Raw genomic sequence first — 131,719 nt, 5'->3', positions numbered from 1 at the left:
AATTTTCTGTTACTTACAACTAAAAGCATCTCAACTAATAAAATGTCATTAACTCTAACTCCTCAGTTTCTACAGGATACAATAAAAATTCCATAAAGTATCTTGCAAGATACTATGCAGCCTGACCCCAATCTGTCCTAACTCCAAAATAACTTGTAATTTTCACCTTTACACTTGAATTCTACTTTCTTTACCACCAGTGGTAAATAAATGCTAGTAAATATTAACAGCCAGCTCTCCATGGAGGAAAAAGCCCTGATTTATAGCACTTATAAATTCTATGGTGCAAATATTCCTACCACTGATGATTTCAAGCTACCAACATCATGGAACTGAACAAGGAGTTTGGAAGAGAGATAGTAAGAGACAGCTGGAGCTGACCTCAGCATGCCTCCGTTTCTCCCCAACATTTTTTCCCATATGTTAAATTGTCTCCTTAGGTAGAGTTCAAGGCCCAATCTGTTATCACTTCCCTTTATAAAGTCTTGTAAAAAGTTCTAAACTATAAAGGTCTTACAAATGAATTGGAATTTAATGATTGCCTGAACTTCCTTTCATGTTTATTTCTTCATAGTCAACTAATAATTAACAAATATTTCAAAAGAGAGAAAGGTTCAGTGACACTGGATTACCTTCTTGGACTTCCTAAGGCTTCCTGGGATTAAGCATTAGGGGAACTCTAAGAAGAAAATCTCTGTCTTCAGGCCTTACGAGCACTCCAGATCACGGGTGTACTTTATTATAAATAGGACTTATCAGCTCACAATTATTACAAGTACCAGTCCCTGGAACAGCTGAGTTAGGACATTAACTAAAGGTCTCTTGGCAAGATTGGGTGTGTTCCTATTCTAGTCCTGACAAATCCCCTGAGGATATAAGAACAGGCTTTTAAGACCACAAGAGACCAACTGGCTGGTAAGAGAAGTCCATTCCTTAGACAGTGAGGAGAGCAAATACAATCTTACCTAATTGGAATGCCAGATGGGGCAGCTTCATCTCTACCTCACATGTGACACACCCTCAGGCTTGAAGGAAGCAAATAATTAAGTCTTCCAACACTCTGACCAGGGCAAAGAGGGGAAACCCAGGAATGTAATGACTAAGTCACTCTTCCCCCTGACTAGCAGCACTGGGAAGCAGGCCAAATTTAGGCTACTAGAAACTGACCGCACATTCAGAGAATAGATGTAAGACTACATGAAGCTCTGATGATTATTTCAGGACATTCATTTGAGCCCTATTGTTAACTCCCCATTTATTGTTTGACCAATGGTCTCTACTAACCTCTATAGTTACTACACACTAGGAGTATCTTCCTAAATTACGAATACATGCTTCCTTCCCTGCAGCACAGAGCTCTGGGACTGAGTGAGTATATCTAATTGGCATCTACATAAATGTCCCAGTGCTGTGCTGTCCACTGTTGCTTTCCAGATTGCTGAACTGAACCATTATGTGGCTGTTCCCATGTTGCTTATGGTCTGTGGACAAGCCTGCTGACCACTGCAACAATTCAAAGAGAAGCAAATGAAAGTTGTTTTTAACCTGGAAAAATAAAGTCTGGACTTGAAAACTGTGACTATCATTTAGGTAACTTTGCTTCTTTAAAAAGAGGTAAAATCCTGAGGTCAGGGAAAATTAGGAAAATAAGACCAAGTATTTAGAGGGATCCATGGTGAGCTGTCTAAGAGCACCCAGGGAAAAGTATAAGAACATTGGACAATTTAAAAAGAAATGAATGACTATGGAAGGGAGGAAGCATAAAAGGAAAGAAAACTGAAGGACTGATGAGAATAGAAGGAGGCCCTGTTTGCTAATTGGGGTGCTAGCCATGAAACACTTTTTAAATGGGCTAACTGCTCCCCCCCCCCCACCCCCGTGTCCTTCCTCTTTTCTCCTGAGGCACAGATCATACACAAGAGGTAGGTCTACTAACATTTGCTAGGAAGAGATGCTGAATCCAATACCATACTGCCTGCCTCCTTATTGCGACCTTCCACAGAAGCAGCAAGAGCTCAACAAAATGGGAGTTAATAGGTTATGTAAATTCTGTTGACATTTTAAATTCCCAGTAGGCACAAGATGTGCAAAGATACAACTATTGCCCTTAAAGAAGTCCAAATTCTTCTGTGCTTGACACTTGGCAAGCTGGCTGTGTTTTGCATACCTGTCATCCACCATCAGGATGTTGCAGGAGGATCATGAGTTCAGGAGAATCAGGAGGGCTACACCTTAGAATGATGAAAGGGGTAACATGGGTGATAATGCACTCTACTTATAAACTGATTTGTTGAATGATAACTCCTTTGTATAACTACTTAAATATAATAAACATATAATTGTATAAAAAGATGGCAGGTGCTATAGATGGTATAAGGAAAGTGTAGTCTAAGGACTATAAATATTCAATCCTGAAAGGAGCTAAAAGGGCTACTCTTGCTACCACACAGTATATTGTCCTTTATTTCCTGCTTCCCACGAGACATTCCATTTGATCTTTAGTCTCCTCTTCCCCATCTTTCCCTGTATTAGTAGCGCCTGCAGATCTTTATGCCACGAACTGCTTCTAACACTCAGCAAGGGAATACTGAGAGTAGCTGAAGCTACTGTTAAGTGAAGCACAGCCCAGTTGTTTTTGCCCATGCCTATTCCTGTGGAGTGTTGGGACACTAGTTATAGATACATCTACAATGAGATAACATAGAACATAGTTTGTGTCAGTGACCCTGCTTAAACATTAGTGTCTGAACCCATTATCAATACTTCTATATTGAATCATTCTATCAATTCCTTTCTCTCAATACTCTCTGACACAGTCCTACCTCATTACTTGTAACTTAAACCTCTGTCAAAGCACTCTATAACTGGTCTCTTGCCTCTAACCTCTCCCACCTATACTTCATGCTCTGTTGTGAATGAAGTTCAGGTTATACAATCTCCCTATTGAAAAAACTATAGTTGTTCTCAAAGGAAATGTAGCTACCATCAATAACAACATCATTCTCTTCATGATCACTATTAAATAGTCAGCATTACCCATCCCTGAGAGATTAAAACTATTTGGAGAATTGTTGCATTATTTTGGTTTGGATCACTGTGTAATTGGAAAAGTGTTATTTTACACCAAAAATAACTATATATAGTTACTGACCCTTGAGGGAGGTGATATGATTCATATAGCAGAGAGACAATTCTTTACTTTTCTTTAATTTTGCCTTCTTCCCCCAGCAAAACTGGAGGGAGGGAATGATGGTCTCTACAAGCCTCTACTACTTCTGAGACTCAAGATGGGAACTAGAAGACACGTTAAAGAATCCTTGGCAATAATTTAAAGATTGACTCATAAAAAAGAACCCCATAAAAAGGTAAGGAGTCTTTAAAGGAAGAGAAATGGCCAAGAAATATGGCACCATTGTCCTTAAATCTTCAGCAAAGATTATGTGTACCTCATATCCTGTGAGATGTATGAAAATTAAGTGTATGTTTTGCATCTTAGTGAAATGTGGTACAACTAACAGCAGCATATTAGCAACAATAAAACACCCATCCATTGAGCTAGCAAGTAACCTGAGAAGGCACAAGGCTTACCCCTCACCTTCAGAATCTACACAGGGGAATGAATGGGCTTAAGGAAATTACATTTGAATCTCAAAAAATGGGTTATAAGAGGTGAGTACAACACTGTTCGATCATTTTACCCCATATGACAGCTATTTCCCACCTTATGACAGCTATTTCCCACCTTATGAATAGAAAATAAATACGTGGTGATGATATTGCTATTTATGTTTCATTTTCCTTTCATTCAGAGGCTGGTCCATCATAGGTTTTCTTTTCTTTTCTACCTTTGGTCAGTAAGCAGTGCTTTCTCCTTCACAGTAGAATTGTTCCTTGGGCATTTGCCCTCTACCCAAGGAGTGGAATCAGGTAGAACCTTTTGAACAGTGACATTCTGGTGGCTTTTTCCTTAGTGAAAACATCAGTCTCTTCCCCAGACTTATTGCCACCCACGTTCTTTCTTCCCTGACAGTCCTCCCACGGGTAAATTTTGCTATTAAGAGAGATCCCAGATAATTAGAACAGGGAGTTGGAATCAAAGGGAGAAATAATGGAAGACATCATCACCATAGTGTCCTACTTAATAAAACTAGTATCTGAACAGAACAATAGGTAGCCTCCCTGTGGTCGGAGGGAAAATAGTAGACAAGGAAAAAAAGACAAGGACACAGATTTAGTAGTAGAGTTAGAAATAATAGATGATTCCCGGATGATGAATCAGTATCCCCCACTGCATATATGTAGTCTCCCTGCCCAGAGTCAAGAACTTGAAAAGGTCTCATTCTGACCTTTCTTTGGGCACATTCTTACCCATTAGGTGAGGAGTCTATAGGATTAGGAAACATACACATCTAGAGGCTAACACCACCCTATCAGTACTCAGGAATCTGAAGTTTCCATCCCAAACAGCTGAGCCCACCCCCAGGGACATCACCACATTCCAAGCTGTGAAAATATATTTGCCAAGGTAATAAAAAAAAAAGCAACATTTTTAATTTAACAAAACATATTAGCTTTTTGTATAACTTTTACATATTTAGGCATATGAGGTATGGGCCTCTATTCTTGTCCCAGGACCCACAGAAGTTAAGTGTAAGCCTATTTCAAGTAAAAATGCTTAGGATTAGAGAATCATATATTTAAGAAGATACGTTTCTTGGGCTAGGAGTATGGCTTAGTGGTAGAGTGCTTACCTAGCATGCATGAAGTCCTGGGTTTGTTTCCTTAGCGATACACATACACAAAAAAATGTCAATCAACTGATGAATAGAATAAGCATCCTATACAATGCAGCCATAAAATATAAAAAAAGAATATATGTTTCTTTAAAAGTCTATTAAAGAAGGGGTAAAATTGTCCAAAAAGAAATTCTTTCTCTGATTTATGTAACTGTAACCCCTCTGTACATCACTTTTATAATAACAATTTTAAAGACCCATTAAAAAGATATTCATTTAAAGTTACCAGTTTACCTTGAAAATTTTCTCTCAAGCCAGAGACACTTTATCATATCTGTATATAAAATTATATATGCTCCCCAAATGTTTGGTATAACTAAGCAGTTATTAGCACCTGTAGATTTCTTAGTTCCCAAAAAAGGTTGTAGCTCTTCATCTCGAATGGGCTTTTCCTGGCTCTACCCTGATCTCCACAGGGGCAGCACCTCCCATCTCATCTCTTTTCTTCTACTGACTTCAGTTTTCTCCCACTTCTTTTAGCCAGACTTGTAATAAAACAAAAGCAATATGTTCTTTGATGTTCATAGTTTACAAGATTTTCTGCTAAGTGGTTGTTGTTGTTCCAGTACTGGAACAGTACTTTGTGCTTGCTAGGCAGGCACTTTATCACTGAGGCATACCTCCAGCTCTTTTTTGCACTGATTTTTTTAATTTAGAGTCTAGCGCTTTGCTCTGAGCCTGGACTTCAATCCTCCTGTTTTGCATTTCCTGCAAGTTTGGATGATGGGTGCAGACTACTGTGCTCAGCTTCCCTGAGAACCAAGTCTTAGGAACTTTTTGCTAGCCTGGGATAACCTTAAACTATGCCCTTCCTCATCTGTGCTTCTTGCGTAGCTAGGATTAGAAGAACAGCTTAATTTTTTTTTTAAAGGCAAATGAATTAACCTTTTCTCACAATGAATTAACTTCTTTCTCACAAACAAAGCAACTGTTTTAAGTGACTCAAATTTTTTCTCCCTTGGAGGTCAGATAGCTTTAGTAGGGAACAAGGTCCATTTTGCTAGATCAGATACTATACGGTTGAGGCTTTTGATGTCTTTCTTCTTCCTAGTGTGGATGAGCAGGAAGGCATGCCAGGTGTGCACATGGTCTTAGAGACTAGGAGAACATGAATTAGCTATTTTATCTATAGTAGCTGGGAGGAAATGAAGCCAGAGGGTAAGTATAAAACTATATTTGGGAAGGTGTGGCAGGGTTCAAATAATAATCTGGAGAAGCAAGATGTTGTCATCTCATTAAATCTACGGGTCAAGTTTAGAGCCAAAAATAAGAGATGAAGTCAGAGAACAGGAATTCAGTAAACTTCAGTCCAATGGTTAAAGCAGGTGTGAAGTGAAAGAAACCAGTGCCAGGGAGTGAAGTAGGCAGAGTCCCAGCAAAGTCTGACAAAACCAGGTTAGATTTAGTGAGAGAAGACAAGGAGCACATGTCCAGAAGAGCTTATATTCTCTCTCTCTCTCTCTCTCTCTCTCTCTCTCTCTCTGTGTGTGTGTGTGTGTATACTAGTCACGGAGCTTGAAGTCAGGGCCTGAGTGCTGTCCCTGAGCTTCTTTATTTTAAGGCTAGTGCTGAGGGGCTGGGATGTAGCTCAGTGGCAAAGTGCCTGGGTTCAATCATCAGTACAAAAAAAAAAAAAGATTAAGGCTAGTGTTCTACCACTCGAGCCATAACTCAATTTCAGGCTTTTTGGTAGTTAATTGGAGATAACAGTCTCACTATCTTTCCTGTCCTGTCTGGCTTCAAACTGAAATCCTCAAATTTTAGCCTCCTGAGGAGCTAGGATTGCAGGAATGAACCACCAGCACGGGGCTTCAATGAACACTTTTGACATGATGAAATGGATTCATTGATTAGTCAACAATACTTGTGAAGAACACATAAGAGTTATTAAAATATGCTTATGGCTGGCAAATTCAGTAGCTTTCCTAAAGAGAAGCAAAAGAAGGAAAATATGTGAATGTGAGATTTAAATTTTACTAAAATTATATACATGGTGGCTATTTTAGATTTTTCTCTTGCCAAATCCAACATTTAACCCAGGAGTCATTTAGAAACAGAAAATTTCTTATCCCCAAAAACATTTTCTCTCCTCTCCCTCTCTTCCCTTTCTCCCCATCTCTTTCACCATCTTTCTCTCCCCCTCTCTCTTCTTGCTCTCCAGTCTGAAACAAACAGTGGAACAGTAAATAATAAATAAGTCAGGGTTAGTTTCAATCGTGACCCGTGACAAACACCATACAGTTTCTTGCTCAACAGCTGAAGCAGCTGACCTGGCTGAAGGCACTTCAAAATGAGCCATCTTCATGGGTGATCTCACATGTTCAGAGCACATGCTTCATGGCTTCAGGGTATAGTGCCCAGCCCAATGACAGTACATCACCTGAGAACTCATTGGAAGTGCAGACAGCTGACTTGTGGGCATAGAGAAACCACATACCACATAATATATCATTACCTTATCTCTAAAACAGGCTTCCATAGCCAGGTGCCAATAATCTGACTGAGATCTGAGGATTGCACTTCAAAACCAGCCCAGGTAGGAAAGTCTGCTGGACTCTTATCTCCAAGAAACCACTCAAAAACAGGAAGTGGAGCTGTGGTGAGCCACTAGCTTGGAGCAAAAAGGTCACTAGCCTGGAGCAAAAAAGCTCAGGACAGCACCCAGGTCTTGAGTTTAAGCTCCAAAATGACAAAATAAACAAATAAAACAGACTTCCACTAACTACAGATGTGAATCTATCTCGTGGCAAATTAGTTAGAAGCCATTTTCTATGAATCTTCAGTTTTGCCCAACTCTGAAGTATTCCAGCCGATTAATTTTATGTTCCATGGTACATATTTTTAAGAACCCAAGTAAGGAGTCTAAGAAGTCTGTCTTTTCTTTCTTTCCTTTTCTCTCTTTTTCTTTCTTTCTTTCTTTCTTTCCTTCCTTCCTTCCTTTCTCTCTCTCTCCCTCCCTTCCTTCCTCTATCCTTCTTTTCTTTCTCTTCTTCTTCCTCTTTCTCTTCCTCATCCTTCTTCATTCTCCTCTTCCAGATGAGTTTCATTATGTTCCCAAGTTGTCCTCTTTTCCTGTCCTGTCTTCTTCCTCCTCTTCCAGATGAGTCTATATTCCCAAGCTGCCCTCCTCTTTCCCTCCTCCCCTTTCCCTCCTCCTCTTTCTATCCTCCCCCTCCTTCTCCTCCTCCCCCCTCTCCTCCTCCTCCCCCCCTTCTCCTCCTCCTTCTCCTCTTCCAGAAGAGTCTCACTATGTTGCCCCAACTGACATAAGACTCCTAAATGTAGGCAATGCCCAAGAGTCCAGGTAGTCTCTTTGTTCAACAGCAGCCCCAGAAGCCAACAGCATTAGCATACCCTAAGATCCTATTTTTTCACCAACATTGTGCTGGTAATAGAAAAGTTAGGGTATGTTCTGGCAGCAAACTATGTTCTGGCAGCAAACTATGTTCTGAGTTTGTTCTGAGAGCAGCATCAAGAAGTGTTGGCTTCAAATACACAAAAGCAAAAGTATGGAGTCTTAGTCCCATGACTACCCAGAATGGCTATCATCCAAGAAATGATATATGAGGTGGCTCACACCTGTGATCCTAGCTATCTGTGAGGCTGATACTTGGAGGATTAAAGTTCAAAACTAGCATGGGCAGAGACATCTGTGAAACTCCATATCCAATTACCCAGTAAAAAACCAGGCTAGTCATAGCTCAGTCAGCAGAGTATCAGCTATGAGAAAGCAAACTGAGCTAGGGCATGAGGCTCTGAGTTCAAGCTCCAGTACTGGCACCAAAAAAGAAAGAAAGATGAAAAATAACTAGCACTGGTGAAATACAGAGAAAAGGGAACCCTGGTCCACTGTTGGTAGGAATAAATTATTATGACTACTTTTAAAAACAGGGAGGAGGGGGGAAAAATGAGGGAGGAGGTGACAAGTTAGGTAAGAAATGTACTCACTGCCTGAAACTTTTACCCCTCTGTACATCACTTTGACAATAAAGAAATGAAAAAAAAAAAACCAATATGGAGGATTCTCAAAAAAAAATAGAATTGCTATCCAATCAATAATCCCACTGAGTATAATTCCAAAGGAAATAAAACCAGTATGTCAAAGAGATAGTCCATATTCATTTAAGCATTCTCCACAAAGCCAAGATATAAAAAACAGCTAGGCACTGGTGGCTCGTGTCTGTAATCCTAGCTACTCAGGAGGCTGAGAAATGAGGGTCATGGTTTGAAGCCAGCCCATGCAGGGAAGTCTGTGAGACTCTTATTTCAAATTAACTACCAAAAAATCCAGAAGTAGAGCTGCAGCTCAAATAGTAGAACACTAGCCTCAAGCAAAAAAGCTTAGGGACAGTGCCCAGGCTCTGAGTTCAAGCCCTAGAACTAGCATGCACACCATACGCACACAGACACACACACAATCTAAGTGTCCACTAGAGAATGAATAGAAAAAATGGCATATTCTTATAAAAGAATTGTAAACAGTGGAGTATGAGTGTTTTGCTAGAGCCTCATGCCTGCTAAGCAAGCCTTTATTATACACTGAGCTATACCCCTAGCCCCATAACACAGCCCTTTGAAAAAATAACATTCTGTCATTCATAACAATGTGAATAAAGCTGGAGAATATTATGCTAAGTGAAATAAATAAAAAAACAGAAAGATAAACACTACATGATTTCCTTCATACAAAATCTTTAAAAAGTCAAATTCAGGGGGTAGGAATATGGCCTAGTGGTAGAGTGCTTGCCTCGTATATATGAAGCCCTGGGTTCGATTCCTCAACACAATATATATAGAAAAGGCCAGAAGTGGCGCTGTGGCTCAAGTGGTAGAGTGCTAGCCTTGAGCAAAAAGAAGCCAGGGACAGTGCCCAGGCCATGAGTTCAAGCCCCAGGACTGATTTTTAAAAAAAAAGTCAAATTCATAGAGAATAGAACAGTAAGAAGTGTTGATCAATGAATCCAAAGTTTTAAGTTAGATGGAAAGAATTAATTTAGTGATCTGTTACCCAGTATGGTGTCCATAATTAATAATTATTATATATTTCAATATTTCTAAAAGAATAGATGGCTCAGGTGGTTCACACCTAAATCCTAGCTACTCAGGAGGCTGAAATACACAGGATCGAGGTTTGAAGCCAGCCTATGTATTAAAAAAAAATCTATGAAACTCCATCTCCAAAATAACTAGCAAAAAGTTGAACTGGAACTATGGCTTGAGTGTTAGAGTATCAGGCAAGCAAGCTGAGCAAGCCCAAGGTCTTGACTTCATACATGTTAGACTAAGTATGGTTATACACACCTGTAAAACCACAGCTAGTCAGGAGAAAGATGCCAGACGATTGCTAGTTAGAGACCAGTCTAGGCAAAAGTAGTGAAATTCTATCTCACTGAAATACAAAACAAAAGTCCTGGGAAAGTAACTCAAGTTGCCTAGCAGGAGCAAGAGCCTGAATTCAGTTGTTCTTACTACGAAAAAAGTAATAAGTAGGTAAAATGACAGATACATTAGTTGATTTAACTTCTCTACAATTACACACATATAAAAATGTCACATTGTACCCCATAAATATATATATAATTATCATTTGCCAATTAAAAAATTAAAGATATACTAACCTGACAGTGCCAACAACACTTCCTGCTTCTTACAGGTGTGATGACAGGATTTGTTTTTTAATTTTACTCTTTTATTGAATATAAATGCACATATAGAAAATGTGTACATGTGTAACAGCCTATTAAATTTAATAAAATGAACATACTTGTAGAAACACCCAGATCATGGAACTTATCAGCACCCCAGAAGTCCCCTGGCTTACTTTCCTGAGGAAAACCATATTCCTGACTTACAAAAGCAAAGATAAGTTTTGATTATTTGACAAAAAAATTTTTTTCTTGGTGCCAGTCCTGGGACTTGAATTCAGGGCCTGGGCACTGTCCCTGAGCTTCTTTTACTCAAGGTCACTTTTTACTATACCACTTGTACCACAGTACCACTTCTGGCTTTTTCTGCTTATGTGGTACTGAGGAATCGAACCCAGGGCTTCATGCATGCTAGGCAAGCACTCTACCATTAAGCCACATTCCCAGACAGACAAAACCTTTTTATTTATTTATTTATTTATTTTTATTTTTTTGCCAGTCCTGGGGCTTGGACTCAGGGCCTGAGCACTGTCCCTGGCTTCTTCTTGCTCAAGGCTAGCACTCTGACACTTAGACAAAACCTTTTTTAAAAGTAAAAACTGTCACCAGGTACCAGTGGCTCAAGCCTGTAATCCTAGCAACTCAAGAGGCTGAGATTTGAGGATCACAGTTTGAAGACAGCCCAAGCAGGAAAGTCCCTGAGACTCTTATCTCCAATTAACCACCAAAAAGCCAGAAATGGAGCTGTGGCTCAAATAGTCAAGTGCTAGTCTTGAGTACAAAAGCTTAGGGACAGTGCCCAAGCTCTGAATTCAAGCACCAAGACTGGCACCAAAATGGAAAAAATTTCCTTTTCTACCTGAATAATACATGCTGTTTGTCAAAACATTAGAATATTCACATGTGGTGTGAATTTTAAAAGTCTATAGGCAATAGCATATAGCTGTAAATGTCTTCAAACTATGCCATGTCCAACAAATGGAGTCATATGCTTTGTTTTAAGTTATGATCATCTATGGTCAACATATTAATGACTTCAATCACTGACTGACAGGATCAGAACACAGAAGTAAATTATGTTAACCTGACTTGCCTTGTTACTGCGAAGATCCAAAACATTGAATGAGAAAGCCTGAAAAGTGGAACTGTGAGACCCAAAAGGAGAATTGGAAAGCCATTCTCCCAGTATAACTTTCAGAATGCTGAGCGTTCCCTGGAAAGGTCAATTGGTCCTAGCTTAACAGGAATTCAGATTTCTACCCTGGGTGTGGGCTAATTAGACCCTAAACTGTCTGGGAGCTTGGGCACAGACAAAAGCCTATCCAAATTGTAAGTCATTTACTGCTTACCTCTACTTCCTAAGATAAGTCATTTATCACTTGAGTAAGATTGTATTACATATTGGTGCTTATATCTTCAAGAATATTGATACCTCACTTTGTGCACATGTGACCCTGTGCCCAACTCAATAAGTACCCTGGTTAAAAGGACCTCAGAGACCTGAAGATGGTGGAAGGCTACAGGTCCCCTGGCACCCCAAACCTCAATTCCATGGCCCAGTCTCGGTTACTGCCTTGTCCCCATTCGTGGCAGGTTGCCACAACTGAAGGTATGAAACTGTGGATAGTCAGCTGTGAAGTCACCAGAGGTCTGGTCTCAGTGAGAGCAGTCTTGAGACAGGTATGCAAAAGACACAGTGACAAGAATTAGCTACTCTAGCAAACAGCAATATTGTTTCCTCCCTCATTTTGACATATCACATAGTCAGTGCTATAAATATAAATGGCAATTATTTCTCAATAGAGCATCACTTCTTAGCATCCTAATAAAACACATTTTCTTCACAAAGAAATGGAAGTATTTCATGCCATAAGTTAAACCTACTTCTTGCTTAGCTTTTTTTTCCCTAAGAGATTGTGATCTGTTTTCAATATCAAACTAAAAGTCTCTTCAAAATTTTTTTTTCTTATTGAGACTGAAGCCAGGGAAAGTAATACCAATAATCATATGTCCACGATGATTGTTTCTGCACACAGGAATAAAGGCTTTCATGGGCTTATGAGGGGACATTATCCTAAATAGGAAAGGAACAGTAAAGAGGATAAAGGATTTGAGTACAAGGTGATAAAGCCTAGGAACAGATGGCTTCATGAAGAATGCTAAAGGAAGGTAAAAGGCATTCTCTCTACTTTTAGTGGCTCTTCCAAAAAATGACAGAAATTATACTTGATCTCTTAGGAATTTAGTTTAAGATAGATGATAAGAATTGTAAAGATATCAAGAATGCTTGCCTCACTTACATGAAGCCCTGGGTTCAATTCCCCAGCACCACATGTATAGAAAATGGCCAGAAGTGGCACTTTGGCTCAAGTGGCAGAGTGCTAGCCTTGAGCAAAAAGAAGCCAAGGACAGTGTTCAGGCCCTGCGTTCAAGGCCCAGAACTTGCAAAAAAAAAAGAACTGTAAAGATATAAATACATATGTCTGACGAAAAAAAATACCCCAATACATAGAGATGAAAGCTACCGTTTTAGAGAATACTGTATGCCAGGCACATATAACTAAAGAATCAATGATAGTTTGTTCAATTTTCTTAATAACTCTTTTTTTTTTTTTTTTTGCCAGTTCTGAGCCTTGAACGCAGGGCCTGAGCACTGTCCCTGGCTTCTTTTTACTCAAGGCTAGCACTCTGCCACTTGAGCCACAGCGCCACTTCTGGCCATTTTCTATGTATGTGGTGCTGAGGAATCAAACCCATGGCTTCATGTACATGAGGCAAGCACTCTTGCCACTAGGCCATCTTCCCAGCCCCTCAATAACTCTTTTTTAAACCTATTAGTATAGTTTTATAAGGCCACAACATGGTCTTAGCTAAATTTCAAAAGGTAAAAAATAGCACAGATCTCTGAAAGACCCATAGCAGGGATTACAATGTTTCTAGCATTTTCTACAGCTTTCATCAGAACTTCTCTGTGCATTTGAGCTTTATTCTGTCATCTACAGACTGTTTCTGTGAAAGAGGGAACTGTGACTCCAGACTCCATCTCAGGGTTCTTGCCACTCAGCCAGGAAGTGACACCAGCTTTCTCTGAGCTACAGATGCCCACTCTCAGAACAATACATTATGCTGACTAAAGGGGATGATGAAAAACATTTTTGGTGAGGTGATCTAATCCTAGGCCAATTATTGAGTAAAGGAAGTAAATTATATAAAACAAAAAGCCAATCATTATGGCACATGCCTGTAATAACACTAGTCATAGGCAGGAGGAAGACCTAGAGTTCAAGGCCAGCCTGTGGCTCACACCTCTAACTCTAGCATCTCAATAAGCAGATCAGAAGGAACTCAGTTCAAAGGCATCTTGGGCAAATTAAAAACAAAACAAAACAAAAAACTGCAACAGGAAAATAAAAACTGAACATGGTAGCAAGCATCTGTCATCCCAGCTACTATGGGAAACAAAAAATAGGAAGATCATCTTCCAGACCAGCCTGGGGAAAAAGCAAGAACCTATCTTAAAAAATAACCTGGGGCTGGGAATGTGGCTTAGCGGTAGAGTTCTTGCCTAGCATGAATGAAGTCCTGGGTTCAATTCCTCAGCACCACATAAACAGGAAAGGCTTGAAGTGGTGCTGTGGCTCAAGTGGCAGAGTGCTAGCCTTGAGCAAAAAGAAGCCAGGGACAGTGCTCAGGCCCTGAGCACTGAGATTAAGTCCCAGAACCGGCCAAAAAACAAAACAGAACAAAAAATAACCTGAACAATAAGGACTAGGGGTAAGGCTTAAGTGGTAGAATGGCTGCCTAGAAAGCTCAAAGCTCTGAGTTCATATTGTTATCATCATCATCATCATCATCATCATCATCATCATCACCACCACCACCACCACCATCACCATCATCAGCGGCAGGGATGTAGTTCAGTGGTAGAGTGCTTGCCTAACATACATATAGGCCTTCCAGCACTGCAAGGAGGAAAAAAAAAAGTAATGAACACCTTCCTAGAAATTGTACCCATTTCTGCTTACATTCATTGGCCAGAAGTTGATCCAAAACCAAATTCAAATGCAAAGAAAGCTGATAAATACATTATTCTAGGTGACTATTTGCCAAAATAAAGAATATTTTACTAAAGGAGAAGACCAAGTACACATTAAGAAAAAATACTAGCAACATATGTTACAGACCATCATATAATGAATGTTTATGTTGTGTGACCATAACATTTGAAGAAGTTATTCTCCTACTGCAACCAAATGATTCTTGAAGGGACTTAACAATAACTGTATCCCACATCTCTATTCACAGATCTAAAAGCTTCTACCCGGGTGGTGTCAAACATAATAGCCCTGTCTGTTTGACCTCAGCGACTAAGGCAAAGATGACAAAGATGACAGCTGTACCCTACCTGAACACCTCTGGGACTTACCAGTTGAAGTTTTTTTCAAGTTGTAAGGCTAAAATCCTAAGGCTATATATATTGATGGTTGAAGTATGACAGCAACTTCAAAGACCAATGCCAACACAGAAAGAGAAGCAGAGGTAATAAATGAAGATTTTTTGGATGATATCCAAAGTCTTTGGAGCCAATTACTCATGTCCTTTCTGGAGTATGGTAAATGAACGAATACAATTCATTTTTTGCTTAAATGCATTCCATCGAGATTTTAGCAATTGGCACTCAGAATGTTTCTATTTTATTTAAACTAAACAAAATTTCAATTTTCTAAATAATTTTTTAAAAGCTGTTATATGTGTTATTATTGGATACCATTAATCGTGTTAATATCCTCTGTTCATGTAATGTGCTCCAGGACCTGTATGCACATTACACTTCGGATAGCATAAATGAAATGCATTGCATGTACTCTGTATAAAATAGGCACCTAGTTTACTATGTTCTGGGACTACCAGGCTATATATAGCATTATCCCCAACTCCACAGTGCTTATCTGCTGAAGGGGAGGGAGAGAGGTGTTCAAGTAATTGCAGTACTACTGATACGTGAGCAAAGGAACCAAAAAAAAAAAAAAAAAAGTGATCAACTCTATTTACCAAGCATTATTTACCAAAGAAGATTCCTTATAGTAATGAATTGACTACCATCCTTTAGTGATAAAACAGATAAATGCCACAAAAAGTGAATTTTCTTAACATTCCAAAATGAAAACATTTATTTCTCCATGAGATAAACAGATTTTAGTCTATTTTATTATATCTGAAGGAGAAGATAAAAGAAATACAACTAATTTGTGAGTTTTAATTATTGAAAGAATTATCCAGAACTAGATGTATTTCTTAGGCATTTGTTGGTTTGTGTTTGCTTTGGTTGTTCTGGAGTTTTTTGGTAGTACTGGGGTTTGAATTCAGAGCCTTGCCCTTGCTAAGCAGGCACTTTACTACTTGAGCCACACCCTAGCATCATTGGATATTTATAGGAAAAAATAAAAGATAAATATTTGTGAAGGGACCAAAATAATATGTTAATCTCCAAATTATAAAGCAATGGATTCTAGTAGCTGGAAAATTTATTTGTTAGACATTGGGTGATTTTCAACAATATTCATGTTTTCACTAGTTCCTCTAAAACTCTTCTGCTCAAAAGAATTATTTAAATCAAACAGACGCTACAGAATTAAGCACAGAAAGCCAAGCAAGTGTTAAGCTCTGTAATAACCTGTTCAAAATCATTTGGTCTAATGGAAGGTTCTGTGATTCTCAAGAGAACTCAGGCAAAGCCAAACTAAAAGAAAAAAAAAGGTGAAAGAGAAATTAAGTACTTTTCCATAGTGATGTGTGTGTGTGTGTGTGTGTGTGTGTGTAGTAAAAAAATATCACATAAAATTCACTCTTGTAATAATTTTAAGTTTACAGTTGTTTTATTACTGTGCAACCATCACCACTATCAAACTTCAGAATCCTCTCACCCTGAAAAACTTAAACACTATACCAATTAAACAATAACTCCCATTCTCTATTCTTGCTTACCCCTGATATTTTATTTTCAATCTCTGTTTCATAGTGTTCAATTAGGTACCTCATATAAATGAAACCATACAGTATTTGTCTTTTTTGTGCCTAGCTTATTTTGCTTATAAGCCTCAAGGTTCATCTATATTGTAGCATATGTCAGACTTTTAAATATTAAATTAAACTCAAACACCCTAAATCCTTTAGTCACTATTTCCAACCTTCACCATCATCTTCCCTTTATAACCATCCCATTGCTCCTTTTCAAAAGATAAAACCAGTCAAGCACGGAAGGCTCATACCTATAATACTAGCTACCCAGGAGGCTGAAATGTGAGTATTGCAGTTTGAAGCCAGCCTGGGCAGGAAAAAACAGTAACAGATTCTTATCTCCTTTTAATTAGCAAAGATACAGATGTGGAGGTATGGCTTAAGTGGCAGAGCACCGGCCATGGGTGAAAAAGTCAAGAGAGAATGCAAGTCCTTGAGCTCAAGCTCCAATAATAACTGGCACAAAAGAGAGAAAGAAAATGGGAGTGGGGGAGGAGAAAGAAAGGGAAGGAACAAAGGAAGGAAAGAAGGAAGGAAGAGAAACAGCAAAAGAAAGAACTCTACCAAAAAAAAAAAATTGAACCCTCTGTGTGTGTATTGGAAGGGATTCTTTAAAGATCAGGCACTATATTTACAAACCTAGGTTCTGCTAAAGCCATCCTTACACAAGTTTCTGATAAAACCTTTCCCTCCAGCATAGAGAAAATGCTCCTTCTACTCAAGGTTAATTCTGCCAGTTATTGTGAAAGGGTCATCTCCTTCTGTTTCCTCAGGGAATTTATGCCATTAATGTTCCATTTGTGACCTATATTTTCAACTTCCTTCTCTTTGCTGTATCTCTCCCTGTAGCCCAACGAATATTCATTTTAAAATACCAAAAAACAGCCTCATAAACATTCACTGGATCCCAAATCTCCTTTAAATGACAGAGCCCCCCTTACAGCCCAGCTTTTAGACTTTTATAACAAATCTCTCTCTGATTTTTGCTTCTTTGGATTCTATTAGCTCTTCCAACCTCTTGAACTGGGCTTCCATTTCCACCTGTTCACTGATACTGTTGTAACATATGTCTGTTACCTCTTTAATAATTAGTTTTATTGATATCCACATTACTTTCTTGAATGGTTTAAAATTTTGTACATACATTTACTGCACATTTTATTAGTCATTAAATCATGTAGATTGAGATGATTAAATGAGGTTATTATATTATCCTTAAATTTCTGTGTGAAAGAATTTTTGCCAAGGCCTAACATATGAAACTGTAACCTCTCTGTACATCACTTTGACAATAAATTTTAAAAAATAAATTTAAATTAAAAAACGAATTTTTTTTCCATGATGATTTTCAAAGTGGTTGCTAACGATATAAAACACATCATTTCTGCACATCAGGCTACTCTGACTGATCTCAATAATGCATTTGTTTTTCTTTTATGTATATTATGTCATCTTCAAATAAAGATAATTTTTGTTTCCAGTATGTATGCCTCTTTACTGTTCTTATATCATCACACTGGTTCAACTTCCAATAAATGTTGTATAGTAATGATAAATCCCTTTGTCTATGAATTCTTCTAAAGTTGTACCACTAAGAATATATATATAATGCATACTTATTGTATTAGTATATACAATTACATATATAAATATATACACTAAGATTGAAAAGTTGAAGAGTTTATTCTTTTTCTAAATAAGTTCTTATTATTTTCATTATTCATTCAAGTATGGATACTATATTTTATCAAATTCTTTGCATTCATCTGTTGAAATTATCATACATCTTTCTCCTTTTAGTATCTCAAACATCTAGATATTTTATGTGTGTGTGTGTGTGTGTGTGTGTGTGTGTGCAGGTCTGCTTGCTGGTCCTGTGAGCTTGAACTCAGGGCCTGGACTCTCTCCTGAAGCCTCTCTGTACTCAAAGCTAGCGTTCTAACCACTTGAGCCTCAGCACTACTTCCAGCCTTTTCTGTTTATGGGGTACTGAGGAATCAAACCTAAGGCTTCATGCATGCTTGGCAAGCACTCTATTACTAAGCCACATTCCCAGTCCCATCACAGAGCTTTTTTTTTTTTTTTTTTTTTTTTTTGGCCTGGGGCTTGGACTCAGGGCCTGAGCACTGTCCCTGGCTTCTTTTTGCTCAAGGCTAGCACTCTGCCACTTGAGCCACAGAGCCACCTCTGGCTTTTTCTATATATGTGGTAGTGAGGAATCGAACCCAGGGCCTCATGTATGCGAGGCAAGCACTCTACCACTAGGCCATATTCCCAGCCCCCGCCCCTGAGCTTTTTTGTTCAAGGCTAGCACTCTACCACTTGAGCCATAGTTCTACTTTTGGCTTTTTTGGTGCTTGATTGGAAGATGAGTCTCATGGACTTTCCTGCCACCTCCCTGCCCAGGATAGCTTTGAGAAGCAGTCCTCAGATCTCAGCCACTGAGTAGCTAGGACTACAAAACATGAGCCACCAACACTCGGGTAGGTATCTATCTTATTTATAAACTTTCTAATATTAAACCATTCATATTTACCTGAAATTTGTCCTACTTTGTCATGATATTCCCTTCCTTCCTTCCTTCCTTCCTTCCTTCCTTCCTTCCTTCCTTCCTTCCTTCCTTCCTTCTGTCAGTCATGAGGCCTGAACTTAAGGACAGTGCCCTGAGTTCTTTTGCTCAAGGCCTCAGCACCTCTTCTGGTTTCCTGGTGGTTAATTGGAGATAAGAGCCTGCCCAGGCTGGCTTCAAACTACGATCCTCAGATCTCAGCCTCCTGAGTAGCTAGGATTACAGGGGTGAGCCACCACCACCCAGCTAGTCATGATGTTCTTTCAATACACTACTTGTACTCATAAAGATGAACTATAATATTCTTTTCTGGTGCTAACATATGATTTAAATATTAGGTTATAAACTCAGGTCAGAATATGTTCTTTCTTTTTTTAAAAAGAAAACATATCTAGCTTTTTATTCAGTAATTTACCTTTTTGTTTTTTAAGTAGTACCAGTGTTGGGGTTTGAACTCCAGGGACTTGTGCTTGTGAGGCAGATTCTGTCACTCAGGCCAGTCTTTCTGCATCTTTCCTTTTTTTCAGTTCTGGGGATTGAATTCAGGGCCTGGGCACTGTCCCAGAGCTTCTTTTGCTATACCACTTGAGCCACAGCACCACTTCTAGTTTTTTCTGTTCATATGGTATTAAGGAATTGAACCCAGGGTTTCATGCATACTAGGCAAGCAATCTACCACCAAGCCACATTCCTAGCCCCCTTTCTGCATCTTTATGCTATAATTATTTAGGCAGGAACTGTGTTTGTCTCATCATTCACTAATCTCCCCACCTCCTATAACAGTGCATAACACTTAGCAGGGGGTCAATAAATACTGTGTAGGCATAGCTCTCCCTACTTTGGCCTCCCAGGGCACATAGAATCTCTTAGTATTTCCTTATAATTCCTTACTAAATTACTTGTCCCTTACATGGTTTTGTTGTTGTGTGTTTGACTGTGGCTTGCAAGGAGAAATCTAAAGAAATTTATGAAAGTAATTAAAAGTTTAAGTGACTTGAAAAAGCCATGAGCTACCATATTTTAGAAGGAAGGAAGGATGGGGGGAGCAGGCCTAAACAAAACTTTTCTCCAGTGACAGCCAACTGCATTTCACCCCCCACTGCACTCCTCATTAACCTACTCTTGCTGGTTTTCTTTCTGGCTCAATGCTCTTCCTCTGTCCCACAGCGTCTGTTCTGCCTGTGTCTCTCTTGTGTACCTCCATACAATTTACCTGTCCTATTTTTTTATTTCCTCAGGGTCTAAACTTTCAGCCAGAAAATCACACAAACTAATTTTTATTAATAGGGAACAGTAATTGGAAAAGCCAAAAGCAGCACATACTTAGGCAAGAAAATGTGTATTTCAAATACACATTTATAAAATGCCTGCTGATTACAGAAGAAAGCACCAAACACACACACACACACACACACACACACACACACACAGATCTCAAATACATGATTATGTTTTGATCTTACTATAACACCTAGCAGTTAAAAACCCAGATTCCACTGCCTAAACCTGAATCCTACCTCTACTATTTTGTAACTGTTTGAATGTGAGTGAATTACTCAAACTCTATGACTCAGCCTTCTTATCTGTTAAATAGGGATAGCAGAAGTATCTATTATTATTATGATTATGGTGATGATGATGATGATGATGATGATGATGATGATGATGATGATGATTTATGACTAACACATACAGCTTGAAATAATTCCTAGACTGCTGGGTGTCAGTGGCTCAAGCCTGTAATCCTAGCTACTCAGGAGGCTAAGATCTCATGATCATGGTTCAAAGCCAGCCAGGGCAGGAAAGTCTATGAGACTTTTATCTCCAGTTAATCACCAAAAAAACAGAAGTGGCTCTGTGGTTTCAAGTGGTAGAGTGCTAGCACTGAGCAAAAAGAGCTTAAGGACAGTGACAAAGCCCTGAGTTCCAGCCTTACCACCCACAAAGAAAACAAAAAAGAATTCCTAGACCATAGTAAGGTCTATGTTAAGTGTTTGTCATTATAGTTTTAGCAGTATCTTTCCAGATGGAGAAAACAGATTAACCAGCAGGCAGAAAAGGGATGTATCTATAAAAAAATTCCTAAATTTTAAAGATTAAAATTATTCTTTTTATAGTACTGGGGATGGAACCAGGGCTTCATACATGTTAGGCCAGCACTCTACTACTAAGCTAGAGTCCCACAGACCTCTTCACCTCCTAGCATCTTCAAACAGTTTACTTCCTAGACATATGAAGGCATTTGAGGGTTTTAAATCCTCAAACATAATTTTTAGAAATTGCATGCTACTTCATTCTGTGACTATAGTATTCTTATATCATTCTTATTTGTGTGTATGTTACAAACTTAGGGCCTCAAATGATTGTCCTATTGCCAAGTTCCATCCCTAACCCTTATTCATAACCAATTCATTTTTTATTTTATTTTTTACCATTCCTGGGCCCTGGACTCAGGGCCTGAGCACTGTCCCTGGCTTCTTTTTGCTCAAGGTTAGCACTCTACCACTTGAGCCACAAAGCCACTTCCAGCCTTTTGTATATATGTGGTGTTGAGGAATCGAACCCAGGGCTTCATGTACACAAGGCAAGCACTCTTGCCACTATGCCATATTCCCAGCCCCTCATAACCAATTCTTATTGTTAGATATTCAACTTGCCTAACTACTACAAATAATGCTAAGAAAGGTCATAACACATCTTGTCTAGATATCTTTTCAGCATCTCTTTTTCTTAGAAAAACTTCCTAAAAACAGAAATGCTAGGTCAAAGTTTGAAGGATTTAAAGATTTTTAGATCATATCACTCATCTTATAAAAAGTATAGCCAGGTGCCAATGGCTCACACTTGTAATCCTAGTTACTCAGAAGGCTGAGATCTGAAAATTGCAGTTCAAAGCCAGCCTGGACAGGAAAGTCCATTAGACTCCGATCTCCAATTAACCACCAAAAACTGGAAGTGGCTGTGGCTCAAGTGGCAGAGCACTAGCCTTGAGCTGAAGAGCTCAGGGACAGTACCTAGACCCAGAGTTCAAGCCCTGTGACACACAAAAATAAATAAATAAATAAACGTTTTTAAAAATTATTATACTGTTGGAGGAGGTAAAACTGTTCAAAAAGAAGTCATTACTTGACTTATATAACTGCAATCCCTCTGTACATCACCTTTACAATAAAATTTTTTTAACTTCTTGCTTTGCCACTTAAAAAAAAATTATAATGTTTTTCACTCAGGAGGCTGTGATCTGGATCAAGGCTCAAAGCCAGCTGGGGCAGGAAAGTCCTTGAGACTCTTATCTCCAATTAATCACCAAAAAGCTGGAAATAGAGCTGTGGCTCAAGTGTCAGAGTAGTATCCTTGAGCTAAAAAGCTCAGGGCTAGCACTTAGGCTTTGAGTTCAAGTCTCAGTATAGCCACCAAAAAAAAATTATACTGTTTTACATTCTCTCTAGCTCATTTCCTATTAATACAATCATATCCATCTTTTAAATATGGTTGAGAATTAAATGCCTCCCTTCCCAGCTTTTCAAGCTCATTTTTTCCTGCTGTCCAGATAACTAAGGTAAGAATCTTAGCTGTTCCTTAAATGGCATGCAAGATTAGCCAAGTGTCTTTAGGTCTCCAAGAATTTGTTAGTGGTAAATAACAGAAGTAATATATAGAAATCTGTCATCTATACTAACTAACCTCTGTTATTAGGTATAAAATTAACATTAAGGTAATTACTATTGTAGCTGTTAATAATAGCAACAATCATCTACTGCTCACTTGACTATGTTCAGTCATTATAGCAAGAATTTTACTTTCATAATCCTCACAATAACCTATAAGATCAGATTATAAATATTACACTGAAAACACTGAAGGTCACACCAGGTAGAACAACTTCTGTAAGAGAAACCAGCCATGGTGGCCCACATCAATAATCTCAGTACTTTAGGAAGCTGAGAGAAGAATTTTGAGTTTGAGACCAATCTGAACTACATAGCAAGACCCTGTACAAAAAAAGAAAAGAGGGACAGAGGAACACAGGGAGGGAGGGAGGGAAGGGGAGGAAGGAAGAATAAAGGGAGGAAAAGAAGGCTTGTAACAATAACTGGAAAAACTATCATTTAATCCCAGACTAGTTTAAATCTAAAACCACAGTACTATAATGTCTCTAAGCCTCTTATTATTATTGCTAACTAACCTCATTTGTGTAGCATTTTTAATATTTCAAAGGCTTTAATATTACCTATTCTGCATAATATCAAGAACAGGTATAACTAACTTATCAATTAGGTAACTACAAAGTCTGTAGCAATACATAGTAGTAACAAACTCAAAACCTCACAAGTCCATTGCTTTCCATTAAGGTCATAACCAAGACCATACTTGCAGTTAGAACTTAAAAATTACTCCCATAAGCACTTTGAGTTAGATGTAGAAGGCAGCCATATAGATTTTCCACTCAGGCTTCTCCTAGCTGCAGCAGGAATGCCAATTACAGAATTATGACAAGAATTCTAGCCTACTCCAGCCCATCCTCATTCAGCAAGTTTGTTCTTTTTCTGTGTCTGCTCTCAGCTGACAGTGCTACTTTAAAAAAAGAAATCATTTCTGCAAACCCATTTGAAGCAACTCATCCCTCTGGCTTTTGGCAGAATAGAACTCTGTCAGAACGATCGAGATATCTGTTTTTCAATGCTAAAATAGAAGTGCCTGTGTTTTAAGGGTTGTTTTTTTTTAAAGTTTTTATTCTACTAGGTTAAGCCAAAAATATAAATGTATGTGTGAATGGGGGGGGCATTTAAATTCTGTTTTATAGTTAACTGGGGACATTTATTAAAACAAATGGGTCATTAAAAATGCCAATATGCTTTATACTAGTAAGACTCATTGTATAACTAATTTTGGCAGTTTTCTTCATAAAGATCAGCACTTGACAGAGCCAAAATTTAAAGATTTTTCTAATGAGTGATAGATTGAGGATACAGTATTTCAATCCAGGGTCAGGCTCAGGGACAGGCTAAGCAGAAGGAGTGAGAGCACATACCAGCAAGAAAAAGGCAGCCTGAGGCCTGAGACTCAGGGTAGCATAGGACTCTCAAGAATCTCTTAATTGTAGGAACCTGAGCTCAGTAAATGTTATAAATATTGATTATGTAAGCCCATTTCCTTATACTCAAGGATTCAGACCCATTTAGTGATCAAAATGATATATCATAATTGGTCTGAATAAATAAGGTCTCACACAATATTTTTTTTTCAAATTTAAGAATTGAGGGGCTGGGAATATGGCCTAGTGGCAAGAGTGCTTGCCTTGTATACATGAAGCCCTGGGTTCGATTCCCCAGCACCACATATATAGAAAATGGCCAGAAGTGGTGCTGTGGCTCAAGTGACAGAGTGCTAGCCTTGAGCAAAAAGAAGCCAGGGACAGTGCTCAGGCCCTGAGTCCAAGCCCCAGGACTGGCAAAAAAAGAAAAAAAAAAAAGAAAAGAATCATCTAAGGTTTAGTTTAAGTCATCCGTGCGCGCGTGTGCGTACACACGATGGCTTAATCAAATCTAAAAACACAAAAGTGTGACTTCAGATGTGTAGTGCCAATAAACTTATCCACTGCTCATTTGAAATTCAACAGTATGTAGCAAGGAAAATGGTTTATAACAACCCAATATTATAATGCCTGTATCATAACTCTTCTTCTAACTTCACAAAGATGAAATATATGAATTTAAAATCACTCCTCTTAAAAAAATAAAAAATAAAATAAAATAAAATCACTCCTCTTGCTTTCTTTATTCTCTTCTGCCATGAAGTGAGCAGCTTCCTCTACCACATGTTCCTATCTCGATAGTCTGCCTCACCAGAGCCCCAAAAGCAATGGAACCAATCAATCATGAACTGAAACCTTTAGAACTGTAAACTAAAATGTCTTTTTTTTCTTCTTAAGTTGGTTATCTTGGGTTTTTGTTATAGTAATGGAAAGCTGGCTAATGAAAACAAGAATTATTAGTCTCAGAGTTCAAATCCAATTTGAAAAAACACAACATTTTATATGTTCTTAAATTACATTTTTTGTTTGGTTTTGTTTTTTTTTTTTGGCAGTCCTGGGGCTTGAACTCAGGGCCTGAGCACTGTCCCTGGCTTCTTTTTGCTCAAGGCTAGCACTCTGCCACTTGAGCCACAGCGCCACTTTTGGCCGTTTTCTATATATGTGGTGCTGAGGAATCGAACCCAGGGCTTCATGTATACGAGACGAGCACTTTACCACTAGGCCATATTCCCAGCCCTTAAATTAAATTTTTTGGGGGGGTTGGAGATGTATCTTTGTGGTACACGGTTTGCGTAGCATAAATAAGGCCCTAACTTTACTTCCTGATATTGAAAACAAAGAAGAAATAAATAGTATTCAACAAATTTATAGTAGATGAAAGACACTGTTGGAAAATGGAGCTCAGGGGAAAAAAAGCACTGCAGTTAACCTGTTTTTTTAGAAAGAACTTTGATAATACAGTATTGGAAGTAAATGTTTTAATTAGAGAGCAAATTACCTACCTGTTTTTTTTTTTTCTTTATTGGTTTGTTTTTGTGGGTTGTGGGTTTGAACTCTAGGCGCTGTTCCTGAGCTCTTCAACTCAAGGCTAGTGCTCTACCACTTGAGCCACAGCACCACTTCCAGTTTTCTGGTGGTTAATTGGAGATAAGATTCTCATGAACTTCCCAGGGTAGCTTTGAACTGTGATCCTCAGATCTCAGCCTCCTGAGTAGCTAGGATTACAAGCATGAGCCACTAGCACCTGGTTGACCTGTTTTTGTGTGTGAGTGTGTTTTTTTTTACCTTGTGTTTTCTTCACTATTCTGAGTTGTTATAGTTCTACATTTGCTTTTTTTATATGTGTGGGTGCTGAGGAATCGAACCCAGGGCTTCATGTATACGAGGCAAGCATTTTACCACTAGGCCATATTCCCAGCCCTGCCAATATTTTAAATTCCCTACAATATTAAGCAAGTCCTCAAATGCAAAAAATGTGAAAGAGACTTTCTATTCATCTTAGGATATAAATATCAATTTATAAGAAAGAGACAAATCTTAGTCAAAAGTGATATAATTATTACAAAGCATTTCTAATAAAGCAAAGAAATAATTAGATTGCTTGTTGTTCCATTTGGAGTTTATCAAACCATTAAAAATTGTTTCAAAAACAATAAAATGCTCTAGCATCACTTTCCCCCAACCAAACAACCTAGTCTTAGTTCCTATGGTAGATGGCATAGATTAGAAAAGGAAGGAACAAACACATGTTTGAAAGTTGCAGCTGTATGGCATACAGAATAGGTAATAGTAACTTTGGAATTGAAGAGGGAAATGATCTTCTCACATACAACCTGCTTTCCTGAACCTACTGTCACCACCTCCAGATCTTCCTCACTATTTCTACTTCCCCTGGTAAAACCTCCCATCTACTCCCTGGACAATTTTCAAAGCTCCCAATTGATCTCTCTTTTTTGCAGTTGTCCCTACAATTTGCTCTCATCCCAGCAGCCAGATGATGTGCTCAGAGCTCTCCAGGGACAACCTCTTTTACTTCATTCAAAGCCAACAAGCCCTGCCCAAACTATGTCCCATCCTGTCATCTCACCTCACTAACTCAGTTTCACTACTCTGGCAACTTTGCTGATTTAGGGACAACCTCTTTTTCACCTCAGGTACTGTGCGGCTGCTCCTCCCTTTACTCCTTCCTTCCTTCCTTCCTCTTTCCTTCCTTCCTTCCTTCCTTCGCCAGTCTTGGTGCTTGGACTCAGGGCCTGAGCACTATCCCTGGCTTCTTTTTTTGCTCAAGGCTAGCACTCTACCACTTTGGCCACAGTGCCACTTATGGCCTTTTTTATATATGTGGTACTGAGGAATTGAACCCAGGGCTTCATGTATACAAGGCAAGCACTCTACCACTAGGCCATATTCCCCGCCCTACCACCAAAGTTTTTGTTCTGTTTTTTGGTTGTTTTTTCAGCATTGAACTCAAGGCTTTCAGCTTGCCAGTCTCACCCTCGACCACTTGAGTCATTCTTAGCTCTATCCACCAAGTTTTATCGAGAGTCCTCGTGGCTTATTCCTTTCACTTCCTTCTGGATTTTTTGTTCAGTGTCTACTATTCCACAAATGATTCTTAGAAACTACTAACTCCAGTTATTTAGTGCTAGGACTTGAAGGCAGAACTTCTCACTCATAGCTGGCACTCTACCACTTGAGTCATGCCTCCAGTTCTAGGTTTTTGCTGGTTTATTAGAGATAAGAGTCTTTCAGGTGTTTGCCTTGGGTTGTCTTTCAATAGAGATACTCAGATTTCAGCCTCCTGAGTAGATAGGTGAGAGGCACTAGCACCTAGCTAATTATTATTATTTTGCCAGTCCTGGGGCTGGAACTGAGGGCCTGGGCACTGTCCCTGGCTTCTTTTTTCTTAAGGCTAGCACTCTACCACTTGAGGCACAGAACCACTTCTAGCTTTTTCTGTTTATGTGGTAGTGAGGAATAGAACCCAGGGCTTCATGCATGCTAGGCAAGCACTCTACCACTAAGCCACATTCCCAGCCCCTAATTTTTTAAAGTAGGGTGGCATTATGTTTTCCAGGCTGGATTAGAATTCATGGGCTCACAACATCCTCCTGCCTTAGCCACATGAATACTGTAGTTACAGCCTCAAGCATCACTGAATGCAAATGCAAACCTTACATTATTATAACTGCAAACCTCCTACTTCTTCCTTCTTTAGGCTTGTTTTTACTCTATAAAACTAACAACCACATAATTACTACATATATTTACTTGCTTTGTTTGTTGTCAGATTGTCCTCACTGGTTTATAAATTCTTTTTTTGGCCAGTCCTGGGGCTTGGACTCAGGGCCTGAGCACTGTCCCTGGCTTCTTTTTGCTCACTCTGCCACTTGAGCCACAGTGCCACTTCTGGCCATTTTCTGTATATGTGGTGCTGGGAAATTGAACCCAGGGTATACGAGGCAAGCACTCTTGCCACTAGGCCATATCCCCAGCCCTGGTTTATAAATTCTATGATGTTAGATATTTGTTTTATTCAGTGCTGTATTTCTCTTTTCTTCCTTCCTTCTTTTCTTTTTCTTTTCTTTCTTTCTCTCTCTCTCTCTCTCTCTCTCTCTCTCTCTCTCTCTCTCTCTTTCTTTCTCTCTTTCTTTCTTTCTCAGTTGTGGGGCTTGAACTTAAAATGCCGGGCACTGTCCCTGAGTTCTTTTGCTCAAGGCTAGTGCTCTACTACTTTGAGCCACAGCGCCACTTCCAGTTTGTGAGTGGTTAATTTTGAAATATGAGTCTCACAGACATTCCTGCCCAGGCTGGCTTTGAACTGCCATCCTGAGATCTCAGCCTCCTAAGTAGCTCTGATGAAAGGTGAGCCGACAGTGCCTGGCTTCAGTGCTGTATTTCTATAGCTAGCACATACTTTGTGTCCAACAAATGCTTATTAGATGAATGAAAATCCTCTACAAATCTATTAACCAGTTGCTGTAAATGAGATATAAGCACTATATAAGCAATAGAATACCTTGACTCAAGCACAAAGCTCTGGGTTCAAACAGTGCTGAAAACAAAACAACAAAAAGCACAACACACACACACACAAACACACACACACACACACACACACACCCCAAGCAGAGTGCAGTCAGGAGGCAGAGGTAGCAGGGTAATGGCTTTAGACCAGGCATGACAAAGTTAGCTTGAGATCCTACCTGAAAATCAAACTAGAAGCAAAAGGCCTAGGGGCAGTATTCAAGCAATAGAGCACTTGCCTATGAGACTCTGAATTCAGTCCCTAGGGCCACAAAAACAAGAAGAAATTTAAAACTATTATATAGAAGTCAATTTATGCGGGCTGGGGATATAGCCTAGTGGCAAGAGTGCCTGCCTCGGATACACGAGGCCCTAGGTTCGATTCCCCAGCACCACATATACAGAAAACGGCCAGAAGCGGCGCTGTGGCTCAAGTGGCCGAGTGCTAGCCTTGAGCAGGAAGAAGCCAGGGACAGTGCTCAGGCCCTGAGTCCAAGGCCAAGGACTGGCCAAAAAAAAAAAAAAAAAAAGAAGTCAATTTATGCAACAAATTGATAAAATCTATTTAGATTAGCTAGCAAAGTAGTAGATGTTATAGTCCTAGATATCAGGGAGGGCAGCAGCTAAGACAGGATCATTTGAGCCTAGTTCAAGTCCTGGCTGGGAAGTAGTAAGACCTTGTCTCAAAAAAACAAACAAACAAAAAATAGATACACAAAACAACTACACAGAGATTTAGCAAACATTTGTAATCATTCAGCTCAAACAATGTTTCATTCAGCTCAAACAATGTTTCAACGTTTTCCCTTTGTTGGAATAACCATTACTTACTCAGCCAGCACAAGGTTTTACAGAACCTGTTATTAGTTTCTTCTTGGTAGTCCAGGGGCGCCCTCTATCGGAATGCTGAAAAAAAATGAAAGGAAAATTAACACCACAAAGTTGGTAATTTCTCAAGTAAATTCTTAATCATTAGGTCTATGGAGTTGATTCTATATTTAATCATTGCTGGAAAGTACACAGAAAAAAATGTCATGTCATTTGTTACAAGACCACCAGAATAATTAAATTGATGACCCTGTAATTGACGTAGGAATGTGGAGAAAGGTGTCATTCCTCCGAATTTATTCTGTTTCATGCACTAAGATTATTGGCATGGGGCTGGGAATATGGCCTACTGGTAAAGTGCTCACCCTGTATACATGAAGCCCTGTGTTCGATTCCTCAGCACCACATATATAGAAAAATCTAGAAGTGGCACTGTGGCTCAAGCGGTAGAGTACTAGCCTTGAGCAAAAAAGAAGCCAGGGACAGTGCTCAGACCCTAGGTTCAAGCCCCAGGACTGGCAAAAAAAACAAAACAAGCAAAAAAAAAAAAGGTACTGGCATGAACCACCTATACAAGTATGTTTGTTCTGCCTGTGTAAAACTATACTTTATTTAACATGCCATTGTAGCAGTGTGCCCAGTAATGAGTTTCACCAACATTAAATATTTATTGAGTATCATTTAAGTGCTGGAAACTACACTTACAGAAAGGACAGAGAGAAGAAAAGAGGAAAAGAATAGAACATCTTTATTTCTCTACTCAAGAAATAATCTAGTTTCTAAATGAGATGTTTAAAAAGGATGTATAAAAAGAAATATGATAAAATGTTCATTGAAAAAATGCTTCTCTCAATTTGCTGCTTTTTAGAATCTTTGCAAAATTGCTCAATGTCTCTCAATTTCAGTGTATCTGTATTATGGAGATAATGCCTGAAATCCTAGCTACTCAAGAGGCTGAGATCTGTCAGCCTGGGCAGGAAATTGAGTAAGACTCTTGCCTCCAACTAACCACCAGAAAAGAGTGGTGCTGTGGCTCAAAGTGATAGAGCACTCCCCTTGAGCAAAAGAGCTCAGGGAGGGGCTGGGAATGTGGTTTAGTGGTAGAGTGCTTGCCTAGCATACATGAAGCATCACATAAATAGAAAAAGCTGAAAGTGGCACTGTGGCTTAAGAGGTAGAATGCTATTCTTGAGCAAAAGAAGCTCAGGGACAACACCCAGGCCCTGAGTTCAAGCTCTACAACCTACAAAAGAAGAGAAGAAGAAGAAGAAGAAGAAGAAGAAGAAGAAGAAGAAGAAGAAGAAGAAGAAGAAGAAGAAGAAGAAGAAGAAGAAGAAGAAGAAAGTTGCAAAGCTTAGCAGAGATATTGTAAAGCCTTCAGCACCTTCCTAGGTGCTATTAGTCTTTGTTGAACACCAACAAAAGGTAGCTGTTTTTATTACTATTATTATGAAAAGATTCTTGAATAACATACTAAAGTTTCATTCTCTTCCAGTGGAAAGATGTATAAATAAAATGTTTTGCTTATTTTTTTTCTTTTTGGCAGTATTGGTCTTGATTTCTGGGCCTTGCATTCACCTGATTTGGTTTTCTCATGACTGGCATTCTACCATTTGAGGCACAATTCTAGTCTGGCATTTTATGGGGGGATAGTCCTGAGGTTTGAATTCATGGCTTCATGCTTGATAAGCAAGTGTTCAACCACTTGGGCCATGCCTCCAGCCCGATAATAAACCATTTCTAAAGAAAATTAATATGAAAGTTATTATACTTCAGATTCCTTTACTTTTAATGAGATTTAAAGTTACAAGAATATGCATTTGTTGGTGGTATTTCATATGGCTTGCCTGTTCTTTTGAAACATCTAAGATGTTAACAATTTTATCACATTTATGGCCATCTACAGGTATAACACCATCAAAGCTCAAAAACAGAACTGAGATAATAAATTTTAGCAATAATCTAGTATGTTTTTATGAATAAGTACTTATAAATACTATAAGTTATTTAAAAGTTCATCTCATAAATTTTTATTAATCTTAGGAAAGAATGACAAGTACATTCATATTGCTTATAGATTGTATATAGCATGGCACAATTTGCTAAGAAAAATTAATTTAAGCTAGGCTAAAGACTGCATGTAGGGAGGAAAATGGATGAAAATGAGGGGTATCACTGTTCGACAAGAAATGTACTCATTTCCTTATTTATGTAATTGTAACCCCTCTGTACATCATCTTTACAATAAAAAAGATTTTAACACTATATGTATTATCTCACTGAATTCTCCTACTAGACAGAAGTAGCTGTTATTTTCTCCATTTACAAATGGAGGCATAGAAAGGTTATGTAACTTGCTAAGTTCATATACTTAAATTCAGATTGGCTGATTCCAGAGGCTGAAATCTTAACCTCTACCTTACAGTTTTCCTGACACTTAAAACAACAACAACAACAAAAAAAAAAACACCTCCTATATTATTCCCTCTCCCCTACTTTTATCTCTTTTTCCTCCTTTCCTTCACCTTTTGGTAGCACTGGGACTTAAACTCATTTCCCCACTACTACCTTTCCTTTGCTTTTTAGTTACTTTCTTTTCAAATAAGGCCTCATATTTTCCCCAGACTGGTCTCAGATCCTGATCCTCCATGTAACTGCCTCCTCCATGTAACTGTGATTACAGATGCATTAACAGCATACTAGGCTTGTTTGTTGAGATAAGGTCTTGCAAACCTTAGATCACCCCAATCTTCCCAATGTCTGCCTCCTGAATTAGCTGTGATTACAATCAGTGTAAGCCACTTTGCCCAGCCAATTGTGTGTGTGTGTGTGTGTGTGTGTGTGTGTGTGTGTGTGTAAGTTCTGGGGCCTGGTCATTGTCCCTGAGCTTCTTTTGCTCAAGGCTACCACTCTACCCCTTGAGCCACAGCCCCAATTCTGGCCTTTTCTGTTTATGTAGTACTGAGGAATCGAACTCAGGACTTCGTGCATGCTAGGCAAGCACTCTACCGCTAAGCCACATTCCGAGCCTCTCCCCCCAGCCAATATTCTTAAATATCTATTTTCTTGCTAAACTTTCATGGTTCCTTAAATAAAAATTCGTGTTTTCCCCTTTATATACCCACCCTGTTTACATTAGCCCAACTAACAGATTTCGTACCTGGTACCCAGGTACCATAACCCAATTGCCCAGGTCCAGGCCTTCGGGGCAGTCTGAAGCCCCCCAATATTCCTCAAGGACACCCCTCTTGTTCATCTCATTCAACAAATTCTTGTTTAATTTAAGCAGTGTCTCTCTGCAGAAAACCAACTCTGGCCTCCCTTTCGGCCACAACAAAGGCGTCGCCCGCCTCATTAGTCGCTGTCGGCCAAGGCCTCCTGAACGCCGCGTGCCGTCTTCCCTGCATCCCTCACAGCTACCCGAGAGAAAGCACCCGGGGCACACAGTGCAAGCGGCAGCGCCCGGTCGGTCCGGCCTCACTTCCGGCCTCGGACTGCGCGGCGCCATCCTCTCTGCCAACGCAGGAAAGGCTTCAGGCCGCGGAAGGCCAGGAGGGGGTCTGAGAGCCCGGAGATTCGAAACCCCCTCCTGGCGGGCCGGGCAGCGGCGCGGGACGCAGACGGTCTCACTCTGGGTTCCCTTCCTGCGGTGAGGCCCGGACTCCGGGACTCCGCGGCGGAACTACAACTCCCAGTTCCGCGGCTGCCCGGACTTCCGGAAGTCAGCCACCAGCCAGCCGGAAGCAGCTGAGACCCTGCCAACAGTGCGGGGGGGGGGCGGGGGCTGTTAATTCAGCAAGAAAAAGGGGGCGGGAAGAGCTGTGGGGGGCACCTGTCATTTCGCCACCATGAACGTGGTTTTTGCGGTGAAACAGTACATTTCCAAAATGATCGAGGACAGCGGGCCCGGAATGAAAGTACTGCTCATGGATAAAGAGACGGTGAGTGGGCTTCGGCTCGGGATTTGTCCGTGGACGAGTCCTCCCTCCCTTGCCGGAGCTGGTCCCAGTTCCATTGTAGGATTTCTGTTTAATTGAAGACAGTGTGGGCCGGCCCTGTGTAGAACTGAAAAGTTGTGTAAGGCTTTCCCCGTGGGGTTTCAGTCGAAATGACTTTAAGTCGGTGCCCAGAGACTTCTTGCACCCGAAACAATGTCTCTGCTTAAGAAATCAACCAAAATGTGGGAATACTTGGAAGCCTCAGGACACTCTTGCTGTTTTTCACTCAGGCTTGCATGTTCCAAGAAACGCTGTGAGAGTTCAAACTGAAATGACAGGTTGTTGGCCACAGCCTTAAGAGGGGGAAAATACCCTCTAAGGCCACAGACATAAAGAAAGGGAAACAATTTAATGAGATGGGAACATCTTTCTTTTTTTAAGTGTATGGATTGTTCCTACTCTGAAAGAGCATGTTTTCATTCTGACATTATTGCCTGTTTTGGATATCCAGTAAATGTTTTTCTGTACTTTAGGCTTTAAATGATCCAGATAAATCTTATTTTTTTAAAAGGTTGTCTTTGTGGACTAGCATCATCTAGTTAATTCTTTTTCTTTCCAGACCGGCATCGTGAGTATGGTATATACACAATCAGAGATTCTTCAGAAGGAAGTATACCTCTTTGAACGCATTGATTCTCAAAATCGAGAGATCATGAAACACCTGAAGGCAATTTGTTTTCTTCGACCTACAAAGGTACTACACAAACTTGAGCTACCATCCTCCCAGGCAAAAACAGACCATTCTGACCTGAAAGCATTGCGAAGGCAAAATAAATTTGTATTATCAGCATTTGTGTATCATAATTATCCTAGCTTGTCAGTTATAAATTTCATTCTTTGTTCTCTTTATCATAAATCAGTGTACACCTTACAGCCAGTTTTTCCTTTAAGATGCCATTGAGCTTCACAGCACTTCCCAAAGTTAACAACTACTCTAAAAGAGACTCACATCACATTTTTCCTGGATTAATTTCCATACCTTTCAGTTAACACCACTGGCAATTACTTAATTTTATATACAGCTGTTAGTATTTTTAAACCTTTTCCATTTTATTCACACCTATGCTTAGAAACCAATAGTGGCTTAGTTTTACTTCCATGATTACATCTATAGTTAGTGACCCAGGATTCAATAGCTTTTCTAGATTGGCCTTTCCTTATGTATCCAACTATCCTATGATTCAATTTTGCTTCTCCAGTTTAGCCAACATTTCTCTACATGCTCATTCTTAGCCCTTATTTGTTCTTGTTAGAACCCAAAAGGCTCAGAAAACAGGCAAGCAGATGGCTCAATGCCTGCACAAGTTCATTCAGGGGGGAAAAAAGGCTGTGGAGGGGACCGCTAGCAAAGAGCTAACATTTGTCCCCTAATTTAAGAAGATTCCCTCAGCCATTTGTCAGTGTGTGTGTGCATGTATATGTATATATGTGTGAGTGCACATGTATGCATGCAGGCACCAGTCCTGGGGCTTGAACTCAGGACCTGAGTGCAGTCCCTGAGCTCTTTTTGCTCAAGGCTAGCCACTCTACCACTTAAGCCACAGCTCCAATTCACCTTTTTGGTGCTTAATTGGAGATAAAAGACTCACTTTCTTGCCTGGGCTGTCTTCAAACCATGACCCTCAGATCTCAGCCTCCTGAGTAACTAGGATTATAGGTGTGAGCCACCAGTGCCCAACTTATTTGTGAGTTTTTGTCCATCACTTTCTATATGTAGTTTGAGCATCTCCTTTAAAAATCCTTTGCAGGCTGGGAATGTGGCTTAGTGGTAGAGTATTTGCCTGGCATGCATGAAGCCCTGGGTTTGGTTCCTCAGTACCACATAAACAGAAAAGGCTGGAAGTGGTGCTGTGGTTCAAGAGGTAGAGAGTGCTAGCCTTGAGCAAAAAGAAGCCAGGGACAGTGCTCAGGTCCTGAGTCCAAGGCCCAGGACTGGCAAAAAAAAATATTTTACTATTTCTATCTTATTTTGTATATTCTCTTGTTTCATATCCATGTTCTTCAACTTCATTGCACTTTCACCATGCTTGTACATTGTATACTTCCCAAAATAAAAATCTGACTATATCACTTCTGCTTGATAGCCTAAGATGACTTCTCATCACTTTTATTATATAGACAAAACTCCTTTGTTGTAGTCCATTGTGTTCTAGTTCCTTCTATTTCTTTAGCCTCATTTCAAACTTCTCTATTTTGTATCCTGCACCTACACCAAGTCTTTCAGTCCACTACATTTCCTCTTATTCTAGCGTGCCACAGGACTTTTGCATGAGCTCCTCCTTCTGTCTAGAACTTCTCCAAGTCCTCAGGCAAACCTTGGGGCTTACTGACCAAGTCAAACTCCTTTGATAAACATAGCATCATCTTCCCTGTCACTTGCCATGATGAAGTTATGTGGTTTGGGATTAATATTTGCCTTACCTGTCAGCAGTAAGCTCTGTAAGAGCAGGGACATTTTATTTATTTTCTCTCATTAATATGTCCTCTGTGTTTGCTACAGAGAACACTTAATAAATATTTGCTTAGCATAACTTCATGAATATAAATTGTTTGTTGTTCAGACTCATAAAATTTTGTTTTAAGAGAAGTTTTTGTTTGCTTTTTACCAGTCCTGGGGCTTGAACTCACGGCCTGAGCACTGTCCCTGGCTTCTTTTTGCTCAAGGCTAGCACTCTGCCATTTGAGCCACAGTGCCACTTCCAGCTTTTTCTGTTTATGTGGTGTTGAGGAATCAAACCCAGAGCTCCATGCATATGAGGCAAGCACTGTATCACTAGGCCATATTCCCAGCCCCTCAAGAGAAGTTATATAGATCATTTAGTTCATTATTCTCCCAACTGTGAGAGAATCTCTTTCAAGTGATATGCACTCTCAACTCTCAGACTTCATCTTTTTTACCTACCATATTATGAGAGAGTAATCTTAGACTTAAAATATTTTCTATTAACAACAATCTGTGCCAGTCAAGGTAACGGAAGCCTGAAATGTTAGCTTCCTTGGAGATAGAGGCAGAGATTAAGGTTCAAGGCCAGCCCAGGAAAAATGAGGTCTGGAAACTCCATCTCAACCAGTGGTGGATGTGGTGGTATGTACATGTTATCCCAACTATGGAAAAAGCACACATAGGATCAATGTCCAGGCTAGCCTGGACATAAAGTGAGGCCCTACTTCAAAAATAACTTGAGCTGTGGCTCAAATGGTAGAGGGTTAGCCTTGAGCACAAAAACTTAGGTACAGGGTCTAAGCCCTGAATCCCAGCCCCAGGACTGTTACAAAAAAAAAAAAAAACCCAAAACCAACCAGAATTTCCAAAAGTGGCTGATAGAGTGACTCAAGTGGTAGAGTTCTGCTTAGCAAGTGCAAGACTGGGTTCAAAACCCAGAATCACCAAAAAATAATTTTCCCCAAATGTATTGATACATTCCTGTAATTCCTAGCACTTGGACACTGAGGTAAGAAAATATAGAGCTCAAGGCCAGCTTGGGCTACATAGTCTCCCATAAAATATTTTTGTCCTTAAGGTTTAATCATATAAAGTTATTTTTAATGCATTTAAGTCTAAATGATCATTTTATTTTATTTATTTATTTTTTTGGCCAGTCCTGGGCCTTGGACTCAGGGCCTGAGCACTGTCCCTGGCTTCTTCCTGCTCAAGGCTAGCACTCTGCCACTTGAGCCACAGTAAATGATCATTTTAAATATTTCTCTGCATTTAGTAAATAATGTCCCTTAAACTGTTTTTCATAGTGTAAATAAAAATGAATATTAAATTTTAAATAGGATAGAATGTTTAATTTTGGAGCCAGTTTATATAAAACTTGAACCATGTGTTACAGTCTCAAATATAGATAAAGTATATGCCATGATGTTTCATAGTTGGAATTGTCATAGTTGGAAAGGTCCTATAAAAACTGTTGTTTTGCTTCTACCAGCCCTAACAATCACATTGTATTTAAAAGTAATGATAGAAAATGTCAGCATGTTATTTGCCCAAACTTCACAAACATTACAGTTGCGCAGTCTTCAGTCTCAATAAGTTAAAGGATTATACACATTTTAATGTTTTAAATAAACACTTTGATTAGATGAATACAATTAATAGACAAACATCCTGAAGTAAGTTTGCATAATTATCTATTATATACTTCAGTATGTGCATCATCTATAGATACATAGATATAATTATTTTTCTGCCAATCCTGGGGCTTAGGCCTTTCCACAAGTCTAGCACTCCATCACTAGGGCCTCAGCTCTACTGCTTTTTCTGGTTAACTGGAGACACAGTGACTTTCCTGCTTGGGTTGCCTCTGAAACATGATCCTCAGATCTCAGCCTCCTGTAATAGCCTCCTTTATATTTTTATCTTAAGAAAGCCAAAATAAGAAAATGAGGGAGGGGGGTAACACTGTTCAAAAAGAAATATACTCGGGGCTGGGAATATGGCCTAGTGGCAAGAGGGCTTGCCTCATATACATGAAGCCCTGGGTTTGATTCCCTAGCACCATATATACAGAAAACGGCCAGAAGTGGCGCTGTGGCTCAAGTGGTAGAGTGCTATCCTTGAGCAAAAAGGAAGCCAGGGACAGTACTCAGGCCCTGAGTCCAAGGCCCAGGACTGGCAAAAAAAAAAAAAGAAATACACTCATTACCTTACTTATGTAACTGTACGTCAGCCTCAGTACATCATCCTTACAATAAAATTTAAATTTAAAAAGCCTAGATAATATAGGTAGCTAATATTAACTATATATTAATATAATATTAAATCCTATGTATGATTCTGTTTGTTATATTTAATGTATTTCTTTTTGTCTTCAGCCCTCACTGGCCAATACACAAATCTTGTCCCCAGCATACAATAGATCCACTAAATCATTTAATCAATGGATGATACTTTTTACTTTTTGACTTAAGCAATTTCTTCATATTTCCTTTTTTTAATGGTTCTGTATTTTCTAGGAGAATGTGGAATATCTGATTCAGGAGCTCCGAAGACCCAAATACAGTATATATTTTATTTGTAAGTATGTTAGTTCATTTTTCAGTCATGTATATATATCCCAACTAGTATGTTCCATAGAGCACTTTGTTTCATCAAGTTCTTTGAATCCATCACTATAAAAGTCTAGCTTACTAAAGGTGTTGTAGCCAGTATTCTATTTAAGGGAGCTAATATGGTTTCCATTTATTATTGTTTGATTAAAAAATAAAAACCTTTTTAGTTTTACTTTGCTTTAAGTTGTCAAATTTTACATCCCACCTCCATCCCCTCCAACAAAAACCCCAAACCAAAATCGTGTTTACTTATTTCTATATTCCACTTATGAATTGAGGTGTAGATAATGATTTTATTTGGGGATGTGGTATATACTTGGTCTGTTGGAAAAGTAAAGATTTACTTTGCATACCAAATGAAAGCATTCAGCTTTTCTTTGGTACTTTATGTAATGCATGAGAGTACAAATCATCAGGTAGTTTTCTCTTATGCACAACTCTATGAGTTGGGAGTCTGGAAATAAACTAGGTTTATGGTTACTACACAATTGAGATGGATTTTTCTGATCTAATACATTTTTCTATGGAAGTTACCTCTGTTCTCCTCTAGATGTCATTATTGATCTTTGAAGTGTTAGTATAGTCTATTTAGCGGTGGTTCTAAAACAAAGGCCCAAACAACATTCAGTCAGTAGGACATTAAGTTCTAAAGCTTTTGAGTTTTAGGATTTGCACTATAGTCTAATGCATATATATTTCTTTAGCATATAGTATGATTTAATAATTATGCCCAACATTTACATTTGTAATAAGACTATATTTTTGAAGAATTACTATGTTTTATTTTCTTTGATCCTTTATAATACCTCAAAAGGTATGAATAAGCTATTTTGTTAGTCTGTCATCCTAATTTTTGTTTGTTTCTTTTGGTTATTTGTTTTTGGCTAATGGTCAGAATCTTTCTTTTTTTTTTTTTTTGGCCAGTCCTGGGCCTTGGACTCAGGGCCTGAGCACTGTCCCTGGCTTCTTCCCGCTCAAGGCTAGCACTCTGCCACTTGAGCCACAGCGCCGCTTCTGGCCGTTTTCTGTATATGTGGTGCTGGGGAATCGAACCTAGGGCCTCGTGTATCCGAGGCAGGCACTCTTGCCACTAGGCTATATCCCCAGCCCCCGATAATCTTTCTTAATTACACCTTTAATTTTTATTTTATTTTTTTTGCCAGTCCTGGGCTTTGAACTCAGAGCTTGAGCACTGTCCGCTAGCTACTTTTTGCTCAAGGCTAGCACTCTGCCACTTGAGCCACAGCGCCACTTCTGGCCATTTTCTGTATATGTGGTGCTGGGGAATCGAACCCAGGGCGTCATGTATATGAGGAAAGCACTCTTGCCACTAGGCTATATTCCCAGCACCAATTACACCTTTAATTTAGAAATAATTGAAGATTCATATGCGCTATGGTTTGAACCTGTGTTAGAATTTAGTGCCTATTATAAGTATTAAACTAAGTTTTCCAAAGTTTGGATCATCCAAATTACATCACCATGGAAGTACTTTTACATGTTCCTTGAAGTTTAAGATATTTCTCTTCATAGTACCTGTACATTCCTAGATAGATACACAGCCTTGATTGGATTAAGTTTCAATTTCTCTTTGGCAGGATACTCAATAAGTTAGTTATATTGCATCATTTCATTAGTTGTTTGTTCTTGTGATACCAACAGCTGTTGATACTCAGGGCTTAGGGTCCATCACTAGGGGTTGAAAAATGATGTCTAATTCGATTGTAACACTTGATCTATATTTTTGCTTTGATATTGATTTTGTAGGTTGTTTGTAGATTGAATTATGTAACTCAAACTTGTCTTGAACTTACTATGTGGCCCAAGCAGGCCTCAAACTCACAATCTTCCTGACTTACTGACTTGCTTTTATAAGTGCTGGCTGGGACTATTCTGGGTAGCATGGGCCACCATACCTGGCTTCCTTCTTTATTTTTTAGGTTGTTTTGGGTTTTGTTTTCAGTACTGGGGGATTTAAAATCAGGGTCCTGTGTTGGCCAGGCAAGTGGCTTAACCACTTGAGGCACATTGTCAGCCCAGCTTTACATTGGTTATTTTCAAGGTAGGGACTAGTTTTATACTCTGGCTGGCTTGGGCTGCAATCTGTTTGTTTGTGCTTCCTGAAATCATTGGGATGACAGGCTCACAGTACTAGGCCTACCCATTATGTTATTCCAAAGCAGGGATAACAAGTGCCAGCTATAAAGTTCAGACGGAGTCTCATGAACTTTTATGATAAACTGGTCTCAAACCATCCCCCATTCCCCCCGCCTCCCAAATAGCTCACAGCACTTGGTGAGATGAATTTTTCTTTCTTTCTTTCTTTTTTTTTGCCAGTCCTGGGGCTTGGACTCAGGGCCTAAGCGCTGTCCCTGGCTTCTTTTTGCTCAAGGCTAGCACTCTACCTCTTGAGCCACAGCGCTACTTCTGGCTTTTTCTATATATGTGGTGCTGAGGAATCAAACCCAGGGCTTTGTGCACACTACACAAGCACTCTACCACTGAGCCACATTCCCAGTCCCTAGATGAAATATTTTATAAAGAAAAAAATTTTTTTTGTTTTGGTTGGTCATGGGTGCTGTCCCTGAACTCAAAGATAGAACTCTGCCACTTGAGCCACAGCACCACTTCCAGTTTTGTAGTGGTTAATTGGAGATAAGAGTCTAAAGGACTTTCCTGCCTGAGCTGGCCTTGTTTGAACCATGATCCTCAGATCTCAGCCTCCTGAGTAGCTATGACTACATGCATGAGCCACTGGTGCCCAGCTATGGAGAAAATTTTTCTAAGGATTGGTAATGTAGTACAGTGGTTGAGTTTTTGCCCTTTATGGGGAAAGCCATAGGTTTGGATTCTAGCACTGAAAAAAATTCCTCATCTACTATCTAATATAATTTACATAAAAGAGAGGATTAAAAAGAAGACTTGAGCCAGGTGCCTGTGGCTTATGCCTGTAATCCTAGCTACTTGGGAAGCTGAGATCTGAGGATCTTGGTTCAAAGATGCCCACTGGACAGGAAGTACATGAAAGTCTTTTCTCCAGTTGACCACCAGAAAACTGGAAGTGGCACTGTGGCTCAAGTGGTAGAGCGCTAACCTTGAGCAAAAAGTTCAGGGACTGTGCCCAGGCCCAGAGTTCTAGCCCCACGACCAAACAACAACAATAACAAAAAAGACTTGCCTTTGTCCGTTATTTACTATTTTCATTATAATGACTTGATTTCCTAGTTTCTCTAATATTTCCTATGGTGGTCTTTTTAAATTTTTTTAGATTTAAACATTTATATACTCTTTTCACACTGAAAAGAGTATGGCATAAAAGCTTTGGCATATAATATAGTTTGTACTAAGCTTTACATATTCATTAAGTTTTAACTATCAGGCCCATTTATGTCTAGTTGCAGCAGAGATAATCTCCTTAGAATCAAATGGAACTCCTGTGTCTGTTTCAGATTTCAGTAATGTGATCAGCAAGAGTGATGTGAAGTCATTAGCTGAAGCTGATGAACAGGAAGTTGTGGCTGAGGTTCAGGTAAACATGCTGGTTCCATAACATAGCTCTGTATTAGCTCTTTGAAAAGATTTTAGTCTAAAAGTAGGGAAGAGGCTGTCTCAAAAGAAGGGAGGTGGGCTGGGAATGTGGCTTAGCAGTAGAGTGCTTGCCTAGCATGCATGAAGGCCTGGGTTCAATTCCTCAGTACCACATAAACAGAAAAAGCCACTTCTGGCTCTGTGGCTCAAGTGGTAAAGTGCTAACCTTGAGCAAAAACACATTCAGGGACAGTGCCTGGGCCCTGACTTCAAACCCCAGGACTGGCAAAAAGAGAGGGGAGTGGTGATTGTTCAGGCAAATAAATGTGCATTGCACTAGCCTATACTTATATTTAGAAGTTTGAAAGAGGTATAAATTGTATCTGAAAGTAATCAGTGGAAAGAAGCAGCATGGGCAATGAGTTGATAAGGGCTTCACAGGGTCAGGATAAGTACGTTCATCAATGGGGCTGTGCCTGATTGGGAGAGTAGGAAGCAAATATTGTAAAGGGAGCTTTCTTACCGTTACTGTTGGCAATTTTCTCTCTTTTCTAGACATTTGTCATTGAGTTAAAACTTGGAAACTCCTGAACAGTATTTAGTATGCCATGTATATATGTATGTATATATGTAATATTACGTCACATTAGAACAGATTAAGATATTATGTTACCTTTTCCTTCTTGACTACTTAATATGGTGTTCTTTAATTTATCACAAACACTTGGATATATTTACCACCTGAGTGAAAAATAGTGCCTTCATAGGCAGCAAATAGTTTTGAATTTTTCAAAAGGACATACTAGGTGATAAGTTAATAAAAAGAATAACTTCTTTTAAATAATATTCTCCATCATGAAACTATACTGGAAAGAAAAGAAAGGACAGCACAGTTCTCTTATCTAGGTATAGTATAACACTGTACATCAGTGTTTTGTTTTTACTAATAAAATAAGGCCTGATGCCTCCAGAAAGATGTGTATACCTCTACAACTTTTTTTTTATTACTGGTGTTTTGTAGTTATTTTAATTCCCCCTTTATCACTCAATTTTATTTTTTATCTTTTTTATCTACTATGTTATCTAGTATTATATCATATATGAAGATATTTCTGCTTGGTATAATTGAAATTCATAGAATGACTGATGATGATGCTTTATTTCAGGAATTTTATGGTGATTACATTGCTGTGAACCCACATTTGTTTTCCCTCAATATTTTGGGTTGCTGTCAGGTATGGAAAGACTTAAAAATAAGTTAACTCATCAATTGGAAGTTAGTAATAAGTAGACAGGTAAAAAAATTCAAACATCTTCTTTGAATTTAATGTTTTTGAACAAAAAGGGTCGAAACTGGGATCCAGCCCAGCTATCCAGAACAACTCAAGGACTGACAGCTCTCCTTTTATCTCTGAAGAAATGTCCCATGATTCGTTATCAGCTCTCATCAGAGGCAGCAAAGAGACTTGCCGAATGTGTTAAGGTATGGCATTCCCTCTCCTTGGTTCTAAAACATCAAATACAGTCATATCCCTCATATTTCAGAAACTATCAGGAATATTTTCTGTTGATGATTTGTTATGTTTACTGGCAAAGAAGCAGGTCTATACAATTCAAAACAAAAAAGTAACAAATTAATAGCTATGACTGTTAGGTTTAATCTAAGGCACATTCCAAGCTATTTAATTTCTGGGGGTCCAGTTTAAGCCACTTGTAGAGTTTCAAGTCTTAACCTCTTACATAGTGTGCTATGAACCTTGAAACTTTTGAATTCTTTTATGAAAGGTCTATGAGGATGCAAAGCACTGTGTATGGTTTTTATTTGTTTCCTATTTTTATCATCTCTATATACAACTAATTGATTGACAAGGCAATTTTTCTCTCTTACCTCACAGCAAGTGATTACTAAAGAATATGAACTGTTTGAATTCCGGCGGACAGAGGTGCCTCCACTACTGCTTATTTTAGATCGCTGTGATGATGCCATCACTCCATTGCTCAACCAGGTGCAGAGCCTTTTGTTAGCCTGAAAAAGGATGATTTTAAGTGGTATTTGTCAATGTGCAAATATGGAAATAACTATATGGTCCATTCTATTTGCTCCTTGTTGTTAGCTGCTCTTGGATTTTGCCTTATATTTCCTTTTTAAGTATCATTATTTTTCCAGCCACATTGTTAACTCCTTCTGCCTTATCCTTCTGATCCCTTTTTGCAAAGCTCCCACTTCTAATCAAGTTCTAAACTGTGTGTTCTAATTTCCAATATTTCCTTCTGTCTGTTTTCTTGTAGATCCTAATTTCTTATGGAATAGTGTCTATTTGATTCCTTACTTTTTTTTTTCTTGGTCATGGGGCTTGAACTCAGTGCCTGGGTGCTGTCCCTGAGCTCTTTGCTTAAGGCTAATGTTCTACCATTTTGAGTCACAGCTGCAGTTCCAATTTTCTGGTGGTTAGTTTGTGATAAAAATCTTACAGACTTTCCTTACTGGGCTGGCTTTGAACCACAATCCTCAGATCTCAGCCTCCTGAGTAGCTAGGATTACAGGCATGAGCCATTGGCTCCTGGCTTTGATTCCTCACTTTTAATTTATTCTCATCTAAGCATATTCTATAAACCCAATGTTGTCAAATTACTTTTCTTTTTTTTTTGGCCAGTCCCGGGCCTTGGACTCAGGGCCTGAGCACTGTCCCTGGCTTCTTCCCGCTCAAGGCTAGCACTCTGCCACTTGAGCCACAGCGCCGCTTCTGGCCGTTTTCTGTATATGTGGTGCTGGGGAATCGAACCTAGGGCCTCGTGTATCCGAGGCAGGCACTCTTGCCACTAGGCTATATCCCCAGCCCGTCAAATTACTTTTCTTAAAGTGATAGTAAGCCTATTACTCCTGGCCTAGAAATCTTTGTTGGTTCCCATTTGCCTACTGGGTTAGAAATAGTTTTCATAGCATGTACCAAACCTTGTACAAAACCTTCAGCTCACTGCTGCAAAAATAACCACATAGCTTCTTGCCATCATGCTTTTACTCTTGACTATTGTTGGAACTCTGGAATGTTTGGAATACCTTTCCTTCCCATCTTCACCTTTCAAAATACTTGTCCTTAGGACCACCCAAAAGCCACATAACATCTCTTTAGATACTGTACTGTGTTCTTTTAGTCAGGCATGTTTTTTTTTCTCCCTAAGCTCATTGTGGAACTCCTTGTTCTATTTCATACATCACTTTCCAAGTTGTAACTTTAGTTGTTTTATCCTGGTGAAACTGTATTTATTCTTTTACAAGTGAAAGCACAGTTCTTTACACATAATAGTGTCTAGAGTTATAAGGAAGGCACAATCTATATTTTAGTTTCTTTCCAGCTTATCTAACAGAGACAATGCTAGCTAAGGGAAATCTGTAGTTGAAGAGTGCACAGAACTTCTCTATTGTGTAAAGGAACTCTGTATTTCTAACATTGTTCACTAAAGGAACTTTTAATAGTAAAAAAAAAAGAGTAGAAAGAAATGTCTATAATTTTATCTTCTAAAGAAAAGCAACTATTGTGCTGGGGATATGGTCTGGTGGCAAGAGTGCTTGCCTCGTATACATGAAGCCCTGGGTTCAGTTCCCCAGTACCACGTATACAGAAAATGGCCAGAAGTGGCGCTGTGGCTCAAGTGGCAGGGTGCTAGACTTGAGCAAAAAGCCAGGGACAGTACTCAGGCCCTGAGTCCAAGTCCCAGGACTGGTAAAAAAAAAAAAAAAAAAAAAAAGAAAAGCAACTATTGATTCAACAAATTTCTGCACCATGTATTGAACTAAGCATTGGCAATAATAAGTTAAAGCTGTCCCCTCAAAGAACTCATGACCCAATGAAGAAAGAAAAAAATGATAGTTTTCATTATCAACTAAGTGCTGTAGTAGAACCAGGCACAGGATGCTGTCCGCAGAAACATAAAGCTTTGTTGTTCTTAATCTTTAACCCTAAAGGAACTTGGTTTTCCAAGGATTTTTTTGGCAAATAGTTTTGGAATTAAAGTACTTTCTTCATTATCACATAAATTATTTCTTAATTAATCTAACTTGAGATAAAATGTACATGCTACACTATTTCTAGCATTTGGATTCTACTTCGTCTGTGTAATGATCCTATGACTAAGAGTAATCCATTCTTCATAAATGGCAACAGAGCAAAACTTGGAGTTTCTCTTTTCTGGTTTTACCAAATACATTTACATTTTTAAAGATGGAAACTAATCCTGCACAATTCATTCTAGGTAAAAATATAAAATACAATAAATTCAGTGGCAAGTTTCTGAATGTGCCAATGTTTTTATCAACTCACAAGTTTTTTCTGATAACATTAGTACTTCCAGGATAAATATAGCACCACTCAGATCTGCAAGAACACACTTCTCCTGCTGCAGAAAACCACAGAAGTGCACAGGAAATGGTACAGCTTGTAACTGCAGTACCAATATAGCCCTATCTGTGAAGCCAGAAATATACTCTTAATTCACAGGCAAAACTTAGAGCTAATGATAGATCTAATTTGTTTTCTTTCTATCATGAATATTCATCTTACTGCCCTTCTTCTTAAAATGTGAGATCAAAAAGTATTTTGACTTTTGGGTATTTAACCAATTAAAAATGACAATCTTAATACATATATATTATAGCACAAAGAATTAGTGTAATTTGAACTAAATAGAGAATCTTCATGTAACGCAGACTAGTTATTAAGAATGTTAAAAGTTCTTTTTGTTTTCCTGAACATTTACTATTTACATTTGTCAATGACTGTCATATTTGTTGTAATTCTTTATTTAGTGGACATACCAGGCCATGGTTCATGAACTACTAGGCATAAACAACAATCGGATTGATCTTTCCAGAGTGCCGGGGATCAGTAAAGACTTAAGAGAGGTGGTCCTTTCTGCTGAAAATGATGAATTTTATGCTAATGTACGTGGCTTTTAAATTTTTAATTGTTTTTAGTTGTTCAACTCTTTTTATGTAAGAAGATCAATGTTGGCATGTTAGAATGGGGACAAGTGTGGGATTTCATGTGAAAGGATGATAAAGGGATACATCTCAAGAGAAGGCAAAAAAAAGCTTATATTCTGACTCATTAACTTTTTTTTTCCCCATAGAGATCATGTAGTTATTTATTTCCCTCCCAGTAGCTCTTTGTGAGAATAATAATGGTATTCATCACTAGTGTTCTGGATAATGTCCAAATGTGGTAATTAAAATGGAATTTGCCCTTCAATTCTGGGTTCAGGATTCTTTTTCATTTCTTATTTTAAATAGTCACTAGTTGATGAACTATACTTCCAACTTTTTTTTTCACAGAATATGTACCTAAATTTTGCAGAGATTGGTAGCAATATAAAGAATCTTATGGAAGACTTCCAGAAGAGGAAACCAAAAGAACAACAAAAACTAGAATCAATAGCAGACATGAAGGTAAGTCAAATACATCAATGGCTTATATATAAGGCTTTGGAACTATACATGTAAACAACATTTCTGGGATATTCTGGATCTTATTTCTACCTTGATTCACTTTGTTTCATTTGAGACATTTTCCTTAATGTTTCTCTTTTAGTAAACAATATAGTGAGACATTCATCATCAGCCGCTATTTTTCATGACTCTTTGAAGACTCAGTCTGTTGACATACACTTAAGCATAATAAAATGTGTTGTATTTAAGAGTAATAGATGTCTTTGCCAGACAGAAAAATTACTCCTGCTTTTCAGAATCACTTCTTCATACATGCCTATCTTTAGTCAAAAAGTAACCCAATCTCCCACTGATATATTTCCCATGGCAGGCCTTTGTTGAAAATTATCCACAGTTTAAGAAGATGTCCGGGACTGTATCAAAGCATGTGACAGTAGTTGGAGAACTGTCTCGGTTGGTCAGTGAGCGGAATCTGCTGGAAGTTTCAGAGGTTGAGCAAGAATTGGCCTGTCAAAATGACCATTCTAGTGCTCTCCAGGTCAGTCTAATTTGATGACCACCTACTATGTGTAAGACACTGTACCATGCAGAGCAAGAGATGCAAAGGCAAGTAAACCTTCACCAACATGGAACTTGGCATAACAAAGAGTGGACACTCTTTGAATACTATTTAAGATGGATATGTAAGCCACAGGAGTATAATATGCAATCACAAAGTTTCATTCTGTTAATTGAGTATTTATCAGAGCAACCTGACTTATGAGAATGAGTGTTAGACTAGCATTTTACTTCTTAGTTTACCACTTACTGACTTTGTAACCTGGAGCTGCTGATTTAACCACTGAACCAGTTTCTATGTTTATGAAAGAGGTATAACACATATGACAGATTTGTTAGGAAGACTTTTAAATATAAAATATATTAATGTTTGTTCTTTAGTAATTTAAGATTGCTTTTCATTCCACAAACATATGAATGTCTGCTACATATATATATGTATATATATATATACATACTTTTGATGGTCTAGAGTAACAAAGATGAATTAAGATACCTCTTTCCCAATGTGTTCAAACTAAAGAAGGATGGAAAGAAGTGAAAAGAAATTTAATACTGTACAATAAACACTTCAATGGAATGATTTACAAAAAATATAGAAATATAGAGGAAGAATAGCTGATTTCTCCAACGATGAGGCTTCTTAACCTTTCTTAGAGAATATGACATGCAAACTGGATCTGGACAGATAAATGAGTAAAAGTATAACAAGTAGAGAAAAAAAGGAGGAACATTCTCAGCAGATAAAATACAGGCATGGAGGGGCTGGGAATGTGGCTTAGAGGTAGAGTGCTTGCCTTGCATGCATGAAGCCCTGGGTTTGATTCCTCAGCACCACATAAACAGAAAAAGCTGGAAGTGGCGCTGTGGCTCAAGAGGTAGAGTGCTAGCCTTGAGAAAAAAAAAAAAAAGCCAGGGACAGTACTTGGACCCTGAGTCCAAGCCAAAAAAAACAAAAAAAACAACAACAACAAAATACAGGCATGGAGGTATGTATATACACAGATAATAGTTCAAGATACAACCCAGGAAGTAGTTTTAGATAAACTAGGCAAATAGACTGGAACCAGTTTATTTTCATTGAAAGGAGGCTGGGCTTTAATCTTAAAATGATGGAAGCTACCACAGGATCTTAGAAGTGACATATCATATCTTAACCTTAGGAAATTTAATGTCTCGTTAAAGAGATGAAACTAAGGCAAAAAGTAGATAATATTTAAGTCAAAATTGTGATACTAACTATAGTAGAACTTAAGGGTACTAGCAGTGTTTCTCTAAAAAGACAATATTAAGAAGAACCATAAAGAGTGAATAGAATTTTTTTTTTTGTGCTAATCATGGGGCCTTAACTCAAAATCTCTTCACTTTTTTGCTCATGCCTAGCACTCTACCACTTGATCCACAGTTCCACTAATGGCTGTTTTGGTAAGTGAAGTGGAGATAAGAGGCTCATGGACTTTGCTGTCTAGGCTGCCTTCAAACCTCAATCCTCAGATCTCAGTTTCCTGAATAGCTAGGATTATAGGAGTGAACCACCAATATCCACCTGAATGAATAGACTATTTTTAGGTCTGAGAACAGGACTGGAACTTGGTACCTGATGCTTCACTCATTAGCTAGCACTCTACCAACTGAGCCAGGCTTCCAACCTTGAATGAATAGAGTTTGAAGGAGGATTTTATCCAGCAATGACAAGCCAGGTGCTGGTATCTCACACCTGTAATACTACTCAGGAGGCTGAGATCAAGTATTGTGGTTCAAAACCAGCCTTGGCAAAAAAGTCTTTGAGTGTCCCTCACTAACCAGCCAAAAGCCTGCCTGGCAGTAATGGCTCAAGTGGTAGAGGGTTAGCTGTAGGTAAGCAAGCCAAGCAAGACCCCAAGGCCCTGAATTGGTACTGTACACACACACACACACACACACACACACACACACACACACACACACAACAGTAAAAGCAAAGATGCAAAAGGACACAGGACATAATAAATAGTTTGACCTATTTAGTATGGGTGTAGAAGAGATATATAAGATAAAATTGAATTAGTAAACAGGAATCAGTATATAAAGATGCTTGAAAGAATAATTCCTATTTGCTAAAATAGACAAAGAGATCCAGTGTAGAGTCTTACATACAAAGTTGTCGTTCTATATTTTGGGAAATTTAATCTAATAATGCGTTAGAGAAAGAGGGGGAGGAGGGAGGTGGGAATGAGGAAGGAAGTAACAAACAGTAAAAGAAATGTACCCAAGGCCTAATGTATGAAACTGTAACCTCTCTGTACATCACTTTGACAATAAATAAGAAAAAAAAAAAACAAAAAGAATGCATTAGAGGGCTGGGAATATGGCCTAGTGGTAGAGTGCTTGCCTCGTGTATTTGAAGCCCTGGGTTTGATTCCTCAGCACCACATATATAGAAAAAGCCAGAAGTGGTGCTGTGGCTCAAGTGGTAGAGTGCTAGCCTTGAGAAAAAAGAAGCTAAGGACAGTGCCAAGGCCCTGAGTTCAAGCCCCAGGACTGGCAAAAAAAAAAAAGAATGCATTAGCTGAAAAATGGAAGCCAGAGAACCTTGTAGACTTATAGAGATTGTAATAAAAATGTCTAGTAAGGCACAAATCTGGGAGACATTGCAAAGAGAAAAAAAGGAATTAAATGACAGATTGTATATAAGGATAGAATGACAGAACAAATTAGAGGTAATTCCAAGGTTCCTGAGAAATGACAAAATCATTTTGTCAAGTGACAAAAAAATGACATGTCAGAGATACCACTGACAAGTAATTTAGGAATCTTTTAAAAGTTAGCTCATTTTTAAGTTACCTACAAGAAGCACAGTAATAGGACATGGTATTATAACAGTCTCTTTCTCTGCTGCATTTCTACTTCATTTTATAAAATTATGCCAGCTTGGTATATTGGAAACAACATAGGTTTTGGAGTCAGATTTTCCCTGGCTTATATCCTGTTTTCTATTTACCACTTTCTTTGGGGAAATTACCACCTTTGCCTATGTGTCAGGAATAGCGATTTCCAATTTTGATATTGTTATGAGAATTCAGTGCAACATGCTTTGTAAAATGTTCGCTCCCTTTCCCTAAATGTAACTTTTTATATATATGATGAAGTAAAAAAAAAAAAAAAGGAATTCACCTTTGAGTGCTGTGGGTTTTTTGTTGGTTTTGTTGGGGTTTTTTTTTGGGTGGGGGGGATGGTTTTTTGCCAGTCCTGGGGCTTGAACTCAGGGCCTGAGCATTGTCCTTGGCTTCTTTTGGCTCAAGGCTAGCACTCTACCACTTGAGCCACAGCACCACTTCTGGCTTTTTCTGTTTATGTGGTGCTGGGGAATCGAACCCAGGGCTTCATGTATACGAGGCAAGCACTCTACCACTAGGCCATATTTCCAGCCATGAGTGCTATGTTATATCAAGGACTTTACTGGAATTTACAAGGTTTTTTGTTGTTAGTTTGGTTTGGCTAGGTTTCTTTTCCTCTGTTGTGTTTGTTTGTTTGTAGCAATACTGAGAAATGAACTCATGGTCTCGTACTTGCCAGGCAGGTCCTCTACTACTTGAGCTATGCCTCCAGAGCCTCTTCAGTTTTTCTGAGACAGGGTCTTTCTGTGTAGCTCAGGCTGGCCTCAAAATCACAAGCCTCCTACTTGAGCCTCCTGCATATTGGGATTTCCATGATGTGCTGCTATGCCTGTGACCATTTGTGTGTTTAATTTTTTTAATATTTATCAAAATTTCCTCTGAAAACATCACAATGATATTATTGCTTTATATTTATGTAAAATACCCTCTTATCACTATTTTAATTTTGTCTTTTTTTTCTTCCAAATGAAAAACTATAATATGAACTTTCTAAAGATGTTTCTCCTCACGTTCTGAAAAATCTTTCTTACCAATCAAATTCATCTCTTGTGAGGCTATGGATATGCTTCAATGGTGCGTTGGTTCTGGAATCAAATTTTTGTTAGCCTGCAAAATAACTAGTTAGAAGTAACAGAAATGTATAGGTTAGTTTTTTTTAATGAAATATATGTGCATTTTTTTACTTTCCATGATCAGTAAAGCAAATTCCATCTCAACTACAAACTTCTATTTATTGCTTTGTGATGTATACTAAGGTCAAGCCACAAAATGTTGTAACCCATCTTAGAAGGGTTATAACCCCTTCGCTTACTGTCAGACAAAAGTTCCCTTTATGGACTATTCAAACCATGTTGTCAAAGAAGTCCTTTATGATGGGGTGAGTCCAAACATATTGCTTGATGTAAAACCCTAACACCCTGAACAAGAAAAGCTTAGTGAAATTAAGTTCTAAAAATATTAAGTGAATCACAGAGTTCATATTTTAAGTGTCATATATTATTATCATTAGTAGTAGTTTTAGTTCTGATAATCAAGCACAAGGCCTGTTCCTACTAGGAAAGCTCTATTATTGAGCTGCAGCCCCAGCTATCTGCTTTTGTGTGTGTTTGTGCCAGCTCATACCTGTAGATTTCTGTTGATGGGTCTAGCTAGAACATGGGCTTGAGACATGAAGGAGGTCCTAATAGCTCAAAAGTAGGCAAAGTAGACTATTTAGGGTCATCCCATAGACATGGGCCAAGTCCTCAAGGGAAAGCTCAGACAAGTCAGGAAATCTAAATATTAGACTAAAACTCAAGAAAAATAGGAGTAGTACCATGCTTGGCCACTCACACCTGTAATCCTAGCACTAAGAAGGTGAGGAGACAGGAAGGATCAAGGTTCAAGACCAGTCCAGGCAAAATTGCTGTAGACTCCATCTCAACTAATAAAACATGGGACAGAAATTGGCTTCAACTCATCTGTGTTTCCCTAGTAGTGGTTGGCATAGCACCTTGTGGGGGCTTAAAATGTATTTGTTGGTTTAAGTTAAATTATTTACTGTGCAATAAAAATCTGTACCATATAAGGAGGTCCTTGTGAAGATGCCAAAATTTAAGTTTTTCTTCTGATTCCCTTTGCTTTCAGTTTCTGTACCTTAAGATCACATGTATCATTTTTAGAGATTGCATTGCTGTCCCATTCTCATGCCTCTGGCAACCATATTGAGGTGCATTGTTTCTTCTGATGTTTCTTAGAAATTAATCACAGTCCTATGTTAAAGTCTTGTCAACCCATCTCCATTGAAATGATCCATTAATAGCACTAAGAGTTTTGCAAATCATCTGCTCAGTTCTAGCCAGTTCTGTTGTGTGTTTTATTGATTCAAGTGGTGAAAGCAGTATCTTTTTCTTATTACAGCAAGGAAGTAACAACAATGGGAATATATTTTCTTATTTAGTTCTTATCTTGGGGGGAAAAAAGGCAGTTAATTTTCTATGTTGAGGTAGTATGACCCGTACATTGCCATAGTAGTTTTCAGTACTTAACTAGCTAGGTCCAAGGATCACATAAGTGAAAGGAGAATACATATCAGATCTGTCTTTCTTCAGAATGTAAAGAGACTTCTGCAGAACCCCAAAGTGACAGAGTTTGATGCTGCTCGTCTGGTGATGCTTTATGCTCTACATTATGAGCGACACAGCAGCAACAGCCTGCCAGGACTAATAATGGATCTCAGGAATAAAGGTGTTTCTGAGAAGTATCGAAAGGTAACTGGATGGGGGTGGGGTGATGTGTTTTGAGACATAATTCTGGGTTTCTTTGGTCCTGGGGCTTGAACTCAGGACTTGGGTGCTGTCTCTTGAGCTTTTGTGCTCAAGGCTAGTGCTCTACCACTTGAGTCACAGCTCTACTTCCAGCTTTTTTTTTTTTTGTAGTTAATTGCAGATAAGAGTCTCATGGGCTTTCCTGCCCAGACTGACTTTGAACTGTGATTCTTAAATCTTAGACTCCTGAATAGCCAGGATTGCAGGAGTGAGCCCCCAGTGCCTGGCATGATTCTGTTCTATTTACTGAAATGTATAATTATCTCCTGTAATATTTCTGCTTCCTTACTAAGCTTATATCTTCATAAAGTGAGCTTCTTGACTCCAAAATAAAAGATTATTTCTCCCTTTTTTGCTTTTTATAGCTTGTATCTGCAGTTGTTGAATATGGTGGTAAACGAGTTAGAGGAAGTGACCTCTTCAGCCCCAAAGATGCTGTAGCTATTACCAAACAGTTCCTCAAAGGACTGAAGGTAAGATATCTCTTTCATGTATTCCTAAATGAGAAATAGAGGAAGGCTTTGAAGTGGAGAATGTAAGGAATATGATCTTAACAGTATCTTTAGGATGGATCACTGCTGGTTTAGTTGAATGAAATTAAAGCAGATATACTCTTGAAAGCTTTCTCTTTTAGTGCTTTCTGTATTACGGCTGTATCAGCATTGGATCAAATAGCTGAGCAGGAAATAACTAGACATTTCCAGAAAGTATTCAAGAGTAAAAAGCCAAACAGATCTGTTAGTCATAGCTATTTTTTCCATGTTTATAATTTAAGATTTGCTAGGTAGTTTCTCTTCAAAGGAAAGTAAAAGAGAAAGAAAACATTTGTTGATCTTTTTAAGAATACTAACCTACATTTTTAATGGCCAAAAATTATTTTTTGATCTGCCAACCTTTCTTATGTTTCCTGATGGTTTTATTTTCCTGTGTAGTTACAGTCTCCTTTTTTATACAATCTTTTTCTTTGGATTGCTTTACCTACATTTAACATTTTCACAGAAGAATGAAAGATTTAATAAAAGAAGGTTTAACAAAAGATATAGGCAATTACAGCTTTTAAATTCTTTTTCAGGGCTGGGAATGTGACTTAGTGGTAGAGTGCTTGCCTAGCATGCATGAAGCTGTGGGTTCAATTTCTTAGTAGCACATAAACAGAAAAGGCTGGAAGTGTTGCTGTGGTCCAAGTGGTAGAGTGCTAGCCTTGAGCAAAAGAAGCTCAGGGTCAGTGCCCAGGTCCTGAGTTGAAGCCCCAGGACTGGGAAAAATAAAAATAAATTCTTTTTCAATAAGTAGCCTTAAATTCAGTATTTTATGTGATTGGCCTGAGATATTCTAATTAATTAAAGTAATTTTTAAGTATTCTAAAATTCCTATTTGAATGTAACCCTTTAAATCTCTATTGACTGTTATGTTGCTAGTTTCTAAATATAAGGTAAGAACCATCTTCCCCTGTTTTAGGGAGTAGAAAATGTGTATACACAGCATCAGCCCTTCCTGCATGAGACCTTGGACCATCTCATCAAAGGAAAACTTAAAGAAAACCTCTATCCTTACCTAGGCCCCAGCACACTCAGAGACAGGTAAGGTAACAAAGATTAAAAACTAAAACTTAGAGACATGGCTCAAGTAGTAGAGCACCAGCTGTGAGTGAAAAATCTAAGCTAGAATTCAAGGCCTTGAAAAAGCCCAGGAAAGGCGAAGCACTAGAAAATAGGAAATTCAGAGTGATGTTAGAGATGAACAGTGAAGTTACATCAGGGGCTGGGGATATGGCCTAGTGGCAAGAGTGCTTGAAGTTACATCATTTTGTTCTACCCCAATTATTTCAGTTCTAATATTCTTTTGGTTTTTACATATGTCAGTATTAGGTATGAATTGCCCTACAAAATTTGACATTCTGTTTATAAAGAAACAGGTGTTTTGGAGGGCACAAACTCCTCTATTCTATGTCTTAAGTAGAACATCAGAACTTATGCCATTTAAGGTTTTGTTCTATGGCATCTGGTATTTGGTGTTTCAAACATTAAAGCTAAAAATAGATTTGCTACTTGATTGCATCCAGAGCAGGTTGTTACTATTTTAGGAAAGGACTGGACTTTGCCAAATGTGGCCAGCAAACAAACTGGGACCTAATTATAAAGGCCATTTGTTACACAAGAGAAAAAGATGGCTTTATTTTAGTTATAATTTTTAATTCAGTGGTTAATTTTAATAAAAACAAAATGTGTCCTGAAGAATTTACTTAATCAAACCTGAAATTTTAAATATATACTAATTCTGCCTACTTAAAAAGGTACATTCTTATATTTTTATTGAGATTATATGTTATAAAGGGCCTACCATATTGCTTAGCACTATGTGAAATTTTTATTATTGTTATAATACTCTTCTTTTAGCTAATAATAATCTAAGAGTCTTAGAAGACTGAAGTTTTATGATTAGTCTGAGAGAGAAAATGTTTTGACATTTATTGATGACTTTTGTATGGTGAGGTATATGTTTCACTTAGTCTCTTTTCTTAAAAATAATTTGGTATAGAGCAGGGAAAAAAATCATCTTTTTAAAAAGCCAAGTTTGATGAACTGGGAAGGTAGTAAGTGGTAGAGTGCTTGGCTAGCATGCATGAAGCTCTGGGTTCGATTCCTCAGTACCACATAAATGGAAAAGGCTACAAGTAGCTCTGTGGCTCAAGTGGTAGAGTGCTAGCCTTGAGCAAAAGAAGTTCAAGGACAGTGCCCAGGCCCTGAGTTCAAGCCCCAGGACTGGAAAAAAAGCAAAAATAACAAAATAAAAAAATCCAAATTTGGAAAGACTGAACATCTGGTGTTAAATTCAGAGACTACATTCATTCAGATAAAATGGTTAAGAACCTTGACACTAAGATTCAGAAATGCCAGTTAAGTGGAAAAAAATGCAGCTCAAGTTTCTCTATTTGAAAAGCTTGAAAAAATAAACTCTGTTCTCAAGGCTTTTAATTAATTTGATAACTAAAAACAATTTGCTTATGAATTCCATATAAGAATCACTGAACATGCTGGGAATGTGGCTTAGTGGTAGAATGCTTGCCTAGCATGCATGAAGCCCTGGGTTCGATTCCTCAGCACCACATACACAGAAAAAGCCAGAAGTGGGCAGTGTGGCTCAAGTGGTATAGTGCTAGCCTTGAGCAAAATGAAGCCAGGGACAGTGCTCAGGCACTGAGTCCAAGCCCTAGAACTGGCAAAAAAAAAAAAAAAAATCACTGAACAAAAACTTAGCCACGGGGCTGGGGATATAGCCTAGTGGCAAGAGCGCTTGCCTCGTATACATGAAGCCCTGGGTTCGATTCCCCAGCACCACATATACAGAAAATGGCCAGAAGTGGCGCTGTGACTCAAGTGGCAGAGTGCTAGCCTTGAGCAAAAAGAAGCCAGGGACAGTGCTCAGGCCCTGAGTCCAAGGCCCAGGACTGGCAAAAAAAAAAAAAAAAACTTAGCCACTTATTGCTAAAGGGAAATCCTAGACCAGAAGAATATATTGTATATGACTAGTGCACAATAGCAGCCCTTCCTCAGTTGCATGATTCATTTCCATACAAAGCTAACAATGATGTCTTTCCTCAAAAACAGCATTAGTTATTTGGTATTTGTTACTATTTGTCACTAGCACCCAAATATAAGTATAATTGATTGCTTAATTCTTTCTTTATTTATTTTTTTGGTCAGTCCTAGGGCTTGAACTCAGAACCTGGGCACTGTCTCTGAGCTTCTTTTGCTCAAGGCTAGCACTCTACCACTTGAGCCATAGCACCAGTTCTGACTTTTTCTGTTTATGTGTTACTGAGGAGTCGAACCCAGGGCTTCATGCATGCTAGGCAAGCACTCTACCACTAAAGCCACATTCCCAGCCAACTGCTTCATTCTTTTATACAACAGCTGTGTTTATTAAATGCCTTCATTATGTCAAGAACTGTTGTATATTCTGTGGGTATACAAGTGGCAGGAATGATAAGGTACCTGCCCTCAAGGAAGAGAGAATAGACAAATGAATAAAGTGCCATCAAGGAAATAAATAGGGTAATAAGATGTGGGGGGAAGGATCCTTTAGATAGAGACGGCTGAAATGAGGCAATATTGAAAATGAGTGTTGAGTTTAAAGAGAGAGCTAATCGGGGCTGGGGATATGGGCTAGTGGCAAGAGAGCTTGCCTCGTATACATGAGGCCCTGGGTTCGATTCCCCAGCACCACATATACAGAAAATGGCCAGAAGTGGCGCTGTGGCTCAAGTGGCAGAGTGCTAGCCTTGAGCAAAAAGAAGCCAGGGACAGTGCTCAGGCCCTGAGTCCAAGGCCCAGGACTGGTCAAAAAAAAAAAAAGAGAGAGCTAATCACATAATGTTGAGGAGAAAAAGCATCTGAAGCAAAAGGAATACAAATGCAAAAACAAAGGCCTTGACACAAAGGAGAATTTGGCATATCATGGGCCAGAAAGATGTCCTGGATGGCAGAGTGTATGGAGAAGAATGAACTAAGAGGCAAAGCAAAAACAGGGGCTGCATCACACAAGGTTTCCTTATAGGCCCTTATAGTGTTTTTTGAAAGTTTTTTTAATTGTAGGAAGCAATTAAAGAGCTTTTAAGCAGGTGAGTAACATGAATTATGGAGCTTTTTTGCCTTTTAAAAATTAATTTACATTAGTTTTAAATGATCACTTTGTGGACAGACTGAATTATTGAAGGTAAAATTATTAGAAGCAGGGAAACTGCTGAACAAAACTGTTGTAGTAGTACACATAAGAAATGAAAATAGAGTGGGCACCAGTGGCTCACACCTATAATTCTAGCTGCCCCAGAGGATGAAATCTGGAGGATCAAGATTCAAAGGCAGCCAAGGGCTGGCCTAGTGGTAAAGTGCTTATCTTGTATACATGGAGCCCTGGGTTCGATTCCTCAGCAACACACACACACACACACACACACACACACACACACACACACAGAGAGAAGTGGCTCAAGTGCTAGCCTTAAGCAAAAAGAAGCCAGGGACAGTGGTCAGCCCTGAGTCCAAGCCCCAGGACTGGCAAAAAAAAAAAACCCAAAACAAAACAAATCAAAGCCAGCCAAGATGGGCTGGGGATATGGCTTAGTGGCAACAGTGCTTGCCTCACATACATGAAACCCTAGGTTCAATTCCCCAGTACCACATATACAGAAAATGGCCAGAAGTGGCACTGTGGCTCAAGTGGCAGAGTCCTAGCCTTGAGCAAAAAGAAACCAGGGACAGTGCTCAGACCTTGAGTCCAAGCCCCAGGACTGGCAAAACAAACAAACAAAGCCAGCCAAGCAGAAAAGTCTGTAAGACTTTATTTACAAAATAAGCAACAAAGAAACATGGCTGGAGGTGTGACTCAAGTGATACAGCACCAGCCAATTAAATAAGCTGAATAATTTCAGCCCTTAGAGTTCTCAGGCTGGAACACATTGGTTTTGTTGTTGCCATAATGTTAGAAAGTATCAAAGGAGATATGGCAAGAATGTAACTTTGCAAAACCAAAACAATTACAGTGATTGTTTAGCTGTTAAGTGAACCTATTTGACAATATGATATAGCCACAGATTGGGTTTGATCATCCTGCTGGTGGGATTTCCACATGCCTGTTTATCAGTCTATATTTTTCTTACTCTAGAATTGCTTCTTGCCTTGGTAAAAACAAGAAACTGGGGCAATATGATTATATCCCAGAATCAAGCAATTAAAAAGGAAGTACTTTTCACATTGACATAAATTTAAGAGAATCAAAATAATAGAAAAGTAAGCAATAGCTTACTTTTGTTTCTATTAACCTTTTATTCCTGCATCGAATGCCCTTGAGAACTTTATTATCAGTGACTATATTTAAACTTTTGAATTTTAGACATAATATTCCACAAAATAGGTTAAAAGTTGCTTTGGGGAAGTTTGTTGATTATTAATATGCAAAAACAGTTATTTCTAGAAATAAGGTATATGAGTTTTTTAATTAACAAAATACAAATCAGTTTGGGGGGTCTCAGGATATCTTTGTATAGTAGGGTACAGCATGAACTGGCTGCTGTTTTCTAATGTTTGCTATCTGCACTAATTAATTATTTTAGTTGCCATGGTGAAGTACAAAGCATAGGAAAGATGCACACAAAGAATTGAACTTATGTATTCCACTTTAGCTTTGACCAATAGATGAAAAAGAGTTGCTTTTTACGTTAGCATTGACCTCATCAGAACATCTACTCTGTGTGTGTGTGTGTGTGAGTGTGTGTGTGTGTGAGAGAGAGAGAGTGTGTCCTGGGGCTTGAACTCAGAGCCTCGGTGCCATTCCTGTGCTTTTCTGATCAAGTCTTCTGCTCTACCAGTTGGGCCATAGCTCTACATTCAGCTTTTTGGTTGGAGGTTAAGAGTCTCATGGACTTTCCTGCCTGTGCTGGTTTTGAACTCTCAGATCTCAGCCTTCAGAGTAGCTATGATTACAGGCATGAGCCACTGGCATTTGGCAGAATATCTACTTTTAAAACTCCTTGGGAAAAAGAATGGAAAGGAAAAATGTCAGATTTCTTTTCTTTTTTTCAGTCATGGGGCTTGAACTCAGGGGCTTGCCACGGTTCCTGAGCTTTTTTACTCAAGGCTAGTACTCTACCACTTTGAGCCACAGCACCACTTCCAATTTTCTAGTAGTAAATTGGAGATAAGAGTCTCATGGACCTTCCTACCTGGGCTGGCTCTGAACTGTAATCTTCAGATATCAGCTTCCTGAGTGTCTAGGATTACAGGCATGAGCCACCAGCACCCAGCTTCAGCAGTATTTTTTAATATAAAATTGTATACTAGACCTTGGATAGATTATCTCTTAAAATAAGGAGCATTGCATGTTGAATCTTACTGTAAAGAATACTCATTTTCTGAGAATATAACATATATCCTCGTGTGTGTGTATGTGTCTCCCTCTCCTTACCTAATCACCAGTATTCTAGCCTGATTTTTAGAATGTGTAGCAATATGTTACTCCTAAAACACAAACACTGTGGTGCTAGATATATTGTTTCAGGTAAGTATTCTTAAATGAAACATTTCCCCTTAAATTCAGCATTTCAAAGTCATGATTTCAAGTCCCAAGTCCACATAAAAATAATTAATTGCAAAATAACCATCTCTGCCATGTGCTGGTAGCTCACACCTATAATCCTAGTTACTCAGGAGGTTGAGATCTGAGGATCACAGTTCAAAGCCAGCCCACGCAGGAAAGTCCATGAGACTCTTATTTCCAGTTAGCTACCAGAAAACCAGAAGTGATATTGTGGCTCAAGGTAATAGATCACTAGCCTTGAACAAAATACTCAGAGAGAGTGCCCAGGCCCTCAGTTCAAGCCCCACGGCTGACATCAAAAAGAAACAACAAAGAAAACACCTCTTTATAATTGGGAACTTACATACCTTTCATTGGGCGATCTCTGCAATTTAGATTATGTGAACATACTTAAATAGCTGCAATTTTTCATTCTGTCTCCATGAAGCTCCATAAGAATACTAAGTTAATTGCTTCAAGATGTTTTAGAAACAGAAAGGCAAATGAAAAGGAAATGTAGAATTGAGGTTTTTCATAATTTACATACAAGCATGTATACACTCTGATTAAAGATTTTTCTCCTTGATTGTTTATTGAGACAAGGTCTAGCTTTGTAATCCAGGCTGGCCTTGAACTTGTGGTACTACTGCCTCAGCCTCCGAAGAACTGGGATGATAGGTGTGTACTATCAAAAATTGCCCTAAAGATTCCGCTTCCTTGCTTGTGTTGGGTTCTACCACCTGAGCTACATCTCCAGTCCCGTTTTTTTTCTCTAGTTAATTAGAGATGGAAATCTTGTGAACTTTTCTGCCCAGACTGCCTTTGAATCTTGATTCTCCAGGTCTCTACTTCTTGAATAGCTAGGATTATAGGTGTGAGCCACCAGTAGGTGCTCAGCTTGGAGGACCCTTCTTGAGAATAGCTTTGGGTTGTTTCCACTGAGTGACTTAACATTATTTACCATTAAGATTAAGTGATTTTGCCAGACACTGGTGGTTCATGCCTGTAATCAGATATACTCAGGAGGCTGAGATCTGAGGATTGTAGTTCAAAGCCAGCCCAGACAAGAAAGTCCATGAGACTCTTATCGTCAATAAATCACAGAAAAGGCCAGAAATGACACAGTGGCTCAAGTGGTAGAGTACTAACCTTGAGCACAAAGGAACCCAGGGACAGTGCTCAGGCCCAGAGTTCAAGCTCCAGGACCGGCAAAAAATAAATAAATAAATAAATAAATAAAATAATAATAATAAGATTTTATCTTCTTTTGATGTCATAAGAAAAGAAAAACAAGTCAAATTCAAATTCTAACAACTTTGATATATGATTACATTGATATCTGAAGGAACTAATAAGCAACTCTTTTGTTATGGAGCCATTTTGATAAGGGTTAAATCAATACAGTGCTATCAAAACAAAGCTAGTGGCTGAGATGATGTATTGGCATGTCCAGTGTCAAAACTGCACCCACACTTGTTATTTAGTTTGTTTTTGGTTTGCATGGTTTCTTTTTCTTGGTTTATCAAAGGATTCTGAAGCAACAAGGAGGTGGAATTCCTAGGAGAACTATTAATTTTCATGTGTCCCATATTTTTTTTTGTAGAACACCACTATTCACATGTAATTTTAAAGGTGATATATCGAGAGGTTAGAGATACATAAGTCAGATAATGAGTACATTTCTTTTTGGACAGTTTCATACCTTCACTTGTTCTCTCCAAGTTTTTCTTTTTTCTTTTCCATCTACACACAATCCTTTTTTTTGAGAGGGGGTGGCAGTCCTGGGGCTTCAGACTCAGGGCCTTTTTTTTTGTTTTTTAATCTCAAGGCTAGCACGCTACCACATGAGCTACAGCACCACTTCCAGCTTTTTCTGTTTATGTGGTGCTGAGGAATTGAACCCAGGGCTTCATGCATGCTGGACAAGCACTCTACCACTAAGCCACATTCCCAGACCCCCATTCTTCTTTTACTCTCAAAATATTTAGTCTTTCTTCTTCCCATGTTGTGAGGACATCTGACTATACCATTTTTTAATGCTTAGAGACCACTGGACAGAAGCTATTGTAACAACACTATATGACATATTGGACACAAGACGGTACAGGAAAATATATGTAACACAAGCATAGATAACTGTTATATTGACATCATAGTGTAGCATTTTGCAGCCTCTTGAATATAAAAGAATAATTTCTACATTTGGCTCCAGCAAACACTATTATGCTATTCTGAAATCCACAGCACAGAAATTATATGACATCCGCTTATAAACAGAAAGCAAATCACTATTCAGCATTTCCTGCTCTGTTTCCTGCCAATTTCAGATAATTAAAACTTTTTTTAAAACCCCTTATTCTATTCTGCTTTAATTCTGCTTTCTCCATCAAAAAAGGAAAGATTTAGAATCTGAAACTCTGTGTATATAATAATAACAAGTCTTAGCCCATTTTTGTTCCTTATCTTGTGACCTTCTGTCTCTCCATCACCACAGACCTCAGGATATCATTGTGTTTATAATTGGAGGAGCCACCTATGAAGAGGCACTAACAGTTTATAACCTGAACCGGACCACACCTGGAGTGAGGATTGTCCTGGGAGGAACAACAGTGCACAACACAAAAAGGTACCAGGTAGCATTTGCCCCTTTCTCAGAGTGAAGAGCTTAACTCCCCAGTATTCTGGAAACATTGGTCAATGATAACTGAACTGCTATAATCAAACCACTCTGGTGTTCACAGCACCATTTGTATATAATCCATTAATTTCACAAAGTCACTTTATTATGCAAAGACCTGTAGAATAAGACCCATCCTGTAATGTTAACCATTTCTTTTTCCTGTGCTCAAAGAAGGAGAAATATAGTAGCTACAGACTGGCACTTTAAGAATTGATGAACAGGGCTGGGAATGTGGCCTAGTGGTAGAGTGCTTGCCTCATATATAAGAAACCCTGGGTTCTATTCCTCAGCACCACACATATAGAAAAGGCCAGAAGTGGTGCTGTGGCTCAAGTGGTAGAGTGCTAACCTTGAGCAAAAAGAAGCCAGGGACAGTGCTCAGGCCCTGATTTCAAGCCCCAGGACTGGCAAAAAGCCAAAACAAAACAAAAGAATTGATGAACAAGCAGAGCACTAGCAGCTCATGCCTGTAATCCTAGCAACTCAAGCAGGAAAAGCCTTGAGACTCTTTATCTTCAATTAACCACTTAGAAACATGAAATGGAGCTGTGGATCAAGGTGGTAGAGTGCTAGACTTGGGGGAAAAAAAACTCTAAGACTGCACACAGGCCCTAAGTTTGAGCACCATGACTGACCAAAATGTTTTTAAAAGAATTGCAAAACATAATTTTATTGTATTTTGTATTTTTCTGTTTTGTTCATTAACTGCATTTATTTAACAAGTCCTTAAAAGGAGAATACAAAAGATTAATAAACTAAAGATTCTATCTTGCTGGGTATAGTGGGTCACAACCGTAATCCTGGCTACTTGGAAGGTAGAGATTAGGAAGACTGTAGTTTGGGGCCAGTTCCAGCAAAAAGTTATTTCCCAACAAATAAGCTGTACTGGGGCTGGGAATATGGCCCAGTGGCAAGAGCACTTGCCTCATATATATGAAGCCTTGGGTTTGATTCCCCAGCATCACATATATAGAATATGGCCAGAAGTGGCGCTGTGGTTCAAGTGGGAGGGTGCTAGCCTTGAGCAAAAAGAAGCCAGGAACAGTGCTCAGGCCCTGGGTCCAAGACCCAGGACTGGCAAAAAAAAAAAAAAAAAAAAAAAACAGCTGTACATACTAGTGTGTGTCTATGGCCCCAAACAAATAAAAGATGGCAGGTAGGGTAAATTGTGATCCAGGCTAGCCCTGGACAAAAATACAAACACACACACACACACATACACACACACCCATGTATCCATACACATATGTATAGGGGGGTGTCTTGGGCTGGAGCTGAGGGCCTAGGAACTGTCCCGGAGCTTTTTGTTCTGCTGCTTCAGCCATAGCTCGACTTCCATCGTTTTGGTGGTTAAATGCCTAGGCTGGCTTTGAAACTCAATACTCAGATCTCAACCTCCTGAGTAGCTAAGGTTATAGGCTTAAACCACCAGCCTCCAGCTTAAAATGTTTCTTGCTTTTTTCAAGTTTGCCTGATGTTTTTGGTTTATGTCCTCTTTTCTCATCTTTTTTTTTTTTTTTTTTTGCCAGTCCTGGGGCTTGGACTCAGGGCCTGAGCACTGTCCCTGACTTCTTTTTTGCTCAAGGCTAGCACTCTGCCACTTGAGCCACAGTGCCACTTCTGGCTGTTTTCTGTATATGTGGTGCTGGGGAATTGAACCCGGGGACTCATGTACATGAGGCAAGCACTCTTGCCACTAGGCCATATCCCCAGCCCCTCTTTTCTCATCTTAAGTCCCTTATTTTCTTTCAAGCCCTATACTTTTAAAGAAGAATCTGAAATCTATAATATGAAGTAGTTGGACATCTGAATCTGCTGCTGTATCTGATAACATTAGCTCAAGATAAATCGTTTCCACATAACCTAAGTCTGAACTGCAAGTTATCTTAAGTAGGATTTTAGTCTCGGACCACATGAGGGACCTAAATTGAAGATGTATCTTGCCTGTGTAGTTTTCCTTTCATCCTGGCTGAGTATGTAAACTAAGGACATTGTCAGTTTAGAATCATTTTTTAATGTTTAGTTAAGTCCTCTACACTATGCAGAAGTCTTGTTTTTTTTTATTTTTTTATTGAGGCCTACACCTTATTTCCTAACTCTCTGTGTAAACAATGTTTAATAACATTGGCACACTACCTATCAGATAGTCACAGCATTGGTTTATACTTAAGTTCTGATTCGCTTTTGGTAATGACCCTTGATATTTAATTCTTTAAGTAGTTAAGATATTCATTTGAGGGCTAGGAATGTGGCTTAGCCAGTAGAGTGCTTGCCTAGCATGCATGAAGGCCTGGGTTCGATTCCTCAGCACCACATAAACAGACAAAGCCAGAAGTGGCGCTGTGGCTCAAGTGGTAGAGTGCTAGCCTTGAGCAAAAAGAAGCCAGGGACAGGGCTCAGGCCCTGAGTTCAAGCCCCAGGACTAGCAAAAAAAAAAAAAAAAGATATTCATTTGAAGTATATTTGTTACTGCATTTCTTTGTTTTGTTGTAAGAGAATTTTCATCTTATATAATGTGTTTTAAGTTCAGAAATAGAAATGGCAAGTGTGGTAGGAACTTGAGAGAATATGAAATGGTAGTGACACTACAGAAATTTTAATTTAAAAACTGATATTTGGAAGGGCAACCCTGTATCCAAAAATGACAAAACAAAAGTTTATTCCTAATTCAGGGGTCAGGGGCGAACTTGAATGTATTTGAGCACAGAAGTGACAAAATACATCATGACCATTTTATTTAAATTTCTCTCTTTCCTATTGCTGCTGATAGTAACAATCATGCCAGTTAATACTTTTGGGGCATATACTGTGTGCTAAGCACTGTACTAAGTATTTTACATATACTTATTTAATCCTGGCATGTACTCTCATCTCCACTCTGTATTTGGAAATGGAGCGGAGAAATTAATTAACCAGTAACCATGGGTAACCGAGTGGGATTGGAGGCCAGAACCCACCGTGAAATTCTTTTTATTAGTATTACTGAGTTAGACATGATGGTACTTGCCTGTAATCTCAGCACTTGGGAAGTTCAAGGCCAATCTGGGATGCATAGAAAATTTCAGGCCAACTTAGGATACATGTAAACTCTTGTCAAACACATACACAAAAAGGTATTATATGAATGCTTGATACTATATTGCTCTCTAAATAATACTGAATAATTTAGGTTCAAAAGGTTTTATTATTGCTTTTTGATAGCAATATAGGATTTTATCCTCTTGATCCAAATGAGTCTCACAAGTATATTTAGGTAGATAATCGCATGTTTTTAAATAGACTCTAATAGCAGTATTCAAAAGGACTCAGTGACCTTTAAACAACCGTTGTGTCTTATTAGAGTTAATGTTGAAGCTCCCATAGCCAGTGTCTAAGATGTTAATCTTCCCTTTAATTTGGAATGTCAGAAATCTAAAATTATCTCAAAGATAAGTCAAATTTAGGCACCAAAGACAAATTGACAAAGATTTTAATATATATTTGTCATGTAATACATTTATCTTTTGAAGAATGCTTGTTCTCAGATGTGTTTGACTAGCAGTACTATGAGTAAAATTTTACTTGATTTTCTAAATAAAGGAGAGAAGTAAAAATCATACATCTACATTTTTCTTTAAATTGGTGTCCCTAAGTTACTGAGCAAATAATCTCTTATGTAAAATTAAGAAGTAAGGCAGCCCTACAATAGCTTTCTACCAGATCGTCTGACTGCAGCCTGCCTCAGTATTCTGTTATCTGACCTAACTGCATGCTAAGCTGTTTACATTTGAGTGGCTAACTTACAAGAAAGGAGTCAATAAAGTCTTGGATGGGATTGTATACCAGTGCCTGACCAAGAAACTTTTAGAAAGAGGAAGTTGCTATGGTAACCACCAAACAGGAAAAAAATGAATGCCTGCAGAACATAAATGATCCATTATTAGATTTTTTTTTTTTTGCCAGCCTGGGGCTTGAACTTAGGGCCTAAGCACTATCCCTGGCTTTTTTTTTTTTTCTTAAGGCTAGGATTCTACCACTTGAGCCACAGCGCCCCTTCTGGCCTTTTCTATATATGTGGTGCTGAGGAATCGAACCCAGGGCTTCATGTATACGAGGCAAGCACCCTACCACTAGGCCATATTCCCAGCCTGGCCATTATTAGATTTTTAGTTTACTTTTATAAATTTATAACCTGTAACCAAAAAGTAGTGAAATTTACCATTAAAATGCTACTTAAATCTCAGAGATCAGGTATTGTAAAGGCTTAAATAATTTTAAGCAGACTCAATTTTCATGATGCATGCAGGATACTTTTGGTATTACTAACCTACTCAGTACATTTACTATTTGTTTGTTTGTTTGCTTATGAGACATTGTCTCACCTTATTGCTCAGGCTGGCCCCAAACTCCTGAGTTCAAGCAGTGCTCCTGCCTCATAGGCCTTAGCTGACTTACCAGTGTGCATTACTTCACCATGCTTGGGTACACACTGATTTGGTTTTTGTCTTTTTTGTTTACTTTCACAGTTCTAGGATTGAACATAGGGCTAGCTGAGGGCTCTGCCCACAGCCCTACACAACTCTTTTTCTTTTTTATTAATTTACTTTATTGTTATGATGGAGGTGATATACAAAAGGATTACAATTACATGGATCAGGTAATGAGTACATTTCCTTTCCTACAGTGTCTTCCTTTCCCTCACTCTCTCCCAGTGCCTCCTTCTCATCTCTACCCACATGTTGTATAGCTCACTTTCATCAATGTCTAGTGAGCTCCTCTGCTGCACTTTTCTACCCTTTTTTCCTCAAGTTCTGTACTCTCACTCTCCCGAAGATGTGCTCTTGAATACACCATATGTAAGACAGAATCATCAAAAACTAAACCTAAAAAAAGAAAGGGGAGAAAAAAAGAAGTCTCTTGTTTCCATATCTTAGAGTTTGTTTCAGTATATGTATATATATTTATATTTATATTTATATAAATATGAAAAGACACGTAGGCATTGCACCTTTGTGTTTCTCCTAAGGTATCCTCTTTTGGTCTCACTGTGTGTGAGTATCTAGGATCCTGTATAATTTATCATGTCTCAGTGTATTTTAGATCTAATTTCTGCATATCAAAGAGAACATGTGCCGTTTATCTCTCTGATCTTGGCTTACCTCATTTAACATGATTTGTTCTAGTTCCATCCATTTCCCTGCAAATGACATTATTTTATTTTTTTCTAATGACTGTGTAAGATTTCATTGTATATTGGTACCACATTTTTGAGATCCACTCACTCATCTATTATGGGGCATCTGGTCTGTTTCCATATCTTGGCTATTGTGAATAGTGTGGCAATGAACTTGGATGTGCAGGTGTCCGTATCATATCCTGGCTCATGATGTTCAAGGTAGATGCCCAGGACTGGTATGGCTGGTTCCTAGGGCAGGCCTATGTTTAGTTCGTTCGTTCTTTCTTTCTTTCCTTCTTTCTTTTTTTTTTTTTTTGAACTTCCTCCAGACTGTTCTTCAGAGTGGTTGTACTAGTTTATATCCCCACCAACTGTGCAGTAGGGTTCCTTTTTCTTCACATCTCCTCTAACATTCCTACACAGTTCTTGTGTGTGTATGTGTATATGTGTGTATGTGTGTGTGTGTCACAATAGCCAAGTTGTGGAAATAGCCCAGATGCCCCACAACAGATGTGTGGATCCAAAAACTGTGATACTTATATACAATAGAATTTTACACAGCCATTTGAAACAATATTGTGTTTTTTTGGTTGGTTTTTTTTTTTTTTTTTTTTTTTTTTGGCCAGTCCTGGGGCTTGGACTCAGGGCCTGAGCATTGTCCCTGGCTTCTTTTTTTGCTCAAGGCTAACACTCTGCCACTTGAGCTACAGCACCACTTCTGGCTGTTTTCTGTATATGTGGTGCTGGGGAATTGAACCCAGGGCCTCATGTATAGAAGACAAGCACTCTTCACCACTAGGCCATATCCCCAGCCCCAATATTATGTCATTTGAAGGGAAATGGATGGACCTAGAACAAATGATGTTAAGTGAGGTAAGCCGAGCCCTCTCATATGTAAAAGCTACATCTAAAATACACCAGGACATAATAAATTATACAAGACTCTAGGCATTCACACACAGTGAGAGCAAAGGAAGATACTCTCAGGAGAAGAATAGAAAGGCACAATGCCTATGTGCATCCAATCATACAAAATAATATTTATCAAAATGAACTCCAGGAAATGAAAACAAGAGGTTTTGTCCTTTTTGTCTATTTTGGTTTTCTTTTTGTCCCATTTGTTCATTTAAATGTCCTTGGGAGGATAAGGGGAAGCGCAAGAATGACATCCTAGGTTCTATCCCCATTACCAAAAAAGAAAAGACAAAAAAATAGTTTTAAAAAAAAAATAGCAAGTTTCTAGATGCAGTTAAACTGTATCTACTTTCTTACAATAAACTGGATTTTCAGCTGTCCTGCCTTATCACTTCACAAGTCAATTTATATTAAAGAGTTCTAGTCCTTGCTGGCAGCAATCGACACTTTAAGTTAGTTGTGTGAGCTGAGAGGCCAAGAACCTGATCCATCAAAGATGAAATGGTTCTCCTGATAGAATAAAGTCACTGTCTTTATAGGATTCAGGACTGCAATGGAGGGGAAAAGTGAGGAGGATAGGTGCATTTATTAGCCAGCCATGCCAAATCTAATTTCCAGTAGTGCATCCTGCTAGAGGATAAGACTCAAGTCAACAATCCTCTTACTGACAGATTCCTTTCAAGTCAGTAACAGTTACTGCACATCTGCAATCCTAGCTATTCAGGAGGTTGAGATCATGGTTTGAAGCCAGCCCAGGCAGGATAGTCCTGAGAATCCTATCTCCAGTGAATAACTCAGAAAAAGCCAGAAGTGGTACTGGCTCACGTGGTACTAGCTTTAAGCAAAACAAGCTCAGGAACATTGCCCAGGCCCTGAGTTCAAGGCTAGCAAATACACACACGCACACAGAGACATATTGAATTAGGTTCAATTAGGTTCAATTCAACAAAATAATTAATGATCTCATTTTTCAGTTACTTTCCCTAACTGACAAAGGCACATAATGTAGGCAAACAAAGTATTCTCTCCAACTAGTTGATTTATGCTCACTATAAAAATCAAATTAGTAAATATGTATAAAAATAAAATCAGAGGGCTGGGGATATAGCCTAGTGGCAAGAGTGCCTGCCTCGGATACACGAGGCCCTAGGTTCGATTCCCCAGCACCACATATACAGAAAACGGCCAGAAGCGGCGCTGTGGCTCAAGTGGCAGAGTGCTAGCCTTGAGCGGGAAGAAGCCAGGGACAGTGCTCAGGCCCTGAGTCCAAGGCCCAGGACTGGCCAAAAAAAAAAAATAATAATAAAAATAAATAAATAAATAAAATCAGAGCCAGTTGCCAGTGGCTCATGCTTATAATCCTAGCCACTCAAGAGGCTGAGATCTGAGGATCATGGTTCAAAGCTAGCCCAGGCAGGAAAGTCCATGAGACTCTTACCGCCAGTTAACCACCAGAAAACCAGAAGTGGTGCTGTGGCTCAAGTGGTAGAGCACTAGCCTTGACCTGAAAGAGCTCAGGGACAGCACCCAGGTCCACAGTTCAATCCCTACTCCTGACAAAAAAGAAAAACATCATTCATCATAATACTAAAGATAACTGCTGATAATATTTTTCCTAAAGATTATAAATTAATGTTTTATATATAAACATGATTCCAATCACGCTGTACATACAGTTTTTGTTTTGTTTTTTGAATATGTTAGTCCTTGGGCTCAGGGTCTGGACATTGTCTATGAGCTTTTTTTTTTTTTGGTTGGTATTGGAGCATAGTTCCTGTGCTCTTTTTGTTCAAGGCTAGCACTCTACCACTTTGAGCCACAGTTCAACTTCCAGCCTTTAGGTGGTTAATTGGAGATAAGAATCTCACAGACTTTCTTGCACAGGCTGGCTTTGAACTGTAGATCTCAGATCTGTCTCCTGAGTAGCTAGGATTACATGAAAAATCCACCAGTGCCTGGCCCAATGTTATTTTTAATAGTACATCAACATCATCGTATTGAAGTACGAAAGAGTTTAAACAAGGGCTGGAAGGATGGCTGAAGTGGTAATCACCTGTCGCATGAGCATAAAGCTCTGATACAAACGTCAGGATCATCACCACCAACAAGAAAAATAAGAGGTTATACACCTTTCCCAAAGTCATAAGGCTAATACATGTTTAAGCTAGAACCAGACACAATTTGTTTCTAGTCTGCACACTCTAATAAAATAACTTTTTTAGAAAGATTTACCTCGCTGTGATGTTTTGGTTGTTTTTTTTGGCTAGTCCTGGGCCTTGAACTCAGGGCCTGAGCACTGTCCTTGGCTTCTTTTTGCTCAAGGCTAGCACTCTACCACTTGAGCCACAGCGCCACTTCTGGCCATTTTCTACATATGTGGTGCTGGGGAATTGAACCAAGAGTTTCATGTATGTGAGGCAAGCACTTTTGTCACTAGGCCATACTCCCAGCCCCCTCGCTGTGATTTTTAATGTAATTCTTTGCTTTTAGATGTTATTTAGAAAGACAGGCAAAATAGAGAAATATTGCAAACCAAAACAGGAGAAAATAATCATTCAAAAGTGAGGAATCATTTAGTTATTAATTTCTTGTCATTCCAAGATAGTTAAGAATAGTATTACTTTTGATTAAAAATCATCAATCGAATTAGTGGTAGGTAGTAAGGGCTTAAAACACAGCTGAGTACATTAGAAGCTGGGAAGAGGCTGACTCGTGTTCTCAACAGGTACATTATAGATTTCTACCTAAAGAAGTAACATTAGAAACTCGGATCTTCTCCTGTAACCACAAGTTGGATCTATCTCTGAATTATTTACAGAAAAATTAGGATACTATAACAGAATTTGCATTTCAAAGAGGAAGGAATCCAAAAGCACTCTTCTTCACTATTGGGCATTTTAAGATCAGTTTTGAAACCATCAACTTCTTTGTAGAGATTTTCTGTGGGGATTTGCTTTTCTCCTGCGACCAAAGTACTAGACACTATTACAGAAGTCATAATGGAGCTATTATCTGCCACTGACAAGCATTTATTTAGAGCTTATTTCATGTGTGAGGTTCTGTTCAAGGTGCTAGAAAGAAGATATGGGAAGATTCTGGGCTGGGAATGTGGCCTAGTGGTAGAGTGCTTGCCTAGCATGCATGAAGCCCTGAGTTTGATTCCTCAGCACCACATATGCAGAAAAGGCCGGTAGTGGAGCTGTGGCTCAAATGGTAGAGTGCTAGCCTAGAGCAACAAGAAGCCAGGGACAGTGCCCAGGCCCTGAGTTCAAGCCCCAGGACTGGCCAAAAAAAAAAAAAAACAAAGAAGATATGTTCTATACCTGTCAGATACTAATGTCTAACAGACATAAATAACTCTAATCAGATCCTTCTTTTAAAATTGAATTAAAACACAGGACTTAAATATTATCTGATTCAAATTTCTTTTTGCACGCTAACATTTTTTATTTTTTTTTAGTGGCCAGTCCTGGGCCTTGGACTCAGGGCCTGAGCACTGTCCCTGGCTTCTTCTTGCTCAAGGCTAGCACTCTGCCACTTGAGCCATAGCGCCACTTCTGGCCGTTTTCTGTATATGTGGTGCTAGGGAATTGAACCCAGGGCCTCATGTATACAAGGCAAGCACTCTTGCCACTAGGCCATATCCCCAGCCCGCACGCTAACATTTTTTAAAATTAAAAGTAGCTTTCCAGGCTGGGAATATGGCCTAGAGGCAAGAATGCTTGCCTCCTGTACATGCAGCCCTGGGTTCAATTCCTCAGCACCACATATATAGAAAAAGCCAGAAGTGGCGCTGTGGTTCAAGTGGCAGAGTGCTAGCCTTGAGCAAAAAGAAGCCAGGAACAGTGCTCAGGCCCTGAGTCCAAGACCCAGGACGAGCAAATAAATAAATAAAAGTAGTTTTCCATACCAGGCACCATTGGCTCATACCTATTATCCTAGTTACTCAGGAGGCTGAGATCTAAGGATGGCAGTTTGAAGCCATCTAAGTCAGAAAAGTCTGTAAGACTCTTATCTCCAACTGACTATTCAGAAAAAGCCAGAAGTAGCATGGTGCCTCAAGTGGTAGAGCACTAGCCTTGATCAAAAGAAGCAAACAGACAGCATATAGGCCCTGAGTTCAAGCCCCAGGACTGGCAAAAAGAAAGAAGTTTTCCATTATAAAACTGTAACCCTACTCATTGGGAAAAAATTAAGTACATTGAAACAAAAAGAAGATAATGAAAATATCATACTGCTACCATCCTACCATTGAGAATTGTGTCAGCATCCTGATTCAGTCATTTAGATGTTCCCATGAATGTATACCCTTTCTTTCTTTCTTTTTTTGTCTTTTTGATTTTGGGTTTTCTTAGATGGTCTCACTGTGTTGTCCAAGCTAGCCTAGGCTTGATTTGCCTGTCTCAGTCTCTTAAATGCTGGGATTATGGGCACTCAGCACAATACCCAGCTACTTTTAAATAAAAGGAAATAACTGTACATGTGCTTTTAATGAAAATACTTTATTTATATTGCTTTAATAGCAAAATCACATTTGGCTGTTTGGTTGTTCCACAATTTATTTATACAGTCCTTTGGAGTTGTTTTTGTTGTTCATTCAGTTAATAGTTATTGCCTACTTACTATATTTTAGGAGCTATCTTGAGACTGTACATACAACAATAAAGCAAATACTGTCTGATATTAAGTATTCGCAATTTTCACTCTTGTAAACAGTCTATAATGTTGCTTAACAAAAAGCTAGAACTTAGGAGCTGGGAATATGGCCTGGTGGCAAGAGTGCTTGCCTCATATACATGAAGCCCTGGGTTTGATTCCTCAGCACCACATATATAGAAAACAGCCAGAAGTGGTGCTGTGGCTCAAGTGGTAGAGTGCTAGCCTTGAGCAAAAAGAAGCCAGGGACAGTGATCAGGCCCGAAGTCCAAGGCCCAGGAGTAGCGAAAAATAAATAAATAAATAAATAAAACTTAGAGATATTAAGCAATTTACCTTAGGTTATATAACTAGGAAGTGCAACGCTGGAATTCAAGTTCCAAATTTCGGGGCTGGGGATATGGCCTAGTGGCAAGAGTGCCTGCCTCATATACATGAGGCCCTGGGTTCGATTCCCCAGCACCACATATACAGAAAATGGCCAGAAGTGGCGCTGTGGCTCAAGTGGCAGAGTGCTAGCCTTGAGCAAAAAAAGAAGCCAGGGACAGTGCTCAGGCCCTGAGTCCAAGCCCCAGGACTGGCCAAAAAAAACAAAACAAAACAAAACAAGTTCCAAATTTCATGCTAGCAATATTATAATGAAACTATTGCATCAGAGGATATAAATATTTTTTAAGATTTTAAACTATTAAATTGCCAGCTAAAAGAGCTTTATTATGCATTTATTATAGCATAATCAACTGAAAGTGCATTCATCCTTCATACCATGCCTTTGCCAACAGGATGGTTAGTTGCTGCTGATTCTTTTTTGTTTTGTTTTGTGGTTTTTTGTTTTTGTTTTTGTTTTTGCCAGTCCTGGGACTTGCACTCTGCCTGAGCACTGTCCCTGGCTTCTTTTTGCTCAAGGCTAGCACTCTACCACTTGAGCCACAGTGCCACTTCTGGCTTTTTCTATGTATGTGGTGCTGAGGAATTGAACCCAGGGCTTCATGTATACGAGGCAAGCACTCTACCACTTACTAGGCTATATTCTCAGCCCCCTAGTTGCTGCTGATTCTTAAAAGTAAACTTTAAAATCAGCTGTTTGTATGGGGAGGGTTGATTTAAAAGAAGTTTACTTCAACCCAGATATAGGCAAAAAAGATACAGACTTATAGTGTGATGCTTAAAGAAGAAACAAATGAATGAGAGAGAGGGAGAGAAAGAGTGAGAGAAGAGAGTCAGAAGTAAATGCTGCCTGGTTTCCAAGCAGCTTTCCAGTTTCAGGTCCCAGGCACTTATTTTCTTACACTAGTTCAGTGATTGACACTACCTACATCTCCAATGCCAGGGAATAAATGAGCTTCTGTTTCTTGCCCTCAGAATGTTGTTATGGGAAAATATTATAGGGGAATATTATTCTCGTTCACAGTTTATAAGATCTACCTTTTTATGTACTATGTAAGATCCAATACAGTGTTTATATATTTCTTTCCAGATTTATTAGGTAAAAGATAAAGAGTTTTAAATGGGCCAGGCACCAACTTAGGCCTCCTCAGGAGGCTGAGATCTGAGGATCCTAGTTCAAAGCCAGCCCAGGCAGGAAAGTTTATGAGACTCTTACCTCCAGTTAATCACCAAAAAAGTTGGAAGTGGATCTGTGGCTCAAGTGTTAGAGCTCTAGCCCTGAGCCAAAAACAAACAAACAAAACAAAAAAACTCAGGGACAGCATGTTTAAGCCCTAAATTAAAAATTCAAGCCCCAGGGGCTGGGAATATGGCCTAGTGGCAAGAGTGCTCACCTCATATACATGAAGCCCTGGGTTCGATTCCTCAGCACTACATATATAGAAAATGGCCCAAAGTGGTGCTGTGGCTCAAGTGGCAGAGTGCTAGCCTTGAGCAAAAAGAAGCGAAGGACAGTGCTCAGGCTCGGAATTCAAGGCCCAGGACTGGCAAAAAAAAAAAAATTCAAGCCCCAGTAACCAGCACTCGTGTGAACACATGCACACACACACACATACACGTATACACACACAAGAAGTTTAAAATGGAAGGAAAATCTCAAACATCTAATACTAAAAAATAATAGCAATGCTAAAAAATACTAATACTAAGAAAAAGCAACCAATATACTTGGTTATTACTTGTATCATCTACATTTGTTTGGTTTTGTTTAACTTTGGGTTTTGTTTTTAGATAGAACTAGACTTTGCACTTACTAGGCAGTTGCTCTCCCACTTAAGTCATGTCCCCAGCCCTGACCTGTTTTTTTATCAGGAAAAAATATTGAAATGCTTTAACAATTTTAAGAAATCATAAAAATGGGGCTGGGGATATGGCCTAGTGGCAAGAGTGCTTGCCTCGTATACATGAGGCCCTGGGTTCGATTCCCCAGCACCACATATACAGAAAATGGCCAGAAGTGGCGCTGTGGCTCAAGTGGCAGAGTGCTAGCCTTGAGCAAGAAGAAGCCAGGGACAGTGCTCAGGCCCTGAGTCCAAGGCCCAGGACTGGCTTAAAAAAAATAATAATAAATAAATAAAATAAAATAGCCTTCTTTTAAAAAAAAAAAAGAAATCATAAAAATGGTAGAGCAATTCCCTAGCATATGCACAACCATGGCTTTTTTTTTCTGTACCACCAAAAATATTGATTTTATTGCACTGGAATTGTTTATATAGTAAGCTGTCTAATTGATTGTCCTTAGTACAATACTGAGCTGTCATTCCTCTGCCCAAACTCTATTCCCCAAAACATCCTTCAGGACATAGATCCTTTCACAGGAATTATCATTAGAACTTATGGCCTTAAATAGATCCTGTTATTTATAAGTCAACTTTTGGTATCCTTTGGTCTGGTAAGGGCATGTGTCATTACCAGACTACTTTGTTTAAATTCCACTTTTGACACATGTCCACTTGTAGAACCCTAAGCAAATTATTTAGCCTCAGCTTTCTCAGCAGTAAAATGGAGAGACTAACAGCTTTATCCCACTGTTGTGATGAGTAGATGATTTGCAACATGCTGAGAGGAGATCGGGCCCATGATAAACCCCCAGTAGATGCCACTTACTATTGCTGCTGCTGCTATTACGATAGTAGATTTGGAGGAAGTGAAGCTGAAAAGACTGGATCCTCATCCTTACCACCTCTGCCATGGCTCTTACATACAAATCAGTTGTCTTTTCCCCTCACTTTCACATAATTCAGTGGCAAAAATCATATAATCCCTCGAGGAAATACACCAAGATAGTGAAGGTACTATGATGGTAGTCCAGATGCCAAATGACCATTATGGTCTGTGAGAAGAAAAACTGTTAGTAATTTCATTTCCATTTGTGCTCTCTTAAAATGTTCCCTTTAAGGCCCCTAAAGCCAGCAGCACCTCTATAATTAAAGACTTACAAAGTGTCTTTAGCTCTGTGGTTGTTATGGCTGTGTTATTTAAGCCTTGTTTCTTTTTTTTTTTTTCTTCTTATAATGGCCACATTCTACCCTTGTAGTGTAGTTGTTCTGACAAATTGATGTTGTCTTGACTGTGCTGCGTGGTAAGAATGCACATTTATAGATGTTTTTATTCTCAGATGATAACCTCCTTTAGGCCTCTGTGTGACTGATGTGTGGGCACGTCTTTCCCTGAGGAGTCTGTCTGCAGTCCTATGGGCTCTGGGCCTAATTTCCTCCTTCCTCTTCACGGTTCTCCAACAAAGCATGCATGCGCAGTGGTGGATGCGTGCAGAATCGCACTGTTGGCTTTTTTGTCCTGTGTCTTCTTCATGGACAAAACACAGGACCAAGGGCTCGTATTGGTTTTCTTGTTGTATTTTGCTTTGGTTTTTGTTTTTCTATTTTCCTCCGTGCTGCAAATTTTTCCTATTCTTAAAAATCTATTCTCTCAGGCTGGGAATGTGGCTTAGTAGTACAGTGTTTGCCTAGCATGCATGAAGCCCTGGGTTCGATTCCTCCGCACCACATAAACAGAAAAAACCAGAAGTGGCACAGTAGAGTGCTAGCCTTGAGGAAAAAGAAGCCAGGGACAGTGCTCAGGTCCTGAGTTCAAGCTCCAGGACTGGCAAAAAAAATAAAATCTATTTTCTCCCTTTTCTTTCTTTCTTCCTCCCTCCCTCCCTCCTTTCCTGCCTCTCTCTTCCTTGTCTTTCCTCCTTCTGTCCCTTTCTTCTCTTTCAACCTGTCCCTCCTTCCTCCCCTTCTTCTTCTCCTTTCCTCCACTCCCCCCTCTCTCTTCTAAACTATACTAAACTATACCTCCATCCCTTCTGTCCCTCTTGTCTGTATAGCAAAATTCTCTAAGAGTTGTTTACACGCATCATCTCCTGTTCCTCCCTTGAATACTTGGTGAAACCCACGTTACTCCTCAAAGTGCCCCCGTTATGAACTCCAGAGATTTCTGCTCAGCTAATCCCAGGATCGACTTTGAATGCTCGTTTTATTTGACCTGTAAGCAGCAGTTAACACAATCAGTTCCTTCACTTTGAAACTTTTTTCTTCTGCAGTGATGGCAACAGACCCCAGTCTCACATGCGCTAAGCAAGTGTTCTGCCCCTAAGCCAAACCCTTTCCCCTAAAATGTTTTTCAACCCTCAGGAAGTATATGTTCCTGCTTTCTCCCTCATTGGCATTATTTCTCTCTCTTCTCCTTTCTCCTTTTTTTTTTTTTAAAGAATCCCTAGGACTTGGTCGTTAGACCATCTCCCTTTATCTTTACACCCATTCCCTTGGCAAACCTCTCTGGTTTCCTGGCTATTTTAAATTCTCCAGCTCCACTGCTGACTCTAGTCCAGAGCTCTTTTTTAAAACCTTAACATTATTTGTATTGGGGGCCAGAAAATCTTTGCTGTGGGAGGCTATCTTTTGTATTGTAGGATGTTCAACCGAAGCCCTGGCTTCTACCCACTAGCTGCCAGTAGCAAGCCCCAGTTATGATAGCTAAACTGGCTCTAGACATGGCCACATTTCCCCTAGGAGAAAAATCACCAACCCCCAACCTCAAACCCTGTTTCCAATCTGAACTTCTGCCCCAAACTTCAGACTTGTGTTCAGTCTACTTGGTATTTATACTTGAATGTCTAATAAACATTCACACTTAACATGATCAAAAACAAGCTTGTGGGGGCTGGGAATGTGGTTTACCGATAGAATGCTTGCCTTATGCATGAAGCCCTGGGTTCAATTCTTCAGTACCACATAAACAGAAAAAGCCGGAAGTGGCACAGTGACTCAGTGGTAGAGTGCTAGCCTTGAGCCAAAAGAAGCCAGGGACAGTGCCCAGGCCCTGAGTTCAAGCCCCAGGACTGGCCGGAAAAAAAAAAAAATCTTGTGTAGTTAAGGGCGTAGCATGCTCAAGACCCTGAATTTAATCTCTAGCACCACATGTATTTGTCTGTGTGTGTATATGCACATCTTCCTAAATATAATCTTCCCCTAGTCTTTCCATTTCAGTATCACATCCATTCTTTGTGTTAAATCAAAAACCTTGATGTTTTCCCCTCTTTCTCTCATATTTACAGTCTACTCATCAGTAATATCAGGAATTTCCATCAGCCTTTCTGGAATCTAATGTCCGGTCAGGTGCCATTGATAAACTAAAGCAAAAAAGGGCTGGAATTGTGCTAGGAATATGGCCTAGTGGTAGAGTGCCCTGGGTTCAATTCCTTAGCACCACATAAAGAGAAAAAGCCAGAAGTGGCGCTGTGGCTCAAGTGGTAGAGTGCTAGCCTTGAGCAAAAGGAAGCCAGGGACAGCGCTCAGGCCCTGAGTTCAAACCCCAGGACTGGCAAAAAAAGGGATGGGGGGCTGGAATTGTAGCTGAAAGTGGTGGAGTGCTTGCCCAGCAAGTCTAATGCCTGCAGTTCAAACCCTAGTACCACCAAAACAGAAAGAAAATGTGTAATTCAGGCTATGTCACAAGCTGTGCGGCACTCTACAGATATCCCTCATCTTTACCCAAAGTAAAAATTGAAATCCTGACTAGCAGCTTTACATATCTCATCTTCATTTTCAGCTGTCACCTGTGTAATCTCCAATCATCTTTCTTGTGGCCATAGCTGCCCCATTTCCATTCCTTGAACCCACAGGTCCTCGATGCCTTTCCCTCCTTCCCTAAGATAAAAGCTCTGACACTTCTTTCAGGTCTTATCTCAAACATTACTTCTCACTGAAGCCCTTCCCGGAAAATTGCATTTAAAAGTCTTACACTAACATCTCCAGTTCTTTAAGTCTGTTTTATTTTTCTGCACAGCATTTACTTCATATTATAGGGAGGCAGTATGACATCATAGTTAAGAAAACATGATACCTGGCCTTTTATCCCAACAATGTAATTTCCAAACATGAAGACCTCTCTGTGCCTTAATTTCTAAGATGGGAACGTTTTTACCTCACTAATACTTACCTACTAACTAATTTTATCTTGCTCACTCCCCATTTGAATATAAATTCCATAAGAGCAGAGTCTGTTTACTTTCCTTTTTTTTTTTTTTTTTTTTTTTTTGCCAGTCCTGGGGCTTGAACTCAGAACCTGGACACTGTCCCTAAGCTGCTTTTTTTGCTCAAGGCTAGCACTCTGCCACTTGAGCCACAGCGCCACTTCTGGCTTTTTCTATATATGTGGTGCTGAAGAATCGAACCCAGGGCTTTATGTATATGAGATGAGCACTTTACCACTAGGCCATATTCCCAGCCCCTGCTTACTTTCTTAATGGCCTATTCACAGCTTCTAGCACAAAGTAGATACTCAGTAAATATTTGTTGATCAAATTGTTGTCTCTGGAAAGAGGAATGGGGAGAGGGTTCAGACTTGAGGTTTATATATGCTGTTTTCAAGGAGGAAGTATTGTGTATTACTTTGTGCTCTCAAAAACTTCCTAGAGCTGGGCATCAATGGCTCACACCTGTAATCCTAACTACTCAGGAGGCTGAGATCTGATGAGAATGGTTCAAAGCCAGCCCAGTGAGTACGTCCATGAGGTGCACTTATCTCCAGTTAACCACCAGAAACTCCTAAGTGTTGCTGTGGCTCACAGTGGTAAAGCAATAGCCCTGAGCTGAAGAGCTCTGAGACAGCGCCCAGGCCCAGCATTCAAGCCCCACAACCATCACCAACAACAACAACAAAAACTTCCTAGACAGGTTACAACACAGTGTAAGCTACTGACAAGCTAGTTGGCAGCTTGAGGGGAAGGTAGTTTCTCAGAAGAGTGGTGCTGTAAGAGATGGATTTTATTGTTTTTAATTTAAATTTTATTGTAAAGGTGATGTACATAGTGGTCACAGTTACATAAGCAAGGTAATGAGTACATTTCTTTTTGAACAGTCTTACCCTCCCTCCTTCATGTTCCCCCCATGTTTCAAAATTCATTTCCAACATAGTGTCTAGTAAGTATCACTGTTGAATTGGTTCACCCTTTGTCCCATTTCTGTGATTCCCCCTTCCCTTCCCCAAATCAGATAAACTTATATACAAAATAAAGAGTACAGACACTTTTAAAAAACAGATAGGTTTTTTAAGATGCATAGTTCAGCTGGGTGAGGTGGCTTATGCCTGTAATCCTAGCTACTCAGGAGGCTGAGGTCAGGGCAGGAAAGTCCATGAGACTCTTAGCTCCAATAAACTACCCCCCACCCAAAAAAAAGCTCTAAGTTGAGCTCTGGCTCAAGTGGTAGAATGCTAGCCAGCCTTGAGCTAGCTCAAGGACAACACCCCGGCCCCAGGGTAGGCACAAAAACAAAACAAAAAAGCAGAGGAGTAAAGCATAGCTGTGGCTGAAAGCTGTAAGCAGTGGGAGTTGAAAGGAGCGGTAAGAGGAGCTCTCTAGTGTCTTCTACAATTAAACATTCCATCCTCCCCTCCCTAACATCCCCAGCCAAGTGTTAGGCTGTAATTAGAAGGTTGTTGCTGCATTTAAGAATTTTTGTCCATTTTTAAAAATTATTTTGCCAGTCCTGGGGCTTGAACTCTGGGCCTGGGTGCTGTCTCTGAGCTTCTTTTGCTCAAGTCAGGCAATCTACCACTTGAGCCATAGTGCCACTTCTGCCTTTTTTAAGTAGTTTGTTCGAGATACAGCCTCACAGAGCCCAGGCTGGCTTTGAACCATGATCCTCGGTTCTCAGCTTTCTGAGTAGGTAGGATTACAGGTGTGAACCACTGGCACCTGGCTTCCCCCCCTCCCCTCAGTGTGGGCCTTGAACTCAGGGCCTAGGCACTGTCCCTGAGCTCTCGCTCAAGGACACTTTGAGCCCACAGCACCACTTCCCCAAATTCTTATTTATTTTATTAATCTATTCATATTTTAGATTCCTCTGGTATTTTTGATATAAGAAATTCATATGGAATGTTGGCTTTCTTTCTTATTTCCTTCCTTCCTTTCTTTCTCTTTCCCTGTGTATATACATGGTGCCAGTTTTCACTCAAGGCTAGTGCTCTTCCACTTGAGCTACAGCTCCACCTCTAGCTTTTTGCTGGTTAATTAAAGATATGTCTCAAAGATTTGTCTGCCTGCACTAGCTCTGAACCACAATCCTCATAGCTCAGCCTCCTAAGTAGCTAAGATTACAAGCATGAGTGCCCTGTCACTGCCGCCTCCCCCACGCCCCCTTTTAGCCCAACATGGGGCTTGAACTCAGGGCTTCGATGCTGTCCCTGGCTAGCACTCTACCACTTTGAGCTTTTGTGCCACTTCTGGTTCTGGTGGTTAACTGGAGATGAGATGAGAGTCTCATGGACTTTCCTGCCCAGGCTGGCTTCCAACCACCATCCTCAGAGCTCAGCCTCCTGAGCCTCCTGCTTTGAAATTATTTAAGTGATACATAAAGGACATAAAGTTTTTATGTCCTTATGGAATACTATGTGATATTTCAATACATGTAAACAATGTGTAATGTTTAAGTCAGAGTCTGTCTCCTCAAGTAGTTTTTTCTTTTCTTTTCTTTTTTGGTGCCAATCCTGGGGCTTGATCTCAGGGCCTGGGCACTGTCCCTAAGCCTCTTTGTGCTCAGGGCTAGCACTCTACCACTTGAGTTCCAGTCTTTTCTGAGTAGTTTATTGGAGATCAGAATCTCATGGGCTTTCTTGCCCAATCTAGCTTTGAACCGTGATCCTCAGATCTCAGCCTCCTGACTAGCTAAAATTATAGCCATGAACTACCAGCAGGCGTTTTTTTCTTTCTTTTTTTTTTTCTTTTTGTGGTGACTAATTGGAGATAAGATCTCATGACTTTCCTGTCCAGGGAACCCTGTCTTTGAACCCTGATCTCTAATCTCACCCTCCTGTGTAGCTAGGAGTATAGGCATGAGCCATTTCTTAGTAGTAAAGAGATTCAAAATCCTTTATTTTGTGTGTGTGTGTACACATGCCACACACACGTTCCTGTACATGCACAGTCCCATCCTGAGACTTGAACTGAGGATCTATGCACTATCCCTGAGCTTCTTTTGCTCAAGACTAGTTAGTGCTAGGGGTGGGAATATGGCCTAGGGGCAAGATATACATGAAGCCCTAGGTTCAATTCCTCAGTACCACATATATAGAAAACGGCCAGAAGTGGTGCTGTGGCTCAAGTGGCAGAGTGCTAGCCTTGAGCAAAAAGAGAAGCCAGGGACAGTGCTCAGGTCCTGAGTTCAAGGCCCAGGACTGGCAAAAAAAAAAAAAAAAAAGACTAGTTAACTCTACCACTTGTACCACAGCTCTACTTCTAGCTCTTTTTTGGTTTTAACTTGGAGATAAATGTCTCAGGGATTTTCCTGCCCAAGCTAACTTTGAACTGCAATCTTCAGAGTTAAGCCTCCTGAATAGCTAGGATTATAGGTGTGGGCTTCCAGCTCCTCTAGCTTTTTTTGTTCACACATGCCTGTAGTTCCAGATACTTGGGAAGTGAAGGTAATGGCATGGCTTGGCCCAAGGCCTACAATATTTCTCTAGCTAGCAAGTATTTCCCTGAGCTCAATCTCTAGTACCACTGGTATAAGTAAATATATATATATATGTAAATATATGTTATTATATTTATGTGTATATTCTTTGTATTGTTTATATTTATTTCATATTTTTATTTTTTTATATTATATTGCTTTTCAGCATACCTCCTTGGGTACCTTTGCTGGGGAGGAGCTTTGAGGTTGACTTTTTAAAACTAGGGGTGCTTTTCTCTAACCACTTTCCTTCCCCTCTGTAGAACTGGGAAAGTACCCTTGAGAACAGTTCAAACTAAGAGAAGCCGTAGAATTTATCCACCATGAGTCCCTGGTACCTTTCTATTTATACCTCATTTATTGGTCTCTCACTGAGAGCCCCTTAGAGTGGAATGATAAGCAGTGTTCACCCATCCACCCACTCCAGTGCAGACTCACAAGGGTGAAGTTAACCAAAGGGAACTGGGTTCTAGTATCATAGATTTTTTAGTCTGCTTTTTTTTAAGTAAGCTTTATATAAAACACTTAAAAAAAGAAAATTCACTTTTTTGTTTGTTTTTAAACATAGTCTAAATTTAGATTTCAACTACCAATATGTTCATTGCCCATATTTTTTAGGCATTCTGTGCAATGACTCATCAAAGTACCCAAATAGATACTTTTTGAAAAGTCACAATGGCCCTAGGATACAAAATTAGGTTTGGCAAATAAAATGTTTTCCCTCTGCAATCAGGGATGTGGAGTCTTATTGAAATGCAGAGGAGGTTCTTCAAGTATAATTTTAGCAAAGTTTTTTCCCCCTTTTTAGAAAAGTTGAAACTGAAGTAAAGATCACCTGCGGAATCCCCACAGGGGCTGTCCTGGCATGGATGCTATAGCGCTCTCCATACTTCTCTCCTGTCAGCGCATAGCAGACCAGCTAGTCCTTCTCTCCTGTCCTCCCATAGCAGACCAGCCAGTACTTCCTGCATACTTAGTCATGAGTATCCTTTTAGGTACTTCAGCAGCATGAGCAAGATACTCTATTTTTAGTGATGCGTTTGTTTTTCCTTTAAGTAATCTCCTATCTCCTTGTCAGTTTCCTAGAGGAAGTTGTGGCTTCTGGACTGCACAGCCGAGGCAGGGAGAGCTCTCAAGTCACCTCGAGGTCAGCAAGCAGAAGATGAAACGGTGACAGAGAGTGGGGACTATGGCTCAGGCTCCCCTCCTGCCCGTACCACAGGCCTTCCCTGATGGCCAAGTAGCCTGCTGGTTCCTGAACAGTCAGCAGACATCAAGACTGGGGATAAGCTGAGAAGTCGGAACCAACCCCAACCCACTTTCTCTCAGTTTCCTTATCAAATAAATGTTGCTTTGTGTATTTGATAGCACAATCACTTTCCCATCTGATAGATTTTGTTGGGATCCTATTTGGGAAAAGGGTTATCAGAGCTGAGAGACCTGAAAAAGAGCCAGATGAGGCACATGCCTCCCTCCTCAATTTCCTCTCTTCCCTTGGCCCTTTCTTTTTTCCGTTCACCACATTCCTATACGACCCACTTCAGAGACCTCACCATGTTTCTTTAGAGAGCCATGGAAAAAGTGTTTGTCCCCATGTTGCAATTTTCTGTGGCACTGAGAAACTATGTATGACTATAATAAAACTCCATTTTGTGGAAAGATATGAGTGATTTTATTTCTTGGGATTCATTTATGGGAATTCGGGAGGTGAGGTTTGAAATGGCTCTGTGCCAAACATAATGAAGGCATTGCCTCTACCTGAAAGATATTTAAAGTATATCAAGGCAGATAATAAATTCTGGTCTCAATTTTACTTCTCTCGAAAGCAGTTAAAAAGTGATGGTATCATAAGCATGGCAAAAATAGCATAGCATAATCCTCCTTCTTCTTTATAAGGTGTGTGTATTTAAATGTTAACTAATATTATCTGGCATCAGACATTTTATGATCAAGTTTATGTCATATTTACAAGGCATTAGGAATGTTATATAGTCCTTTTGTGTCTCATCCATAGAACAGGAGTAATAATACTTTTCTCACGGGACTGTAAGATGAGGCACTACATTAATATTTACAGGGATGATTCCATTATTACTGGCCCTCTAGTTTTTCTCTCTAAAAACATCATTTTAATTAAGGTTTTGTATGTGTTTAATAACCCTCTCTCCCACAGATTGAAATGCCCTGGTCAAAACCTCACTCCTATTTACAAAAGCCAGGAATACATTTTTAAACAACTGTTTCAGTAACAGTTTCTACTCAGGAAACTTGTACTCAGCAATTCACAAGTTTTTACATGTAATCATGTCCTTTTCCTAAATGGAGTTGCTTATGGAATACTCAATTGAAGAACAAAGGCACTGGCAGTGGTGTCTTATGTATGAGAGTGCTGAGGAGGTCACCCCACCAGTGTGTTCGCTCCCTCAAAAAGGAAGTAGCTTGAACTCTTTCTGAGGTTTGTGTTATGGTGGTGTCAAGCTCACTGAGGAGAGAGTGTTATAAAAATGTGTAAAGGAACCTAGATGTGCCTTATTCACATTTCTCACATAAGCACTGAACTTTGGAAAACTGTCCTACATAGATCCAAGTTCATGTGCGATAAGGTTCGCCTGATAAGAGAGAAGTCAACATGACGAACGGAAGATTATGGTGGCATGTGGGGAGAGAGGAGAGTGGCCAAATAAAGAGGGGGAAGGTGAAAGGGGATAGGGAGAAGACTTGAGGATGGAGCTGTACAGTACTGCTGGTTAATAGGAGGGAGAAAGCCAGAGATTTATATAACATCTTAAGGAGCAGACAGGCAGAGAAGGCTCTTCAGCCCACATGCATCTGCTCTAGAATCTGAAAATTACTGTGGAGGGTTATTTTTTATGGGTACCTCTGCCCGATGTTTCCCGAAGCCCCAGCTCCTGTCTGGTGGAGTGTCCCAGGAGCTCCGGGCCTTACATCCATGAGGTCCTCAAGCATCACTGACTCAATGAAAACTACTTGGAGAAAGGAAGTCATGAATTACTTCTTCCCCCATAAGCCAAAAGCCATCTAAATTATTTATATTTTTTTTAACCTTTGTGGTGCTCCTGACTGAGTCCAGACCTCCTACGTGCTAGACAAATGCTCCTCTACTGAGTTAACTCCAATCCCGATTAAACTATAACTCCAAGCCATTCCTAGCTGCCTGACCAACAAGTCTTCAGAAAGTCATGCAATATAATTTCCTTACAGTATTACATTCTGCTTCTTCATATATAAAATGCCCTGGACTTTTCTCATTTCCCCCACAGTTTATTTAGTCATCATACTGGGGATTGAACCTAAGACCTCTAATTTGCTTGACAAGAGCTTTACTACTTTAGCCATACTCCGCAGCCCTTTGGGGGAAAGGGAGGGAATGGTTTGGGAAATGTGTTTGATGTATATGTGTGTGCTTTGCGCACATGCACTTGCATGTGTGTCTCCCTGCAGGCTGGAGTCAGAAAGCCTGGATTTAGCCAGTAACTTGTATAAATTTGAGCACATCAGTGGATTCGTTATGCCCTGCTTCTTCATTTCCCAAGTGAGAATTTGCATACTCACTCTATATGCTTCACAAGGTGGCACTAAAGCCTTTTCATGACATACAAAAATATTTTGAAAGGATAAAGTTCTACAACTCATCTTAAACAAGAGAATTAATTCCTAGGACTAAGGGAAGGAGACAGCACCATCACTGCATTAGGAGGAACACAGAGGATGCCTATCTAACTTCACAGATGCCAGCAAAAGCCAAAGAACCCTGTACCTCTCAAATCATACACTTTTTTTCAAAATCTTGAGATGTCTCCAGAATGTTTTCCGTTTTCCTACTCTGTACCAAAGATATTTATTCATTTTTGTAGTTACTCGGTACCTACCCAGACAGAATATGCATGTAAGGCAATGTGTTTAATAGCTTATCATCACACAGCCCTGGAGAACAATACTTTTGTCTTTCCCTGGTCACCTCACATGGCCACCTAACTTTCCTTGTTGACAGAAATCTTTGTCTCTCAGTATTCCACATGTGGAGGAGCAGAGACTTAAAAATATCCAACGACTTGACCAAAGGCCACAGTGGTGATGACCCTGGCACACGGACAGGTTTTCCTCCTCCTGTCTTGTCACCAAACGTGTGTGGAAACGTGAAGTGACTAAGCCACACCCCGCGGGCTCGGAGGCAGTTCTGGGAAGGAAGGGTCGGCGGAGGTCTCCAGTTCAGGGAATCCTCTGGGTAGAGAGCCCATCCTTCCCTGGCACCCCTGCATAAAGGCAAGATGGAAGGCTCACATGGCAGAGCAGCAGGGAGGTGGCCACGAAGTAAGCCACACTGGGAGCTTCGGGGTGTGTACACACAGATTTACATATATACACATATGTATCCATATATGTCCCTGGTATAAAGGATCCTGGCTTTGAGGACCAGAGTTCTCCTGCCAGCACTTCGCGTCTGCAGATCCCTCAGCCTTCTTGGATCCCGCCCGTGACATGGAGATCCCTAAGATGCTCCTCGTGCTCGGGACTTACTCTCCTGAGGCTCAACTGCCAGTGATAGGCATTGATCATGGTAACTTTCCTCCCCATCTATTCCTAACCACCTACCCTCGGAAGCACAAAACTTTTTCCCCAACACCTGACCTGCCCAGACCACTGTCTCCCACCCCGAAGGCGTCTGGGTGGCGCTCCAGTTTTTGTTTGGGTTTGGGAGGGAGATGATCTCGATCTCGGTTATCCTGGCTCTTCCCCAATCCGCAAGTCTCTGTTATCCACGGGGTCTGCGTGGCCGGGCGCTTTGGGGCAGGTCCGGGTGTGCCCATGCCGCCCCACCTCCGGCTGTCTGGGCTCAGATCTGAGAGCGGGTCTCCTCGGGGATCAGGTCTGCCTGCCTCCTTCCCCCCCCCCCCCCATGAGTCAGAAACAAAGCCGGGGTGGGGGGGGCGGGGAGCGCACCGGCTGCGGCTCCGCGATTCGCCCTTTATTCTGAACTCGCAACGTCAGCGGGCCCGCGGATGGAGCGGCGGGGCGCGGGCCGGGCCGCCCACTGCGCGCCGGGCCGGGCGGGTGGGCGGCGGGGGCGCGCTCGGAGCGCGGGCCGCGTGGGCGCCGGGATGGAGGGCGCCGAGGGGCGGGGAGCGGCCGTGCGTGAGTGTGCGAGGGCGAGGGAGTGCGCGGGAGGCCGGCCTTGAGTGTAACCAGAGCTACAAAGAGGGGGAGCGTCCGGGAGCGGGAGGGCGGGCGGGCGGGAGCCGGGGAGGAGCGCGGCGGCGCCGGGCACCGCCGCCACCCTCCCGCTGGGAAGAAGCCCCCCTCGGAGCGGCCGAGACCCCCGCGCGGGGCCGCCCCTCGGCCCCGCACCCCGCGTCCTCCGGGAATCATGAAGAAGAACAATTCCACCAAGAGGGTGAGTGCGCCCGCCCGGCGGCCCGGCCCCGCCGCTCCCGCGACCCCGGCCCGGTCCGGGCAGCGCGCGGCGGGGCGCCCCGCGCCCGCCCCCCGCCCCGGCCGCGCCCGCGCCCGCGCCCCGCCCCGGCCGCCCCGCCGGGGCCCGAGACCTCCGCCCGCCGCCCGCACCGCCGCTCCAGCGGGGGCTTTTGTTTACTTGCCCCCGGGGGGTGGGGTGGGCTTCAACTTGGCTTAGTTTGTGTCCTGCCCCGACCCGCACCCCGCTCCTCGCCGGGGTGACGGGCCGCCGCGTGCCGCGAGCCGTGCGGGGCGCGGAGACAATGAGGAATAAAATCAAACGCCGTTAGTCGCGGCGCGGAGGGGCTGGGGGAGGGCGCGGGGAGCCGGGGAGCCGCGGGGGGCCCCCTCGCCCCGGCCCCCTCGCCGCGCAGTTGGGTGGTTGATTGGGGGGAGGGGGCAGAGAGTTCCTCGAGTGAAAACCTGTTCCCCCAAGTCGCGGGGGGTGGTGGGGGAGAACCAGACCTCGAGGGGTCCCGGGCGCCAGCTCGGGGGGGCGCGCGGGGAGCTCGGGGAGCCGAGGCGGCCCGGGAGACGGGGCGAGCTCCGTGATGCTTCACCGGCCGCCGCTTCTCTTGCCCCGGCCAGGGCCCCCAGGATGGAAGTCATCAATCCGCACCGCCCGAGAAGGTCGGCTGGGTCCGGAAATTCTGCGGGAAAGGGATTTTCAGGGAGATTTGGAAAAACCGCTATGTGGTGCTGAAGGGAGACCAGCTCTACATCTCGGAGAAGGAGGTAGGTGCCGTGTCTCTCTCTGCCTAGCCCTGTGCTCCCCCTGTCCCATGGGGCCCGGCTGCCTCCAGCGCCCCTACCACCCCACGACTCCTCCCCATTTGATCCAGAAGCAAGTTTAGTGGTCTCATTACGCTCTACCCTTCTCTTCTGCAGAGAAAGGTCACCCTTCAGTGAGAAGACCTAAGGAGTTGAGTTTGCTTCTTCATGTTTCTTTCTTGGCAAATACCTTTGTGGCAACAGTCCCCTCTCAATAGGTCCCACAAGTTCTAAGTGCACCCCCCCACCCCCAACCCCACCCCCAACCCCACCCCCGGCCACCTCCTACCCTGTCCTGACCTCATAAAATATGGGATTTCTGTTTGTTTGCTGCTGTTGCTGAAGTCTGCTGATCACCCCTTCCTGTCCTTCTACCCCAGCCCAACTGGCCTCCTTTCCTGCACGTAGCAGAGTATGTATAGGCAGGTCCTATCAGCTGCACAGCCGCCCTGAATCATAAAATCACACAACCCAGGGTCAGTCTGTGTGACCCCAGAAGAATAGCTGAGGACCAGCTAGTTTTTGTTGGAGCCAATGTCCAATAGTACTGTTCCCTATCCCACTACTGTCCCTTCCTGCCCAGCCTAATTTGTATCAGAGGAGAGAGAAGTGGATATAGGAACCTGAGTGTTTCTGTACTGCTTTGCCTCTGTAGTTAAACAGGAAAGCCACAGCCCACGTTGGAGCAGAATCTGAGCCCAAATCACAGACTCTTTTTTCCCCTTTTGTCCCAAACTCTTGGGATCAGTAGCTCTTAGTGGAACTGAGAAATTGGAATGCTCCTCTGTGTTTGCCTAGCTTGGTAGACTGTCCCATGTCCCCCTTCCAGTGGCCCTTCCTCCCTCGATTCTGGTTTCCCTCACCCAGAGCTGACTGGGAAGTCCTCTCCATGTTCTAACCCCTTCTGCTTTCAGAAGTAGACACAGTCAGTAGATTGTATTTAGGTAAATAAATCCTTTTATGGTATTGAAACAGATACACTTGCAGACCAAGAGAAGTACTCATCTGTAAAGAGTGGCTGCTATTACAGTGAGGGAAGAACTAAGCCATTGAAGAGACCCCCTTGAAAGTAATTCATCCTCCCTGCCACTAAGCTAGAAACTTGCTGGTGGAGTCTTAGGGCTCCAAATGAGAGAAGACAGGCAGATCCCACTGAATGTTTTCTCCACAATTTTCTGGCTTTCCAGTTTAAAAAAAAAAAAAGATAAAGCAAGTGTCAAAGTGTATTCTCTGAACATCATCATGGTAAGAAACAGTAGCAAGCAGAATTTCATTCTACCAGGGGGAAAGCTAGGGGACAGTTAAGTGTAGAAGAAACAAAACAATTGTGTTTTCTTGTTTGTATTTGTTCAAAACACAGATGTGGAGGTGAAAGTATGGGTACCTTGTGTGAAGGAAGGGAGACAGAACCAGAGAAAAGATGGAATGACCTCAGCCTAGAATGCTTGGTGTCCTATGAGTCAGGAACACCTGACTAGTCCTGGGGCCAACTGCTCCTGCTGAGAAGAGCACTGGAAGAGAGGGAACGGCATATTGATGCTGCTCTTCTTGAGCACCAGTTTTCATGCTACAGTGGGCCTAGGTTAGAGGAGAAACTACCAGAAGACTCTAGACTTGATTCTGACAACTTCACAAAGCCCCAGAATCAGTGGACTCAAGACAAAAAAAAAATCAGAATGATATTTGTAATTTATGTGCAATACAAGACAGTAATAGTCATCCTAACTCTCTTTCCCAGTTTTCACAAATCTTTCTTCTTTTTCTTTAACTTCAGACAAGGACTCCCATAACTCCCTCAAGCCCTAGAGTCCTGGTGCTTGCTGTGCATCTTTGCTCATTCTCAGGAAAGGATACTCTTTCTCACAGAGAGCAGGGCGCCTTCTGATCATGGGCTAATGTGTAGGAACAGACACAGGACCCTAGGAAGACCTTGTGGGGGAGGAGGTTGTGTTTGGAGCAACTCTTGGCAAGTGTAGTGGAAAATCCCTGTCTGTGGGCCACAGATAAAGCATCAGAGGGAAAATAGGGCTGATTTGGAAGATGAGTTATTGTAAATGAGGCTTCAAGAATTAGACATGGGGAAAAAAACAACACAGTGGAGAAGGCTGGTAGATGAATGTTTGTCTTTTTTGGGCACTGGACTATGCCTGCCTGCCTCACCCTGCCTCCCGGCCCTGCCTTATGACGGGCTGACGCTGCCCAAGTCCCTGGTTCCCAGAGCTCCTTATCAGCCTGCTCCAAGCCAGAATAGCAACCTTCTCTTCCCTGTCCCTAAGGAAAACAGAACAAGTGACTCTCTTCCCCTGCTGCACACACACGCCCAGCACCTTCCTCTCCAAGCTCTCTGGCTCTGCTGATAGTCTCCCTACAGGGAAGGAAGGGGAGAGTAGAGGTGATGCATCATCCTGCATCCTGGCCCTATGTTTCTGGGAATTGTTCTTGAATGCCCTTTGCAGCACCTTGTCACTCCTCCACCCATAATCCTTCATGGCTTCTGATCACTTTCCAGCCCAAAGCCAGGGAGCTTGGACAGGGAGAACACTGGGGGAGCCAAGCCATGTGGAAACAAACAGGGAGAGGGAGGGACTGATGAGCCCTTCCTCTGTGATCATCCTGTACTCCTGTCTTCAGCTCTCTAGGTCCAGCAGCCAATCAGAAAGAAGGGCAGGCAGGCAAGACTTAGATGGAGTGGGGAATGCAATAGAGACACTTTTCCCACCTCAAGGGTGTATGCACGTGGTCATGTACACAATTCCTATTCTAGCACTTGGGAAGTGGCAGCTCTTTTGGAAACACTTCCATTTGAGGAGAGTAAATATCTTTCAAGGAAGACGTGAGCCTACTTTTTACTTCTATCAAAATGGATGCTAGTGCGTTTAACTTTGGGTGGTAGTACTGGTGTTCTAACTTAAGGGTGGACACTCCACATCTTGGGCCCCTTTTTGTTTTAGTTGTGTTTCAGATTGAGTCTCATGTTTTTTTCCTGGGACAGCCTGGCCTATGATTCTCCAATTTGTATCTCTTGTAAGATTGAAATACAGGTGTATACCACCACGCCAAACTTATTGGTTGAAATAGGGTGTCTTGCTAACTTTTTTGCCCTGGGATGGCCTAGAACCATGATCCTCACTATCTCTGTCTTTAGGAGCTGTGATTATGGGCATGAGACATCAGGCTCAGTTTTGCATTTTTCTACCAGGAATCCTGACCAATCCCTGGGTGTTCCCAACCCAGTAGAAGATAGATAGGTTGCTCCATTTGGGATGTGTATTTATAGTAGTATATGTTAGAGGAAGGAAAGGATGGGAAGAAGAAAGCTGCCAGGTATACAGTAAGAACCAGGAGGCCAAAAGCAGACCTTCATTCCTCAGCTATCCCTGATATTGGTGCTGCCTTTGTTTCCTTTCTCTGGACCATCAGAGAACAACCAGCTTCCTTACTTGGGGATGACCAGGCAGCCTGTGTACCATGTCCCTTTAAGGACATGAGCCCTGTAGGACTTGTAAGCTGTGTCCTTTAGAACGGGATGAGTGCTGTGGGTGAAGAAAGGCTCTGGAAATGGTGGTGTTGGCTGAGGAGAGTGAGGTAAACAGAAATTCTTAGGACTTGGTGTCTGCCCTAGTACACCTCTGGTGGGTAGCCTTTTCCTGTCCTGTCATCCTTCCCCCTCCTCAGGCTCCTTCTCACTCCCCAGAAGGGGGGGGTGCATGTGGCGGGGTGGGGGTGGGGGCAGCTAAGTAATTTTATCCTTCTCACCTCACCTCTAAATGTCCCCTAGGTAAAAGATGAGAAGAATATTCAAGAGGTGTTTGACCTGAGTGACTATGAGAAGTGTGAAGAACTCCGGAAATCCAAGAGCAGGAGCAAGAAAAATCATAGCAAGTTTACTCTTGCCCACTCCAAACAGCCTGGTAACACGGTAGGTTTCTCCTGCTGCCTTCTGGAGCACTGGGCCATGGGGAAAGCAGGTAGGGGGGGGGGGAGCGCCTTCCTCTTTAGAGTCTCCCTTGGCAGTTTGGCTCAGAGGCCCCTGGATTGCTTTGCTGCCGACTTTTATTATATTACTTTCAATATACTGTGGCCATTTCCTTCCCTCCAGGCAAGCCAGCCTTTAACCACAAAGATTGTACCTGTCTCTCCCGCACCTCACACACACACTGATGCATGGGTACACACATCTTGAGAGAACATGACTGGTCTTTGTGCCCTGAGGAATGGTTGAGGAAATCCAAGGAAACTGTTCCTGTCACATTCTATTTTTGCAAACATTCAAAGATCTTTACTACCTATCCCGTCCTTTATCAAATCTCATCTACTTATCTCCAGTGCCATATTAATACCCAATGCGTGCATGGGCATGTGTTCTCTCTCTCTCTCTCTCTCTCTCTCTCTCTCTCTCTCTCTCTCTCTCTCTCTCTCTCTCTCTCTCTCCCTCCCTCTCTCCCTCTCTCTCCAATATTAGCACTTGAACTTAGGGCCTGGGCGCTTACCCTTAGCTTTCTTCACTCAAGACCGATGCTCTTGCTCATGAGCAAGAGCTCCATGTCCAGTTTTTTGCTGTTTGGAGATAAGTTTCTCCAAGTGGTCCAGGCTGGCTTTGAACTTCAATCCTTAGCTTGTTAACCTCCTGAGTAGCTAGGATTGTAGCCATGAGCCACCAGCACCCACTTCCAGTATTCTTCTTAGCTCCTTTTATTTCCTTAAACCACCTTCCAACTATGCTATGTAGCAGAAATGGGGACTGGGTTTCCTTGAGTTATAGATAACTCTGGAAACAGAATCACACTCCTTCCAGGATCTGAGTCTCAGAGAATGAGATTATAATTTCTTATTTCTTCACTGTCAAGGTGAGGCACCAACTCTAAAACCCTGGCTGAACAAGAATCTTCCCCTCATAGGCACCCAACCTGGTCTTCCTGGCTGTGAGTCCTGAAGAGAAGGAGTCGTGGATCAACGCCCTCAACTCTGCTATCACAAGAGCTAAGAACCGCATCTTGGATGAGGTCAGGGGGCTTATTATGGGGAGAAGGATATTGGGGCAGAGGGAGCAGCTGTGACTCACTAAAGTGAGATTATTCTGTTTTTTTGTTGTTGTTTTTTTTACCAGTCTTGGAGCTTGAACTCAGGGCCTGAGCACTGTCCCTGGCTTCTTTTTGCTCAAGGCTAGCACTCTGCCACTTGAGCCACATTGCCACTTCTGGCCTTTTCTGTATATGTGGTGCTGAGGAATTGAGCCCAGGACTTCATGTATACAAGGCAAACACTCTTGCCACTAGGCCATATTCCCAGCCCCAGTGAGATTATTGTTTAGGGCCCCATTTAATTGTTCCCCCATCATCTTCTTTCTCTCCCTTTTGGAAGCCTTGTTCTCCTCCACCTTCTCAAAATCTTGTCTGCCAATTCTTCTTCACCTATTCATGATGCACAAGCCAGCCTTGGGTCAACTTAAGGCACCCCTTCCTGTCCTTTGCACTTGTGCAGACACAGTTAATGAGCTAGGCTCATTTTCCAGTCCAGGAATATTCAGGTTTGGGGGGGGGGGATTCCGGGTTGGGACAAAGATTCCTGAAGAGCACCCGAGACTCACAATGCATCTCTTCAGGTCACCGTTGAGGAGGACAGCTATCTTGCCCACCCCACTCGAGACAGAGCAAAAATCCAACACTCACGCCGCCCCCCAACTCGAGGACACCTCATGGCTGTGGTATGTAGGACTATAAGAAAGTCAACCTTACCAAAGGGGCCATTCTGTGTCAGTGCATCTCAGAGCTGTATACCACCAGAGGCATCCGTGGAAGGCCTCCAATACCAGCACCAAAGGCCAACAAGGTCCCTCCATACCATGTCCCTAGCTAATTCCCCTAAATCAGAAACGCTGCTTATGCCTATAATTCTAGCTACTCGGGAGGCCAGGAGATCTAAGGATTGAGATTTGAAGCTAGACTGGGCCGACAAATCCATTAGACGTTTGTGTCTATTTAACCAGCAAAAACAAAACAAAACAGAAGTGGGGGTATGGCTCAAATGGTAGAGTGCCACACCTTGAGCAAAAAAGCTAAGCAAGTACACAAGATCCATGAGTTCAAGCCCTAGTACCAGCACAGGCACATATACACACAAATTACTGTATAAGTAATGCAATACATATATGTGTGTGTGTTTCTTCAGTACCTACAAGTTCAAACATTTCTCTATTATCAATTTATTGTCTTTTGGAGAAAGTAAGAAAGACACATGCTTCCAAAGCAAAAAAAAAAAAAAATCAAAGAGATGAATGTGTACAAAAGGAACAAGCTATGCCAGGTGCTGGTGGCTCACTCCTGTGATTCTAACTGTTCAGGAGACTGAGATTTGAGGATCGAAGTTCAAAGCCAGCCCAGGCAGAAAAGTCCATGAGACTCATATATTTAGTTAACCAGAAAAAAAGCCAGAAGTAGAGTTGCTGCTTAAGTGGTAGAATGCCAGCCTTAAGTGAAAAAGCCAAATGAGATTGAGAGGCCCTGAGTTCAAGCCCCAAGCTCTGCTATATGGCACCAACATTAAGTACCTCATGTATTCGGGGAAGGTGCCAGTGAATCATGAACGTGGCAGTTTCTTGTAGCGAGGCAGTCAGGTACAGTGGAAGAACATAGGCCTTGGCATTGGCGGAACCTGAGTTGGAGCCTGGCTTTGCAGTCCATTCATGTCGAATAGGGCAGTGATTACACCTATCTTGCAGGGTTGAGTCAGAATACACAAAACAAATGCATGTAACTACGTATGAATAATGAAACCCTTTACAGCTTTAAATTACAGTATTCTGAAAATAAAAGGACAGCTTTATTACATGATAGAGGGTTCATAGTTCAAATAGCAAAGCAGGCTGAGGTGTGTGTGTGTCTGAGATGCAGATGGAAAAGAACAGTTCCTGTGGGGTTTGGAGCACCCAAGTGTCGAGTCCACTTTGGTGTTTGGGTCCACAATCCAGAGGTAGTAGATGCCTTTGGAAGCTTGTAGCATGGTGGAAAACAGGAAAAAGAGCAGGCAAAATTACATTGTCACAGAAAAGTAGAAGAAAGCTCAAGTGACCATCAAAGGCATAGGAAATGGCAAACAGTGAAGGGCTGACACTCCAGGAGTGGTGGCGTCTCGTCCAGGGAAGGCATCGTTCCTGGAATCCCTCCTGATGATGACTTAGACTTCTTTGTTTCCCACCCTCTTCCTCCCCAGGCTTCCACGTCTACCTCAGATGGGATGCTGACCTTAGACCTGATCCAAGAGGAAGACCCTTCCCCTGAGGAGCCAACCTCTTGTGCTGAGAGCTTTCGGGTGGACCTGGACAAGACAGTGGCCCAGCTAGCCAGCAGTCGGCGGAGAGCTGACTCGGACCGGATCCAGCCCTCCTCATACAGGGCAAGCAGCCTTCCTCGACCTTGGGAAAAGCCAGACAAGGGGGCCACCTATACTCCCCAGGCACCGAAGAAATTGACCCCCACAGAGAAAAGCCGCTGTGCCTCCCTTGAGGAGATCCTGTCTCAGCGGGACACTGGCCCAGCCCAACCCCTCCACCTGCAGGCTGAGGAATCCCCAGCTCCCAGCCCACCCCACCCAGGGCAGCTGTCCCGAATCCAGGACCTGGTAGCAAGGAAACTGGAGAAGACTCAAGAGCTGCTGGCGGAGGTTCAGGGACTGGGAGATGGCAAGCGCAAGGCCAAGGACCCCCCACAGTCTCCGCCTGATTCTGAGTCAGAGCAGCTGCTGCTGGAGACAGAGCGGCTGCTGGGAGAAGCATCATCGAACTGGAGCCAGGCAAAGAGGGTGCTGCAGGAAGTCAGGGAGCTAAGGGACCTGTACAGACAGATGGACCTGCAGACCCCCGACACCCACCTCAGACAGACCACCCAGCACAGTCAGTACCGGAAGAGCCTCATGTGAAGGAAGGGTTCTGGGACTCATGGGGGGCAGACAGACTTTGGCTCCAAGTGTTGCAGGATGAAACTTTTTTATTTACCTCGATTGAAAAAAAAATCAAACTCATTGTTCTTGCTGATGTGTGATGCCCTCATGACCATTTCCTTACCTTACCGGGATGGGGTAACCACCGTAGCAATAATAAGGAACTTTCATCTAAACAGAAAGGGTAATAATGACAGTCTGCTCATTTCACACATACCCTCCTCTAGATCTAGTAGGGAGCAGACATGTACATGCCCAGGCATCTAGGTTTAGAGAGGTCTGGGGAACAAGAGGTTTTCTCATATGTCCCATTCCAGGCTTTCAGTTTGAGGGTGAAATTTCAGCTGTGCAACTCTAGTTGTAGGGATGCGGAGGCCAGGGCCACCTGTCCATGCCATAGGAGAAGTGCAATTTACTCCCACTCTGAGGAGCATATGTGGAATTAAACTCTCCGCAGCCTCTAACCCTGGCTTCTCACTCACAACATTCTCTGGCTGACATCAAGCTGCCTGGGGCTGGGGCTACAGTACAGGCAACCGATTGCTGAGCATGCATGCATGAAGTCCTGGGTTCAATTCCCCCAGGACGGGGGGTGGGGGGGAGATCGAGCTGTCTAGACTTTCTTATTTGAGGTGCTCCCTCCTTTCATCCATGCCCTTCCCAGCATAGATTCAGAGATACAAATGGAGATGGATAGGACTAGTTCAGCCATGTGACTGGGGTGTAGGGGTGACTGTCATGGGAAATGGAGACAGCTGACTCCATGGAAGAATTGAACTAAGAACGAAACTGACTTGTGGTGCAGTTTTTGTAGGATGAAGGGGAAAACCAAACCTATGTCCCAGTTCCTCTTTCAACTAAGAGAGGGTTTCCTGTAGCCTCTCCCCCTTCTTCCTTAAACCTCTCCTAACACGGACCAGCCCAGCTTTAGAAAAACAGCTCTGCCCACACCACACCGCCTTGCCTGACTGCTGTGGTGCTGCCAGGCCTTGCAGCGCATTGTGCTGCTTTTCTCTGAGTTTCCAAGGTCAGGTTGAGTCACAGTGATAAAGGTCCCGAGAAGAGAAGGCCATGTGGGAGTGATTTTTTGAAAGAAAGGAACATAACACCTCATGAATCTAGTGTCCGACTACCTCCATTCCCACTGGCCAAGTCCAAGAGCTTTAGGGGGGAAGGAAAGGAAAGGGGAAAGGGGAGGAAACAGGAAAAAAATTGCCTGTAGATCTTAGCCATGAGGCTCCTTTAATGTTAGGGAAAGGGAGCAGATAATAGAATGAAAACACTTAGGGAGTCCCATCCTCCTGATGTAGATGTACTCCCAGAGCCATAGGCAAGGTGGAATATCTGCATTCAACCATCTCAGGTCCTCATAATCAATTTCATGCTTTCTCCTATATCTAGCCTGTAGTTACCTACCTAAGCCAAGGAGCAAGCACAAGAATACCACCTCATTTGTCATTCTCAGGTTCTCCTGGGGGCTGAGTTGAAGGAACCAATCTCCAAAATAAGCCTGATCACCAGAGCCACTCATTGCCACAAATTCTGGAAGTCTGAGTTAAAATTATACTTTCTATAAATCTATCTTTAGATTCCTATTTTACCAGTGTTTTCCCTTTCTTTTTCTTCCTTCTCACTCCTACATAATGAAGAAAAAGACAAAAGCAAGAATGGCATATGTGTCCCAACATGCCAATCATCTCCAAGGGGAGCCAAAAAATGAGGGAGACACTGGAGAGAATGACAGTGACACGAGGCAGAAGATCAGGGACCCCAGGGGACTGAGAAGAGCTGGTCACTCACTCCTGGGATCTTCAGATACCAAGACCAACAAGTTTCAGTTTGCCAGCAATTGCTCTAACACCACGCCATAATGTGATGAAATGAGCCCAGCTTGGAAACAAGGTCTGGACTCATGTTCTGACTCTGCCACTTTATGGTTATGAGGCCCTGGGCAAATACACTCTTTCCGAGTGTCGATTTTCTTGTCTGCAAACTGCAGTTGCTGTTGAATAGGCAAAGGCAACATATGGGAAATGCCTGTCAATACATGGCTGCTGGGGCTGCTATTATTAGTTTGGCTCAGTAAGCAACCAACAGCCAGCTCAGGTGGCCAGAGCACAGTGAACAAGGGTTAATTGTGGTCACTGTTCTAGCCCACACACTTGATCATGCCACAGGCCATGCCCATACCTCTGGTAAAAGGAGAGTGTGCCAAGCATGAGGCTAAAGACAAGAGCTGTTGAGAGAGAGAAAAGGGGGCGAAGGATGATTCCTGGGTTTCAAGAATTTCGGAGCTGAACACAAAGCCTGGCTTGCCACTAGAAAAGCAGCTTAAAGTTGTATGGTTATGGTGGGAAAGTAGCACAATTTCTGTTAGTGAAAGTATACACCTTTAGGTGCTAGGGACAGGGTGGTGCAGCAGAACTCTTGTTATCCCTCCACCAGTGTTTCCCTCCCTCCCTCCATCATTCCAATCTCTTCCTGCAAAAACTGCCCTTCCTTCCACCCAGTCACTGTTTTGTGGTACATGGATGATAGGTTGGTTAGGAAAAAAGAAGAGCTCTGAGCCTACACAGGGCAACCTCCTCCCTGCACAGCTGCCTAGGGACAGTTTTCAGAATGTTTATATCCTACCTTCCTGCCTCCTTCCCTTCCAACAACTTTTGCTGTTTTGTGTTTGGTTTTTTTCTTTTGTTTTTGTTTTTGCTTACATGAATGAACTGGGAAAGAGAAAGTCCTTTGGGAGGACCAAGTATGGATGGGGAGAGGGAACCCAGAACAGAGTTGAAGTGGGTGAGGGGTAGACATGGATAAAGAACCAGATGCTTCATTCATATTTCAATGGCATTTTCCTCGGCTTTTCTCTTCCTCCCCCATTAAATTGTTTGGGAGAGCTGATAAAAAAAAAAGTACAGTCCTGATCTTCCTCCATTAGAAGGACTGTCTGAGGTGCTGGCTGGAGAGCTGATGAGCTTATTTGCATGCAATTTTCACAGCATAGCTGTAGGTTGTCTATGGTGAAGAGAAAGGAGGAACCACACAAGAAAATAAAGGAAGAAAGTAAAAAGGCACAGGTTTATCTAACCCCTGCTCCAGCTCTGATAAACAAACCTGCACTGAGCCTAGAGCCAGGACCTCTGGGAAACACCCCTTGCCTCCTTCCCCAGCCACTCTCCCAACCCTTCTGCCAACAGGAAATTTCCTCCACCTCCAGCCATTAAATCTCTCTGGCAAGCAGACCTAGCCCCACTCTGCAACCCTTGGAGCCTGGCTACCCACCCTTCCTATCCTCCCTCCCTCCCCTAAGCTTAGTTCATTTCTTTTTCTGCTTTCCTCCTAGCTCCCGGTCTCCCAACAAGAGCAGCCAATCCCCAGCCTGCTCTAGAGCCACACCATATATGGAGAGGTTGGAAGGAAACCCGAGGAAAAGCGGGAGGCACACACACACACACACACACACACACACACACAGAGTTTGAGTGCCTTTCCACGTGTGACCTTGTGTCTGTCTGTGTATACCACACCCCATCCTCCCCTGTCCCTGGCTCACCCCATCCTCAGAATGAGGAACCTGTTAGCTATTCCCCACTTCATGCCCCGGGAGACCATCACTCCAATGGTTGCCTCTGACCTAGATTCCCTGCACTAATTACAAGCCTAACGAGATCTAACAAACACCCAACTTAGCACAGCTGAGACCCTCGAGGTCAATTAGTGCAGTCCGGCTCCACTCGGGAAATGAGAGATGGAGCCAGAAAGTCGTGTACATGCCACAACCCAACCTTGGTGTTGGAAAAAGGCAAAAATTAACAAATCACTTGAAAATGAGGATCTTGAAGGGTTAAGATTAAGGTGGGGAGAACAACCGATTACCAACTTCTAAATGATTATCAACATAGATGTTGGTGCGGCTAACCATGTCCATGACATGGGTTTCAAAAAGACTTAAGAAGCATATATAATTATAACCCTTCTGTTCTTCACCTTTATAATAGCGATTTTTTTTAAATTAAGACAAGAAGAACACTAACCCATAACAAAGCAAGGACTGGAACTCTGGATCTGCATCATGGCCTTAATACTAAATCCTGCCTCTTCTTTGCTTCTAGCCCTGGACAGCTGGAGCTATCACTCCTGTCCTTCCTGCTACACCAGCAGCTATAGCTCAAAAAGCACACCTTTCCTTCAGAAATACTAGCCTGAACCTCATTCTTGCTTTTCCTGCCTCCAGATAGCAAAACCATGAGGGCAAACAGACCCTTCTTCCCAAGGCTCCTTTCTTTAGGCAGCAAAACAAGACAATGGACTAGCTTCCTTGCCTTGGCCTTGGCCTTGGCCTACAGGCCAATGTCCTCATCTCCATCCCTTACACTTGCAGCTCTGTGTGGGAAGGAGAGGGCCAGTGGGAGCTTCCTGTTCAAGCAGATGTCGATGTAAATCCAGCTTCACACAGGATACATCGCTCCCCTATCCTTACCAGCTCTGGGTGCACAGAGGGCTTGTGCTCCACAAAAAGTCACAGCCCAACATGGACCTGGGAGAAAAGTTATGTTGAGTGAAGTCAGGCTCAGCAAATCAGAAGGCTTTCTCTCATGTGGAAGTTAGATCTAAAATATAAGCGTGTGAAAACATTGATCAAGAGGCAGTGTACACGGGAACTGGAATGTTGAGTGGAAACCTTATGTATACCTATTCAAAGACATTTTTTTTTCCTGGTCCTGGGGCTTAAACTCAGGGCCTGAGCTTTGTCCCCTAGCCTCTTTGTGTTCAAGGTTAGCACTCTATCTCTTGAGCCACAGTGCCACTTCTGGCTTTTTCTGAGTAGTTGATTGTGTATAAGAGTCTCACAGACTTCTGCTCAGGCTGGCTTCAAACTGTGATCCTCAGATCTCAGGCTCCTGAGTAGCTAGGATTACAGGCATGAGTCACTGGTGCTCGGTTTTAAAGACAATTGTTAAAAATAAAAACGAATGTAATGTGATGACCCACACTGAGCAAAGTTGAGATGTCCTCATTGTCACAGGAACAGAGGAGAAAAGTGTTTTAAAGCTCAGTAAGGGTTAGGAACATAGCTCAGTGACAGAGAGCTTTCCTAATCTGCACACAGCCCTGGGTTCCATCACCAACACTGGAAAAAGGAGACAAGTATAGGGAAGTAGATGTGCTGGAATCCATCTATTATTTAAGACTCACTCTGGAATTCTGGTTCATAGAAGACTGAGAAGACACCACTCACTACACTTTCAGGATGGTGCTATTAGAGGAGTACCAGCATCTCCATACTTGGCTGTGACATTCCTCTACAGGCCAAGGGTGAAGCAGTTACAGAGCTGTGACTATTGATAGAAGTGAATTGACCCCAGTCCCACTGCTGGGGTCAGAGGGCTAGGTAGCAGCAATAGATGGGAGAGGGTCACAATCATCTTCATATGCAACAAAATTAAAAGGATAGCCAAGGAGGCTTAACATAGAAAGCTAATTTGGTTAATAAACACATTGTGTCCCTAAGGGAGGAAAACAGATAGGCAGTGAACATGAGCATGGGCAAATGTGAAACTAGATCTAGGAAATTTGGAGGATGGGTGAAATGCATTTTTTTTTAAGAATGAAAAAATAGCTAAGGTACTGTTTCTCAAAATGAATATCAGGAAATGGAAACATGGGTTTTTTTGGGGGGGGTAGAGGAGGGACACAGGAATGAAGGAAAGGTGAACAAATGCAATCGTTGTATCCAATATACACTATATAAAAAAATGATCTGTGTAGTCGGGCACTGGTGGCTCCTGCCTGTAATCCTAACTACTCAGGAGGCTGAGAACTGAGGATCATGGTTCAAAGCCAGACTGGGCAGGAAAGTCCGTGAGACTCTCATTTTCAATTAACTACTCAGGAAAAGCTGGAAACGGCACTATGGCTCAAGTGGTAGAGTACTAGTCTTGAGCACAGAACGGCTCAGGAACAGAGCCCAGGCTCTGAGTTCAAGCCCTAGGACTGGCAGAAAAAAAAAATGATCTATGTAACTTGTGGGTAGGGATGGGAAGGGAATAATGGGGGAGAACAAAGCAAGGGGTGACACTGACCAAGAAGCATGTATCGTAACCTGATTTATGTAATTGTAACCACTTCATACAACTTCCTAATAATAACAATTTAAAATGCAAAAAAGAGGGGCTGGGAATATGGCCTAGTGGTAGAGTGCTTGCCTCATATACATGAAGCCCTGGGTTCGATTCCTCAGCACCACATATATAGAAAAAAAGCTGGAAGTGGTACTGTGGCTCAAGAGGTAGATTGCTAGCCTTGAGCAAAAAGAAGCCAAGGACAGTGCTCAGGCCCTGAGTCCAAGCCCCAGGACTGGCAACAAAAGCAAAACAAATAAATAAGTAAAATGCAAAAAAGAATAAAACAATAAGTAAACAGGGCTCTGACTAGAGTGATCATAATAAACAGCTTTTATTTACTTGTTTATTATTCTGTATGTCTGTGTATACACGTGCATATGTGTTGGTCCTAGGGCTCAAATTCAGGGCTGGGAGCTGTCCTTGAGCTTTATTTGCTCAAGGTTAGATCTCTACCACTTTAACCACAACTCTGTTTCTGGCTTTTGGGTGCCTAATTGGAGAAAAGAGTATCATAGACTTCCCTGCCTGGGCTGGCATAATCCTCAGATCTCAGCCTCCTGAACAGCTAAGACGGCAGGCTTGAGCCATCAGCACCCAGCCTGCTTGCTTGCTTGTTTCTTTTAGAGGTATGGGCTCTTTCTGCCTGATGGCACTAGGGCTTTGAACTCAGAGACTTCTACTTGTTAGGCTAACACTCTCCCACTTGAGCCACACTAAAGCCACCATGCAAAGTGGAGATTTGGAGTGGGCAGGGATACTGAACCTGATCAGCAAAGAAAGTCTGAACTGCTATTACACAGTACAATAGGAATAGTTACTTGGTACCTTTAGGCTTTCTCTTTGTGCCCCATTATAACATAGTAAGCACAGCCCAGTGAAGGGTGTGGGTATTGGAGAATCTGACTCCCTAGAGAACAAGGGTTTGTATTACACCACCAGGTAAGCCTTCAAGCCAGGCAATGATGATACTGCTACTATCATCTTTATCAGGGAATGAGAGTAGGATTAAGAGTGGATAAGGAAGCTGGACATGGTGGCTCATACAAGTAATCATAGCTACTTGAGAAGCTTAGATGAGGAGGATGGCAATTCCAGGTCAGCCCAGGTAAAAAGTTTATAAGACCCCCATCTCAACCCATAGCTGGGCACAGTGATATGTACCTGTCATCCTAGCTACTCAGGAGACTGCAATCAGGAAGATCCCAAGTTCCAGGCCAACCTAGGTAAAAAGACAGCTTTTTCAACAGCAAGAAGCTGAGTATGTTGGTGCATACCTGTCATCCATGCTACTTCAGGAAGCATACAAAAGGAGAATTACAGTCCTGGTTGTGGGCCTGGCAAGAAAGCAAGACACTATCTAGAAAATAACCACTGCAAAAGAGGGCTGGAGATGTTGCCTTAGCAAGTACAAGTGCCTGAGTTCAAATTCTAGTACCCTCCCCCCCACCCAAAGAATGGATAATGGAAAAAGGAGTTACGCCCAACATCAATTGCAGCAGTAGCCTTGTCTAAGGTCTTTCAGAAGAGCCTACTGGAATCCTGAAAGAACCTCCCCTGATGTACACTTGGAAAAGGAGATTCATATAGAACAAAAGGAAGTCTCTAGTAGCCATGGAGATGCCTCACTTGGATCTGTTTTTAAGAAAGACCTTGCTCTTCAGCTGTAAGGGGTACAGTGAGCTGCAAGCCTCTACCTGTTAGCAACTTCTGGAGCTGTCTTAATTTTTTTTTTTTTTTTTGGCCAGTCCTGGGCCTTGGACTCAGGGCCTGAGCACTGTCCCTGGCTTCCTTTTGCTCAAGGCTAGCACTCTGCCACTTGAGCCACAGCGCCACTTCTGGCCGTTTTCTGTATATGTGGTGCTGGGGAATCGAACCCAGGGCCTCATGTATATGAGACAAGCTCTCTTGCCACTAGGCCATATCCCCAGCCCCTGTCTTAATTTTTTTAACCAAAACAAATTCCTTCCACACAGCTCCCAGCCAATGACTGAGCAGAGAGGGGAGTTACTAGGGTCTTCAGTCCAATGAGAAAACGCTTCTAAGAGACAAGTTTATACCAGAGTTCCCGCAACAGCTCTCCCAAGGTTTTGTCTACATTTCATTCTGAGGGTCCTGCTGCCTGACTCCACTTCCTCTCCCTTCTCCTTTATAGGTGTTGCCCACTTCATACAGCTCTGTCCTAACACCTCTATATCTGCTTCCCAGAGACCCTGCTGGCATATCTTTCTTCCTCTTACTTTGCCTGTCCTCAGCATCTAACCCATTAGCAAGCCTTTTAAGGGTCTACCTTAAACTCATTTTTAGATTCTGACCATTTCTGTCTCTTCTCTCCTAGCCCTCGACTAGTAACTAGTCTCTTGACATCTGTCACACTCCCAGTCAGCAGCTGGAAGATCTCATGTAAAGTGAACCAAGCCAGATCCTCCTTAAAACCATCCAAGCTTGACGTTACTCTTAAAATAAAAATCCAAATCCTTTGGCTGCCACCAAGGCACTTCATCATCTCACCCTTGTCCACCTCAGGGCTGTTACCCTTGTTATTCTTTCCATCTCAAATATTCTTTTTCTCCTCCTCAGGAATCTTGGTTAGATTATCAGCTCCTCTGAGGCCCTTTCTGTGGCCACCATATCTCCAGAAGCTCCCCTTCCAGTGGACTTGCAACCATCTCATCTCGTTGGTCAGCCAGGTGCATTTGATGTGTGCCTATAATCCCAGCTGCTTGGCAGGCTGAGGAGGGAGGATCCCTCAAGCCTAGGATATTAAGACCAGCATGCGAAACATAAGATTTTTTTTTTTTTTTTTTGCCAGACCTGGGCCTTGGACTCAGGGCCTGAACACTGTCCCTGGCTTCCTTTTGCTCAAGGCTAGCACTCTGCCACTTAAGCCATAGCGCCACTTCTGGCTGTTTTCTATATATGTGGTGCTGGGGAATAGAACCTAGGGCTTCATGTATACAAGGCAAGCACTCTTGCCACTAGGCCGTATTCCCAGCCCCCATAACAAGATTCTATCTCAAAAAATTAAAAACTGAAAATAAAAAAAGAAATGTACTTTTTACTTGACTTATATAACTGTAACCCTTCTATATATCACCTTTATAATAACAATAATAAATTTTATGTAAAGAAGCATTCTATTTGCTTCCTTCACAACAATTACTGCTGTCTAATTATTCACCTCATTTGCCTTTATATTATCTTTCTCCCTGAGTAGAATATACTCAAGGACCTGACTCTTTTTTCCTGTTTCCTCCCAATTGCCTGCACAAAATATAAAAATGTAAACTCAATAACTATTTTTCTAAGAATCCATCCCTCTACCACATTCATCTGCACTATTAGTTTCATTGTAGTAATATAATAATACAAATGTCATTCAAATATTTTGATGATCCTTTACAGTTTAAAACAGTTCTCAGGCTAGGAATGTGCCTTAGTGGTAGAGTGCTTGCCTTGTATGCATGAAGCCCTGGGTTCAATTCTTCAGTGCTACATAAACAGAAAAAGCCAAAGTGGTGCTGTGGCTCAAGTGGTAGAACAATAGCCTTGAGCAAAAGAAGCTCAGAACAGTGCCCAGGCCCCCAGCTCAAACTCCACAAATGAAAAAAAAAAATGAAGCTTAGAGAAGTAACCAAACCGGGAAGTACCAAAATCTAAGTGTAAATGTCAGTTTGGGGAGATGCAATGATGTTTGTCCACCATCTACTGGAGTTAGACAAGACTTCTTGGGGTGAGGATGCAGGACTCTACAAGGATGCTCTCACTTCAGAAACCAGATGCAAGTTAGGATTTTCCAGTATCCTCTCTAGTTGGATAAAGGGTGGAATGATTTCCAGAACTCAAGAAAGCATAATACTTAGAATCAATTTTTTTTATTATAGAAAGAGCCAACCGAAAGAAGAGATACATAGGGCAAGATCTGCAACAGGCTCAGACCCAACTTCCGTCTCCTATGGAATCCTAGAGAGCATCACCTCCTCCCTGCTGAGAATGCTCTAACACTGCCAACCATGGAAGTTTTTGCAAGTATTTTTGTTGTTGTTTATCCATTGTGAGGCTTGAACTCAGGGCCTGGGCACTGTCCCTGAGCTCTTTTGCTCAAGGCTAGCGTTCTACCACCTGAGCCCACAGCACCACTTCCTGCTTTATGTTTATATGGTACTAAAGAATGAGACCTAGGGCTTCATGCATGCTAGGCAAGTCCTCTACCACTAAGCCACATTCCCAGCCCCCCACCTCCAGTTTTGGGGTGGTTAATTGGAGATAAAAGTCTCTTATACTTTTCTGCCCCAGCCAGCTTTGAACCATGAACTTCAGATCTCAGCCTCCTGAGTAGCTGGTATTATAAGTGTGAGCCACCGGTGCCAGGCTATCCAAGTCTTTAGTGTACAATTTTTATTGGGGCTTGATCACACTGCCAGTATGACTGACCTCTTCATTTCCTTAGGAACATGGCATGTTCCTAAGCCTCATTTATAAATAACATTGTTCAGCAAACTAGTGGCCAAACAGCTCAGGCAAACAGACATTTTTATTGGCAAGACGTTCCAGGGGCCAAGTGCTAAGGCTTCACCTCACTTTGAATAAAGTTAATTCTTCACTCTAAAGGTGAAGGATTGACTCCCACCCTATTGCCCCAGGCTCATACAGACACCAGGCAAAACCCCAGGTAGGAGCTGACCTGCTTTAATGTGCAGGCCGGGCGATTCACTTAAGCCCATCTGTAAACCACCCATCTGTAAACAATTCATTATGGGTCCAAGGGCAAGCCACCAACTTCCTAGACTTAGTGGCGCTTTCAATAACCTCTGCCTCCTTGCTCAGACCCCTTATAAGCCTGGTCCTAAATTCACCCCCTTGCACAACCTCCAAACCCATGGGAAGGTCTGTGCCTCAATAAACAGTCCTTGCCTGTTGATGATCAAGTTCCCTTTCCGTTCTCCTCCATTCTCCCAACAAAAGGTAAGGGTTTGTTTTGTTTTGTTTTGTTTTTTGTTGCTTGGTTGGTTGGCTGGTCAGTTGTGGGGCTTGAACTTTGGGTGTGGGCACTATCCCTGAGCTCTTCGGCTCAAGGCTAGCACTCTACCACTTGAGCCACATTGCTACTTCCAGCTTTTCTGTTTATGAGGTACTGAGGAATCGGACCTAGGGCTTCATGCATGCTAGGAAAGCACTACACCACGACTCCACATTCCCAGACCAAAAGGTGAGTGTTACTCTTTGTTTTATAACCCCCAATCTAGAACAATCCTGTTAAATGTTTGCTCACTATGCCTTTGCTCTCTTCTCCTCCCTCGGTGTCTGCTTCAGGCCACCTGTGGTGCTGGGAACCAAAAGGATGAGCAGAGCAAAAATCAGCTATGACCTCAAAAGAGCAAGAAGACAGAGCAAAGTTTCTGTTATCACACAAGAGATTCACTGTTAACAAAGAAGATGAATACAAACTCTTTTTTTCTTTTTTACATATTGTTGAGGTAAAATTTAGTAAATGTATCCATAAGTAGGGAAAAGACCAAAACAATTCCAAACAGTGACATCAGAGTATATATACTACAATCTACTTGACAGTCTCTGATGATATACTACAGCACTGTAGCTTGTAATTTCCTACATGTTCATATGCCAAGAAAATGACAGTTTCTTACTGAAATGCTTTCTACTGGTATAGGGAATTACACCCTGGTGTGTGAGTATGCATATATGTGTGGCTTCCTTCTCCCTTTACAAAAGTTACTGTAGTTGTTAACATTGGAGTAAAAATTGTCACCATGCTATCATCAAAAACATTTATAAGGGTCAAGTCTGGTTGGGTGCTTCTAGAATCCCAGCTACTCAGGAGACTGAAGCAGGAGCATCACAAGTTGGGAAGTAGTGTGAGCAACATAGAGTGACCTATTTTCTCAAAAGAAAGAAAAATGGGAGTGTAGCTCAATGGTAGAGCACTTGCCTACCATGTACAATGCCCTGGGTTGCTGAATCTATAGGAACGCCATTTTAGAAATTGTAACCACTTTCTTAATTGAACTTTCTCCCAGTTAAATGGTGAGAGTTTACAGGGTGCTCAATAAATGTTTTTAATTAATTCTGACAAGAGGTCAACTACAGTGAATTAAAAGAAAATTACATAACACAATAAAAACAGTAAGAGCATAATAATGATAAAAATAAAAGAAAGCACTGAAGTTGGTGGCTAGAAGACCAGGCTCCAATTTTGGCCTGGCTCCATGATAATTGATTGATGTTGGACAAGTGTCAGTTCTTACATCTATTTCCTCGTTTGATTTTGTTTTGTTTTGTTTTGTTTTGTTTTGTTTTGTTTGTGCAAGTCCTGGGGCTTGACCTCAGGGCCTGAGCACTATCCCTGGCTTCTTTTTTGCTCAAGGCTAGCACTCTACCACTTGAGCCACAGCACCACTTCTGGCCTTTTTGTAAATATGTGGTGCTGAGGAATCAAACCCAGGGCTTCATGTATATGAGACAATTACTCTACCCACTAGGCCATATTCCCAGCCCTACTTCCTCATTTGAAAAGTGGAATTATTCATATTTATTTGCCCCATAGACCTAACCTCACCAATGCTGTTTATTCTTTCCTTCCTTCCTTCCCTCCTCCCTCTTTTTCAGTGGGGTTTGGATTCCCGGCCTTTCACTCTCTCACTTAAGACACATCCTCAGACCTTCTTGCTTTATTTTTCAAATAGGGTCTTCTTAATATTTTCCCAGACTTGCCTGGGCCTCAATTATCCTATTTACACTTTCTGTGTAGCTAGAATGACAGACACATGTTCCCATACCCAATTTTTGGTGTTGTTTGTGGTTGGTTTGTTTGGTCAGTCCTGGGGCTTGAACTCAGGGCCTGGACACTGCCTCTGAGCCTCTTTTTGCCCAAGGCTAGCGCTCTACCACTTGAGCCATAGCACTACTTCCAGCTTTTTCTGTGTATGTGGTACTGAAGAATCGAACCCAGGGCTTCATGCATGCTAGGCAAGCACTCTACCACTAAGCCACATTCCCAGCCCCTGTGTTGTTGTTTTTTAATTGAGGGCCTTGAGGACTTTCATCCAGGCTGGCCTTAAACTGCCATCCTCTCAAATAGCTCTTTTCCTAACAGGCTCTTACTATATTGCTCAGGATGATCTCAAACCCCTGACAAGCTACACAGGAGGCTGAGATCGAGTTTCAAAGCCAGACTGGCCTGGAAAGTCTATGAAACCTTATCTTCAACTAAGTACCAAAAAAGCTGGAAATGGACCTGTGGCACCAGTGGTAGTGTGCTATACTTGAGTACAAAAGGTCAGGAACAACAGCACCTAGGCCCTCAGTTCCAGCTCCAAGACCAACACACACACACACACACACACACACACACACACACACACACACACACACGGTCCAAAAGCAACTCATATTCCATAAAATCATACTTTGAATTTTGATCCTTTTCTCCATGCTGGGAAGTAGCAGCAAGCTGTTGCCCCAGGCAGCCATGCTATCCCAACTGATAATCCACATTGTCATTCTACAGCATTGTGCTGCTAAGCTATAATGTTTGGTAGGTGAGGTGGATTAAACATATTTTCAACTTACGACATTTCCAACCATTGTGACATGTTCCTATCATAAGTTGAAAAGTATCTGTACTCTAGAAGTGACTTCTTTCTGGCCTTAGCTGTTTATCTATGTGTCTTCTCTGAGCCTGGATTTCATTCTAGCAATCTCTCTGAGCCTCAGTGATGTCATTTGTTATATAAGACTAAAATGTGCCTTGGCCCAGAAGGCTTACTCAGGGGGTCTAAATTAGATCATTGTTGCTAAGATCCCTTTGCCAGCCATAAAGTGCTTTATGATATCAAGAAATCTGGTAGGAATTCCCTGTAGATGATACACTTTGAGGAACAGTTTTAATACAGCATACAGGGTGTGGGAAGCTTGGAGTGGCAGTCACATCCCTAGGAAGAATTGAATACGCTTGTAGCTAGTGTCTTGGGTTAGATAACACATTGCCTTATAAACTCCATTCTGGTAGGGCCTTGGAAAAATGTAAAACGAAACATAGGTCCTTTCACATCTATCAGCCTTTTCAGTCTTCCTAACACCTGTGCCAACTGGGAATTTGTCCCTTTTACAGATGAGGGAACTGAAGCTTGGAGATGTCACCCAAGATTATGCAACTGCTAAATGGCTGCAGTTAAAACAAATTCTTCCAACATCAGCAGGGAAAGGACAAAATGTCCTTAAATAAAAAGGAGAACTGATAGGGGGTAGGCTTAAACAAATGACTCATTTGCTCTTTCTTCCTTGATGCTTGCTACTCAGACCAGCAAACCTATTTTGTGTCTTTTTCAGATGCTACATATTTCTCATAATGACAAGAGTGCTGGGAGAAATAGCCATGATTAATAGGCCAAATCAGGAGGCACCAGGGTGACAGCCACGGAAGGGCAAGAACGTGTTTCTGCTGAAGAGGAGTGCAGTTAATGTTCATACAGCATTCTCCCCTAAGACATCTTTAATTTTGGTAGTGTAGCAGTTGTGGCTAGCTTCTCTCTAGCCATGTAAGAAATGCACTCTTAAGCCCCCTCTTCCATCTACCCATAGACTGAAAAGTCTGTAAAACTACGCACTACTCCTCACCTCCATCCTTAGAAATATGTTCACTGTATGGCTGGAGCAAGTCAAGAGTAGCTTCTCTCACAGAGAACAAAGGGGCATGGTCTCCTTGATATATGACTGTTAGGGTGGGGGTGCAGGGGACAGTAGAGACCAGGTCTGCGAAACAAAAAACTTCTTGTCAAATGGTATTTCCACAGGTTTGGGTCAGCAACCTTACATTATGTATCTAAAACCAAACAACTACTAAACATAAAAAGGTCTAAAATAGACCTCTCAGTGGATCACAATAGCTCAACAGCTATGTACGTATGATCATATAAGTCAAGGATAAGCAAACTCTATTGTTGACGTTATATTTAAAGTTCTAGGTGAATTTCCTGTGGCATACCCTGCATGGTTACTGTATATGATTTTGGTACACTGGGTATTGTATATATGCCTACCTGATCTAGAGAAGGGAAAGAAAAATGAAGGTGTAAGATGTCACAAGAAATGTATTCAGGGGCTGGGGATATGGCCTAGTGGCAAGAGTGCTTGCCTCGTATACATGAGGCCCTGGGTTCAATTCCCCAGCACCACATATACAGAAAATGACCAGAAGTGGTGCTGTGGCTCAAGTGGCAGAGTGCTAGTCCAAGCCCCAGGACTGGCAAAAAAAAAGAAATGTATTCACTACCCTATTATGTAACTGTATCCCTTTTGCACAACACCTTGTCAACAAAATTTAATTAATAAAAAAAGAGTAGCTTCTCTGAAACAGAAATGCTATGGGGGCTGGGAATATGGCCTAGTGGCAAGAGTGCTTGCTTCCTATATATGAAGCCCTGGGTTTGATTCCCCAGCACCACATATATAGAAAATGGCCAGAAGTGGCGCTGTGGCTCAAGGGGCAGAGTGCTAGCCTTGAGCAAAAAGAAGCCAGGGCAGTGCTCAGGCCCTGAGTCCAAGGCCCAGGACTGGCAAAACAAAACAAAACAAAACAGAAATGCTATGAGTCTTTGCTTATTCCTGCACCTAGAATTTATTATGTAATAATAATAGCCATTATTATTATTATATAATTTTGAGTTGTCTCTTTTCTATATACAAGTTAATTCAAATATCAACATTTAGAAATAGCCCTAGTATCTCAACAGTTTGGAGACCAATTTAAATAAATTACAATACATGGGACACTGGTAGCTCAAGCCTGTAGTCCTAGCTACTCAGGAGGCTGAGATCTGAGGATCATGGTTGGAAGCCAGCCCAGACAGGAAAGTCTATGAGACTTTTATCTTCAATTAACTTCCACAGAAAGCCATTAGTGGAGCTGTGGTTCAAGTGGTTGAGCACTAGCCTTAAGCACAAAAGCCCAGGGACAGTGCCCAGGATCAGAGTTCACGCCTAAGGACCAGCAAAATAAATAAATAAGTAACATTTCTAACATACACAAAAACCATTAACTGTCATTGACTATGGTTAAGGAGACATGCTTTGTATTGTCTACCTTGACTGCTATTCAGATTTTACCATGCATGCTTTACCTCTTTCAAATTTTAAAAATGAAACTAATACTCCAACTTTTCCCTCAAAAAATTGTCTATCCTGTTTTGGAAATATTTCCCAAGATAATACCTCCTTCCTAATCCCTCTAGCCACAAGGCCCACAGTACTCTACCTTGAAGACTAGCATCTTCAGAGGACAGGGTTGTTGTTGGGGTTTTTTTTACATCATTGTTTGTAAAAGAATAATACCTGGTTATCCAGCTAAATTAGAAACTATTAGTTAGAAGGCATTTCTGAGATGTTCTCAATTTAATTACAAGGTCCAAGAACTAAGGAAAAAAGCTTGGTGGCTGGTAGTTTGCACCTGTAATCCTAGCTACGAAGGCAGCTGAGAGCTAGAGGATTGCAGTTTAAGTAAGCCAGGCAGAAATGTCCAAGAGACTCTATCTCCAATCAACCAGCAAAATGCTAGCTGGAGCAACAGGGAAGGGGAGCACATGAATGGAGGGAGAAAGGGTGAGCAAACACAGTCATTATAGTCAGTGTACATTATATAAAAAATGAACTACAGGGCTAGGAATATGGCCTAGTGGTAGAGTGCTTGCCTCAGATACATAAAGCCCTGGGTTCAATTCCTTAGCACCACATATATAGAAAAAGCCAGAAGTGGCGCTGTGGTTCAAGTGGCAAAGTGCTAGCCTTGAGCAAAAAGAAACCAGGGACAGTGCTCAGGCCCTGAGTTCAAACCTCAGGACTGGCAAAAAAAAAAAAACCCACAAACAAACCCATAAACAAACAAAAAAAATGAACTACATAATTTGAGGGTAGAGATATGATGATGCAAAAAGGGGATGGAAGGCGTGAAATTGACCAAGATGCATTGTACTCATAACCTGACTTCCAGAATTCAAATTCCTTTGTACAACTACTTAATAATAATAAAACTATATATTTTAAAAATGCTGGACTGAGCTGGGTGCTGATGACTCACGTCTGTAGTCCTAACTACTCAGGAGGCTGAGATATGAGGATTGCAGTTCAAAACCAGCCTTGGCAGAAATGTCCATGAGACTCTTATCTCCGGTAAACTACTCAAAAAAAGCCAGAAGTGGCACTGTGGGCCAAATGGTAGAGCACGGACCTTGAGCACAGAGAGGCTCAGGGACAGAGGCCAGGCCTTGAGTTAAAGCCCCAGGACTGGCAAAAAAAATACTGGATTGGAGGCATGGCTGAAGTGCTACAGCACCAGCCATAAGTGTCCAGTAAGAGTAGAAGGCCCTAAGTTCAAACCCTAGTATTGGAACAAAATCAAAAACAACAATAAATAATGGAGCAAATAAGTTAATAGGTTCTGGCCACACCAAGCCAAAGGGCTGGTCTACATTCCTGAGTGTGTTGAAGTGTGGGAGGCAGCTCAGAGGTTAGTGGTTGCCTAACATGCCCTGAGGCCCAGCACTGAAATTAAATAATTAACTAATTAATTAAAACCCAGGAGATATATCCAGACACTGAGGATTCATACTTGTAATCCTAGCTACGTAGGAGGCTAAAGTCTGGAGGACTATGGTTCAAAACCAGCCCAGACAGAAATGACTGTGAGACCCCCATCTCTGATTAACCAGCAAGAAGCTGGGCTGGAAGCCCAAGCCTTGCACTTGGTAGGTATGTGCTGTATACTACTTGAGTCATATCCTCAACACTTACATTTCCTTTTCTCTAAAACCTCCACTGAAAATACTTGGGAAGCTGGCACCTGTCGCTCACACCTATAATCCTAGCAACTCAGGAGGCTGAGATCTGAGGACCAAAGTTCAAAGCTAACCTGGGCAGGAAAGTCCATGAGACTCTTATCCAATAAACTACTCAGAAAAAGCCACAACTGGTGCTGTGGCCCAAGCAGTAGAGTACTAGCTGTGAGCAAAAAGAGGCTCAGAGACAGCACCCAGACCCTGAGTTCAAGCCCCAGAACCAGGAAAAAAAAATACTTTGGCTTTTTAGATCCCACAGACATTTTCCAAACTTATATGTAACTCTGGCTTGCTGGAGACTGCAGGAACATGCCCCGGACAGCTCTTTTCTTTCTGGCTCCATTTAAAATGGCTTGGTGAGTTGTTGTTATTGTTGTTGTTTTTTTAATTTCAAAGATTTCTCATACTCAAGTTTTTTGATTCCACACTATCAAAAGACATGTTACCGGGCTGGGAATATGGCCTAGTGGCAAGTAGTGCTTGCCTGGTTTACATGAAGCCCTAGGTTCAATTCCCCAGCACCACATATATAGAAAATGGCCAGAAGTGGTGCTGCAGCTCAAGTGGCAGAGTGCTAGCCTTGAGCAAAAAGAAAGCCAGGGACAGTGCTCAGGCCCTGAGTCCAAGGCCCAGGACTGGCCAAAAAAAAAAAAAAAAGAAAGAAAAAAAAAAGACATGTTACCAGTCTCATCGGTTTTCAAGGCACCTCTTTTTTTTTTTTTTTTCTTTTTTCTGGTCATGAGGCTTGAACTCAGGGCGTAGGCGCTGCCCCTGAGCTCCTTTGCTCGAGAATCGTGCTAGACCACTTTGAGCCACAGCTGCACTTGTGGCTTTCTGGTGGTCAATTGAAGATAAGAGTCTCTAGAACTTTGCTGCTTGGCCTGGCTTTGAACCTCAATCCTCAGATCTCAGCCTGCTGAATAGATAGGATTAAAGGTATGAGCCAGTGGCGCCCCGGGGCAAGGAATATCTTGAGTTACAGAGTTGTTTGAAGGTTTGTTTTGAGTTATTTGCCCTAAGTGTCAAACTTGCTTTAGACAATCAACCCCTCTCTTCAACCACCACCACAATCTTTTATTTAGTCTCATTGATTCTATGATTTCTCATTCTCCCTCTCCCACAACCCAAGCCCATACTGCAGTCAGATTGATCTAAAACTTTGAATAGCTGCTCCTGTTCACTCTGGCCTGATAGTTATCACCAGGCCTTTTCTATCTAAAGCAGCTTCCTTCTATAGATTCAACCTCCCTTTCCTTTCCCTTGATAGACACATGGGGCTGTCCTGCCCCTTCCAGCCATACCACACATGTATCACACTTTGTAGTCCCTGAACCAGTGTTGACCTCTCTGGCCCGTAATATTCTTTGGAAATCCCCATTCCTGAGCTTGACTGCTGAGCAGTGACTAAAATATATTACCAGGGAAGCCAAAGAGACTAAGAAAGAAGCAACTGCCACAGGTTTGTCTCTCTCATGCATACCCTTCTCCTATTGGAACAAGCCATAAACCTCTTGTGTAAGTGGCAGATAGTTAAGATTGTTGCTTTTACTTTCAACGGTCCTCTAAAAAAGGAAAGAAAATTACACGGCATAGAAATGAATGTACTTGCTCAAGTCACATTGTTAACTAACAATTATCCTTTGAGAAGTAATTTATCCAGAAAGCATTAAAAATGTTTTCACTAGCAATCATATCCTTATCTGATGTTCCTTTATCCTCACTCCAAAATGCATTTTTACATTGAAAATAGTTTTCTACTTTTGTACTGATGGAAGGTTTTTGTTTTATTCTTTTATGTTAAATTCATGTGTATCTTTTATTTTCTAAATGTGCTTATTTCTGTTAACTAGTTCATTATCATAAAAGTGGCACATTAGTCTAAAACTAATGAGTACTAATAAGTCTTAAGATTCTAACATGAGCCTGGTGCCCATGGCTCCTGCCTGTAATCCTAGCTACTCAGGAGGCTGTGATCTGAGGATCACAGTTCAAAGCCAGCCAGGCAGGAAAGTCCATAAGACTCTTATCTCCAATTAACCACCAGAAAACCAGAAGTGGCACTGTGGCTCAAAGTGGTAGACCTCTAGCCTTGAGCTGAAGTGCCCAGACCCAGAGTTCAAGCCCCATGGCCAACCAGAGAGAGAGAGAGAGAGAGAGAGAGAGAGAGAGAGAGAGAGAGAGAGAGAAAACTGAGGTAATATTAAGGCCAAGAAATAACTTGCAGCAGCCTAGGCACACCAAAGCCTTCACTCTAAGGCCTCCTAAAGGCCCCTCCTTTACCCCAAGACCTCCGAAAGGCCACTCCTAAAGGTGAAATCAAAGTTCTGGGAATCTAGGTTCCTCCTCAAAGGTGAACTGCCTTTTCCAAGCTTACTCACAAAACTGTGAGTCAGGGCTGGGATGTGGCTTAGAAGCAGAGTGCTTGCTTAGCATGTATGAAGCCCTGGGTTCGATTCCTTAGCACCACATAAACAGAAAAAGCCAGAAGTGGCACTGTGGCTCAAGTGGTAGAGTGTTAGCCTTGAACAAAAAGAAGCCAGGGACAGTGCTCAGGTCCGGAGTTCAAGCCCCAGGACTGGCAAAGAAACAACAAAACTGAGAGTCACTTGGACTCCACCTCCCTTACACTTTAAACCTCAACCAACTTCTGCTTTCTTTTTGATTAGGAAAAAAGGGTATTTCTCCCTGTCGGTTTGCAGGATTCTGGGCAGTAGCCCTTCCTGGACATGTACTCCAATCTGGGGCAGGGCTCACAAACTTTCTTTACACTTGAATTTAAGGATATACATTTCATGTATGTCTCCAAACAACACAGACCAGGAACTAGATTTTCAGATCCTTTTGTAATGTCCATTCCTGTTCTTGAAAATCAGACCACATTTTCTAAGACATTGCAGTCAACAAACTCTTTTCCATATGAAGTAGCAAAAAGTTATTCAACTTAGCACTTATATGTTATCTCGAATTATTCTTTAACAGCTACAAGGCAATTTCAACAATTGTGTGGACAGAAACCCTATTAGAAGGACAAAGGTCTGGTTTTTCATCAAGAGTCTTCCATTAACTCTGTTTAAACTCTGAACAAGGATCCTTTCTGGTCTTAGTGCTCCCTACAGAGTGAAAAGGGGAGTGCTGATTTAAGATGCTTCTAGAACATGGCTGTACAACTCTGAACTCAAAGTGCAAGCCCACAGGCCACATCTTTCTCAAGGCAGGCACACCACAGGGACACTGTCAGTACTTGAATGGGATCCATTGATGAAACTGCTGCCTGGCCCCAGCCTTTCTCTATCAAACCAACACACTATGGATAATAACATAAGAAGAGCTCTTTCAACGTGTAATCCCACAACTTTACTGATACCCATTTAATAACCTTTCATATCTTGGGAAAGCTGTCCTTTGGAGTAAATTAAATCTCTCTAGATTATCCTCCAAGAAAACAAGAAACTAGGAATAATGATTTAACTTACCAGCGTCAAGTCTGCCTCATTTCCCCTACCCTAGCACTACCTCCAACGGACCAAGGAGCCTGGAGCCCCACCACCCAGGCCCTGTGTTCCCAAACTAAGCCCGCTGACCATGGGAATCACAGCCTGATCCCCAAAGACACTGCACAAGGAAAAACCATAGCAAATACCTTTCGGGAATTTCATTTAGAAAACCAGGAATCATGGGGGAAGGAATCATTTTTGAGGCTTTTGGGATGTTGGGAGAGAGCTGGTTTCCGAAAGGCACTGCATAGCAGACAATGTGCTACAAGAGCCCCCCGCCCTCCTCCCCAGGCTGCCGTGTCAATGAAGTCTTTCAGAACCTCCACACTACCTCACTTGTTCCCCCAAAGTACTGCTTTCTGGAAGCTAAACCCTCAGCTGGCAAGAACAGTGAACCCTGTGCCATTTGTCTATCAACTTCTTTAAAAAGAAGAAAAAAAAAAACCTCCTGGACAGCTGTCTTGTTTTGCATTTTCTATTCTGTACTTCAGCATGTGCAGTGACAAACAGGCGGCCAGGGCCTTTTCAAACTGTGAGGAAAGAAGAAAGTAAAAAGTGCCCAGAAGTCTCTGCTTTCAGCTACTAGAGAAAAGTTTGCATCCCATAGAAACAGCACTAATTAAGGAAAAACCGATTCTAAATTCAGTCCTGAGTACTGGTAATCAATAAGGTACTCCTCAGACTTAATTGAAAAAAAACAACAACAATCTTTAAGAAATTAACATGCTTGGCCCATCATTCTTCCCAACCCAAACACTTTTTCCAAAATTTAAACATAAAAATGTTGTTCCTCTGTGAGTTTCGCCTCAATAGTTATTTTTGAAGTCTTTTCACATTCACTCGCTTTATTGGCACTAAAGAAAACAGTTGATGCAGGGAGTCCAAATAAAAAAATGTTTTCCCAGAATATTTTTACATATGTTTCCATACCCTACGTAGATTTTACAGAAAATTACCTTCATAATGCTGTTTTTTAATTGCTTAATGGAAGTAGTTTACCCTTCTGAGCACATATGCACTAACAGCACAGGAAAACAAAGAAAAAAAAAGTCACTAAGAAGAACTGAAACCAAACGTTTCTACAAGTAAGATACAAAAAGCCAGGAGCCAGTGGCACACACACCTATAATTCTAGTTACTCAGGAGACTGAGATCTGAGGATCAAGGTTCAAAGCTAGCCCAGACAGAAAAACCCATGGTGATTAATCTTCAATTAATCACCAAAAAGTTGGAAGTGGAGCTGTGGCTCAAATAGTAAAGCACCAACCTCCAGTGAAAAAGCTAAGGGACAGTGCCCAGGACCTGAGTTCAAGCCCCAGTAACAGAACAAAGAAAGAGAGAGAGACAGAGAGACAGAGAGAGACAGAGACAGAGAGAAGAAGGAAGGAAGGAAGGCAGGAAGGAAGGAAGGAAGGAAGGAAGGAAGGAAGGAAGGAAGGAAGGAAGGAAGGAAGGAAGGAAGGAAGGAAGGGAGGGAGGGAGGGAGGGAGGGAGGGAGGGAGGGAGGGAGGGAGGGAGGGAGGGAGGGAGGGAGGGAGGTGGGGCAGCAGTGGCTCACGCCTATAATCCTAGCTACTTAGGAGGCTGAGATCTGAAGATCACAGTTTGAAGCCAGGCTAAGCAGAAAAGTCTATGAGGCTCTTATCTCCAATAAACTACTAGAAAAATCCAGAAGTGGCACTGTGGCTCAAGTGGTAGAGTGCTAGCCTTGAACACACAGAGGCTCAGGGACAGGCCCTGAGTTCAACCTCCTGAGACCAGCACAAAAAGAGGAGGAAGGAGGGAGGAGGAGGAGGAGGAGGAGGTTTTAATGCTACGTGTTAAAAATAAGCATTCATAGGGATACTAGGTCAAAAAACTATCAACATTGGTAGGGCTGGGAATATGGCTTAGTGGTAAAGTGCTTGTCTTGTATACATGAAGCCCTGAGTTCGATTCCTCAGCACCACATATATAGAAAAAGCCAGAAGTGGCACTGTGGATCAAGTGGTAGAGTGCTAGCCTTGAGCAAAAAGAAGCCAGGGGCAGTGGTCAGGCCCTGAGTTCAAGCCCCAGAACTGGCAAAAAAAAGAAAACCAGATAAGAACTATCAACATTGTTCATTTTTTCAGAATAGTGTTTCAATACATCAGGAACTTAAGTGAACTAATATGAAGAACTGGAGAAGATTATAAAACAAACAATAAAACACATAAGTAGGAAATTAAGCAGGGAAAATGCTCATATTTAATAATAGCAACCAAAGAATTTATAGTAAAACTATAAAATAACACTTTTTACATCCAGTTCCACATTACGAACAAATGAGGTGGAAATGTGGCTAAAGTGGTGGAACACCGGCCATGAGCAAAAAAGCTGAGTAAGATGCCCAGTGCTGGTAGCTCACGCCTGTAATCCTAGCTACCCCAAAGGCTGTGATCTGATCATGGCGCAAGGCCAGCCTAGGCAGGAAAGTCCACGAAACTCTTATCTCCAATAAACTACTCAGAAAAAGCTAGAAGTGGTGTCCTGGCTCAAGTGGTAGAGCGCTAGCCTTGAGCACAAAGAGTCTCAGGGACAGTGCCCAGGCCCTGAGTTCAAGCCCAGAATCGAAAAAGAAAAAAAAAAGCTGAGTGAAGCTGGGCACTGGTGGCTTATGCCCATAATGCTAGTTACTAAGGAGATCTGAGAATCAAGGTTCGAAGCCAGCCTGTACAGGAAAATCTATGGGACTCTTACCTCCAATAAACCACCAAAAATCCAGAAGTGGAGCTATGGCTCAAATTGTAGAGTGGCAGCCTCAAGCAAAAGAGCTCAGGGGCAGTGTCCAGGCCCTGATGGAAGGAGCTGATACATACTCTGTGAGAACAGCATAAATGGGGACAGCCTTCCAGTCAGCAGTTTCTCAAAACAAAAAAATGTTTGTTTAAGCAAGGCACCAGGGACTCATGCCTATAATGCTGGCTACTCAGAAGGCTGAGATCTGAGAGTTGTCTTTAAAACCAGTCCTGGACACTTTTCCCTGATTAACCATCAAAAAGTTGGAAGTGGGAACTGGGAATATGGCTTTGTGACAAGAGTGCTTGCTTCATATGCATGAAGCCCTGGGTTTAATTCCTTAGTACCACACACATAGAAAAAGCCAGAAGTGGGCTGGGAATATGGCCTAGTGGCAAGAGTGCTTGCCTCGTATACATGAGGCCCTGGGTTCGATTCCTCAGCACCACATATACAGAAAATGGCCAGAAGTGGTGCTGTGGCTCAAGTGGCAGAGTGCTAGCCTTGAGCAAAAAGAAGCCAGGGACGGTGCTCAGGCCCTGAGTTCACGGCCTAGGACTGGCCAAAAAAAAAAAAAAGAAAAAAGAAAAAGCCAGAAGTGGTGTTGTGGCTCAAGTTGGCAGAGTGCTAGCCTTGAGCAAAAAGAAGCCAGGGACAGTGCTCAGGCCCTGAGTTCAAGCCGCAGGACTGGCAAAAAATATTTGGAAGTGGAGCTGTTGCTCAAGCTGTAGAACACTAGCCTTGAGTGAAAAAGTTAAGGAGCAAGACTCAAGCCTTGAGTTCAAGCTCCATGACGGTCACACAAGGAAAAGAAAGTCATGAATAAGAAAAAGAGTTTGTAAATAAGGATGGTCACTGAAGCATCAAATATTAAAAAAGGAATAAATAATAAATATCTAACCTTGGGGGAGAGACAAATTATCACACATCACTATTGCCATTTAGGTATTTGAAGTGCTATTTGTGAATACTTTAAAATGAATGCTTATGATATAATTTTAGGAGAAAAAGTAAACAATTATATTCTATGGTCACAAAAATACTTAAAGTTTTTAAATACTTGGAAGGAAATCTACAGAAATAGTTGCATTTAGGATTATGCATTAATCTTTTAAAAGGTTCTTCCCATAATAGGCAAAACAAATTAAGCTTAAATTTCAAAACTACTTCGATTATAACATATAAATATGCCAATTTGACTGCTAGGATTAATTTGAAGTTGTTTTTGAAAGAGACCATTATGGATCCTGAGTTAAAAAGGGTCTTGTTTTTACTTCTGCATTTCTGGACCATGAATTTAGTACATGAATTTAGTTTAAAGATTTTATTAAGGGAATATGGGAATATGGCCTAGTGGCCTAGTGTTCGCCTCGTATACATGAAGCCCTGGGTTCGATTCCTCAGTACCACATATATAGAAAAAGCCAGAAGTGGCGCTGTGGCTCAAGTGGTAGAGTGCTAGCCTTGAGCAAAAAGAAGCCAGGGACAGTGCTCAGGCCCTGAGTTCAAGCCCCAGGACTGGCAAAAAAAACAAAAAACAAAAAAAGATTTTATTAAATCTCTATGTTAATATTATTTTCTCACTATAGGTTGGGGATGATGGCAAACCTACATTTCTCATCAGAACTTCCCAGTGACTGTTTCTCTCATAGATAAGAAACGACAAGTTGGGCTCATACCTGTAATCCTAGCTACTTGGAAGTCTGAGATCTGAGGATTATGATTCAAAGCCAGCAAGAGCAGGAAAGTTGGGCTGAGAATGTGGCTTAGTGGTAGAGTGCTTGCCTAAAATGCCTGAAGCCCTGGGTTAGATTCCTCAGTACTGCATAAGTAGAAAAAGCTGAAAGTGGTGCTGTGGCTCAAATTGTAGAGCTCTAGCCTTGAGCAAAAGAAGCTCAGGGACAATGCCCAGGCCCTGAATTCAAGCCCCGGGACTGATCAAAAAAAAAAAAAAAAAAAAAAAAAGCAGGAATGTCTGTGAGATTCTTTGTTTTGTTTTGTTTTTTTGGCCAGTCCTAGGCCGTGAACTCAGGGCCTGAGCACTGTCCCTGGCTTCTTTTTTGCTCAAGGCTAGCACTCTGCCACTTGAGCCACAGCGCCACTTCTGGCCATTTTCTGTATATGTGGTGCTGAGGAATCGAACCCAGGGCCTCATGTATACGAGGCAAGCACTCTTGCCACTAGGCCATATCCCCAGCCCATCTGTGAGATTCTTATCACCAAATAACCACCAGAAAACCAGAAGTGATGCTGTGGCTCAAAGTGCTAGTCTTGAGCAAGAGCTCAGGGATAGCGCCCAGGCCCTGAGTTCAAGCTCCTTGGCCAGCCAAAAAGAGAAAGAAAGGGAGAGAGAGAGAGAGACAGAGAGAGACAGAGACACAGAGACACAGAGAGACACAGAGAGAGACAGAGAGGAAGGAGGAGGAGGAGGAGGAGGAGGAGGAAGAGGAGGAGGAGGAGGAAGAAGGAGAAGAGGAAGAAGAAAAACCTACTGGTAGTAAGTAGGTACTATGACTAGTGAAATAATCTAACACAAATGACAACAGGATCCAAGCACTAGTGGTTTACACCTGTAATCCTAGCTACTGAGTAGGCTGAGGTCTGAGGACCAAGGTTCAAAGCCAGGTGGGGCAGGAAAGTCTCTGAGACTCTTATTAACGACCAAAAAGCCAGAAGTGGAGCTGTGGCTCATGGTGGCAGAGTGCTAGCCTGGAGTGGAAAAGTTAAGTGATAATGTCCAGGCCCTGGACTCAAACCCCAGGACTGGCACAAAATAAATTAATTTAAAAACCACAAGAAAACTTTGCATTGCCGTGGGCATATTGCACCATCCTATTTCACCTGAGTCCAACCTATTGTTCAGATTTCAGAATTTTCAGTTGCTACCAACCATACTGTCACCGCTCTCCTCTGCTGTAAACACCCAAAGTCATAAAAATGTCACCTGCTTCTATGAATCACCCAGATAACACCCATGCCTCTGGTCAAATTAAGTGATTTCCAAGTTTGGAGTCCTTCTTATATTACAATATATATATGCCACATGCAGCTATTGATCATTGAAAACATGTTTCTGGCAAATTCCAAATTCCAACTAGAATACACAAATCATTTAAAGACAGAATGTCAAAAAATGATATAATGTATTGTGATAATTTTTATCCTGATCACATGGTAGACTAAGTTTTATATCTTGGTAAAGTAAAATATTTAATTAAAATTAATTTCACACTTTAAAGTGTGACTATTAGAAAATTGTGATGCAAAGTTAGTTATTTTTCATTTCTATCATATATTGACTTAAAGGATTAGACTAGCCAGGAACATTGGCTCACAAGTATAACCCTAGTTATTTGGGAGTCAGAGATCAGAAGAATCAGGGTTTGAGACCAAACCAAGCAAAATGTTAGCAAGATTCCATCTCAGTCAATAAGCAGGGCATGGTGGTTCAGCTATGAAAGAGGCTGTACATAGGATGATAGGTAAGAAAGCTGACTTCAGACAAAAAGATGAGACATTGCCTAAAGAAAATAACTAAGACAAACAAGGGCTGGAGGCTTTGCTCAAGCCATAGAGCAAAATCCTGAGTTCAAACTCCAGTACTGGAAAACACACACACACACACACACACACACACACACACACTCACACTAGGGTGGTGGGGGAGAGATTACACTACAGGACTTCACAGAACCCTTCCAGGTTTAAACAATAAAATTCAAACTGCCAAGCACCCGTGGCTCATACCTGTAATCCTAGCTACTCAAGAGGCTGAGATCTGAGGATCATGGTCCAAAGCCAATCAGAGCAGAAAAGTCTTTGAGACTTTTCTCTCCAATTGATCACCATAAAGCCACAGTGGAGCTGTGGCTCAAGTAGTAGAGTACCAGCCTTGAGCCAAAAAATGCAGTGAGTTCAAGCCCCAGAACCAGCACACACATACAAATATTAATTGACCAGACAGTAAAATAATATGGTCAACTCAGCAATTCCATTCCATATATACAGAAGACCAAGAATTGTCAAACTTTTTCTGTAAAGGATCAGGTAGAAGATATTTTAGACTTTTCAAGCCACCCAGTTTCTATTATAACAACCCACAAGTCCTGAAACAAACAGAAACAATACGAAAATACCTGAATATACCTATTTCAAAACTTTTTTTATTTATAGGCACTGATATTTTAATTTTCCATTACAAACTACTAGTCTTCTTTTGAATTTTAAAGGGCCAATTTAAAAAAGTTAAAAACCAACTTATTTATGGGCCATACAAGAATAGGTGAAAAGGGTGAACAAATACAATCGTGCTGTTAGGTATACACTATGTGGAAAATGAACTATATAATTTATGGGCAGGGACTGGAGGAGGAAACTGGGAGAAAGTGAAGGAAAGAGTGAAATTGTCCTAAAGAGAAATATACCCATTACCTGACTTATGAAATGGTAACCCCTCTGTACAACTTCTTAATAATAATAATAAAATTATATTTTAGAAATAGGTGGCTCATGAACTGAGCCATAGTTTTCCAACTGCAGTTTTTATAAAGACTCTTACACATAGAGGGTACTGATGGCTCATCCCCATAATCCTGATTGGAAGACTGAGATGAAGAGGATCATGGTCCAATGCCAGCCTGGACAGAAAAGTCCACAACATTTCTGAGCATGGTGATCACATCTATCATCCCAACTATGACAGCAAGTCTAAACTAGGGAGATCAGGAGCCAGCCACACAACTGCAAGAAAGCAAGACTCTATCTAAAAAATAACCAGTGCAAAACAGGACTGGATATGTGGCTCACAGGTAAAGCACCCATCTGACAAGTACTGCAAAAAAAAAAGGGGGGGGCTAGGAATGTGGCCTAGTGGCAAGAGAGCTTGCCTCCTATACATGAAGCCCTGGGTTCGATTCCCCAGCACCACATATAAAGAAAACGGCCAGAAGTGGCGCTGTGGCTCAAGTGGTAGAGTGCTAGCCTTGAGCAGAAAGGAAGCCAGGGACAGTGCTCAGGCCCTGAGTCCAAGCCCAGGAATGGAAAACAAAACAAACAAACAAAAAAAAAAAACCTCTTTCACGTGAATAAACTCAGCTATATGGAACAATTACGATGCTATTTCCATAAGGTTTTAAAACATGCAGAAATTCTATATTACAGTGTATACTTAACATATATAACACAAGTAGAAAGAGCTATATGGAAATATTATGGATGTAGAAATTGTAACAGGCTGGAGATAGGAGACAGGTCCACTGGGTTGTGAAGATTTCATTTTAAGCTAAGTGTTAGGTATATGGATGCCCAGTCTTGATATCTTGTACATCTTAAATATTCAATAGTAAATAAAATGGAAGGTCTAGATTGATTGCACAATTAGCAAGTGGCTTGATCTATGTGAGGAGAGAGGAGGGCCAATTTTTATTATAATATCCAAAAACATAGGATTGAGCCTGGACCTCTGATACTAAAAAGAAAAACCTATTGTTCTTTTGTTGGTTGGTTTGTTGTTTGCCAGTCCTGGGGTTTGAACTCAGAGCCTGAGCACTGTCCCTGGCTTCTTTTTGCTCAAGGCTAACACTCTACCACTTGAGCCACAGCGCCACTTCCAGCTTTTTCTGTTTATGTGGTGTTGAGGAATCGAACCCAGGGCTTCATGCATGCGAGGCAAGCACTCTTGTCACTAGGCCATATTCCCAGTCCCCGCCCCCCCCCACCTTTTTCTTTAATATGACTGAACCTTAAGACAAAAATTTTAAAAATTGAAGTGAATTCTTGCATAATGGGATGGTTAATCTTGATGGTCAATTTGCTTGGCCTGAGAAGCACCTAGGAGACTGACAAAGCACACCTGTGAGTGTGTCTTTTTTTTTTTTTTTTTTTTTTTTTTGGCCAGTCCTGGGCCTTGGACTCAGGGCCTGAGCACTGTCCCTGGCTTCTTCCCGCTCAAGGCTAGCACTCCGCCACTTGAGCCACAGCGCCGCTTCTGGCCGTTTTCTGTATATGTGGTGCTGGGGAATCGAACCTAGGGCCTCGTGTATCCGAGGCAGGCACTCTTGCCACTAGGCTATATCCCCAGCCCTACCTGTGAGTGTGTCTATGCAGGAATTTCCAGAGAGAACTAACTACATGGGGAAGCCTCATCTTGAAGGAAAGCGGTGCTGTTGCATAGGATGGGGCCCCGAGCGAATATGAGCAGGAAAAGGAGAAACCAGCTAGGTAGGCAGCCAGCCCCTCTCTTCCCTTCTTCTCTCCTTCCCTGTTCAACCTTCCCCTCCTCTCTCCTTCCCTTTCCTTCTCTCCCCTCCTCTGGTTATTATTGATCTGTTTCAGAGAGCTAAGTTCAACTTCAGCTGTCTAATGGGCTCCATAATGATGCTTTGCTTGTGTTCTCCATTTCCCTGTGCCACACATACCTTCCACCGCATTGCAATGATCCACGTGCCCTAGGAATAGCGACTTCGCAACACCTACTCTGAGACAGAGCAAGTAGAAGTGTAAGTGGCAATGACGTTAGTGTTTCTGTATGTGAAAACCTAATGTGACTCTTTCCTCCTGAAGAAGCTTGAAGCCATCGTTATAAAATGAAGAGGGGAAAAAAAACAACCCACTCATTTGCTCTGCTTCTGCTCATCACAGAAGCAGCTGTGAAAAACTGCCCTTTGGTTTTGAATTACTTCAATAATTATTTCAGGGTCTCCTACAGCCATGTGTTTCCTAGTTTCCTGAATTCCAAGCTTCTTGTATCCTTCAAAGACCCCCCAGAGAAACAGCAGTTGTAACTGTTGAGCAGGTACTGCCCTCTAGTGCTTTTAGTTTCATACTAAAAATTTTAAACGCTGTCCTTTTATCTGACATCAAAGCAAATAAAGTCTACCAAAGATTAAATAATACTTTATTAACTCGAGATTTTTGAACTACATATTATTGAGTACTTTTTGTGCAGGATTGTTTTATCCATTGTTAAATGTTTAGCAGTCATCCTGGTATCTACTGACTAGAAGACTAGCACACACATCATACACACGTACATGTACCAGTTGTGATAACCAAAAACAAAATATCTCTAGATGTCACTGAATGTCTCCAGGGAGCAAAATCATCCTTGGTTGAGAAACAGTGTGTTGCAGGTTGTCCAAAACATTCATATTAGAGCTGAAAATTATACAGAAAAAAAAGATTTCTTCTCTGAATTAATCCCAATCCTTCAGTGTTGTTGTTTTTTTGTTTGTTTGGTTGGTTGGTTGGTTGGTTGGTTTGGTTTTCTTTTTTTTGAGACAGGATCTCACTGCGTAGCTCAGCCTATCCTAGAACTCAATATGTAGCCTACATGCTAGCCTCAAAATTTTTATCCTCCTGCCTCAGATTCCTTAGTTGCTGAAATTACAGGCATGTACCACCACACCTGGCTAGATTAATTCCTTTGAGTAACATAAAAACCTTAATTTCTGAATGAAAGACAAAAAAAAGAATAGAGAATTAAGATGTTTTCTTCTCCCCTCCAAAGTCCTGGCTATTAGGACATTGCTTATACTTTTAGTGTTTTGTTTCAGCTTTATTTATTTATTTATTTTTATATCCATTCACTTCCTCTCAAAATGGAAAACAAGGCTTGCTGTTCTCGCCAAATGCTGTGAATGGAAAGAGGGAAAGGGTAGAGAAGTACAAGTGTTTACATAGTTCAAACAAAATGCACAGAATCAGCATTAACAATACAGGCAAATGAGATTCTGCATGGACTGTTAGCATAAAAATTCTCAAAAAGAAAAGAAAATTCTCAAAAGATATTAAGTTTCAAAGCTGGCTTTTAAGAAAGTGTTTAGGAGAATTTATTCAAATCTGCAATCAAAGATGATTCTTCCTGTAAGCATATTATGCTTCTAAATCTTGATTCTATTAATCGTTTTTTCTTGTCCCAGGACTGGGGCTTGAACTCAGGACCTCCCACTCCTACTTGGCCCTTTCCCTCATAGCTGGTGCTCTATACCACTTTAGGTAGACCCAGACCTCCACTTCCTGGGTTTTGCTAGTTAATTAGAGTTAAGAGGCTGTTTGAACTTTCATCCTGAGCCTCCACGTATCTAGACTTACAAACGTGAGCCACTGCTGCCCAGCTCTGGTTCTATAAATACTAAAATTTGCAAAGAAGTGAAAACTAGGCATTAAAAATAATGTTTCGGGCTGGGAATATAGCCTATTGGCAAGAGTGCTTGCCTTGTATACATGAAGCCCTGGGTTCAATTCCCCAGCACCACATATATAGAAAACAGCCAGAAGTGGCGCTGTGACTCAAGTGGCAGAGTGCTAGCCTTGAGCAAAAATAAGCCAGGGACAGTGCTCAGGCCTTGAGTCCAAGGCCCAGGACTGGCAAAAAAAAATAAAAAAATAAAAATAATGTTTCTGCACTGACATTGAGTGTAACTTCCTCTTCTATCAAATTTCTCACTGACTTAACTGATTTCACTAAAGAAAAAAAAATAACAATAAAAATTTGAGCCAGGCACTGGTGGCTCATACCTGTAATTCTAGCTACTCAGGAGACTAAGATCTGAGGATTATGGTTCAAAGCCAGCCCAGGCAGGACAGTCTATGAGACTCATCACCAATTAACTACCAGAAAACCAGAAGTGGAGCTGTGGCTCAAAGTGGTAGAACTTTAGCCTTGAACAAAAGAGCTCAGGGACAATACCCGGGACCTGAGTTCAAGCCCCACAACCAACAACAACAAAAAAGAATACAATGCTGTGTGTGAATGTGGGTGTGTGCATGCATGTGTATGTGTGTGTGTGTGTGTGTGTGTGTGTGTGTGTGTATGTGTGAATCCTGGTGCTTGAACTCAGGGCCTGTGTTAGTTTCCATATCAAAAGGGGTCACAAGTGGATTGAGTTAAGAAATTTGAGATCATCTTGAGCCCAATGTGATGAAGGAATCAGAGGTAAACATGATGTAATAGCTGGACTTGGAGAGTAAAACCAGGAGACGAGAAATCCAGGCAGTGCTAAGAAACTGAGAAAAGCAAGAAATGGTTTCTGTGGTAGAGCTTCCAGAAGGAAAGATGCCCTGGACACAACTTGATCTCAGGGCTATAATAATCATTTCAAACTTCTGGCCTCCAAGACAGGAAGAAAATCAATCTGTATTCTTGTAGGCCATAATTGTGGTGAACTGTTATCCAGCAGAAATAGGAAACTAATATAGGAATCATTCATTAATTTTTTTTTCCAATTCTGGGGCTTGAACTCAGGGCCTGG

General features: G+C 41.3%; 2 protein-coding genes across 2 annotated transcripts; both read left to right on the top strand.

Moving 5' to 3' along the window:
- Window positions 1-33,062: 33,062 nt before the first annotated feature.
- Window positions 33,063-85,732, top strand: Vps45 (vacuolar protein sorting 45 homolog). The gene is made up of 15 exons (XM_048356433.1): window positions 33,063-33,359; window positions 33,976-34,110; window positions 38,376-38,436; window positions 41,921-42,000; window positions 43,166-43,234; window positions 43,345-43,482; window positions 43,895-44,005; window positions 46,804-46,938; window positions 47,329-47,442; window positions 47,813-47,980; window positions 53,468-53,626; window positions 54,049-54,156; window positions 55,142-55,263; window positions 63,252-63,383; window positions 85,150-85,732. The coding sequence occupies exons 1-15, from the start codon at window positions 33,267-33,269 to the stop codon at window positions 85,235-85,237; spliced, it is 1,713 nt and encodes a 570-aa protein (XP_048212390.1). The 5' UTR covers window positions 33,063-33,266; the 3' UTR covers window positions 85,238-85,732.
- A 3,429-nt stretch (window positions 85,733-89,161) lies between these two features.
- Plekho1 (pleckstrin homology domain containing O1) lies at window positions 89,162-98,343 on the top strand. The gene is made up of 6 exons (XM_048356434.1): window positions 89,162-89,484; window positions 90,132-90,278; window positions 94,093-94,233; window positions 95,213-95,317; window positions 95,917-96,018; window positions 97,524-98,343. Exons 1-6 carry the CDS (start codon window positions 89,458-89,460, stop codon window positions 98,226-98,228), a joined length of 1,227 nt encoding a protein of 408 aa, XP_048212391.1. The 5' UTR covers window positions 89,162-89,457; the 3' UTR covers window positions 98,229-98,343.
- The last annotated feature ends 33,376 nt before the right edge of the window (window positions 98,344-131,719 follow it).

The sequence above is a fragment of the Perognathus longimembris genome, chromosome 11 (assembly GCF_023159225.1).
Source record: "Perognathus longimembris pacificus isolate PPM17 chromosome 11, ASM2315922v1, whole genome shotgun sequence".
NCBI classification, from domain to species: domain Eukaryota; kingdom Metazoa; phylum Chordata; class Mammalia; order Rodentia; family Heteromyidae; genus Perognathus; species Perognathus longimembris.
This window is presented reverse-complemented; position numbering and strand designations above follow the sequence as displayed.

Coding starts and splice junctions, on each gene's coding strand:
- Plekho1 (XM_048356434.1), top strand. CDS start 89,458: ATGAAGAAGAACAATTCCACCAAGAGG. Junction 89,485..90,131: donor AGAACAATTCCACCAAGAGG/GTGAGTGCGCCC, acceptor TGCCCCGGCCAG/GGCCCCCAGGATGGAAGTCA. Junction 95,318..95,916: donor AGAACCGCATCTTGGATGAG/GTCAGGGGGCTT, acceptor GCATCTCTTCAG/GTCACCGTTGAGGAGGACAG.
- Vps45 (XM_048356433.1), top strand. CDS start 33,267: ATGAACGTGGTTTTTGCGGTGAAACAGTACATTTCCAAAATGATCGAG. Junction 46,939..47,328: donor ATGATGAATTTTATGCTAAT/GTACGTGGCTTT, acceptor TTTTTTTCACAG/AATATGTACCTAAATTTTGC. Junction 53,627..54,048: donor TTTCTGAGAAGTATCGAAAG/GTAACTGGATGG, acceptor TGCTTTTTATAG/CTTGTATCTGCAGTTGTTGA.